Here is a 136,673-nt window from a genome sequence, read left to right on the forward strand (position 1 = left end):
ATTTGTGCCTAATGTCTGATATCTGCAAAGAGATTTTCATTGATATTGATCAAATGCCAGTTTACAGGACGACATTAAAGGCCCGTTCAGTTTTGCTTATTCGGAAAATATCACAAATCATCAAAATATCTGCTTTAGCATACATGTGCTGACAAATCCCGGTGACAAATAGCCTGCTGGTGGTTAAGCCCATGTTTTAAACAAAATAAGACATGAAATACATGAAGCTGTAATATCTCTCCTTAAGTATAGTGTTACCAGCCGTAAATACTCAAGACCAAAATCACCTTTTCCCAGTTCCTCCAAAGAATGTCCAACATATTATTGACAATGATTCTTCACATAACATAAAAGCATAATACACTTTTAATATAGATCACACTAATAATTACTACTTATCCGACAGCCTTCTTGTTGATTCCAAGAAGTTCTGTTGCACTAAAAGTTCCGGACGACTGGATGATGTATATCATGATCCAAGCTTGTCCTGCGAAGATCACTGTTCAGCGAAGTCCACTGTATACCTGAATTTGTATATCCTTTATATCTCGCAGAGATGACAATTTCCAAAATGATGCTGCTCTCACCAATCACTCACTTTCTACAGGAAACATGCTTTTTCTGCACTGGTCCACTTTATTGACAGATGTGTTGTTTTATAAACCAGACACCAGCAAGTCGAACGAGGAATATTAATCCCTTGGGGAGGAGCACCTTCATCTACTCAAAATCTTCTTCGTTATTGCTGTATTCATAGCAAATTATTGGCTATGTTCACATGTATTTTTCTTTTACGACACGTATAGAATACCAACACATTAGAGAACCTAGATCAATTCTGTTCATAAAATCTGCCACATCAACATGTTTTGGTTTCTTTATATACTAACAAAAAAACCAATTCTATTTTAATACAATTTGAGCAACTTTGAATTTTGACCAGAAATCTAGGATTGTACGAAATGTTTAATGTTGGCTAACGTATTTTCCCTAATCTCAATTGTGATTCAAAGAAAAATCTGGAGTACCAGATAAAGAGCGGCAACGATTTATTTATTTGGGCTACAATACACTCAAACTAGTTGGGGGATAGCTGTTAAGAGTATGCCAATTATAATAGCAATAAAGACCCAATAATGTTGTTTTACAAAACCCTGAGTTTCGTCATACTTCGTATCATCAGAGGACGTTACAGATATGGACGTCTCGAGTATTAAGTCAAGTGGCGGGATTTTGCAAATTCAAGTAACACCTGGGAGCCAGATAAGAACTTAAATGCGGCTGCTTTTAGAGTCTCTGAAAGCCAATCCAGTCAAAATGACTGGTAAATTGTGAATGCCAGAAATAGGAATCAGTATCATTGTTATTTCTTCCCAATCATAAAATAAAAACTATGCAATACAGTAATTGGAGACATTTGTGTGAAATTTAAACTATTTCATCATGCCCTGAACAAACTAACGGGTGTCACGTGTTATGATAATATTATTAGAGGAAGAAAAATGTGTAATTTTCACAATCAAACCAACATAAGTCTAAAACAATACCTGTGAATGACCTAAGTTTAAAGGCAAAGTAAATGTTTGTCAGGAGACTTGTATTAAATGTTGTGAAATTCAACTTGAAATTGATATATTTGGTTGAAGATGAATCATTGTGGAATATAGGTTGATATGAACAAATTAATCACGTTGTCATTCTAAATATTTTTGAAAAAAGGTCCACAATCTGGTGTTTTCCCTGCAGATGAAACATTGCGCAATTCATATATCTCTCTGATGCATTTCCGAGAAATGATTTCTCAAGTTTTTCCCCCTTCACTAATTATTATAACTCTCAGCTTTTATGTTCGATTTCACCCCCACAGGCCACACAGCACAGAACATTCGTTAAACATACGACAGATTGCAATAACTTATTCCTTTCATTGATGACAAGAATTTGTTGAAATTTGTCTGGCAATCTGAGTATTGATTTATGTTTATAAATAGAGGGGGAATTGAGAAGAGTATTTAGTCTGATTGATGCTAGTATTGCCAAGTTGTCCTTTTGATTTCGTCATAGCAGCCTGGTTTGCCCTGAATGGCCACTTAATCCATCTTCGTGACGTTTGCAACAACATCTTGAAGCTAAGGGAACCCTTGCCCAACTTTTATTGTGGTAAAATTACATTGACTTGCACCTACGGCGGTGTCCAATGTTGGCAAATTGCAATTCAAAATGAAAAGGCTAAGTATATAGTGTACTAAAGGTGGTGGATACAAAAGATTGCTTTATAGTGAAAACAAGCAATTGACAATTTTTTTGTGGTTAAAATTACATTGGTGTAATTATGTTAACGGTCGAGCAGCCTAAACCTTTAATACAGAATTTGTTTTGGTTTTCTTGCATTTTACGGGAACTGCAACTCCTAATTTCTATTTCTATTTCATTTGACGACCATTTTATTTGTTTTCTCTGAACAGATTCATCAGGATCGTTCATAAATCACTGGTAAGCAAATGTTCTCAAAACAAATCCAAATAGTAAATTAGGTACTCACTAGAAATATTTCGATTCCTATCAGGAATCTTGTTAACTCTGGTTTCAGTGAGTGGTAGTATTTCTAGGTACTAGGTATATACTTGTATAGAAGTTATTGCATTGTATAATCTATGAGCTTTTCACGATGGCGGCTATTATACCTATAGAGGGTCCTCCAGCTCCTTCTGTTCTGAGCAGATGCTTGACTCAGTTTGAAGTAGTGAGGCGTGAATCTGCATTGCAGTATCCAAATTAGTGAAGACTACCGTTTTAGTCAACTTCATGGTTGAGACTTTTCATATAGCCTACATGTACTTTCTTTGTACGTATACCATTATTTATTCCCGAAGGCAGTGAAACTTAAGAAAAAAGCAAAACTGACTGACAAGGCAGAAGGCGATTTGTTCTACGGTCCCGACCAACCCAGATTTTTCGTTTTGGCCAAAATGACATGAGATAACTAATTATGTTGGAAGTTAATAGCTAAATTGGGGAAAAGAAAGAAGTATAACATCTTCCTACGACATTTTTATTTGTTGATGATTAGCAATTTTTCCCGACTTCATTTGTTTCCTTGATGTTATGGCCGACCTCATGGTCGAAATGCTCAACTCTCTTCGGTAAAAGCATATCAATATTATCTCTTTCATAAATGTATACTGTATACATGTATAGACGAATCCAACGAGCCAAGTGATGACCAGAATTCAGTCGGCCATTACTGGGTCCCGCTGCACCAAACTGATTTTTTGTTACTGCCCAATTGGGTGGATTAAATCCGCTTAAAAATCGATGTTAAATTGTATTGTGTTGTAAACTTTCATCATTCTTTCGTCTACCTGTAACACGGGTGATGATGAAATGCAGTTTAAAGTTTGACACTATTTTAAAGTGTTGCGATTTGGTAGATCACAGCATCTTGCGAATGGTAGTCAGCTTTGGCAAAAATCGCATTGCTCATTTCATAGCGAGTGTGTAGAAGAATTCAAATATCACAGATATACTTTTGGAGGTCCTGTGGTTCTTGAGTTGTTGTAGGAGGGCTGAAACACTTACATAAACGTACATAACTCATTAACAACGATCAATCAAGAAGGTTTGAAAGTATGAATTGTAGAATGAACTTTTGCAAAACATCAAAGTGTATTTTTTGGCTGCTTCGACCAACAGTACCTTGTCTACCCTTAAGGCCAGAGTAAGGGGAGAGAACATAGACCTTTTCGAGGATCATTATTTCTGAATTATATGTCAAAGTATATAAAACCATACATTTTTGGAAAGGAAATGAAGAAATCCCACGATGGCGTCAGATTTTTTCAAAAACTAATTTCAACAGCTGAAATCGTATGACACTATGTACAAATTGGACCAATCACTACAAATTTTGATAAATCACATCACCGGAAATTGCCCCAAATTGTACGAAATGCTAGAAATTCTGGTCAATCTACTAAAATCGAAATAAATCGCACTTACGTCTGATAAGTAACAGATTGTTGCGCATATAATATGTTTTAATCAAAAGTAATTTGGAGTATTTTACCACATTGTGATATATTGTTGTACTTAATGCCATGCTGTGTATTTTGATGTATTTTTATTTTCTTTGTACAGCGCATTGGTCCATGGGAAATGGGCTTTATAAGTTCTTTGAAATAATAATAATAATAATAATAATAATAATAATAATAATAATAATAATAATAATAATGATAATAATAATAATAATAATAATAATAATAATAATAATAATAATAATAATAATAATAATAACAATAACAATAATAATAATAATAATAATAACAGCAAATTTGTACTGAATTCTGCAAAATTGTTCTAAATGAGCAGACTTGCAGCGATATGTGGCCTAATAAAGCTAAATAACTAAGCTTAGTTAATCCACATGTATTCACAAATTAATAAAGAGAAAGAAGCTAATTTAGTTTTTAAGGTCGAGCTACGAAATTGAAATTGGTTCCCCCACGGTTCCTGTAATAATGGCAAACACAATTAAATTATTGGATAGAAACATCGTAAAAATAAACCCGTAAGTAACCAAAACAAAGACAATAATTCTGAGACACTTAGGGGGTGAATAATAAACGGTTTGCTTTCTTTTACATTCTACCTAAAAATGCACAATTTATTTGTGAGAAATAGAACATCTACGTTATTAGAAATGCTTTAAGGACCCCTTAAAATAATGTACATTGTGAATTTGACAGATGTATTCTGAAAGAGTTTGGATTACGAAACCCCGTTCACCTTGTTCAGTAAATGTGTTCTTGTACATCAAGAATATTTTTAAAGGAAATTCATAATATTTGATTTATGAACCTTTTCTGCTCTTAACATTTGTCGGTTATCCTCTGTGGGAAAAAGTAATTCCACACCATCTATGTTTTTATAGTATACCTTTCAGAGTTCGCTCATATATTTCAGAAGTTACAGTCGTGATGTAGAAGTAAATGTATCTGTTCTGCAACACATACAGATCCCGGATACAGATGCAAATTGAGTACACCATTAATTCCCTGAACTTACAGTTATTGAACAGTGTTCCAGCGACGTTTGCACATACTGTCAATATAGTTGTGTGTAATAGATCATAAAGCTGTCCAAAACTTGTTTTACGTATAATAATTAATTCAATCAAAACGACCGTCTTTTAGCAAGATCAGATATTTCGGAGTAAGTCCATATTGTTTTTAATATTTTCAGAATTAAGTTGAAGAAATGTCCCTAATATGGAATAAGATCTAAACTTATGTACTCAACATGCTTAAGGGGCTTTCTCCGCGTGATTTGATTTTAATATCGAGGTGTTTCATTTAAAGAGTTTCATTTGAATTAATTCATGTTTGAGAATATTTGCTACGCATTATTGAAATCTGCAGAGAAAGGATACAGGAGTGTCATGCATATTATATTTTTTGAAATTACAGAATATATGTAGTAATATTACGTTATCAATGACTTTGTAAAACATGACATGTTATTAAATGTTTCGACATCTGAATTTCGATTATTATTCGAAAAGTGTTTAATACAGCCAAGCGTTGGTAAGTAATTGTATTTGGTTTTTATAGAGTGCGTTTGACATTGCTATGCTGAAGACGGTAAGAAAAGTGGTTCAAATACTAAAATACACCGACGTTTTGCACGGGTTACAAAATAAACGAAACGTGAACCAATTAAAACAATGACTGTATCAACTTTGTTTAGATAACATTTGATTTCTCAAAGTAAGTCTTGTTCGCTACTGTACAGTCTATAGTGAACAGGATATATCGCTAGATAAAATCCCTTTAAAAGGGTAGTGCTACTTCCAAAAGAGATAACTTGTGATACGAAGTAGTTGAGTTGGGAATGGTTATTGAGTACAAAGATATTATATGGACATGCATAATATATTTCTACTTCATTTTCAAGGTTTGAACTCTTAAACATCCTTAATTTATCAATACGACGCGAATCAAGAGTGCTACTGCTACTAAGGTTCAACATTTAAAAAGTAGCAAATCTAAGAATGAGACACATAAAACAATCAGATTAATTTTGTCTATTCGTCAAAATGTAAAATGAATTCTACTTTTTATGCAATCGAAACAAGAAAAACACACATGAATATGTCATGATAAACCAATCATGAGACACACTACTTTGTCATGTTTGTTTCCGGGGTTCGTGTGTACATCTTTCTAATGTCACTATCAACCTCTAGGGACAAATTCGTCACTGGTAGGGAAACACCTCATATTTACTTTTGGCCCTTGAAAATGGATAAAGTCTTGTAGGTGTAAACTTTTACATTGAATGATTTGCTTCATCCATGTTCAAGGGCAAAAAGTATGAGGTTTTCCCGCCCAGTGACGAACTGTATAAATTATCTATTTGTTTCAACAAGTCTAACATGATAAGTAATCAAAAGAATCCCATGTGTCAACACACCCCCGGGATGATTTTTATAACAAGATACATTATAATAGTGTCAAAAATCAGTGCTCAGCACTATACGTTTGTATCTTGATTCACTGGTTGGGCAATATTACATTCTATGCACTTTTCATTAAACGATATACCATGAATTAATGTCATATAGTGGTATATAACTGAAATGATAGTTGCACTACTTATTGATACTCGCCTATGCCAGTTAAAGCGTTAATATGCTGTCGGGTCAGTTACCAATTTAATGGCCGAATCCTTTTGTGAGACACAATGGTACCACTTTTATGAATAGCGATCGGCAAACCAATTCGGCATCAAAGGAACATTGCTTGATCCGCTCCAAATGACCTATATTGTAACAGAGTGTATATAATAAACAAACCGGAGCGGTATAACAATTGAAATGGCAGCCATGTTGGAGATGACAGAAAGACCGATCCCTAGATCGATTCCACAACCATTCATACCTGTATTATCATGCGAATTGCCCCTGGTACCTCATAGAGGCCCGATGGAGGACAGAATTTTATTTAAATGAGGATAACTCTGTCGAGTGACGTCGTATTGCATACCCTCTATATGGAAAGACCACGTGGCTAAATTAAAGTGAATGTGACAGAATGATCTATTATAGAATTAAGACTTCCAATTTTACAAGGTGGGTATAAATAAGATTAGCAAGAGATTTGGGGGGCAGATTTGATCAAGACAGTTGTTGTAGGCTTTCTAATGTGTTGGTAGTCTATGTGTCTTCAAAGAAAGGTACCTGTAAGCCAGTCATTTTGCGTAGCCAATAATGTGCTATTATTGTGCGCAAGAGATTTCAAATTAACGAAAGAGATAATCCTTTCCAATGCAAAGGGGGGGGGGGTCTTCTTCTTTGCACCTGTTGAAGTCTTGTTTATGAAACAACACATCTATGTAAGTGGGAACAGGCGGAACAGCCTTTTATTTGTGGTCTGTTTCCTGAAGAGAGTGAGTGAATTGTAAAGGCAGCATAATTTTGGAAATTATCATCTGTGCAAGGATTTGTAATCAAAGGAGATATAAATTCAAGTCAACAATGGACTTTGCTGGACAATGGACTTTGCTGGACAAGTTTGAATTAGGATATACGTCAGTCGTCAGAAGCATTGTGAGCGCGACAGAACTTTATGATCAATAAGAACAAGAAGACTGCCGGATATGTAAATTTATATTGTAAACCAGAACAATTTGTTGAATGTGTACATTTATGTTCTTATGCCAGATAATTGTCCAATCATGCTATACTTTTCATTAAAGATTGAAATTGTTAACTTATACAAACAGTGTGTTTTGTTGTACATTCTGAAGTGAATTTTGGCAAAAGGTATTTCTTGCTTTGGGTCGTTGCGGTCTGTAAGTAACAACATGAACAATAGCGCAATTACATAAGATCACGGTTCTTTACCGCAGTGTGTTTTCGATTTATTTATTTATTTTACAAATTCGGCTAAAAATACATCATCGATACGACAAATGAACTTCCAATATAATGACTGACTGACCCAGATGTTTTCTAACACCTAAGGTCTAATTCTTGAAATGCGGTCCCAGAGGTAGGATTAGTACAGTATCCAAGTACAATATCTAGCGCAAGTGATTTCCTGATATTTTATACATCGCTTGCAGAAGTGCATTTTGCGTGATTTTACATGAGTAACGTTTTAATGCTCTAAAGTCTACGCAAAATATTGAATGCAATAAATGTTTGATAAGGAATTAAAAGGTTTTAGTCATTTTAAAGCATGCATTCTTTTATCTTGTCCAAAAGCTGGTAATAAAAAATGGAATCACGATGTTAGAAGTGCACTTGTGGTGTTTTGCTAAATGTGGTGAAAAGGGAATAGCGAGAGTATTGCATTCCAAAAACAGGACTCTGTGCATGCACGTGTTTTAAAATTGCGGATGTAAATGTTTAAAAAGATTAAATTATACATTTGCGTAAATGTTTCATTTTTATAGTTTTCACTGTATTCTCCACTTTTTGCTTTGTAAGCATCTTTAGTGTTATACTGTTTTTTAAATTATTATGTAAACATCAATTGTCAGCAATCGTGGCAAGCTTGTGTTCAATAATGTTTATTTCTCTTTTGAGTATTTGTTACTTTCCTTTTCCCCTGTTTAATTCTTTGATATAATTTGCAGGTCGAGTGGCGTACCCAGTGTTGGCAGGATGACCGCATTGGGTCAATGCCCACCCCACCCCTACATAATCATTGACGTCGGTCCCCGCGGCTGTGTGTACCGACAGTCTTGGAAAATATTTAACTATAGACTGTTACATATTAAACAAAATTACCCAAAATCTGAGATGTGCTTCTTCCCTTTCAGTCCAAAATGAACCAAATGTTGGCACATTTGAACATCAATATGCTCATCCATGCTCATTTGTCCCGGTAAGTCATTGTCAATTTTTCGCGGGTACATTCACACGTTTGTGCCCTCTCCCCTGTTTCGAAAACCTGGCTATTTTCACCCAGAAATTACTTTGAACTCGGGTCACGGTATGCAAAATATATCATAAGCCGTAAGGCGTTTAAGACATATCGGCAAATCATATAATATGATTTTTCAAAATTAATATTCAGGTACAGAAAATTCCCATGTATTCCGCGTGACTGGTACAATAGTGCATAAGTATATAGATATTGATCCCATCTCTATCACATTGAAGGCATGACTTGACACCCTTGACTTCTTTACACTTACAAGTTGGAATCGCGTCGTTTCCTCATATATTGTCTCAGTGCGTCATTTAATAAATGGAATGCCTTTATATTAGATAATGTTGACAGCATGGGTGATGGTTAAAAAGGTTACATTTCCGCGTCTTGATTTAGTAGAACAAGATCAATTATCTTTCACCTAAAAATGACATGAACAGCAAAAAATGGAGCACATGCGTTAAGCTATTATTTATCAAATAAAGGGTAATGCCCTATCGTTTACACCCAAATAATGTGTCAAAGACAGTAAAAGCATAAACGTTTCTACTGCCGAGGACACATTATTTGGGTGCAAATGATATTAGAAGAAACTATTATTTCCATTCGTTTGCCACAAAAATAGTGCGATTTGAAGAGAAAATATCACACTTTTGCCCAAATATTTGAAGTTGTTCACATGAAGGTAAAGCGAGACGTGTATTATAAACAGCTCTATAGTTACAGCGTGGGAAAATTGTACGCGTAACCTCGCGTAATGCTCTGCGTAGAATTCTCGCGGTTTATTGCCTTCCATACGCATTTGGAACACATAATTTCAAATAATTCCATTCTCACCATAATGTGGCAGTGATGTCGCCAGTGGCAGCGAAAGCATCCAAATTTAAGGGGTGGGGTCAGGGGATAAGTGTATTTTGTTTTTGTTTAACTAGCCTTTCTTTTTCCCTTCACTTTCAAACTATTTTAGAGCCAATTGAAGGTGTGTTTTGCTATTTGATGGGCCAGTGCGCGCGATGCGCGAACAAGTTTGCAATTTTACATTATTTGGGCCCACATTGATATCTGATGTTTGATATATAGCCTAGTCAAGATTATTGCGCGCCCTCAACAGACTCTCACCCATTCTTGTTGAAATGCACTTAAAGCGCGTAGAAATTTCATTTTTTTACTCATTCTGGTCTTGAAAGGGGCTTCCAAAATGGCATTCCCTTGAGGAAAGGGTGCTTTTACCATCTTTAAACCTTTTCACACGAATTTGGTATAAATAATGATCATGATTGGTTTATAAGAACACTTTGTTCGGGAATTGATGCAGAAGTACACAGCTATTTTCGCAAACAATCGACGATCACAAACGTTTGGCGAAAGCCGCTATGTATAATATCAATATGCAGTTTTTCCGTTATAGACAGTCGGTCACCATGCATCTTTGCAATAGATGGCGCTATGGTGCTACCATTCTAAAGTGCTCAATATTAGCATAAGTTGTATAATACTTATTGTTAGCAATTAAAAGTAGGGAGACATTCACATGCACATTAATGCAATAAATTAGATTCAATTGATTAGATTGCAAGTAATATCTTTAAAAGTAGAGCATCGCCCTAATTTATTGAATGCTTGCTCTGTCATAGGGTATCAATTTCAATTTGTTACGGCCCTTTCTACTATTACCATGGTAACAGCATTCTTCTGATCATCATCGGTTAGGTCAGAAACTCAGAAGTAACTATATACATTAAAGAGGTGTGGTCCGATATGTCATGCTCTGTTTTCTATGTTACATTAAGACATATCGTTAAAGCAATATGTTTTCAAATTTTGAGTTGTATTGCTTTTTTTGTTTACACTTTTAAAACGAAAAATGTCTCGGGCGCCAAATGTTACTGGGGTATTGAGAAACATATGAGCTTTCGTCTGATATCAAAATCTCAGATTTGATGAAGACAAATGAGGGATTAGGCTGTCGATCGGGGCTCAAGGACCTTTAACTGGGTTATGCAGCGTCTTATTGTCAAACCGTCGATCAAGATCAAAAAACTCAATCTTCAGTTCTTGTGACCCTGGTTTGTCTAAAGATGCTAATGTTCCAGCCGCTTGTCCTTGTATAAGGCTCGAGCCCTCTTACCTATTCATATTGAGGTTTTTAGTTTCTTTTTCCAAGAATGCGTAGTAACAAATATGTATATAAATAAGTTGCTCTATTCCAATGCTTTCATTACTATTATGTGTTTTGTAATGATGACAATTCTTCAAGAGCGAAATTAATATCCAAATGAACTCTATTTTAATCCAGAATTAAGTCTCCATTCCACCTGTTGTTCAATTTCAATTTATCTGATCATAGGTTTGATAAGGATGAGCACGCTGGTGTCACTCTTTCTTTAAACTTGAGACAGATTATGCTTATCTAACCAGTCAAATTTAGAACAAATGATCTTTGCAAGACCACTTTACAAATTGCAAGGCAGAGTGCGTAGGGATCCTGGAGGTGTAAACGAACTATTTTTGTCATTGGGTGCACTAGAGATTATAATGGACCATTAGTTTTGAAGAGGTAATACAGGCTGTATCAAATTGATTGTTCTTCATCTATCTCCGTCGTTGTTTGTTTTTCTCGTTTTTTTAATGCCTGCCTCTTCCAAACGCACCATTGGATCAATTTGCAAAGACTGTTAAATACAATGTATGAACAATAAAAGCTGGTTATTTCAGGTCGATCCACTGGTGCGTTTGGAAAAGGCCGGCTTTTCAAAAACACCAAAAAACGAATGGAAGACGTCATTTTGATACAGCATGTATCACTACAGTCTCGTGAAGGCTATTTTGGTACGACCATGTATGATCATTTTCATAAGATGTATTCAGACGCATATATAATTATATATTTAAAAAGTAGGATGGCACGTATGGGATAGCACAAACGCATACTTCCGAGATCAAAAAGCATTGATGTATATATACCTTATGGTATGTAATGAACAAATAAACACTCCTTTTGAAAATAAATTACGACAGTTTTGTTTAAGATATCTAAAATATTCTGATATCATGCGGGTGTATAGGTTATGAAATATTGAATACAAGTTACACTCGTTACTCAGTAGGACAGAGCAGAAATATCATGATTACACCAATCGGGAAAATCTTCTAAACTCTTTTCTTTAAAAACTGGAGCTTAGGTTTTGTGTGAGATTCTAATTTCATCAGGTGAATTATTGTGATGGCTTTATTCGTAGCCCAGTTTAGTAGAGTTTGGAAATAGGAAAACCATACAATTACCATTGATTGACGCATGTTCAAAAATAATAACGCTTTTACTGGAAGCCATTTGGCAATCTAGATGTATACAAGTGTTTTACTTTCAGTTATACACTTATCGTTTAATCAATTTTATCATTTACCTGACCTTGGATAACCTTGAACGCCATCATGGATCTTAATTCTGCCTCAGAATTATTTATTATTAATTATTCCTAATAAATGTATTCTTGATGAGCGGTTTTCTTTATTATGTTTGCCGAGATACTGTTAATCCATTTCTGTTGCCTTGTTAATGAACCTCCAAAGTGTTTTTGTGTATATTTACAAAGAAAAATCGATTCTCTTAATAAATTCTCTATACGTATTACGTAAAGCACAGGTCTCATGTGCAACAGCATCATTGCTCCATTTTTTTATCATTTTGGGCAGACATAATATTACCGATCACGTGATGGGATTTGATGACGTTTATTGTAGCAGAATAATTACGCAATCAGGGTTGCCACCCGGGTTGCCATAAGGCTACTTGACCGGCAATTGGCATGATTGTGCTTAATTTAATGGAATAAAGAAGTCTTCTTCCCCGCAAATTACTGCCAAAATGGGTGCAAAAATATTATGCACATAAGGCCCCTTAAATAAAATTTTGTCTCTCATTTTGCAGAATAGCTACATTTTTAGTGAAACAAGGTATGTGCTTTTTACTGTGTAAAATCGCCCAGCGCGCAGGGCGTACTCAATTTTCCCATTGAGAGCTACAAGTTAGGTATAAGTTAAAAGCTGGGATAACACAACAAAATGGTCAGTCCGGTGTCAAATTTCAGGGGCCGATCTTTTGTGCAGTGTTACCCCGGTAACGAAGTATTGAAGACATTGCAGACTATTCTTTATCTCATTATGAATTTGATATCAGTTTTGTTGAGATTGGAGTATTTTCTAACTGTTGATCCCTGTTGGCCCTAAAATGTAACCTTTGGCTTTTGTCTAACACACGCGTCGCGTCACGTCACGTCACGTCACGTTGATATCTTCTTAAAAGTTACAAACAAGTCATACGGATTCAGTTCACGATTTCGTTTAGTTTTTCCCGGGGTGTTTCCGCATCGAACCCGTCATTATCCCAGGCCCACATTGAAATGGTTATCGGCGTGGCGATTGCTGACGGCCGCACACCACCAAATAAGCCCCATCGAAATGCACGTAAAAGGGCAAACAGATTCGCGATTTTACCTTCCATGAATTTCCAGACACGATCATTTATTTAAAAAATGACTTTTTTCTATGGCAAAATATTTACTTGTATTTGTATGAAAAAATATTCCTTATTAATTTTACTTGGCCTATACAAATGTAGGTCCTACCAGCTTTAAACCACGATGAGTAGGTCAAAGGTCAAATTAGGGTCATGGTCACACAACATTAATGGGGGTGGTCAGTGATTATTGTGACCAAGCCTGGTCAAAATCCGATGTAGTATACGGGTGCTAGACTCATTTTGAAATGTTGCCAGAAAGAAGAAAAATGACCTTTGACCCCTTATTTGTGTACATCCTATATGAAGCATGAGTAGGGGATTCTTCTAAAATATTTTGGTGGAAATCGGCTTAATCGTCTAGAAGCCTTAGTATTTTTGTGTGAAAAAATCACATTTTCAACTATATAATCAAGGTCAAAGGTCAAATTGGGGTACAAACCATAAATGGGAGTGGTCAGTGGTCATTCTGACCAAGTTTGGTTAAAATCCAACTTAGTATGTGGATGTTATAGCGATTTGAAATGTTGCCAGAAGAAAGAAATGCGGGTGAAAGAAAGCATTTGGCAACATTTGTTGCCAAATGCAAAAAGGGAGCAAAAGACAACCGAGACGAGAGCAAATATCCCCTACTGCGAATTATATGACCAGCTATTTACACCGCCATCAAAGAAGACCAAATAATACCGCATCATATCCCGATTATTTTATTCATTGAAGCTTTGCTGAAAAGCTGGAATTCCATGGACTATTTCACGGACTATTTATCACGTAGGGAGATAAGGGTAATTGTGGAGTTAATAATTTATTATGAACTTTTGATAACATTTCAACGTGACGCGACGTGACGTGACGCGACGTGACGCGACGTGACGTGACGTGACGCGACGCGTGTGTTAGATAAAAGCCTAACCTTTGACCTTTTTATTTATAAGTAGAGAACAGTACATCACATGTAGATTAAACGAATGAGAGGGATACTTTGGCATGGTTTCTAACCAATTCTGACTAACTTAAAAATTTGATACCTGTGTGACTTTAAATTTACCTTTCCCAATTACGGTCAACGCTCTCGCAAGAAAGAGAATGAAATTTCTGAATTTTAGAACCAGACAGAAGGAGGGACTAAGGCGAGAAGTGAGTGACAATGCTATATGACAAAGATGAAAATAACATGTGATAAATTCGGATAATGTTCCTTTAAGGTTGGGGTTACTGTCTCCAAACGTAATATTGGTTATGGCAACCTTGGGCACAATTGATGTTAATCTGTCAAACAGTGACAATTTTTCTATGTAATAGATACACAAAGGCAACCAACGTTAGGACGATAATAACTCTTGTACCTAGGGACTGGCACTTTTTTGATATACTGTAAAGTTTTAGGCATTCAACAAACATATATAAAATATATTCAAATACTTTTTTATAAGGCGTCACAAACAGGATATAAAGCGGGGTATATTTTGATGTAGTTGTTGTTCTTTTTTAAACTTAATTTGGGCCAGGGGTTCTTAATACAGGTCATCCGGCCTTCTGAGATCTCCTCATTCAATGTTTGTGTTTGTTTGAATTTGTTTGAATTTGAATTAAATAAAGATGTATGAATTAACTATACAAACTCTTTTATTACCCAATTAAAAATCCTTAATGTATGTTTATTGAAGAAAGAATGGTGTATTGGGCATCGCTTTATCATGTTTATTGCTTTCTTGTCGCTTTTCCCAATGCCGAAATAAAAGTAGTTTTACCACGTCTCGCAATACCTTTATGTAGTACTGTTGTTTGCAACTTGCAACATACTCAGTTCCCCGTATTTTTTAGAATGAGTCCCAATATCATACCAAGCAAAACTCTAATCGATTGATAGAATAACAATGGCCTGATTAATTTTCTGTTTTGATATTATACAGCTGTCAATGTTCTTCAGTAAATATTAGCACGTCCTTGCTCTGCCACATCCCACATAAGACGCTTTATGGCGTCCTTCATATAATAACTGTAGACACCTACCTACCTACCTACCTACCTACCAACATCTACGACGTATTTCACTATTGTAGCTGCAACATAGTTCCTTTTCTTAACACGTCGTGTGTGTGGCGTAGCTTACACAGTGGAAATCAACCAATCGCTGACGTGTCGCAATTATTACGCACTATATACACCCTCGCAAAATGATTCTCAAAGTAAAAGTACTGCGCATATAAACTCAGGAAACCCCATAGGAATTCCATATTGTGGAAGGTATTGTGAGCAAGCTGTGACATAAGGGGCCGGGACACAATATTATTTTGTTGGATATTTTTGAAGTTAAAATAACAAGAGTTTACTGGTGGTATTCGTTTGGAAAGCGACTGAAAGTCCCTCTTTCCTTCTGGTACAGGTAAGAAAATAGCTGAATCTTTGTTTTTCAAAAGTGTTCTGATGTTTTTATGCATAAGCCTAAAGTGATTTATTCAATTGATCGATTGTTATTTTTGGTATACCTCAAAATTGGTACTTGTCAGATCTATGATTTTTGAGGATTCCAAAGCTTTTTGTACTATGAGTGAATATTCATTCTTTAATAGAATACAAGGAGTCTGTTTCTATGTTTTACTTAAAACTTGCAATACGCTAGGCAAAATCTAACTATTGTATATCGTGTGGAGTCTTCTTAAAGTTAATAGCCAAAATAAATGCTTGATCAATAATCAATCAATTGTATCAAACGCAAATACGATATGGTACTTATTGGTTCTCATCAACGAAACGCGTGTGAAAAAGCTTTGGCAAGTTCTAAATACCAGTAGGAGTAATTACAGTAAACAATAGGCTACTTTAGATCATTTATTGGCCCATATGAGCCTCATGAGACACACCGTAAATTTATCCATTGTAACTATTGTTTAGAAGAATGATATGCGGAGCTAACCATTTGGGCCGATTAGACCGAAGGGTCATTAGTCTGAAATGGGCATAGGCGTAGATCCCGGGGGATGGAGGGGATTTATCCCCCCAATATTTTGCCAGGGGGGGATGGTCCATACAATCATCCCCCCCAATGTTGACGCCTGATAATGGGTTTCGGACCAAATTAACCTCATATTTGCCCATTTTAGCCCCAAAAGTGCAAATTTTCGCGCGCATTTAATCTACTTTTACACCATATTTCATCAGTTTAGCTTCAAAATAGCAAAAATTTTCGCGCGCTTCGCGCGCATTTATATCATAAACTAATTCGGTCGCCAAAGGGTGCTGCATTGACTATACTTCAAGATTGTTTTCCAACTTCATCCCCCCCATGTCAAAAAGAAATCTACGCCACTGGAAATGGGTTAAACTTAGGGTTATTCACATTAAGGTTCAGGTTTGGAATATGGTTAGGGTTAGGGTTGTATGAATAGAGTTTTAGTTAGATTTTGATTTAGGGTTAGAGTTAGGGTTGAGTTAGCAATAGAGTTGTGTATATATTAGGGTTGAAGTGTTATTAGGAATAGAGTTGTGGTTAGATTTCGGATTTAGATTATGGTTAGGATTAGAGTTAGAATAAGGGCTTAGACTATTATAGGTTATAGGGTTTTCGGACCGGACTAATGACCCTTCGGACTAGCAACCTGTAACCATCAATTTTACATAATTTTGGAAGAATTAAATTCAACATCAAAATACTACAAATATTGTGATTCAGTGTTGATTTGTAAAGGTCATGTGATAAAGTACTATTGTGTCACAAATAAAAGCGCAGAATTCAAACATTTCTAATGTAATCTTTCCCCAGGGGCGACAATTATATTTTCCCATCGTATTGAGTATCCATATTTTGTTATATATACACCACGCGTATTATGATACCTGGCATTATTGCATTTTCTCTGTACTTTCTGGTATTTGTCATTAAATTCAAGAGAAATATAAGTTTTGCACACAATTTTAATTCTCATTTTCCTTCATAACTTTCAGTATCTTCACATAAAACATAAGCGTTGAGTGCTATGTAGTACCGGTTTAAGAAATACTACGCTCGTTTGAATCAAGTAAAAGTAGCAGTTTTTCAAATTATTGTGTTTGTTGCTTGATTTCATGTGTAATGTTTTATCATGTCAATATTTTGATATTATATTTTAGCAATGGACATTTAGAATAATAATTATACTTGATTGATAAATAAAAGTAATACGTTAAAACTGCGTTCAATTTGCGAAGACAAGGCACTTAATAATCACATCCAAACAGGAGACATATTATCGTCTTATATTGGCGTATCACATCATAAAATGAAAGTAGTTCATTTTCTGTTCTGATGCTAGTAAATCTGTCTTTTATAATCATATATATGATGTTTGCTACCGAGAGAAAATGTACTCAAGGCGGACGGACAAAAGGGCATGCATTAAAGAAGAGTTAGATAAATTGCTAATACTAGTCTAATAGCTTAAATAAGATATGAGCGACCAAAAGAGATTAGTTATAATGTAAAGACAGCTTTCTGTCACCGTACGTAAGCTATAACAATTTAAAAACTCAGTTTTACACATTTTCAATGATACATGCTGGACTGTTTTATGGACAGCGTAAGTGCAATAAATGCAGTTTATGCCCTCAATATAAACGCCATAAAACGAACTTACGTATACGGTCCAGCTAATTATGAGCTGAAAGAAAGGGACCCAAGTTTCTATTTGCCGTAAGTGTTCTACAAAATTGCCACCTTTCAATTGAATAAGTGCATTTAATTACACATCAGTGACTGACAAAAACCATGAAAATGGCTACAATGTGGAATTACTAGTAGTTGAAGCGATGGTCATCAGGAAATTGATTTCCTGGAACGTCCCCAATCTGTTAAATAATTGTAAATAAGATGTCATTTAGCTACATTCTTGTCTCGTCAGAAAAGGGTTATTAAAAATCTACATTATTTGTAAAAGCCCGGATTTGAATAATTATGTAATGTGATGTTATATAGCGATCATATTTCTACAGACATCGTGTTCACGATTTGCAAATAAAAGAGCACACTAAAAGTATTTATTGTATGTCATAAACGACATTAAATTCATAAAACTTTATTATTTGCTACACGACCTGCATGGTAATGGTTAATTAAAATAGTTCATGCTATATTTGAAATAAGTTCAGGTGTTAATTGGGAATATGAGAAAGTGATGGAGAGGTGGCGAACGAACAGTGATAGTATGTTGGGGAAAAGCGGGGAATGATTTTTTTTTTAGATTAAGAAGATACATTATCCTGTTTTGCCAAATGAAACATAGCTAAATCCTAATACTTAAATTTTAACTGGCAATGAAATCAGAATTTAATGTTTGGTCAATATTTGGAAATAGTAAGGGCCCAAATCAAGCAATTTTAGGGCGTTTTTTGTATGCTGTGACAATCAAAGCCCAAAGACTTGTACAAAGACTAATTTCAAGCTATGCATTCAAATTTTTGTAATTTAACCGTATCCATTTGAAATCAAACAAACCAGAAGGTTATCTCCCACAGTGAAGGAGAGTGTGCGTATATGCCTACTTAAAACGTGTGCTTTGACCTTGTGGATTTGGTCCGGCCAAACTGGTCACATGGGGGATAATTCGATTACCCCACATTGCTATTGTTATAGGAGGGTACAAGTTGTATCAAAATGATTGTTATCCATCCGGGTTTTTTAAATCCTGCTTTCTTGTAAAGGATCCACTTGAAATGACCACAATGTATAGGTTATACTTTTATATAAAGTGTGCTGCGGCTTGTGGATCAACGTCTAGGCGTTGTGCTTGTGCGTAGTGCACTATAAATCACTGTTTGTCAGTTAAACTGTATTCAATTGTGCCTTTGGAAGTAACATGGTTTTAAAAAAAACCAAAAATATGGACGGATAACTATGATTTCGATACAGCATGTAAGCAATACTCATGTTCCATATGGCATTCTCCTGGACTGTTTATGGGTTTATATCACTTGTCATAAATCAGGTTGGAACCTTTTAAGAATTTTGTCTTGCATGGATTATCAGTGTTTCTGGAACTTTATAGATTTGTAGACTTAACGATGCGTTGAAGACTCATAAACCATTACAGTCTTAAATCTTCTACTACAACATAGCATGATAAGCTCACTCACATACTGTTTTGACACTGGTAATCAGTGCAACTTGACAGTTTATTCCATCACAATCGAAATAGATTGATTATTGACGTCGGTTCTGCTTAATATAGATTTCCACTGTCACTAATTATGTTTGGGTGTTCTCTCACGATACCTCATTGTTGTCTGTAACCATGATAGTGTTTGCGATTAAACAAAAGATTGCTTGCTTACGAATATGTGCGTGCATAATTGCCATTGCGCTCATGAAGTCTTGTAGTAGTCAACACAATCAGCTACCATCATGTATAGTAGCAGGTTCAAGAACCTCATGGGCAGCGACATTGGAGTGACGTTCAGCGATGAAAGCACCGGACTGGATCCCTGATTGTCCCGGTGGCTTCGCAAAATGTTGATATATGCGCCATAATGAGACCAATTAGTATATTGTACAAGCTTGTGTAAACTTAAATGTAAAACCCGTAACATTAATCAACCGTAATCCCGAAGATGCTATTATTTTATGATCGACTTTGAATTGCCAAAATGAGAGTTTGTGTAATCAATTTCGTTAACCATTCACATGAAAAGTAACTTCACAGAGGTAAACTTGATTACTTAGCCATGACAAATCTTCTGGCAACCACGCATGTGGTTTGTCCTATAAAAATTGGCCTCGGATCACAGTCCATGATGACACGCGATACGTGACCAAATCCGGGTCAAAGGTCACGCAAGGATAACTAGAATCGTAAAACATGATTTCAGATTAAAATGCTACTCCTTTCACAAATTTCATAATAGCACAGAATTGGGACTTGCACACATTTATTGACGTTACACGGTTGTTTGATGGCATGTAAAAGTGTAATTTTTAAGAAAAAGTGAACACTGATGGCGCTATTTATCTTACATTGTGTTTTCATCTTTACAAGATGTATACACTGGTATAGTGGCATTAAACACCTGAAAAAAACCCAAATAGCAAGGAAATTTTAAAAACCTTTTTATCATGAAATGTAAGGAGTAACTGATATTATTTTACTAAATTAAATTTAAAATATATGTAAATAGCGCCCTCAGTTTTAACACAAATGGTATAGTGGCATTAAAACACCAGGAAAAGAGTAACAAATGGCAAGGAAATTTTAAAAAACTTTTTATCATGAAATGTAAGGAGCAACTTCTAATATTTGACTAAATTAAATTCAAAATATATGTAATTAGCGCCCTCAATTTGAACATAAATGTCCAGTTTATGGAATAAAAATTACCGCAAAAAAGCAGAAAAAGATGAATAAGTTGATAAAGATACGAAAATCTATGTTAGAAATTGCTACAAATGTATGTACATATTAGTGTAATAGCTGTTGTTATTGACCAGGTATAGAATTGGATATTATTATAAAGTTTTGTTAGAAAATTTCATAAATGATCACATCAAACAACCGTGGTTAGCTGGTGTTCAAAACTCCGATATGGGGTCAAAGGTCATTTTCGGCATGCGACTAAATGACTATATCTTGCACAATTTAACACTCATGCATAAGTTAACCAGGTTATTGACATCAAATATTAAGGTTTTTTTTGGTTCATTTATTATCTTGGGTCAGGCATATCATGGCACGTCATCAGCCAGGTGGTGTTTTTTAAAAAACTTTCTATCTGTGATGCATCTTGTCTTGTTTTGTAGTAATATTATCCACCGCCCCTCGGTGGAGGAATAATGCGCGGATATGGTTGGTAGTGCGCGATGCGTTGATTTTACTTGAGGTAGGTTTACTTGAAGGTTGCTATCATCAATACTGGTGATGTGTTCCGGTAATGAGTTCCAGTCTGGAGCCCAGTGAAACTGAAAAAGGGCACCCTATATCCTAATTAACGATTACGGTCAATATCAGATGTGTGCCTTTTACCCATAGGGAGATTGTGTGTGTCCCATTTAACTCTAACTCTCATTTCATCTTTCATGTGTGGTTCTCACTTTAATACGCGTTATAAAACATTTTTGAACGTTTGCTGCCAAACATTCTAAAATAGTGTATTGGCAAAATATTGTGCAAAAAATGATACCAAAAGATACCAATACAATAACTTTTTGACAATATTTTTTCAAACGTTTCTAAAACGTTTTTATGCCCTTTTATAATTATAACATTTATGTTGTTGAAATATTTTGACCGTTTAAAAAACATTTCTGGGTTTCAGCAATCTGAGAGTAACATACTTCGTATAGTTGGTTATAATGCACATGTGATTTAAAGCAATCTCTCTTGAGTAGCGTGTAAGTATAATAGTAGTACAGTAGTTTATTCCGGATCACTTTTACAATAACGACACTCATTTACACGATGTAATGTGTGTCCACGATATTACACACAAACATAGATAAATCGAATGAAAATACACATTCGAAAGAACGGTTTGTTGTTGTATTCTCTGGGGTTGCGCTGCGTAAATATTATATAATATAGGCAAATTGTACAGGATGTATCAAAGGTATAGGACATTTTTTGTTTTTGCTATATCCCCCGAATGAAATGTATTTAATTATGTTTGTACTCACCCAGGTAGCATTGTGTGTGAATTTTACATCCGAACTAAGTGCTGTTCTTTTTTATGGGCATTTTAGTGTCTAAAATGGCCCAAAATGAGGGGTTTTCAACATTGCCGTCCATTTCTAATCGTCACCCCCATACTTTACATGTAAAATAAAAAGGCTCATAAAAATTTAATAGAACTTAGTTCGGATGTAAAATTCACACAAAATGCTTTTTGAGTGATTACAAAGATAATTAAATACTTTTCATTCGGGGGCTATGTGGATTTTTTTAATTTTTAATGTATTCCTTGTACAATGACATTTCACAATAAAATGTCCATTGGAAACAAAGGTGCGTTGTTGGTGTTTTTAAAATGCCTGCCTTTTCCAACTCACCGTTTGATCCATTTGAAAAGACCAGACTTGGAACTGCGTAGTGTAAATTACAACACATGTTAACTTCAAGTGGATCCGATGGTGCATTTGGAAGAGGCAGGGTTATAAAAAAAAACCGGACGGAGAACAATAATTTTTATACTGCCTGCACATGATGTAAACAATGTACATAAAAACCATACATGAGAGTAAGAGTTGAACACATCAGCTGTAAGCTTGTTTGTGTTCATTAGTTCTGTTATTTCCATGCATAATGTTGTAATGTTATTTTTAATAGTTTATTTAATTCCGTTAGAAAAATTGGTGAGATATTGCGGGCTCAGTGCAATAATCGTTATGAATAAACATGTACGTTTATTTCCTTGAAAATAGAACATGTGCGAATACACGGGCAAATACCAAATGTCTCGAAAACATGTATATCTTTGCTGTCGTAGAAATCACTTTTGAATATTTCCCCACTTTAAAAATGTAGCAGTACCGTTCTGGAAAAGGCACTGACACTAGACAGAGAAGCAGCAAAACAAAGAACATTACACACAAAACATTTTCTTAACATTTCAAAGGGCGCATAAAGCTTGTCGATATATAGGTTATAAAAAACATTTCCAAAATACTTTTAAAATTGCCACACAATTTATTGGCAAAAGATTTTTTAAATGTTTGCCAAAAAAATCATCCCATTTTAAACATCAAAATGTTTTTTAAATGTTTGCCAAAAAAGGAAAAGGACATCCCATTTTAAACATCACAAAATAACATTTTTTGGAGATACGGAATATGTTTGGGGATACAGAATGTTTTAAATATTTTAATAATTCGACATTTAAAGATATTTAAACGTTTTATAACTTTTAGAAAAAAAATGTTTAACAATGACACTTGTTGCAAATGGAAAGCAAGGAGAAATAAATCTTATAATATATAATAAGAACTAAACTCAATACGCAGATGCTAATCTGCTTGCTTACGATGACCAAATGACTAAAGAAATACGAGGTAACCAATCCTTCCAATATTGAGTTTAAATAGATCTTAATTGCTGATTACTAGATATTCGAATCCCATTTGGGCCAGTGCTTACCGTAGAATATTCATAGCACAGCCTTCAAAGGAGATATCTTATGACATATCACTTATCTGTGCTTTACCTATACACAAAACACACTGCACTAAGATGGTGCCCCGCTTTACTAATGAAATTCTTGAGAAAATGGATCGACAAAAAAGGTTCAAACCATGCGTTAAAACAGCTCTTTTTATCATAGAGCTTAACACCAGGGTACTTAAGGGATGCGACAGAATCCAACTTGAGAATTCACTTAACTGACTGTTTACTATTTCCTACATAATAGCCTCTTTGTATGGAGTCAAAAATACACGTAGACAAAACCTGTGCTCATACAATCGACTGAATAGTTATTTGCCATTGAGACATCAGTCCAGCGGGAATTTTCATGGTTTTTATGGTTTTAGGATTAAAGTTTGTCATTGTTACTGATTTTTTGTTTTACCACAAAATAAATTATAAATACTTTTCTTTAAAATGTTGAAAATATCCAATTGTCTTATAAGCATTACGAGATTTGCCAATGTCTATCTAGAAGGTGTTTAAATCACGAATGAGAAGTATGGCTAAAATGTTCCTGGCTCAAGAACATCTCTTAGCTTTTCTTGTGATTAGTCAGGCGTTTTTATCGGCAAAGTCGGCACTTTGAGGCTTTAAAAGAATATACAAGGCTTTGTTTAGAAATGGATGCATTATATTTCGGCCGGTTAGAGTAGTTAACTGTTGTGAATTGGTCGAATCATTGTATCTACATGATCTAGTGAATAGAAGTAACCTCTGGCTGGCGAAATATTGTTGTGGTTATTTTGAAGCGGACCTGACGAAGAATTCAAATATCACATTTACACTTTTGTAGGTCTTATTGGTTCTTGAGTTATGATGTAAAGAGTGTCGAAACGAATACAATACATTAAGCATTATTCGTTTTTTGGAGTTGCACGCCTTACAACGTTGTTTTTCCCAGATTCCTCCTTCAAAGGATTATAATATCAAGCCTTGTTCAGCAAATACAAAATAATTAGAAAATAATAGTAGTAATAACAACCAGCAGTGAAAGTGGAAGGACCCCGAGGGAAGAACCCAAATGGAAGAGTAGCGAAGTGGGTCCGAACGCCGGTTATCTTAGACTATGCCATAGTCGATTTTTGATAAATAACAATATGTTATTATTCATGATGAACGCATTCAGTTGAACTCGAAATTATACTGATATTTATTACATCAAAATACTAGTATAAAATGGTTATGAAAAAGTTAATATAATTATATTTGTGACAGTAAAAGTAAAGTATACGTAGGCTTATATTATTGAATGCAACATATCATAATGGCATAACTATAATAGTATTTCAATACTGAACAATTCTGATTTTAGAATCTACCAGTTTATTGATCACGAAAGCCCGAGTAAAAAATCACTTGGGAAGCTAACAAACAGAGGGAGTACGGTGACTGAAAAGATCAGATGTGAAAATCTATCAATTGTGCACAAATTAATTGAATCAGAGTTCTAAGCTTAAATGCAATAGCCAGAGTATGCACAATTGGCAAGTGGACTACGGAGAAGTCTACGGTATGGAATGAAATGGGTGGGACACCTGATAGCAGAGTTTTGAACGCTATATTGTATTCAGCAATTATACTAATATCAGCTTTGCTAAAAGAATACACAAATTAATGTTAGTTATCAAGATGTTCAGATTTGTCGAAATTAAAGCAACTCAATTACATTTATATAACGTGTCTCAATATAATCTTAATATAAATGAGTATAAATGAGTTATGTTTTGGGTACAACGGTTGAATTGTATTTTTCTCTGCAGCAAGATATTTTTCTCACTCGTTAAGATACATTGTAGCTGTTGTCGTCAAATGTATATCCGTGAAGTGGTTGGTACTGGTTCTTACATGGTTTTGTCACTAGGCCTACTTCAAACATAATATCAACTTTTGTAATAACAATCAACGAACAACAACACCAATGTTAAAAAAGTAGTATAATAATAATTATGTGAGAGTATAATTAGTTTGATAACACATCTAGCAAGGATGTTCCGTTCCCGCCAAAATAACAGCATGATCACAAATATATTGTCTGCATTATCATGTCATGATTACAATCACCAGGCAAAAATAAAAAAAGCCCATTCAAGATTGATACACAATTGCTATTCATTTCTAGTGTAGGTGACAGCATCTTTCTATAATAAATAGCATTGTATATTTATGCTATCAAAAATTATGATAATTATTGGTAGGGATATATTTTGCTAATCCCTAATCTTGTTAACTGAACTAACTGTCACATCGAATTAATTAAAGATTAATTACTATCTTCAATCATCGTGCTGTTTTTGTAATGAGATAAAAACGAAATCCACGAAATAGGAATTGGCCAATAACATAGCCCGATAACAATAAATGGATTTCATATATTGAAACCAGGTTGTGTTGTGTAGCTTTTGGCATTGTAATTCTTTTTGTCAATTCAAGCTGACCATTTATATTAAAATGCAGAAAAAAGCAGACTGTAAGTAATCCGACGTGACAAGGAATATCATGTTTTGAATATGAAATATGCATCACCTTCCAATTCCCATTAATGGCGGCATTGCCACTATAGCTTTGTCGCCGCAAGAAATATCAGTCAATGTGATTTTTACTCACAAACCAAGGTAACCAACCATAATTGATATTGCCTTACTTGTGGTTAGATAAAGATGTTTTGTTATTGGTTGTATAACATTTCTATACCAGATTTATTCGATTTGATGAAGCAAGAAGGAAATAGTCTACCCCCTGAAGAAGACACTATCGATAATATGGGGGCTGAGGTCAATTAGTCGTAGACATATCAATAGTATGTGTAGAGAAGAATACATGAAGGGGTGTGTTGGCGTCGGGGTGTCTGGGTGGGGTGATGATATTAATATATATTTTGAATATTTTTTTCTCAAACATTTTGTTTTCAAGAATATGAAATCTCTAAATATCCTATGTAAATCAATCTATAATCTTCCTAATTTCACATCTGCACTGATTTTGACAATTAAGTAATTTAACAATGACAAAAGTAACCTATCCGCACTTAGATTGTATCATTTGCAATTATCTGTGCAGCTTCCCAAATTCTATTCGCTGAAGGACCTTTTTGATAACCAAACAACTAATAATAACCAATTCTCTAACATTATTTTTCAAATTTATTTCTATAAATCTCAGAATCAGCACCAGATTTAAGGCACCATGACTATTTATAAATAAATAAATAAATAAATAAATAAATAAATAAATAAATAAATAAATAAATAAATAAATAAATAAATAAATTCTGGATTTATATAGCGCATTTTCCCAGAGGTTTCAAAGCGCTGTGATTTCGCTGCTACTGGTGGATCATCACTAAAATCAGATCGCATCAACTTGGCCGGTTGCAGTCGAACTCGGCACAATATCCACACTTAGATTGTATCATCTACAATTATCTGTGCAGCTTCCCAAATTCTATTCGGTGAAGGACCTTTTTGATAACCAAACAACTAACCACCGATTTTGAAAGCAGAAACAGGAAATCCCGGAGAAAACCTGCGAGAGCGAGCATGGAATGAATGTTCCTTTAAGCTTTTAAAAACATAGAAAATTCAAAGGTTTGTGAAAGACAGTATTTTGTTATGTGTTCTATAAATAGTTGCAATCGAACAAATCCATATAAACTAAAAGAATCTCTTGAGAAAGTTTTTAAATTTTTAATATTAATATTTCAAACATGTCAAGCATTTCAATTAATTATTAAAAAAAGATTGATATGTGACTCAGAATAGTGCATTGAAATACAACATTGATTATAGAGATACATGAAAAATATCGATGTTGCCTTTACTTACAAATCCAATAGGTATGACTTAAAGGTCAGTTATTTATATTGTAACTACCCACCACATGAAACTTCAACTGTTATACAGTAAAGATTTATTTTTGCTTCTTGTTTTACCCGAACAATTGTATCAAGTTACACTGTGATTTTAATCTGACTTTAATTTTACAAATGTAAATTCTCGATAAAAGCGCTGGAAAAATACAAGAATAACACAAATGCACCCCCGCCTGCTACAATCAACAAAACTATACAGTACACTCAGATCTTGACATATAACATGTATATGGACGATAATGTACATTATTTGTGTATTTACGTTAAGGATACTAAACCTAACGTGCTTTTTACTTGCGTTGTAACTTTATGATATATAAACGAAGTTCTTCGATGTGATGGAATGTAGTCAGAGACGTGAAGTGAAAAAATAATGGCATCTTGGATCAATAGAGAATGCATGATCTTCTACGCATTCAGGGGTCTCATAGCGACCTTTTGTAGGTTAGCCCCTGTTGAAAAGTAAACATGACTTATTACAACAACTGTTATATCTGAGGAATGCCATGGGCCAGTACAAGCTAGTACATGTCATATATTTACGAACTTTTTCCGGAAAAGTTTTAGGGCAAAATAGTGAAAAAAATTGGTATTTTGCAAATTGTTCATTAAATAGAAATGCCGGCATCAATCTCTGTTGGGCATTTTGTTCTCATACATAGACAATAATTTTCGGTATGTTTGAGTATCAGAAAATTTCACGATTTATTATTGCAATTGATTTATTCCGCAATTTTGCGGTTTTCTATCGGTTTTACACATGTACTCACAATAAGAATCATTTTTCACAATGGCATAGCGAAAGCTTATGCCTCATGGTTGGCAAATCTTCCGCAGAATATGCATATTAGATCCGCATTTCGTTCAAGTCACTCTTTCGGTGTATTTTGGTTGATATCAAAGTTTGAATTCAATAAATACAGTGTGTAACAAACCAAAATATCATTTCCTATAAGCTGCAATTTGTCACTTGTTGGATGACAAACATAATGGGCTCTTACCAGTCTCAGATATAAAACTTTGTAAATAAATAACATTATGTGACTGACCCATGGCATTTTTCACACATGATACTTGGTATAGGTCATGTTTACCTTTCAACAGGGGCTAACCTGAAAAGTGTTGCCACGAGACTCTTGATGAAGACACTGCAAGTGATCCCAGCCAAAGCGTAAAAAGATTTGTAAACATTAAATGAAGAGTAAGTGTAGAAAATTCTTATGTTACATTTTGGGTCAAATGAAAAATTGACAAAAAGAAAGAAATCAGCAGTGCTGAAAAAAATATTGTTAGTCATTTTTCAGCATGCTTTTATAGGAAGCAAAACCATGGACAGCTGCAGATAACACGAAATGGATACCTGCTATCGACTGATTGACAAATAAATCTGTAAATATGATCTCCTGTAATACAAATAAAATGTAATCATCAATCCATATGTCCTTCAATAATGATCCTATCGTCTCAAAATGAAAAGAAGCATAACATTTTAGTGATTTACATAGAAAGAAATATTAATGTTCTGAAAAGTGGCATATATCAAGCTATACAATTCGATATGGTATTATGGCTTTTGATAGCTTCAAAAGTGGCTAAAGGGGTGGGATAAAAGTTGCGAGACATTTACTTCGCAGGTTTCTTTTCGCTTTATCTCTCTTTGTTTGGAAATATTGCTTTATAATCTACAAAATGAATCTATGCATATGAATCTTCAATTCATCTATTGTTGTGTGAGGTTTTCTGGCTAAAAATATTCAAAAAGGAGCTCACTCACGCAAGGATAGAAACTATTGTCATCGTCAACTCCATTATTTAATTATGAAATAGCTACAATTTATTATTGAAGGATAACATGTAGCAATAACAGAATAGTTTTTTCACGTGAAAAGATGTGTTAAATGTTAAAAATTAACGACATTATCAATGAAGGCACGTCACAATCATGTGCTGAATTATACAGGGTGTTTCTGCAAAACTGGTTTTAATTTGAATACTTATCCTTGCAAGTAAGGAATGAACCCAAGCTAGCTCCGGCACCGCTCTTTCAGAAACACCCTGTAATTAGATACATGTCAATCTACATTAATATAATCTGTATTTATGCGATTCATTTCCTTTGAATAAGATGATAAGATTGATGCCAAAGGAGGAATATTTGAATCCTAGCACTAATGGTTGCTAAAGGCACACCTTTTTTTAAGATATTATTAACAGTGCTTGTTTAATGGTCACGGAATACGGGCCACCTACTTGATATTTTTAAAACTCCCACCATCTCTGTGACGATTCTGGTTACAATAAGTAGGCAATGCCACATTTGCACTGTATTAATGTTTTATTTATATATTATCTGAATTTCGACGTTTTATGGCATTCACTCAAGGTCGTGTTATGTTTTTACGCTCATGATGATGGGAAAATAACCACGCGAAATGAAATGATACGCTTATGATTGTAGGCCCCTATTACACTTATATTATGTTGTTCCCCTTGTTTGGCAATATGTAACTTAACTGGCGTAGCTAAACTTTTGAAAGCTATTAGCCCTTTTCAGATTCACATTAAAGTAACGAGCGAGTGGCTGACGTGATCCTTGTTGCAAGACTCGATACCAAATAATGACTTGCAGCTCAACTCGTCTCTCGATTTTTAAGATTTTAATGTTCTGAAAAGTAACGTATCAAGCTATACAATTCGATCTGGCTTTTGATAGAAGCTTCAAAAGTGGCTAAAGGGGTGGGATAAAAAGAAACGAGACATTTACTTCGCAGATTTCTTTTCGCTTTATCTCTCTTTGTTTGGAAATATTGCTTAAATAATCTACAAAATGAATCTATGCATATGATCTTCAATTCATCTATTGTTGTGTGAGGTTTTCTGGCTAAAAATATTCAAAAAGGAGCTCACTCACGCAAGAGTAGAAACTATTGTCAACGTCAACTCCATTATTTAATTATGAAATAGCTACAATTTATTATTGAAGGATAACATGTAGCAATAACAGTATAGTTTGTTCACGTTTGTGAAAAGATGTGTTAAATGTTAAAAATTAACGACATTATCAATGAAGGCACGTCACAATCATGTGCTGAATTATACAGGGTGTTTCTGAAAAACTGGTTTTGATTTGAATATTTATCCTTGCAAGTAAGGAAAGAACCCAAGCTAGTTCCGCCACCGCTCTTCTATAAACACCCTGTAATTAGATAAATTTTAATCTACATTATCATCTATATTTATGCGATTCATTTCCTTTGAATATTGGGATGCCAGAGGAGGAGGATTTGAATCGTAGCACTAATGGTTGCTAACGACACACCTTTTTTACTAAGATATTATTATCTCTGTGACGATTCTGAAAACAATAAGTAGGCAATGCCACTGTGTTAATGTTTTATTCATATTTTGTCAGATTTTCGATGTTTTATTGTATTTACTCAAGGTCACGTTATGTTTCTACGCTCATGACGATGGGAAAATAACGACACGAAATGAAATGACACGCTTCTGATTGTATTACACTTATATTGTGTTGTTCCCTTGTTTGGCAACATTTGACTTAACTGGCGCTTACCAGTTCGAAAGGTTTTAGTCCTTTTCAGATTCACATTAAAGTGTGAAAAGTAACGTGTGGCTGACGTGATCCTTGTTGCATTACCAAATGATGACTTGCAGCTCAACTCGTCTGTCGATTTTTATGATTTTGTGCTTAAATATAGAAAAGAATTATTTTAGTCATGTTTATTTTTTCATGCTTTGTCTAAAACAATAGAAGAGAATTTGGAAAAGAGGGGAAACACGAGGACAAATCAATTGAGGGGCTTTAAAAGCGCGTAGCGCAGATCCTTATTTCTAAAGAAAGAAAAACAAACAAAAAAGTGTAAACCGCTTAACTATTTTCCCATTTGCGCCTAATAGTTCCCTGTAGGTTGACGTGCTAACGAGCACGTGGTCCTTCTTGACGGACTAAATGATGCACATTAAGCATGTGAACCATCTCTTCAATAATCGTCGTGAGGCAATAAGGGAGTGTTCATAAATACTCTGGTGGGGGGGCTGGAAAATATGTAGGGGGGTCAAAATTTTTAGGAGTTCTGAATAGGGGGGTTAAAAAGTTTTGGGTGTATGAACAGGGGGGTTAAAAAGTTTTTCGGCATGTAGGGGGGTGTAAAAATTTCTCACGCTGCGCGCGCAAATGTTCCCGTATTAATCCAGAACAAAAGTACATTTGATCCAGTGTTAAAAATTGTCGTCTATAACTTAATTTTGAGGTTTGTGTCAGTTCTTTCTGGTCAGCTCTTTAAATCACTAAAAGCTGCAATATCTTTGCTCTTCTTTAGTGTTGACAATTTTTACAATAATGTTTCATGTAGTACAGATTATTCATTTATTATCACTAATATATACAACTAAATCATGTTGCATTACAATTATAGGCGGAGGAGGCTTGGAGAAACGGGGTACACGTCCTCCCTCTAATTTTTTTTTTCCATGGGGGACATCCCTAAAATCCTTAAAGAAGAAAAAATAAAGCAATAATAATAATTGGCATGTGCAACTTTTTTTAGCACATCGAAAAACACCATGTTTTGGGCCCAAATAGGGTAAAATTGCAAAATTTTGCGCTATGCGAACTGGCCCATCAATTTAAGAGCAAAACACACCATTTCGGCAGTAGTGTAGACAGGGGCGTAAGGGCCCTGACAAAAAATGAAAGAGAAAAGTGCCCATCTGAAAAAAAAGGAGATTAGCATGGACAAATGAAAATTATACGATGCAACAAACAATGCAATGCTATAGGGCCTAGACAATATTCCATATAAATTCAACCCGATCATGGGCCAAAATAGTGTAAAATACAAAATGTTTGCACGCTGTGTGCCCACATTGTCACAATAAAGGCATTTTCATCCCATCATGGGCGAAATACACAATTTTTGCACGCGTATTGTCTCAATAAAGCCTTTTTTTGAAGCTCAAATACATGTAGGCCTACAGTCTCTCTAAAAAACAAAACCGGTATATGTTTTTGCAACTGCAATTTATTTTCTCGTCTGTGTCCCGAAATTTTATTCACCCCCCCGACCAAGAAAACTTGCTACGCCCCTGTATTTTGGGCTAAAATACATAGGCGTAGTGGGGGATGGCACATTCAACCATCTCCCCAATGTTGACGCTTGTATGTGTGTTTCTGACCAAATTAAGCTCATATTTGGCCATTTTAGCCCCCAAAGTACAATTTTTGCGCTTCGCGCCTATGTTATCCACTTTTACATCAAATTTCATTCGTTTTTTAGCTTCCACATTTCCACATCAATGACATGCGTACAATTTTATTGCACTTGAATACAAATTTTAATACCATTAATGCCATTTGAATGGTAGTAGAATTGAATTAGTAGAATGGTACATTATATGATGGCGGGGGGGTCAAAATAGTTTTGAACCTATATGAGGGGGGTTCAAAAAAGTTTTAGGTCCATTAAGAGGGGGGTCAAAAAAGTTTTGGGTTCGCGAAGAGGGGGTTAAAAATTTTCGACATGAAAAAATATTTTCCAGCCCCCCACCAAAGTATTTATGAACACTCCCTAATAAAGAATCTCTTAACGAATACACACAAGTCCTATGTTCAGCGTGGGCATAAATTCAATTTTTACTCGCTCTCGTAATATGTCATTCTTTCAAAAAAAAGAATAGATTTAACACTTGCGAGACTGTAAGAAATACGAGGGTATCCAAATTCTATATTGTTTTTAGGTTTTGTGAGAGAAGCTTAAATATTTTAATCTATGCCATTTTTCACCCTGTTGGAGTGACGTTCAGCCTCGCACGCATCTATGCGTGGTCTTTAAGCGCTTCGAATGAACGCTATAGCTATTTCTACGCGTATAATGAAATGCTCACTGACGTCACTGCCACATCAGGGTGAAAATGGTATAATTGGTTATGGCAAATGATGGTTACACTTGTTCAATTTGAACTAATTGTTATGATTGGGTTAACAGAACACAAAGAACGTATTTGCGTACGAAATTTACCCGTCTTTAAATTATATTCATTTGTTTAAAAAAATCACGTGCAAAGATTGTTCTTTTATTCATTGGATGGTTTAATACGAAAGAAATCCATAATCTGCAAGATACCTAGTATCGTTTTAAAATACCATCTGCAACCTACAAAAGAAACGGAATAATCAACGTTGTATGAAAGGTTACATTGTGTCCGCAATGAACATGATGAAAAGCCTTTTGAGTGAAGACATTTTTTTAATCTGATTGGTACTTTCCAATGGATACTAAGGACAATAACCACCAAACAGCGAAATGAGTTAATCACAGATCACATTAGACTATTCCAATTGAAATCCATACACCCCCTATAGAAGACAATACCTTATTCTTCCACACAGGGAGCGGGAATTTCAAATGGGGATACCTGAATGGGTGGCGTTTGAAATTAACACGCCCTGTGAGGAAGATTAAGGTCATGTCTTTCATAGGGGTTGCATGGATTTCAACTGGAATAGCCCAAAAAAGTCAAAAAAGTCCAACTGGAACAGCCCCCCCCCCAAATAATGGAATGCAGTAAAACAAAATATTTCTTCTACTTATACAATATGAAGGTTTTCTTTAAACACTATACATGTATAATTCATCCTGACTTGAACAAAAATTCTGTTTATCCTGCAGTGGGGATTTCACATAAGTTCTAAGTTCCCTCTAGGACTTTTTAAAAATTAATCGAAAGGTTTAAATTCGGCGATAAGTTGCAATTGACTTGTTCTACTCCAATCTAGGTGGAAGTGACTCGTAAAAATAGTCTAGCATCAAAATAATATATTAACCAGGATTGCCAAATAGTTGGCTTGTGGTGCGTCAAATTACAGAAAAGTCGGTCATATGACTCTCTATGGGGATAAAACGGGGGACTGGCAAATAGAGCTACCAAATCGCAGTTTGGTAGTCATGCAAAGGTAATTGATTCCATATATAGTAAATAGTAAAAATAGCAATTGCTGATCTGGAAATTGATTGGGCCTAAAATGCTAGACTCGGATTTATTTTAAATGTTTATTTTGTTAGTCGATTGATCATACTGATAAAGTTTGCAAAATTAGCGGAGGGGAGAGGAGGGGGTGGAGAGGAGAGACGTAGAAAGGAGGGGAGGGGTAGAGGAGAGGGATAGAGATAGGACAGAGTGGGGTGGAGAGGAGGAATTAGATGAGGTTGCCAATTTCAGCATCCCTTTAACCAAAAGAGCCCACAACTAAATTTTTTTCTATCCGTCTGGTTAGTCAAAATAATGGTAATTTATGATGAGAGAGAGACTACTTCACACACCAGTATTATCAGCGCTATATCTATCAGGATAATTGACAGCCATTGAAATAATATTATTTGATATACAAAACTTTTTAGGCGAAGTCAACTTACAGATCAACTCACATAGGGCCCAATCCCCTGTGTTTTCGTTTCTAAACAATCGACTAACAGAAACTGAAAAGGTAAAAAACCCAGGGGGTATAAAACAAAATAGGTTACCAATATATAGTATTTTTTTAATTACATAAAAAATCCTTTCTGTTCATTTAAAAAAAATGGGGGAACTTAGAACTTGTGAAGCCTTAATTAATGTATGTTATATAGCAAAGTATAAGTTATACCACGTACCAGCACGTCATTACCTTGTTTTACTACCTTGCAAAAACATGTATGAAAGACATGAAAATGCTTCATTTTTATAGCAACCATTAACGTCTCTTTAAAAGATAAAGAAGTAAATCAAGGCGTTAAAATAATTGTAACTTGTAGTATGACACTTATATTCCGTCCGAGGTAAGAATAAAAAGTCACGTGTGTACATCGTGTATGATATGAAACCTGTCACGTGTGTCATCATCATTTCGGAAGAACCACACTCATAGAAAAAGTCTTGTGCTAATTACTGCAGTTCAGTCTGATGGTATATCAATATTGGCTTAGGAAGATGTTCAACATTGGGGGGCTGAAAAGTTTTTTAAAAATTTGGTAAGCCACCCTGGGGGTGGCCGAGGGGGGTTTTCCCCCTCGGAGTCAGAAAATTGTGCAAAATATAGGTCACAAACACCCATTTTCCCTCTATTTTATCACAATTTTTTAACTTCACCTAGGATTATTGGGGGGCTGAAAGGTATTCCAGCCCCCGCACCAAAATATTTGAAAACTTATCAACCAATTGTGACCGTCCACGGCGAATGAGCCGTAAATTCCTCCCCGGTCAATTTTGTTTTATTTCGTGTTTAAAAATAAACATCATAAACTTAAAATGGTATATCATTTGACTTCAAACGATATCCAGAAGCGGGGTTATGGTTTGTTAAACTTTGCTCCTTCAACAAAATTATAGCTTTTTACGTTTTTACATGTGTCTCTTTTTCCACATTGCTGGCAATATATATCAAACAGTCATAATTGGCGGTCATTTCAAATCATCCCAAGTCAACGAGGTTTAAGAAACCTCTCGTTGTTAATTGTTGGTTATGCATACCTGTACAAAATACAATGCCTGGTAACCCACCACTTGAACAGGATTTAGCAAAAGTAAACAAAGACCAGAGCTATTAAAAGTTAAGGTAGAAGCTTATTATCCACTTCAACAATAGGATTAGTGTTATTAAACTTTCTTATACTATGATTATTGATTAGTTTTTGACTATCAAAATAAGACGGATGTCGGGCCAGCTTAAGTTATCGATGAATACGACCTTCGTACACATTTTACACCGTAACACATAATACAATTTAGGGAATTTACGGCTCGTTTGTGCTGCCGGGTCACAATTATTTGAACTTGAACTATTGTTTGGAATAAATGTTGGGTCCGGGTATTTTTATCTGTCAAAAGCTTTTGACAAAGTATTTCATCCGCTGTTACTAAGCGATACCAGCTTGGTAACTGTGGCTGCGTGTTGTCGGTTTGCATGTCGCGGTTCATGGTGCATCCTCCTCCTCTGTCGCTGTTACTTCCGGCGTCCCTCAGGGGTTAATTTAGGTCCTCTTTTGTTTGTTCAATTTACTACCTTTAAATTCCATTGATGCAGATGACATGCTTTTATATCGTTATGTAAACAATGATCAAGACGTATCGACTGCCATGTGTAGTTGCCATGTGCAGATGAGCACAATATACTGTGTTTAAATTAACAAATGTTCACAGGGCAGCTATTGCACTTACCTATTTCTGGCACTGAGCAGTCGGTATCAGCCCTAAAAAAGATTCGAATGTTTTGGCTAGTTTGTCGGATGGGTGACAGATAATAAACGCAATTTTAACTCTCGTTAAATAAATTTCATGCTTTCACATGAATAATGCCAAAAAAAATGAGTTTGTTTGACTTTAGGGATGTAAAGAGTGCGAGAGACACATCCATCGGAAAAGGACTAGCTCAGAATGCCTCAGATCGCGCGCCAAATGAGTTAGCAGTTCAGAAATTGCAATTTTTCCCAAGCCTTGAAAAAAAGGCAGAGCTGGGAATCGAACCCGGGACATCCCGATTGTGAAAGTGAGTGCATGACCACTACCAGCTAACTATTAGCTGTGAAAAGTTTGATAGTAGTCCTTGATATTGCTGAATGGAATAAATCAATACTGATATTTATCTATTGTACGATGTTATTCAAATAGACGTTCCATAGAAACTAGGAATATGTGAAAAGGCAATCAATCAATCAATCAAGTTATCAACAATCAATAATAAACTGATTAATCATGAAATATTGCTAATTACTTACTAATCTATCAAATAAATAAATAAGTCAGTAAATAAACAAATAAACAAGTAAATAAATAGAGGCTGTGCTTTTTATAGCCGCACCTAATCAATAATAGGTCTTTCGCTTCATTGTCAAACTACTGTATTCCCTGTAGGATTATGTATTGACCAGGTCCTAAACAACTCAGTCGTAAAGTGTATGCTTTATAACAGATCACAGTACCAAATCAACCATATAACAAGATCAGACATCTGCCAGCTTGCTGAATAGCAGGGCATTATACAAAGATATACCTCATGGATTCTAAAAAGGTTCAAATGTTGTCCCCTCGGGACAACCCTTAGAGGTTCTAAAATGAACCCAAAATTGTTCCAAACCCGTCGAAAATGGCCCCAAAAATGTGATCCAGAACTGTTTTCGGTTCTTTAGAGAACCTGTAAGAGTTCCCCAAAACTAGATAACCTTTTTCTAGAGGTTCAAGAGGGAGGGTTCTCCTGAAAGGACAAAAAGGTTCTATTTAGAACCTTTATTTCTTAGAGTGTGTAAGTGCCAATCAGAACACAAGTTTGATAACAATTTGGTATACCCTTGGTATAAATCATAATAATGTTCAACAAAAATATCCAAATCATTATAATATAGACGTAAATGCAAGCTTCCATGCAAACACACTCGCATTGAAAACGCCAAATTGCAGTCACAAAATATATAATATTAATAAATCACTAAAGCGAATGGTAACTTAGGTATGTGAAAAAGAAATTGTATTAACAATAACAAAGTATATGTTCCCAAAGAGTTGTTTTTTGGCATGTCGCTTTTTAGAAATACCAGCAAAAATATCAAATTGTGGAAAAACGTCCCAAAATTTAAAACAAACATGAACCTTCCAAAATAAATACATATTCGCATTCGGCGGCCCAGTCGCTATACCTGCCGCTGTGATTTGGGTAACTCGTTGTTTCCCCTCTGCAGGTACCTGTACTTTAAGTTTGCCCATACCCCAGTCCTTAATCGTGTCAAGTCGAGCAAACAAAATACGTCATCTTCGTTGGGTGTTCATGAACTATTTTCATATAATAAGTCTTTATTACTTGACAAGACAAGTAAATATCAACAAGTGGGTGTTTTGAGGCGAGCTGAATGTACTTAATTTACTTACTTACCAACCAACCAATCGAACCAACCAATCATTTGGTCCGATGGTCCGATGTCACGCAACCGCGAGACAAACCTCCCAGACTTACGGGGCCGTTAAATTTCTCTATTATGATGCTAATCATCAATGGAATCTTGCAGATATTCATGTACTTTTACGACCAGGATTCTTGGCTGCGTATAACATGATTTTCATGTATAATTAATTATGTAGACATATTTTCCCATTGCAATTAATACTGGTCATGTTTTAAATGTATTTTAATTAAAGGGGTCTCTCTATCCGAGAGTCTTTGTAAGTAATTCTTTTAATTATTTTGTGGTACAAATGGTAATCTCCCGGGGGTAATCCATGTAACAAAATACTAAAATATTATACAATTATTAAATGTTTATGAGTAGAATATTTTTATGAGTTGAAATATAGATGAAAATGAAAACCGAGTTGAATGCAACAGTTCATATTTAACCGAATGAAATTATTCTAAAACTATACTGGTTGAGAAAATTCTTTCAATTGTACGGAACGAAACATTAACAATAAATGAAACAACTATATACATGTATATAGTGATATGACTTGATTAATATTTTACAATAATGTCTCTTAAATTTGTTCGATTCAGTTTTCGTCTGGTTTTCACTGTCATTCAAGGATTTACTCGAGCATTAAACATTCATGATGGACTACGTGCCGTGCATTACGGTCACTTAAAAAGCTTTCTTGAGTTACAGTGTCAATTTCAAGATAAATGCGTAATTGCCGTGATTCGGTCTGAAATAAAGGCTCAGATCGAGTTTGAAATTGGTTTTCATAGTCTGTTATCTTCTTGCTGTATCATGATGTGTCACCTTTATGGTATCATGTTTTTGATTATATCTTCACATAGAATCCACTTCTCATATCATTTCATTGTGTAAAATGTTTAAAAAAAGTAGGGCACTATAATAAGAAAACAAACCTTCAAAGCAAGCCCAGATCTATTTACTATTTCATAGAACAAACTGCATTATATAAGTATAAGTATAAGGCGTAAAAAACTCGAAAAAAAACCCAGTTATGTCTTCGACTATTCATACGCAATAAATAGATCGACCTGAACCTATAAATTCAATATGTACCTACCATCATACAGTAAATTCCAGGTGATATACCAATAATGGGAGAACTAAGTTCGAAATTATTATTAGAAAAATAAATTACAATATAGTTAACTGTGTAAAGTGTGCTGAGGCTTGTGGATCAACATCTAATAGGCGTTGTGCCTGTGCGTAGCGCACTACAAATCACTGCGATTTTTTTTAATAGAAGGTCATATAAGTTGAGAAAATGCTATTAAAAGAAGTAATAAAATAAGTGGTTAGAGTTTGTTCATTTAATTTCACAATAAATCCTGCTTCTAATATCGAAACAATAATTTATTGAGAAATACACTTGTTTCCAAATATACATGAAGCAGGATGGGGGGGGGGGTCGTTGCAACTCCTCAAAATTTCTATTATAAGTGTCATATTATATTTGGTCTTACAGTGATAAAAATAAAATAAGTACATACATTCCACATATAATGTTGTTATGACGTCATAATATATGCACGCCCTCACAAGATTGGAAATCCTTGCTATGTACAAAAATGTAGGGAAATTGATTTTCAGCTGAAAATTTTACGAATCGTGGAATATTTCACCAGATAATCTCCTAATTATAAAAGGAAATAACAATTTCAACCTACTACCAAATAAAAAGACGATATTTCTTGCAATAAGTTTAGAAGAACAAAATTACAATCATGGTTTTTACTGTTCATGTGGCGTTTACCAACCCCACCCCTTCTATGGTCATTATTGATGGTTGATCCTACCCTCCGGGTAAGATGCTGGGGTAAAAAACACCTATCACTAAAATGAACACAAAGGATGGATCTACGATTAGCTTAAGTCGTTTGGGCGTAAATATGGGGTTATTTTTATCCCCTTCGCAGTATAAGGGTTAACCATAATGATTTATAAAAAACCTAAATATCACCAATATTCTACAGTTGCACTGAGTTACACAAAATATCAAACATTTGAAAGAAAAACATCAAACAAAGATGATTACGCATTTACCTACTAGAAATATGAAATTCCAAAATATCTTGCATGTTTTGGAAGCATTATATGATGCATGCTATAGTTATGATTTTGATATATTATATTTTATATCATTTTATCTTATGAAAATACAGCTTTCAAGAATGCATAATCACTTAAAGATTCGATGTTACGACGCCTTTAGTCAAAACTCATCTTGATGTCTATATTGTATGCGTCATTTATAAGGGCCTCCTTGACCTAAAGTGCTATTCCAAAATTGTATCTAATTTACATAATCAGACTTTCCATGATAAATAAAAGTAACACTTAATGAGAGGTAAACGAAATGCGATCATGTGCTTGAAAATTTAACATGTGATGTCCAAAGAGAAAGTGTTAGACTTGACAAATATGGTAAATAGCATCTTGTGGTGTTTATTATACGAGGGTAGGATAGTATGTAATGAAAGTTGACCTTTGACCCCATATATTTAATATTTTGATGAAATTCCTTTATGATCACATATATAAAGACTTTGTCTTTCAAACCATATTATGTATAAATGATACCACATACCTGATTACGTAACAGCATAAGCATAAAACTAATAGACTAGGGACACTGCCAAATCGCGCAAAAACGCGCGTCTTTTAAATTACAGCGAAGGCACGTGTTTAGAACAGCAAAAGTACATGGCGCATATGTCTAGTTTTGGACAGAAATAAATACTAAGTCCTGGGTCTGCCTTTGGTAAAATATAATACTTACCATTACGCTTGGGTGGAAATGGGACATCTTTGAACTTCAACAACTTTAAGACTTGAAGGGAAGCAACATTATTCTGCAAAAATGTCGAAAATGAAAAAGTAGTTATACAAATGACATTAATTATCTCCAAAATGAAACAGAAGTAAATATAATGATTGGTTACGTGTGAGAGCTTTTACTCGTTACAACAATAACTAATGCAAATCAAACAACAATCTGCGCTCGCGTAGGTAGGATGATCGATACATGCTGAAAATGTTTAATTGCACAATTTCGTGTAAATAATGTTTAAAATATTACAAAATTCTAAATAGAAATTTAATATATAGTTCATGTGATTTTTTATGGATGATCTCAACGTCAAATAAATAGAAAATGTTTAAATATAAATTTCTCATTCAAACGATGACCTCTTTCTCAGGACCAATACTTTTTGAATAAATGTAACATCAGTAGAAAAATAGGTATATTTTAAACACGGTTTCAAATATTTTCTAGGGAAACATCCCGTTTTAATGTACAGGAGTTAGTCAACAGAACTGACAAACAAAATTAATTTTCCACGATTGCTATTGTTGGCAATATCGAAATGTTTATGGGAAGAAATATTTGACCAGACATAAATAAACTAAAGCCTGTCCAGCTCGATAAAGTAGGTTTTATGAGCTGGATGTCTGTGTTCTATTACTATTCCAAAGGGCAGCACACTCCAAACTTTAATTTCAGCCTATTATTTTCCTTGATAAATCAACAAATTTTCAGCCAGTGACAGTAGACCATTGATTTTATGCTAATGATGTTACGTAATTAAGTGTGTGATATTATTTTCACGTGTATTGTTTGAAAAGGCAAAGATACAGTGTTTATGATATCATAGAGAAGCCATGAAAATAATAATAATAATGATAATACTAATAATAACACTAATAATGATAATAAGAATAATAATGATAATAATAATAATAATATCAAAAGGACCTAAACATGCTCAACCTCTTCCCCCTAAATCCAAGGTTTTGCCAGTCTACTCTGGGAGACGCTATCATCCAGAGCTGTCGTATTTTAGTATCTTCATACCATGAGTAAATGGTAAATATTACATCAAAGGATCACGTAATAAACATTACTGGGTTTTTGTATGTAAAAAGCCAAAGTAAACATGCCAATAATAGTAATTAAAAAGGGAATGTGCTGGTAGCGCAACTTGTAAGATGCAACAATCCTCTAATTTGAAAATGAGTCATATACAAAACTCAAATAATATCGTATTTGAAGGAATAAGGCAACATGAAAACCGCTCAAATGCTTGTTTATTTTCACTAGTGTAAATGTCACAATGTTTAGTCACTCGAAGTGAAACAATATTTATTTATAATCAATTATGATATGACTTGTTTACATTTAAAATTGTTTTATAATGTAACATATACGCTCTCGCTCTCTCTATATCTCTCTTTATTCATAGGAATCGCATCAATCCACGAGTTGATCCTTGTTATAAACTCGGCAAACACATTGTCATCAACATGATCGAAATATGAGTTTCACTTCCAGTTGATACTCATTGAATTAGTTAACGCAGTATTCTTATGACGTATGCGTCTCAATGTTTTCTAATACATATTTATATGCCCGTTGATACTTTGCTATTCAACGATTTCAACAAAAGACGTAACTCAGTACTTAGAGGAATATACAGAATATACAGAATATCTTAAATTCCACTATTTTTACTCATAATTGATATATGAATAGAATACAACCTCCAGTTATAAGACCAAATTTGAGTTAAATCGTGAGTTGTAAATAGGTTTATTTCGCAAAAAAAAAGCTTTTCTCTAAATAGCATTTCTTGAGTTAAGGCTTTCTGTTTCTCAACCCTCGATATCTTTTCGGAACGTTGTTAAGGGATCTGGAATGAGCGTGTTGAGCGTTTCTACAGTATTTTTGGGGGGACATGAGAGCACATCAGACATATCGAATTGCATTCTGAATACGAAGAATGTCTTTCTGATATCAATTTTCATTTTTTGAAATTCACGATATACAAATTTTATGACAAATTATTAAAATTTGATATTTTTTACATTTTTGATATATAACAGTCCTCGAAGTAAATTTTATAAATCTAATGATATATTCTTAAAATGTAGCTGGGAGGAAAAGCCGACGATCAATTGAAAATTTTGACCTTTCATATTGAAGATATGGATTTTTTTCCCCAAAAGACCTATTTTTGTGTGTGTGTTTTGGGAAAAAATCCATATCTTCAATACGAAAGGTCAAATTTTTCAATTGATCGTTGGCTTTTCATCCCACCTACATACACTTTAAGTATAAATCATCAGATTTATAACGTTTACTTCTAGTACTGTTAAATGTTAAAAATATCAATTTTAATCATTTGCCATAAAATGTGTATTACATTGCGAATTTCAAAAATCAAAATTATTTGATATCAGAAGGACATTCTTCGTATTCAGAATGCAATTCGATATGTCTGATGTGCTCTAATGTCCCACAATAAATACTGTCCAAACGTTCATACCCCATCCCTTAAGGAACATATATAAGAAAAAAGTTGTTTATATTGGATATAGCAGAACTAAATGAAATAACAAAAAAGGCCGAAATATATTTTGATATAGTTCTACCTGCTGATGTGAATGTTGCTGCGTGGTGTGACTTTCTTTCCTCTGCAGGCTACAATAAGTACCATGTTTTAATTTCAACCTGTGAATTTACAAAAGGTCCTTAACACATTCAAAATCGCTTTTTTGACGTATAACACCACATTGGAGCAGCTAAATTGGCACATACGACTTTCATCAAATGCCACAACCCACTGATTCATATCGTGATTCTTGATCCCTGTTGATTACGCATACCCTTAAACCATTTAGCCCTTTGACTTAACATAGATACTTGAGCTAATTTCGTTAAGCTCGTTTGGTAGACCATATTAAACGTTAAGTGATGTCATCTCATGTCAAGTGTGGGTGCCTTTACGATACGCGTTCTATTATTCTACACCAAAGAATATGAGGAATACAAGACGCAATAAGTAATGTTGTTCATTTAGATTAATTTTATCGATAATAACGTGATTTAACTAAAAACAGTAGTACTTTTTTGGGGGAAAATCATTATAATCAGTGTGAAATAACGATTATGCATTGTGTAGCCTTCTTATTATTTTTTAAATAGCGCCCTTATGGCGGGTTGAAGAGGAGCATGACCTAGTGGTGGTTGTTGCACTCAAATATTGAGACAACACATAAGAGTGGTATGGGTCCTATAAAGAAAATCCCATGCAATGTTTGATATAACATGTATGACGAAAAAACATGTTCTAAGGGCCCGACCGACCCAGAGATTTGGAGATTTTTTTTAAATTTTAATTTTGCTAAAATCATGTAAAATCAGCCCTTTTTGCGTCCAGAATTTTGGCAGAACATTTTTAGAAAATGGTTTTTCAAAAATTCTTTTTCGGGTAATTTTAGCCTCCAGAAGAGAAAAAACGGTGGGAAAACGCCAGACCCAACGACCCTACTTCACAGATCCGTCCGCACGTAGAATAAGGTTTTTTCGTGTTATTCCCGCGATGTGCATGATTTTTCTCAGGCTCGGGGAGGAGGAATTTTAGAAAATGTCCACATTTTTGTGTTGATATATTATTGACCTCAAGACCTATGGTAATATAAATACGATGATTGGCTTCCTTAACTCATCATTTCTTATGAGACCAATGCATTGATATCAAGAGGTACATTGCATTTTGTTAGTTACATGGCTACAACTGTAAGAATTTGACTCCTGCTATCCAACACACCTTAATTCAGCATTTTAAACCATAGACATTATAAAGGTGAAAGGACATATAACGTTAATGTTTTAAGCATCGCAACTTTAGCGCCACGCTGTAGATCATGTTGATGGTGAATTTCAGAGTTGATTCACTTTCTTCCAGCCTTGGTAAATAAAGTCTGGACTGCAGGACACGGAGCTGGGAAGGACGGTAGTAGTAAATCTATTCTTTTCGAAACTTGCTATGATCTATATTAATTACTTGCAATTGTGGCCATTTGTACAGAGGATCCAACGACCTTCCGATTGACGGAAAACCACTCTAATGATGATGATGTGGTGCAATACTCAATTATTCTAAATGTACATTGTTAGCAGAGAATCTAAGTAAAATCATGAAAACGCAATTACATTGAATGTATTCACCTCACACTGCTTGTCAGGATGTAGCAGTAAGTAGTAATTTAAACGTTTAAATAACATCTTTGTTAAACGGTAATCAAGTTTTTGTTCTTAGATTAGGAGTAGCCTAAAAAGACAGATGTTGATACTCGAAACTGCTGAAATCCAACACAGAAGTCCTTGAGACGGGTGTTGAATCATCTCGGGTCCAAAATATACCAAAAAGACGTAACTCAGTGCAGTACTTAAAGGAATACTACAGAATATCTTAAATTCCACTATTCTTAATCATAATTGACATTTGTTATAATGAATAGAATACAACCTCCAGTTATAAGACCAAATTTGAGTTACATCAGACATCGTGAGTTGTAAATAGGTTTATTTCGCAAAAAAAAATAGTTTTTCTCTAAATGGCATTTCTTGAGTTAAGGCTTTCTGGTTCTCAACCCACGATATCTTTTCGGAACGTTGTTAAGGAACATCCATAAGAACAGTTTTGGTTTATATTTGATATCATGTTTAGTTGAACTAAATAAAATAAAATAACAAAAAAGGCCGAAATATTTTTTGATATAGTTCTACCTGCTGGTCATATCATTTTCTTTCCTCTGCAGTTTACAATAAGTGCCATGTGTTAATTTCAACCTGCGAATTTACAAAAGGTCCTTAACACATATATTGGAGCAGCTAAATTAGCACACGTAGCACACGTAGAACTGACTTTCATCAAATGCCACAACCCACTGATTCATATCGTAATTCTTGATCCCTGTTGATTACGCATACCCTTAAATCATTTAGCTCTTTGACTTAACATAGATACTTGAGCTAATTTCGTTAAGCTCGTTTGGTAGACCAAATTAAACGTTAAGTGATGTTACCTCATGTCAAGTGTGGGTGCCTTTACGATATGTGCTCTATTATTCTATACCAAAGAATATGAGGAAGACAAGACGAAATAAGAAATATTGTTCATTTAGATTAGTATTATCGATAAAAACATGATTTAACTAAAAACAGTAGTACCTTTTTTTTGCAAAAAATGCACTATAATCAGTTAAGGCGGGTCGAAGAGGAGCATGACCTATGGTGGTTGTTGCACTCAAATATTGAGGCAAAAAGGCCAACACATAAGAAGAATGGCATGGGTCCTATATAAAGGAAATCCCATGCAATGTTTGATATATCATGTATAAGGCTAAAAAAAACATGATCTACGGGCCCGACCGACCAAGAATATATGTTTTGGAGATTTTTTTAAATTCTGCTTAAATCATGTAAAATTATTTTTTTAGGGTAATTTTAGTCTTCAGAAGAGAAGAAAAAAGGGGTGGCAGACCCACAAACCCTGGTTGACAAGGCTTTTTTCGTGTTCTTTCCGCGATGTGAACGATTTTCCTCAGGCTCGGGGAGGAGGACATTTGGAAAATTCACACATTTTTGGGTTGACATATTATTGGCCTTATCTCAAGAACCACAAGACCTATGGATATATAAATACGATGATTGGCTTCCTTAAGGGAGTACTACACCCCTTGATAAATTTGTGTCTATTTTTGCATTTTTCTCAAAAACAAATAACACAGTGGTAACAAAAGTTGTGTATATTATAGGGGCAAGGAATCCAATTACTACACTGGAATTTCAGTGACCCAAGACAACTGGTTTGTTATTTATGATCAGAAATAAGGTACCGCTAGGATGTACCTCGTTTCCTATCATATATACTGAACCTCTTGTCTTGAGTCACTGAAATGTCAGTGTAGTAATTGGATTCCTTGCCCCAATAATATACATAACTTTTGTTACCAGTGTGTAATTATTTTTTGAGAAAAATGCAAAAATAGTCACAAATTTACCACATGGGTGTAGTACCCCCTTAACTCATTTCTTATGAGACCAATGTATTAATATTAAGAAGTACATTGTATTTTGTCAGGTCGGGCTCAACTGAAAAAACATGTGACATCCGACGACTCACTTTAAATTAGCATTTTAAACCATATACATTATAAGTTGATTCACTTTCTTTCAGCCTTAGTAAATAAAGTCTGAACTGCACGACACGGAGCTGGGAAGGAACGGTAGTAGTAAATCTACCATCGAAACTTGCTGTGAACTAATTAATTACTTGCAATTGTGGCCATTTGTACAGAGGAACCAACGACCTTCCGATTGACGGAACACTACTCTTATACTCTGGTGGTACCCAATTCTAATGTGCATTGTGAGCAGACAATCTAACTAAAATCATGAAAACGCAATCATATTGAATATATTCACCTCACCCTGCTTGTTAGATCATACTATGTAGCAGTAAGTAGTAATTTAAACGTTTAAAGAACATCTTTGTTTGAGGGTAATCAAGTCCTTGTTCTTGGATTAGGAGTAGCCTAAAAAGACAGATGGTTGATACTCGAAACTGCTGAAATCCAACACAGAAGTCCTCGGGACGGGTGTTGAATCATCTCGGGTGCGTCAAAATAGAGCACCGCAGGTGTGCGTCTTGCATATGCAACCAGGTAAAAGAATGGGCTACTTAAAGAGGAATCAACATAACTTGCAGCTGAACTTTGAATAATGATTAAATAAACTAAACACATAACATCATAACGCAGCCATTTCATGTGTTACCGGTAATTGAAACGCCCAGTCAGGTATATTGCACATGCACCTGCCTAACACAAGTCACATAATTGATTGTATAAGCTCATGAGTATATGATTGGTAACATTTTCCAATATGTCAGCGCTCAAAATGGAAACAATAGCTGAATTCAAGCTTCAGTCCTTTACAATTACCAGCCTTCGATTTGATGCATTTTTGATTAAGTTATTACCTCAGTATCTGAATAATATTGTAGCTATAATCCGTAAAAAAAGCAAACCTGGGGATTTCGGGCTAAAGCAATCACCAAGAAGGAATGTTTTCTAAAAGCGCTGTCATTACCTTTTACCGTGTCTGGTGTTTGTTTGCCTGACGGAGTCGCTCTGTATGTTATTAACATTGTATGATAAATAGTTATATTAAATCGAAATACTATACACTCCAAAAAACTCTCAAAACGTGATAGTGAATTGAAAGATATGGGAAAAAGAAGAAAGAAATGGATTTGACACAGCGATCCTCGTTATCAAACATTACTGTCTCGTCTGAGTATTCCAGGGTTGAACTCTACAGTAATAGATGATATAGCATTAGTTTTTAGTACAGGTGCTGTGTAGTGATATGTGAATTAGCATTTTGTCTTGCTATATTAAAGGAACCAATATTTTTGGTATCTTTTAACCTAAAAATATAATTTTAAAAAAATCTATGCCCCATGCTTCCTACGTGTAGTTGAAGGTCATATTGGTGCCAAAATGTAAAATTTGTTCTGCCATCTTAAATTGAGTTAATTATGTCAAATGTCACATATCTCATGACACATTAATATCATTTTGACCATTTGTCTGAAAATTTCAAGTGATTTTCTGCTCGCCTGAAAACGAGTATTTTGTGGAAAAGTAGCATATCTACGTTATAATTCATTCGCATAAGATACATGTAGCAATTGATCAGAATCCGGTATAGGATGAATTGTGTAATACTTCTTGATGATCAAACCAATGAGACAGATCGTTACTTCTTGCGTTGACGTCCGGGGGGGGCACTCAACTTTGGAAGTGACGGTATGTGCCTGTCAATAGGCCCCCTCTTTTGAAGTCGACTCTACCCGATGACCCCCTTTTTTTAAAGTCATACCTGATGACCCCCCTTTTTTTTAGTTGCTGCTACCCAATGACCCCCTTTTTTTGGTTGCGGCTACCCAATGACCCCCTTTCTTTTTCTAGAAGAGCATCATCAAAATGCAACAAAATAATGTTGAAACTTTCAAATTTTGCTCAATTTTACAAAATTATGCCGAAACTTTCACAAAAATTTTGCTCCATTTTTTCAAAATTTTCTACCCGATGACCCTTTTTTTGAAATCTTATACTCAATGACCCCCTTTTTTTCAAAATATTATACCCAATGACCCCCTTTTTTATTTTGTTTGTACCCAATGACCCCCGGGCAATGACACCCTTTTTAAAATAATGCTTTGTTACCAATAGGCCCCTACTTCGCGACCCCGGTAGGCACATACCCGTCACTTCCAAAGTTGAGTGCTCCCCCCCCGGGGTTGACGTACGATCCCTGGGACACGATCCAGTTCATTTGGTCAAGAAACAGTCGCTCGTCGCTTGTAATACAAGTTGTATATAAACTATTAAACCAGCTTTATTCTTGTTCTGTCGCGACTTTAACATAACAAGTCATTCATGATTCAAATATTGTCCGCGCGCGTAATGATTTATTGATATAATATCTTGCTTTGGGGCTTTAACCATAGCTTATAATGCAACGGTGTGATAAAATATCACGGTCGCTTAAGGGCAGGACATTTAATAGCCACGTGGGGAAATGTGTGATGTCTTTATTATCTGTACTTTCTAAAGAGAATAATAGATCAGATTCATTATGGAACTAGGCTGTAAAATATATCTATTAAAATATGCACTTGTAACATGACTTTTTAAGTATATTTAATCCAACACTCAAAACTTCTTTTCAAATACACGCTATACTTTCTGTATATCGATAACTCAAGATACGCTACTCTTGAAGATATATAATTGTTTTGACCGTAATGTGACAATTTATGACATAACGTCGTTTATCTTTGACAAGTCATCTGATCGGGCGCGGGTGGGGGAAGTCCCTACACAAGCTGTATCCAATCCCTCGATTTGACATCAGGCCAATACCTGAGTGATTTTGGTCAAATTAAAAATAATAATACAATGCATTTCTACGTAAAAATAATACATTAATCGACCCAGGCCCCTGATTCAGTTTGTTTACAAATATGTCAAAAGTCTAAAATTGGACTTCATTAGACATCGTTAATCATATTTGAAGAGCTTGTTTCCAAAGCATGTTAAGTCCACAAGCACATTTACCTGTAATATATTGCAATGGATTGCGATGCTAATGGATGCACCATACGAAGCAAACAGTGGATTGATGCACAGTAACAATACTGTGTGAGACCTTTGATTCCCAAATGAGAACAATAGTCTGCATATTGTTTAGCAGCATTGTTGTGGTTAATAATGGCTTGTTGATGCTACAACTCATTGTTGCATTGTTGCTAATGTTAAGCTAATGTCAAACTTGTCAAAGTAATTGTAATTGTATCACACAAGTAAATGAGAAACATTGGGTAGTGGACTTAACATGGTTTGGAAACAAGCTCTTCATTTGGCTCCTGCAATTTCAGGTCAGTGTAGAAACATTATTTTTGCGTGTCCGATTTACCAAAGTGTCTGAAAGTCTAGATTGTTATTACAATTGTCTTTCTACCATTATAAGATAATAAGAATAAGTATAAAAATTAATCTCTAATATTCCCAAAATTCATGGAATTAAATATTGACCATAAAATATTCTAATTTACCAAGGTATTCGAAGTACTGGAAAATCTACGCTGCTGTATGGTGAAATCATCATGCCACGGTTGTTTGATATGATCATTTATTAATGTTTTTAACAAAACATAATTTCGATTACAATACCAACCCCAGAATACCAACAGCGATCACATTGATATACACATATATTTTTTATAGCTGTATTTTTGATTTTCTTTCATTTATCAAATATTTCATCTTATTCTGCCTTTTTGTGGTAATTTTTATTCTATAAACTGATTATTTGTGTGGAAATTGAGGGCGCTATTTACATGTTTTTAATTGAATTTAGCCCAATAATATGAGTTATTCCTTTCATTTCATAACAAAAAGTAATTTTCTTGCTATATGTTACTCATTTTTATGATGTTTTAATGCCATTATACAAGTGTCTACCCCTTGTAACGATGCAAACAAGATTCAACTTTGCTTAAATATGAATACAGTTTTATATGCCATCAAACAACGGTATGCACGTTTGACGAAAATCATGAATATTCAACATCCGTATTCAAAAAAGATGCCCTGTACTATCTTGATGCCATATTTGGGTGATTTCTGTCCAATTATATCACAAAAATAAGATATTTGATATAAAAGGTATACCACTGTATTGTCTTTGATGTTTGCATAAAAACAAATTCAGTTTGTGACATCTTTCTGAGACGGTTTTTGAGCTATGACCTCTGAATTTGTTTTTCTGAATTTTGACCAAAAATAGGCCAACAATGAAAACAGATGCTATGATAACTGTCCAACCTGTGACTTTTACGAATGTCCTCAAATTAAAATACGCTTTAATATCAGGAAGTTCATTTGTACTAAAGAGTTTTTAATCTGTCAAAACCAGTTGAAGAAACTTATTATTTTCTTGCTGACAGTTTAGTCAGCGAACCGCTGACTTTTTTTGAAAGCGTGATGTGTTTGTGGTGATCCAACAGCTGATGACTGGCGGGAATTTATGTCACTTCCGGTAGTAATCATAAACGTCACTTAGATTGTACATACCCTCGTCTCTGTTCATAACCTCCACCTGATCTGAATTGACTCCTTGATCCATTTTGCCTTTTTGCCACTCTCTTTCTCTATGATTTTGGACTCCTTCCAATTGACCCTAAAATCTTAGAAAAAAGAGTGACAGACGGCAGCAGGACACATAAATCTGGATCCAATGGATAACAATTATTTGAATATAACTAGGTATAGTAAAACAAACATACCTAAACGTTTGCAGAACTATGTGCTACTTACGAAATCCACCAATGAAGGAAAATAGGCTTTAAGCAAGAAACACAACGTTCAAAGTAAATCGAAAAGCTTAGCATGTAGCACGATGCTACTAGTTTCTAGAACAATTCGATGACACGTCGCGACTGTGACTTCCTAGCCTCTGGCTGTATGGCCATATGTTTGACACCTAAAGATACGGGTACGATTACATATATTTATATTGTTGTTTATTGATATGAATTGCCTCTTGGGTTAGAATGACTTTAATTGAATTTATACCTCAATCGCCAGCGATGGCCAATGGATTTTTTGCAGTACGTTTTTGCGCATGTAGCAAGTAACAGGCTAGTAACGATTCATCTAATTGGACAGTATATCCGTTCGCGTTCTCAATTTCCTGGTGATTGAACAGTAATTGACTGTCATGATTTAGTGATCTTCAAATTAGCAATCTTTTAAAGTTTAGATTCAAATACAATAAAACAATTGTACATCAGATCACGTTTTGGTTACAAGCAAAACGAAACTTGTCAAAGTAATCAGTGATTATTTAAATGATGTTACATTGTTTCAATATCATCCCTCATTGATATAATTGCAAACCAGAATGTAAACTCATCTCCGTTTGTTTAACTTAAGACACCAATAAAGTGATGAACTAGACAGCTAATAAAACGAAAACGATATTACACCCTGTGATAAAAAGAGTATCAGATTTGTTGTGATAGTAGGCATGTATTTGCATGTTTTTGTAAGCAACGTGAAGCTGATTAAACATTATCTCTTGCTTTGATTTGATTTAAATACACTTTTATTTTTTATTATGCACTGCAAAATTGAATCCCATAAAATATTGTTAGGACAGCATACAATTGAAATGTATGCCCGGCTGTATGCTATCGTGACAATGTAATCACCTGGTAAAATAGTGTGTATATGATGAGAAAAGGGGATCATTACCATAAAATGATGTAGGGATACAACATCTTAATGTGGCGACACCGGTGAATTACTTAGTATCCGCTTGACAAAATATCATCATCATATGTCACCAGACTCGATAAGCAAAATATTATTATATTTCACAGAGTAAGTACTTAGCGATGAGTTTGCATTTATTAGTTTACATTCCTACGTTGCACGATTGGCAGGTCACGGAGATTAAAACTCACGTTTCTTTTACACCCTTATGTTCCCAAACTGCCACAATAAGCCAATCAAGGGTGGTTGTGAAAACATGCAATAATGTTAAGTTGAAAATCTATAGTATTAGTTTCAATATTGGTTTTACTTAAGAAAATATTTCAAAAGCTTTTAAAAAATTCCCACTACCACGGAAATGTTCACATGTTGAAGACTAATCTTACGTGACTTGTTTAATTGCGTCATCATTTGGTGTTCTAAATTTACATTGCAATGATTCATTGAGCGTTTCATAGATATAACATGTTTTTTACATCATCTGCAGCATATTTATACATATCATTAACAAAATATGACTGTGAATATTAGATTTCTGAAATTTATATTCACCTGATTTTTAGATTTTCTCTCTCATCACCCCCACACACACTTTCTCTCCCTCTTTCTTTCATTTATTTTTTTATTATGATGAGAGAACTTTACGTGTAAATTTGCATGTACATATCGTTTTTAATCGTTACATTTGTCACCGTTAGCAGATATTCTAATTTAAACACGATTGCTGAATGAGTGGATAATCAGTTTTCATTCAAATACCAGGCGACGAATAATGAAGTCAATCTTAGTGACATTTTGCAATGTGTATCGTTTCAACGGTATGTCGTCACTGATATCACAAAATGTGAGCCACAATGTCTCATTCCCAATTGCATAGTCCAGTACGCTCCATTTACCCATCATGACTAAAATGGTAACCGTAATTTGTGACTATGAGAGTGTGTGTCTAACACTTTCAAAGGTCATACTATAAGTGTACGAACATATTGGGGTTTACGAACTGCGCCCTGAGACATTGGATTGCATGAGATCATAGTGTATATTGTACACAAATCTCTTTCGCAAAGTTGTTTCTTAAAGGGGTAACATGAATTAAAAATAATAAAAATTGAAAATGTCAAAACAAATTATGAACCGTATTTAATTTCTATAAATTCGTGGCCATTACAAACAAATGATTGTGGTTGTAACCAGTCAGTTAATACTAGATTTCTGAGCAGACGATAATATCCTAGTTAAGCAACAGGTTGGTTTTCATGCAAACATCTGATCGAATCAGTGTTGATCTTAACAATATTATATCCAAACTGTACCACACACCTATCGAAAATTGTTATCGGTGTTCCACATGGCTCCATTTGGGGGCCACTTTTATTCGTTGTGTATATTAATGACTGACGTAATTGATGATAAAATGTAAAGTTGTTTTATATGCCGATGATAATAAATTTTAAACAATTTATGACTATGTAATGCTACTTGAAATGGTAGTAAAGCTCAAAGTCATAAGTGTACGCCCACTGAGACTTATTATATTTCACGCTTCTTGAATTCCGTCACATCGAAAGGATTTCGCAATAAACTAAATGGATATATCTGCGGAGTGCGGACTATACTATTTATAGTATCATTGGGTAGTGATAAATCAACTATCGACAATGGAATGATGAACAAAATTCATATCACGTAATAAGTTAACGTTTTGTTTTGAAACAAATAAAAACAGACTTAAATTGACGTCAAGTCAATACGAGTATATCGACACAGAATAGAAGGCTAGAGGGAATATTCAAGTCTTTGTATCAGCCACCTGACCTATTTGTTCAAAACTGATTACCAGGACCGATATTTAATTGCAGATCAAAATAATAATGAACCAGCATCGAGAGATTTCTGTTATGGTGTTTTCCTTCCTATTTTTCTACTTTTAATAGTGCAAAGAGGCCAGTCTGTGGATTATAAGTACTCTGTCAGCGTCTGGTTACGTAACGGAACTCACGTCTTGTAATGTCTCCAAAAGCAAGCGCTGCAACTGGAAAACAAATAAATAACTTAAAGACCCATTCAGTGATCCCTAAATAACTTAAAGACCCATTCAGTGATCCCAGCGGAAGTGTAAATAAAATCGTTTATAAATTGCTTAAAAGTGAAGGATAAGTCATTCAAATAGTTTTTGGTATTTTTGAAATGACAACTTTGGCAAAAAACAAAGAAAACAGCAGTACTGACGAAGTTGAAGCCCCATTCAAATACATGTAGCTAATTTAGATACTGTCAGTATCTAAATTACAGATTCGTGTAAAATGTCTTATTTTGTCTCAAATACACGGCTTTCGGCTGAACTACTCACAGGCTATGTTAGCACATCTATGACTATGACAAAGGTACCAAAATCTGAATTTTGATGATTTGTACGATCGGCCGGATGAGCAAATCACTGAATGGGCCTTTAATGTATTGAGATGTAAATTTAAAAACAATTTGCACTTGCAAAAGGGAGGAATCACAGGAACAAACCACACGTTAATTAGTTCGGGTTATGAATTCCAATGACTTTGGACAGCTATTGGCAAATTACTCTTGACCTTAGAAAGCCTTTTCAATCTGTACATTTTAAAATCACAAGGCCGACCAACGAGATTACACATTTTGAGACGAATTTAATAGCATCAACGAGAGCCTATTTTGATCTAAAGCTTATGCATCGGTCAGTGAACGACTGTTTTGTATAAATATTGATATACTTTCTTACAGCAAATCATGTGTGTAATCAAAATTTAAAAAAAAGTTTAGTTGTAAATTTGATCTTTGGATACCTAATACTGACCATCGCTGGATGTGTCGTCATTTCAGGCGCAAACACATTCAGTTGAAAGCCAGCAACGTGCAAATCCCATTGAGATAAAATGAAAACGCAGGTAACTTAATACACGGCTTTTGAGAATGGACTGAATCATAGCAATCACTTTTTTAAACTCCATAGACAGTAGGTAAATAATGTATGTGCTTTATTTTTAAAGAATAGACAAGCTTTCTACTTGAAAAATATCTTTCACTGCTATTTCGTACATGCTATAATGGAAGGCAGTTATTAATTAATGAAGGTAAGATGATTAATTCAAAACTTGGACAATCTTAGAGAAATTATATCGCCATAGTGAATTAGATTGTCTGAAGGCAATCAGACCGTAACATTTTTACAATGTTACATTAAAATTTATTACTACGTTTCTTAATTTTTGATTTTCATATTACATAGGGCCTATCAATCACATCAATTTTATGAGGTCGAACACTCGTCCAACCGGAAGCGAGTCGAAGGTCATAACGTTTAATTATTGAATTAAAGTGCTTGAGTAATTACAAAGACAATAATCACCAGTCGTGCACCATCGGAGAATGACGTAAGTTTAAACGTTTACATATCATCTATGCTGCGTTCTTGTGCACTCGACATTGTTTTCATTATTCTTGGCAGTCACCATCGCTGACACAATTTGATCAAGTTTGGCCGGGAGTTTGGCATCATTAAATTGCCTCAAACAGTTTAAAAGCCAATATTGTCTCGCTTGCACCACCTTGCGATCGATTGATTCACTAATATGCAATTGCTATAAGAATATATAACAGATAATTCAGGGATTCTTTTGTGTAAATCCAATATAGGGGTTGATGTTATGTACTTCAATGACAGTTTCGTGCTTAGTACTTTCTCAAATTAACTGAAAAATTCATGCATCTCGACGGCTGCTTCCGGTTGGAGCTGACGTAGATGGCGCTGTAAGGAGTTGGCGCTGTAAGAAAGTAGTTCCCTTCGTCTCTGTTGAGTGTTTGGGCAGTGCTTCTTATCCATTGTGTAAATACAACCATGCCAATCTTGTGATTCAATTCAATATATTATCAACTGGCGCGGTTTAAGTTTCTGATTTTTTAACTACAATTCTTCTTGTAATCCATTCCGTTTACTTAATGCTGAGCTGTCAATCAAAATTGGAATTTAACAAAAGGAGTTATAGTAACCAGAGATAAAAAAAATACTAGTTTGCGTATGACGTCACCTGTCAATCAAACTGTCCACTGAGTACCACCCAAAGGTATGAGCATGCCTTGGGCATTGTATGACAGCTGACAAATTCTAGCGACAGCGGAATAAACGTAATGGGCTTTGATACATGTAAAAGGCGTTAAATAATTGTCGAAAAAGTGCCTCTGGTAGCCCAGATTCACGTATTTCATACACATAATTGTAATCATGCTTGCTGATATGTTTTACGGAGTCTTTAATCATAGAGGGTTTTTTTTACCCTAAAAGCTGTTTACGATTTTGTTTCAAATATGGGCCCCTAAAAATCACGTCAAACGACCGATTGATTTATCCTTGGTCATGTTGGTTGCAATATGCTACTGACCGATCAATGTAATAATGTCCCCATTTATCGTAACTAAATACAGTACCGATTAAATTTGAGAATTTCGGCGATCCTCGCATGAAAACATCCGTTCCGATATCTTGATTGTGAAACCTTATTTTGGACGTCTAGTTTGTTTGATGCATGCGTTTCAACCCGAAGGCGTCGGGTTCGAATCCCAGCTCCGCCTTATATTAATTTTTCCTGATTATTTATTTAGCGCGCTATCTGAGTACATTCTTTCCTACATGCTGTTTCTATTATAAACAATAGAAACTCTGGAAACAAACACTAGAATAAAACTTTAAGTAACCTGAAACACGCAGTGTTAAGGGAAATTTACTATTTATTTAGCAAAGTCTTGATAATTATTGAAATGAACTCAAATGCCTTTATCCTCATCCTCCTACACACCCACAATGGTAGTTTGGAATGTTAATGTATAAACACAAGCTCGTAGCTTTTTGCTCATTTCCAAGAATGCATATCATCAGTGTTATAATTTACGTCACTATTCTCGTCTGCTTTATGGCAAAGTGATGGGAATGACGTAATTAATCCAATGATACCATGCATTATGGGTATTGGACAGTGGTAAACTAGGTAAATTAAGAAATGTAAATAAAGGTTGCCGTTCATGAAAAGAAAACATCACGTCTCGTTTTAAGGGATATGGAATGAGCATTTTGAGCGTTTCGACAGTATTTATGTGGGACATGAGAGCACATCAGACATATCGAATTGCATTCTGAATACGAAGAATGTCTTTCTGATATCAAATAATTTTCATTTTTTGAAATTCATGATATAATACAAATTTTATGACAAATTATTAAAATTTGATATTTTTCACATTTTTGATATAACAGTCCTCGAAGTAAATTCTATAAATCTAATGATATATTCTTAATGTGTATGTAGCTGGGAGGAAAAGCCGACGATCAATTGAAAATTTTGACCTTTCATATTGAAGATATGGATTTTTTCCCAAAACGACCTAATTGTTTTTGGTGTTTTGGGAAAAATTCCATATCTTCAATACGAAAGGTCAAAATTTCAATTGATCGTTGGCTTTTCATCCCACCTACATACACTTTAAGTATAAATCATCAGACTTTTAAAGTTTACTTCGAGTACTTTTAAATATCAAAAATATCAATTTTTAATCATTTGCCATAAAATGTGTATTATATTGCGAATTTCAAAAAATCAAAAATATTTGATATCAGAAGGACATTCTTCGTATTCAGAATGCAATTCGATATGTCTGATGTGCTCTAATGTCCCACAATAAATACTGTCCAAACGTTCATACCACATCCCTTAAGGATTCGTCAAACACAATAAAATGTATCATTACTTATTCTGAATCACGGTTTCTGACAAGACATTTATAGGATAGAATGATGGACTGTAAGACTCATTCGAAATTATTTGCCCGACCATGCACTGTCAGGATGACTGCTTTAAAATATTTCCTGGCGTTTTCTGACGTTTGAGTGCAAGAAAATAAAAAGAATGAAACCAGTATGTCGTTAATGGAATGCCTATCTTTAGAATTCAACCTTAATGAGTAGCTCAACTTCACACCCAGTTTATTGTAGTTCAAAATAAATTAATTTGATTTCTGATCTTATTAGAACCGGATAATGTTTATGATAAAGATTTGTTTCAGACTAATCATGCTAATTATTTCTGTTTATTGCTCAAACAAATAATATGCATTTCTAGCACTGACCATCCGGGAATCGAGCCTGGACACACGAGATACGCTTCAGATAATCAATATACTGCTTGTTACCCGATATGATAAAATAATTGAAGAAATATATGATCCTTGTTGAAGTGCATCGACCTTTATTTACCTTTTCTTCTCGATAAAATTGTCAATCTTTGCCCGTCTTCCCAATACCAATTGTACGTACAACTCGTAGTCATGGTAGTGAATAAACATTGGATGAAATACCGTTATGTTTTTGCCAAATTACACAGGGTAGGTGGCTATGGGTTGCTATAAATAGGGTGGACGTTCAAACACTGATTATCATTATGGAGTCACAATGGTTTAAGATTCATAATGGAAAAGTAATAAATCAAAAAATATTTGAATTAATCAAAAATGTGATACTACATTTTGTAAAGAGACGATTGTGCAAATTGAACATCTTCATCAAACTACATTTAGATTAAAACCCCTCTTACAGATATTTCTGTATATTTTGAGGTTGAACGTTTTTCTTTAAAAGAGATTTATAAAAGATATTAATGAAATGTTAAGCTCAGATTATGAAATTCGTGGGTGTATTAAATACTGGGAAAAACGCAATTGTAAATTTGTGTGGTAACATATTTAATTTTAAAATCAAAACAGGATTGAAAACAAATTCACATCCACAATGGCAATTTGGAATGTTAATACATAAACACAAAGTCGTAGCTTTTTTGCTCATTTCCAAGAATGCATATCATCAGTGTCATAATTTACGTCACTTTTCTCAACTGCTTTATGGCAAACTGATGGGAATGACGTAATTAATACAATGATACCATGCATTATGGGTATTGGACAGTGGTAAACTAGGTAAATTAAGAAATGTAAATAAAGGTTGCCGTTCAAGAAAAGAAAACATCACGTCTCGTTTTAAGGATTCGTTCGTCAAACACAATAAAATGTATCATTACTTATTCTGAATCACGGTTTCTGACAAGACATTTATATGAATGATGGATTGTAAGACTCATTCAAAATTATTTGCCCGACCATGCACTGTCAGCATGACTGCTTTAAAATATTTCCTGGCGTTTTCTGACGTTTGAGTGCAAGAAAAATAGAAAGAATGAAACAAGTATGTCGTTAATGGAATGCCTATCTTTAGAACTCAACCTTAATGAGTAGCTCGACTTCACACCCAGTTTATTGTAGTTCAAAATAAATTAATTTGATTTCTGATCTTATTAGAACCGGATAATGTTAATGATAAAGATTTGTTTCAGACTATTTATTTAATTGAAGACATAGATGCTCCTTGTTGAAGTGCATCGACCTTTATTTACCTTTTTTCTCGATAAAATTGTCAATTTTTGCCCGTCTTTCCAATACCATTTGTGCGTACACCTCGTAGCGAATAAACATTAGATGCTATACCTTTATGTTTCTGCAAATTGCACAGGGTGGGTGGCTATGGGTCGCTATGTAATAGGGTGGAATTTCAAATACTGATTATCATTGTGGAATCTTAATGGTTTAAGATTCCTAATGGAAAAAGTAATAAATATTTTGGTAAATTATATGAATAACAAATGTAATAAAACAGTAATAAATATTTTAGCAAATTATATGAATAACAAATGTGACAAGAGACGATTGTGCAAATTGAACATCTTCATCAAACTACATTGATTAAAACCTCTTTAACAGAATGCGTATGTACCCGTAACATTTTGAGGTTAAACATATTTCTTTGATTAAGATATTTGTGATGCGATCAAGCAAAATCAGTCGGAACTCGGAAATATTAAATTTTCAGTTTCTTATATGATAGTAAATAGCATTTGCAAAGCTGCATTTTGAAGAAAACCCCATTGAAATTGAACAACCAGTTCCAAAGATATGAGCAATTAAAGCGTTTCCAAAACAAACAAGAGGAAACAAAAGGAAAATTTCCTTTGCTTGGCTATAGCTCAAAATTAATATTTCCGAGTTCCGACTGACTTTGCTTGATCGCATCACATTTATGATATGTTAAACACAGATTCTGAAATTTCTAAGGAAGAAACCTGGACGTAACACTTAAATTTGCATGGGACAAATTTATTATTGTTATTAATATTAGAATGGCCAATTGGCCAACTATCACCTCCCGTTTTAGACACAAGACTACCACAAATCCCAAGCCCAAGCACACTTTACAGGTTGTCGTTGACCACTACGACCCCACATCATTCCATAAACCATTTGACAACAACTCAGGGACTTTGCTGCTTAGAATCACACACCCTAGACATTCCACAATTGACTTTCGCAACCAGGATCAGCTCCCCGATTTTCGTACGGTTTACAACGAGACACGAGACAATTAGCGGTACGTTCCTCGTCTAGGGGATGCATTTCGAGCTAATTCAATTTTTCGAGGAGAGCGTTCTAAACCACCCGGGGTTCGAACCCACAGCCTCTCGCACAATAGTCGAACGCCTTATCGATTAAGCTAACTAGATCAACACATAAGAGAGCCTACAACAACTGTCTGCAAAACCCTCATTCTATTAATAGCTCTGGGATTTTGCATCATGGTGCGATGATAACTATATTGAGCATTCTGGAAAACTGGGGATTTCCAATATATATGTAAATCTTGCCTGAATTGTTCTTGAATCAACTTGATTGCATGAGAGGGGATTCCCAACTCTCGTGATATAGCTTAGCACGTAAACAAACATAAATGATCAAACTAAATTACTCCGGGCACATCACAATATGCACCCTACTGACAAGTTCAATAGAGATTCTCAATAACCTCGTAGTTAGAGATCATTATATAAGAACGATTAAACTGAGGGTTAGTTTTACCACTTTTAATCCCATACACACGTATATCACCATACCTAATTTCCCCAAAAATCAATACTTTGGAGGCGGCTTTTAAGCTGTTTTTAGGCGGACTATGTCACGACAGCGGATGCACGTTTCGGCTAGGATTCCCTCGATTGCTTGTATTGGCATGCTAACGGTATAGATCGCCTGGTCCGCAAGTTAAGCTGGACATAGGTGTGGAAAAGGGAGGCAATATATTCCCTTCCGTCGTGTTTATTTCAAAGTCATGTCCATATAGAATATGTACGCAAACGTCAGAATAGTGGTGGGCTATTGGCTTCTGGGAGTGCCAACTGCACCTTCTAGACTTCGTAATATCCCACAAATCATTGTTGTTTAAGAGGTAGACGTAGGATTGCTAACATTTAAAACTAAATGAGGACGTTGAGGGCGTATTTTACTTTTTGTTTGCATATTATCTACCACGTGAAAAGAATAACAGGACATGGATTAAATGGTTTGTGGAAAAAAAGTACCCAATGATTTCCATTTTCACACAATATAAAACGTGGTTTTAATATTGCGATATACGCATTAGGCATAAATCGGGTATTTTTTACATTTTTTTCAAATTATATTGTGTTTTCCTAAGATCATTTGGCCCACAAGTATATTTACAAACTACTTTCATATTCATTTAACTTTACATTGCAATATAAATTTGCGATGACCTAACGTAATCCTTAAAATAGTGTTACTGTGAATTAAGGGTATGTGTAAATGGTGACTTACCGTATTTGACATTGTTTAGTGATAATGTGTGATCTCGGTGCAGACATTATACACAGAGTCCCGAGAGGTGACTATCTAACATTGATTTCTTGTTGAAAGCAGTAAAGAGTTAGCATAATATTTACACACTGTCGGCTGTAAAATGTTTTCAAATTTACCAAGGAATTACTTGTCGAGTCTTCAATAATTGGTGCGATACACGCGATCGGGACAATTTTGTTAGCCGTGTACGCGTTCCACTTCCTGGAATACACCAGCGGAATAATATTGTCATTACTTCTCACCTCGTTTTAGGTATATTGAATCAAATGGGACATCTTCTGTCGAATCTTATAAAGAAAATGGTTGATACACCCTTTACTAACAACTGCCTATTACTTAATTGCAGAAATTCTTAATACTATTGCATCAACAAATCTTGTTACTAGAAGCAAATATTGTTATTTCTTCAAAAGCAAACTGTTGTCTAATATAATATCGTCAGCCTGCTACACTAATTGCCTAAGTCATTTCTTGTAATTTTGAGAACAAAGTACAAAATATGTTTCAAGCATGCATTTAAAAATTATTAATTCACCAATCTTTGCCCAAGAACAAATGATAATAATACAGTTGAAAGAGAATAATCTGAAATAATTAGGGTGATTACATAACTGATGCATTCTTCTTTGTTCTCAAAATTACAAAAATGACTTAGGCAATTAGCGTAGCAGGCTGACGATATTTCGATTCCAATGTTTACACGAGCAATAATGAGTTGCTATCTATTAGTGCGCACACGAGTATTGCGCACAAATCATGATAATACAAGGAATCATTTAATTACTTCACTTTGTAGCCCAATTGCATGCATGATTACTTTATAGATTTAATTGATAAGTCAAATATTTGACAGAAGCTATTAAAATGATGCTGTAACTGCAATAGGTATGATTTAATACATTCATACATAAACAAACATTTGTGAAATAATTGATCACGCTTTTTCATTTGTAAGTCCAAGATGCTATAAATCAAAAGACAAAGCGAGACGGATAAATAACATTTTCTCAAAATTATTAATGGATTATTCTTTCTAACCGAATGAATGATTATATAGGATCCATAACGTGTAAGTTCTCCCTAAAAAGTTTTTGAAATAAAAACATTTTACGAAATGTAAAGATGTAAAAAATTATGTGTAGCCTTATTTGTTTTACATGGACCAATTTATAGCGTCATGCATCATTGCCTTCGGTCCGGTCACAAGGTTTCATTTTGCAACAAAGAGACCTTTCAAAAGTTGCACCTAAGTCCATAATGATGAGTCAACTTTCCTACAGTCAGTCTACTCTGAAGTACAAAGTACAGACGCGGACGTACACATTGTGCCGACTTTGAAGGCACGCATACCTGCAGCAAAGACCCGGCAATACGCACTGTTAACGCGATGTATACGCGCGAGTTGTCACGTTGTACTTCAGAGTGGACAAACTGTAAGCAAACACATGAATAGATGACACTTTTAAAACGGCCTTTTTTGTACATTTTTACATTTCGTAAAATATGTTTCCATTTATTTTGTTTGAGATTTTCGTAGATTTTTTCAAAATAATATATTGAATCCACACCTTGGACATGTTGGATGGATGAATATATTGAATGGACCTTCATCCATACTGTAATTCACGTTTGGAATAGCCTACCAGATGGAGTAGTCGGAGACGTAACTGACAACGGCGCACCATCCTTCAAAAGTAGAGTGCATAAGCATCTCATTTCATGTGTCTAATGCTTAAGTTACCGTTCCCCTTCACTCTTGTTGTTCATAAGCTATTGTGAACCACTGATTGGCCCATGTGGTTGTCTTTTATAGTGCCTATGTGCCTATTTAAGTTCTTGACTTGTGTCACTTCTCGTGAGCTATTGTTCACTCTAGCATTTTATTTTTTTAAACACACGGATACAGAACATGATACCGTATTTGAAAAACTATAAATTTGAGTGGCTCTATTAACTACTTCATGACCTGTCGATTTTATTTTCTGAACTATGGAATGGTAAGGAAATGAATGTTGTGGATGTATAGTTTTCTCAACACTACTTGACCGTTAAATATGTACTAATACTTGTTGAGGAGAGAAAACCGCGTGTCAAGTGTCACTCGCGAACTTAAGGTGGTACTACACCCCTTGATAAATTTGTGACTATGCTTGCATTTTTCTCAAAAAATAATAACACACTGGTAACAAAAGTAATGTATATTAGAGGGGCAAGGAATCCAGTTACTACACTGGAATTTCAGTGACTCAAGATAAGCGGTACGTTATTTATGATAAGAAAAGAGGTACCGCTAGAATGTACCTCATTTCTTAGCCTATATAATGAACCACTTGTCTTGAATCACTGAAATTTCAGTGAAGTAATTGGATTCCTTGCGCCTATAATATACCAAACATTTGTTACCAGTGTGTGAGAACAATGCAAAATTATACAGAAGGTACGTTATTTATTAAATGCATAAGGTACGTTATTTATGATAAGAAAAGAGGTACCGCTAGAATGTACCTCATTTCTTAGCATATATAATGAACCACTTGTCTTGAATCACTGAAATTTCAGTGAAGTAATTAGATTCCTTGCGCCTATAATATACATAACTTTTGTTACCAATGTGTGAGAACAATGCAAAATTAGTCACAAAATTTATCAGGGGGCGTAGTACCACCTTAAGGGGTTCGAAACGATGTTTCTGGAAAACAGAAACTAACTTTAGAACCATTTGAATAGATTGAATAAGTTAAGCTAAATACACTGAGCAAAATAGTTTTTGTTTGAAGGAAATCGGACATACGGTTGTCAAGATATACATGTTTTTAGTTTCTTTGTATTCTATTGTTTTTGCCAATATATTGATGAAGTTAATGAGGAAAATTGGCAAAATGTGTGCTCATGAATATTCATGTTTGCCAATATTATACCAATATCTTATGAATAAACCTTCATACTACTTTTATTTTATATGATTTTGACATGAAACTTTGCCAATGTGTTTCTATGGCCTAAAACATTAACATGTGATTTTCCCGCACATCTAATTTGCATATTTGCGTAATTAATTAGCATTATACTTAAGGCTAATTAATTATGCAAATATGCAAATTAGATGGGCGGGAAAATCACATGTTAAAGGTTTAGGTCATAGAGACACATTGGCAAAGTGTCAGGTCAAAATTCGTAAAGGTAAAAGTAGTATGAAGGTTTATTCATAAAATATAAGCAAAATATTGGCAAAAATTAATATTAATGAGCACATTTAGCCAATTTTCCTCATTAACTTCATCAATATATTGGCAAAAACAATAGAATACAAAGAATCTTTCAACAGCAATATCTCAAAAACCGTTTGTCCGATTTGGCTCAAATTTTAGAATTAAGATTATTTTGCATATCTCTCTGCAACAAGTCTATTTTAATCTCAATCAGAGCAACTTGATTTTGCCTTTCATACCACCTTAATGCTGCTTGGAGCCATGCACACGATGGAGCCCAAAGACTCCTTTATAATTATAATAATATACTGTGCCACCCCCTTGCTATATAATAAAGCACATGTCGTGATCTATAAATATGCACTTTACTTACAAGTTCAACAGTGATTCTCAATAACCTCGTAGCCAGAGATCATTATATAAGAACGATTAAACTGAGGGTTAGATTTACAACTTTTAATCCCATACACACGTATATCACCATACTTAATTTCCCCAAAATCAATACTTTGGAGGCGGCTTTTAAGCTGTTTTAGGTGGACTATGTCACGACAACGGATGCACGTTTCGGCTAGGATTCCCTCGATTGCTTGTATTGGCATGCTAACAGTATAGATCGCCTGGTCCGCAAGTTAAGCTGGACATAGGTGTGGAAAAAGGAGGCAATATATTCCCTTCCGTCGTGTTTATTTCAAAGTCATGTCCATATAGAATATGTGCGCAAACGTCAGAAACAGTGTTGGGCTATTATTGGCTTCTGGGAGTGCCAATTGTACCTTCACGATTTCTTAATATCCCATAATTCATTGTATTAGTTGACACATATTACTGCATAATTGCTTAGTATACTATTTGGTACATGTAGAATTGCAGCTAACACTTATAACAAAATGAGAACGAGGGCTTTGTTTGCATATTATCTGCTCACACAGAAAAAGAATAACAAAATAATGACGTGGATAAAATGGCCTGTTGAAAAAACCCTCAAATTTCACAAAATATATCAATAATTGTGGTTTTAATATTATGTTATACGCATCAGGCATGAGCCGGGCATACTTTACCTTTTTCTTATCTTAATTTCTTATCAAAAATATAATTTACTTCTAAATCAATATATTATTGTAAAATAACACTCTGATGTTTTGCAAAAATTCATTCTACAAATCATACACTTTGAAAACTTGATTTATTGTTGTTAATGGGTTATGTACGTTTTACAAAAGTGTTGCTGTTCCATCCCTCTTTACAACATAACTCAAGAACCACAAGACCTACAAAAGTATATCTATGATATTTGAATTCTTCTACTCACTCGCTATGAAATGATCAATGTAATTTTTTCCAAAGCTCACTATACTACCATTCGCAAGATGATGTGAACTACCAAATCACAACAGTTTAAAATAGTTGCTATAAACCTTAAATTATATGCTAACTTTCATATTCATTTAACTTTACATAATAATGTACTACAAAATGCGATATATGCAATCCTTAACATAGTGTCACTGGGAATTATGGGTATGTGTAAATGGTGACTTACCGTATTTGACATTGTTTAGTGATAATGTGTGATCTCGGTGCAGACATTATACACAGAGTCCCGAGAGGTGACTATCTAACATTGATTTCTTGTTGAAAGCAGTAAAGAGTTAGCATAATATTTACACACTGTCGGCTGTAAAATGTTTTCAAATTTAGCAAGGAATTACTTGACGAGTCTTCAATAATTGGTGCGATACACGCGATCGGGACAATTTTGTTAGCAGTCTACGCGTTCCACTTCCTGGAATACACCAGCGGAATAATATTGTCATTACTTCTCACCTCGTTTGGGGTATATTGAAGCAAATGGGACGTCTCCTGTCGAATCGTATAACGAAAATTGTTAATACACCCTTAATTACAAAAAATGCTTATTACTATTATATCAACAATTCTTATTACTGAGAAGCAAAAATTCTTATTAGAAAGAAACCACAAGCAAACTGTTGTTTAATTTTCTGATACCAATGTATATAATACGTTGCTATACAATGAATCATTTAATAACTTCACCTTGCAGCCCAATTGCACGTTTAATTACTATAAAGATTGAATTAATATTAGCCAAATATTTGACAAAAGATATTATGATGATGCCGTACAACAGTCATGTCTATTTTTAATTATTAATTCATCTTCTGATTAAAAGCTCAAGATTTAGAATTGCCAAGTTAAATAAAGCATTAGCCGTTCAGTCTTGGGATTTTAGTAGATTGGTGTTTCAAAATTATATAACGGAATCAAATGTATACAGAACGTGATAGAAGCAAAAATATGTGGTTCTAGTTCGGATAGCAACGTTTGAAAAAAATATGTATATATATATTAAAAATTGATATGTTTGATATGTTTGACCTCGAAGTAAACGTTATAAATCTAATGATGTGTACTTTTGTATGTAGCTGGAAGGTAAAGGAAAGGAAAATTGTAGGTCTTTTGGAAAGAAATTATATCTTCAATACGAAGATCAAAATTTTCAAATGCTGGACGGCTTTTCCTCTCAGCTACACTTTTAAATACATATCATTAGATAGCACTGCGCGCTAGATATATAAAGTTTACTTCGAGGACTGTTAAATATAAAATATAAAATAAGTTTTAGTAGGTTGCCATAAAATATACATTATTTCGCAAATTTCAGAAAATCAAAATTATTTGATATTAAAAGGACATTCGTATTCAGAATGCAATTTGGTGTGTCTGATGTGCTCTCTCAGGTCCCACAAAAATACTGTGTAAACGTTGCTATCCGATTCCTTACCTTCTATATCCCCATGACCTATCGATTTTATTTTCTGAACTATGGATTAAAATGGAATGGAAATGAATGTTGTGGGTGTTTAGTTTTCTTCTTGACCATGAAATATGTAATAATACTTGTTGAAGAGCGAAAACCGTGTGTCAAGTGTCACTAGCAAACTAAATGCTCCTTGTAGCTAAGCACATGATGGAGCCCAAAGGTCTCAAATTTCGATCACAACAACGGAGTTGTTTCCCCGGGAGTTTCCCTATTTCAGTGGTACACGGGTGTGTGACCAAGTTTTAGATACATTCCGGTCAATTTGGTACAGCAATGCCACTCAAATACTCCTCCTCTCCTTATAATATTATGTAATTACGAGCCAGCTTGATTATATTGTGATCAAAAAATGCGCGCAAGAAAAAGGCACACATTTTCCGGGCACATTTCCTATTACCAGAAAAGTGCAGAGCTATTGCCAGATAACAGATCAAAACAATGAAGGACTGCGACGAAATGAGAGTCTCGGAACTGACAGAATGTCACTTCAAGTATCTGTGTCTCGGCAGGTGCTGATTGTAAGGAGACGTTGAGATGGCGTAGTTGAAGGCCAGTTTGGAGGTGATTAATCTGCGTTTAACATGTTTCGCCGCAATCAGTTCATATAAATCTCATCTCATCTATTATCATTGACTGATTATTTTTACTTCCGTTTGTATTTCAGATTCATAATGAGGACAAGTTTAGCAATAACAATAGCAGTATGCAGTGCCCTGTACTACGCAGTCACATTGGTATCTGGTTTAGAAAAACGATCATATATGTAAGTGGTTGTTTTTTTAATGCATTATAAACTCATACGCCTTTTCTATGAGGGTTATTTACACCACTAAGGCACAAACAGAAACTCTTCAGTTATAATCAAAACCAAAAGTTGCAATTTCAACGATTTTCAATGTGAACGCATCGTTGTATCAATCAATAAAGCACACAATGTAACAGCACTATTGAATCGTTAACATTGCAACTTTTGATTTTGGGGTTTGAGGGTTTGGAGGCGCATATCTTGGTCAATTCTTGCTCGATTTTTACGAACAGGGTGTCAAATGAGAAAGTAAAGTCCAATTAACAAAATGTATATTTCAGAATAATCCAAAATTGTCAGGTTGTTGAACAGCAAGGATGACTCTAACTGACGAGTTTCTTTTTGTGCCTGGTGTATATGTATACACTGTGCTTAAAGTACCCACGATGTACGACTTTTGTGGGCTGGCATGAAGGTCTACTTTGGAGCAGGTCTTTAAGACCTGATCAAACTAGACTATTATGTCGCTTAGAAGATAAATCATACTCTGGACTCTACAGTCTCTGGATTGATAATCCATATTCCTAATATTAATATTTCATAGTGACATTGCGAGAATAATATTAATGTACAGCAATATCAATGACATAATAACAAAACAAAAACAAACAAGAAGAACAAGTGCGGGATTGCTACTCAAAGTACAATGGCCATTCCCTTTTGGTTCCCTTAATTGATGATGTCAGTTCCGTTGAAAAAGATGTATTATGGGCATAGAAAAAATGGAACCTATTCTAGTTTTATCCTTTGAGGTGTAAGGATGCCAAAAACATTGGTTCCACATGCTAATGTAGTAAAACTAGATGCTAACTCAAAAATCATCCAATAGCGCCTTGTACTACATGGTGACTCCTGCACTACGAGTACAATAAAATATCTTGACAACATTGGATTTCGCAAACTAGGTGGCACGCAGGATCACTCAGGAAATTTTAGATATTGTTTAATATTGTATCTCTAAAAGTAATTATAGTTGGGGGGCAAAGGGACTTGTGACTTGGTGATTTTCTTTGGAATATTATTGGTTAAACTGTAAAAAAAATACTAATCAATGTTGTAGTTAAGTTTGCAAATCCAGAATGTTTTGAAGCTCCAAAACTGAATAATATTAATGTACAGCAATATCAATGACATAATAACAAAACAAAAACAAACAACAAGAACAAGTGCGGGAGTGCTACTCAAAGTACAATGGCCATTCTCTTTTGGTTCCCTTAATTGATGTCAGTTCCGTTGAAAAAGACACAAATGATACGTATATTTCATGTAACGATTCTACACCTAAACAAGGTACAGCCTTGTTTTATCAAAACGCTGTTTTCTAAAAGCCCCAAACACTTGCTCAGAATTTTGAGCAACTTTTCTCAAAATCGTTGATTGTTGACAGTTAGAGGAGGACGGGGAAATTGGCGAATTCTACCCCATATCATTGTTAGATTTGTGAATCGTGTTTTTTTTGTAATTCCACATGATGCAGTCAAGTCTACAGTAGAATTCATCTCGACCTTTGCAGGACTTAAACCCCATTAAAAGCTATTAAACCAAGATAACACTCATTGAAACAGCTCAACTGATTAAATCGGATCTTCTCTGGTTGTGCACAAGTGTCTGTTTTCATGTGCAATATCGCAATAAAGCTGGTATTATAGCTTCAGTTGGGTAACCGATTATAAAGGAAACGAAAGGAAACAATGGTATGTGTACCTTTGTTCACGAAATGAGACAATGGCGTGCTTTTTGTAAACCAGCATTCTTGAAAATGAGCAACATAATGATTGTTGACTTAACACGGTTTGGAAATAATTTCTTCATATTTTTGGTGTTATCTGTCGTTTACATATCCTTCCTAAAACACAAAAGTGCGACCCTCTCCAAACACCTAAATTAGCTAAAAATTTAGGACATGTTACAAAACTATATTTTCTAGAATTTCATAGAATAATTTAAATGTAGCTTGTACGGTTTTTTGGGGGCATCCTTCAGAACGGAGCGGTCCGTTACCAATATAGCTCAATATTTTCGGTCAAATCTCCATTCAATTAACGCGGGGAGTTGGCTAGCTATGAGCTAGCTATGCTTTGCCCTCACTCATATTTTACAAAAGTGCGACCATTTCTGAACATCTAACCTAGCTGTAATTTTAGGTCATGTTAGAGAAATATATTTGCTAGAAGTTTGGAGAATAAATTAAATATTGGCTGGTTATTTTTCACACAGTGATGTTAACTAGGCAAGTGTCCATTCTTCCAACATACATCATTTGTAGAGGTCACGCGTCAATGGTGAGAGCACTGTGTATTGTGTATAGGAAAACGGACAGTAACTGCAGTATGATAAATTGACTGTCATCACAAAATGTCATATGTGAGTTGATAATCCCTTCACCTTAATGATACATGGTATAGGTGGAGATATTAAATATAGTCGGAACATAACTCGATGGCTTAAAATAACCTTTTTATATTTTATATAATGAAGTACTAAGGTATACAATGCTGGAAAAGAAATATTTAACAAACAGGTATAATTATGTCACTTGATTTATAAAACGTTTCTCTACTTATATAATTATTTTCGTAAATCTTGTAAATATTGTTGTTGTTGTTGTTTTCGCAGAGATAACGAAGTATCATTACCACTCACAGGTGATGATCTCCGAATACTTGCAGATAAAGTAGATCTATATAACGCTCTAATAGGTCACATAGAAAACACATTTCCAGAACAGTGAGTATACTAGCACAGTGATTTTGTACCAAACGTAAACGTAAATTTATTTTTGATAGACCAATTCGGCATTTTAGGCCAAAGCTGGTAACATACACTAATTTATCTACTGGGATTCCATAGTGATGTCTACCAAATTGTATTCTGACCCCATGGTCCTCAGAATGTGGATCAAAAATTACACCTGTCCAAAAAAAGTATCAAATACTCGCCTGGTGTATAAGTATTACAACAAGTTTTTTTGCTGCAACTGGTCTAAATAGGTCAAAATTAATGTTGCCTAAATTTAGTTAGGAATGAAATAACAAATTGTTCCGACTTTCAGAACAAGAATAGTATAAATTTAATTGTCCAGATAATGTGTTAAATATAAAGAATTAAGTTACACACAATTAGAGAGGTCTTAACCTTTATCTCGGTTACTTCACATCAAGAAATAGGGTCTATTTCTAACAATCGAACAATTTTCTTCAGTTTTGACAAACATCAGAGCAACATGAATTTGACCTATGTAAAACCTACAAATTGACTTCCGACCATTATAGATACAGGGTGAGTCAAAAAAAAGTGCAATAGAGAAAAGAATCCATTTTTATTTAAGAACCAAGTTGAACTGTTTATGTTTTAAAACATTTTATATATTGTATATCCATCAGTGACCTTGTGTAAAAAGATTAAGGAATTAGCATTCACCGTTTTGTTTTTATGACACATTTTATAACGCTACCCAATTGTAATGTTTGTCCAAGAGACATCTAAAATTTGAACGTCGGCCCACTCTGTGTAAGGTAGATTTGGAACAACTGCCATTTTCTTAACCTCATTGGCATTGAAATAAAATGGAGCACCCAAAGTGTTATTGCCCTTGGTCTTGTTTAAGGAGAAGTAATATTATTTGTTGTTATTTTCATTTTACTTTTACTTTAAAGATGTTTATTCACAATCAAAAGCGGGTTTTTCAAATGTCAAAATGAAATGCGCGCAAATTGAACTGGGGTGAATTACAAAATATCCAATAAGTTGGACATATTGGGATTATGGGATTAAAAAAACTGGAGTTGGAGTCGAATAAGGTATGCAGGACTTAAAGTAATGTCAGAAAGTTTGTTTGAACAGAAAAAAGAAATTAAAATAACGCAAAAATCAACCTTATTTAAGTTAAAGTCAGTTTCAGATCTGGTTCCTTTACTGTGCACTGTGTGCTCTCATTCAAAGTACATGGTACCTCGTGGACAAAAAACGAAATTGGATATCGCAGCAAAATGACTCATTAAAATTAAAAGGTAGTCGCGATTCACTTCATATTTTCACAGAAGGTGGCCATTGAGTGTGGCATTTATAGAATATTTCAATATTGGGAAAGTTCGACTTGGTTCTTACATAAATATCGATTCTTTGGTCTATTGCAGTTTTTTTGACTCACCCTGTATATTTTAAATCGCACATAACAAGCACACACGTTACCCTTTTATAGTGATCATCAGTATCAGATGAGTATTATTTGAAACCTTTTTGAATGAAAGTGCTGACCTCATATGTGACCGTACAGCACGAATGAGCCGTAAATGTCCTCAATTGTATTCTGAGTTACAGTGTAAAATGGGCATGAAGGTCATATTCATAGGTATTTCAATTTGGTGCTACGTGTATCTCATTAAATGAGGTACACGTAGCACCAAATTGAGGTACCAATGAATACGACCTTCATGCCCATTTTACACTGTAACTCGGAATACAATTGAGGACATTTACGGCTCCTTCGTGCTGTACGGTCACATATAACATTTCGGGATAATTTCGAGTGTCATCTTGAGGAACATAGAGTCAAATATATTTGGATTCAGCATCCCTATCTTAATTTACTCAACTTTGCTCCAAATTGCTGAAAACATGTTGAATGTAAGAACATTTGTCAAAGACTAATAGAGGACAAATTTTATTCTGAGATTAAGCCGGTACAGATTGCAATAAATCAGTTGCATTGTGCTTGTTTCTGAGCAAAGTCCATACGAAGAATATATGTTACCTCGTTAAATTCTGTTTTAATACTGTATCAACAATAAGCAATTACACGCCTATTTTGTTTTTAAAAAAACCGATGGTCGGTACATGTATCAATTCTCCTCAAAAGCCTGATAACATAACATGATTATTCATAATAGTGTCATTCGATACGTAGGTAAAAATCACAATTCTTTTTTGGTCTTTATCAACATACTTAACCCATCTACTTGGCAAACCTGCATACATGATTTGTAGAACTATAACTCCATATTTGGTCGTGTTCCATTCGTTACGTTAGTACAGGGCGCTATGGGTTTGGGATTTTATATTCCTACATTAGTGGAACCAGGACCCAATGTTTTTTGGCATCTTTTCACCTGAAATGATAAAAATTTAATTATTTTTCTATTTGGTTTGTCGAGAGGAGTAATTTAAGACAAATTTCGATTGAATCGGTGCATTTTGTTAATTTGGCTTATGTGCATGAGATATTTGACATTTGACCTTATTTACTCCTGAACTAACCATCCTAGTGCAATATAACAATTGACTTTTTTATTCCTAGCAATGACAGGAACAATTTGAGGTATAATACAGCATGATAGAAACAGATATCAACTTTTTGCCCCGTCGTCCCCTCGTGGGATGTATTATGGGCATAGAAAAAATGGAACCTATTCTAGTTTTATCCTTTGAGGTTTAAGGATGCCAAAAACATTGGTTCCACTAATCATGCTAATGTAGTAAAACTAGATGCTAACTCAAAAATCATCCAATAGCGCCTTGTACTACATGGTGACTCCTGCACTACGAGTACAATAAAATATCTTGACAACATTGGATTTCGCGAACTAGGTGGCAAGCAGGATCACTCAGGAAATTTTAGACATTGTTTGTATTGTATCTCTAAAAGTAATTATAGTTGGGGCAAAGGGATTCACCTGTACCTGTGACTTGGTGATTTTCTTTGGAATATTATTGGTTAAACTGTAAAAAATAATAATCAATGTTGTAGTTTGCAAATCCAGAATGTTTAGAAGGTCCAAAACTGACTTCGTCATGAATACATAATTATACCTTCATAATTTGGCCGTTCCATAAAGTAATCACATATTAATTACATATATCATGTTATTCGTTCCTGCACCTAATTCAGACTCAGTTGGAATTGTTTTACTATTGTTATAATATTATCTATCAATAACTGCATGATATTAACCTGCACGTGCATGCTTGTTTCAAACTTTTCACCTTCAATTGATATTTTGTATTTCGACATGTTTAATGCATGCATTGATAATCTATTTTCGTGGTTTACTTTTAAACGGGAATGTTGTTGCACTAGCATTGTAGCTCCCATCATATCATTTAAGAAAATGTGAAATCTCTACTCAAATATATTAAAGGATCAGACGGATTTATTAGCATTTTGCAAAAACAGCATTAACCTTGTAAATCAGGTGAGTGCCATTTCATTTAGGAGGCAACAGAACGATTGCGCCACCAAGTACAGCTGATGTCCGCTGACAAACACCATGGTTAACACCATGAGACTGAACAAAAGTGAGTGTATAGACGAATCCCATTTCACGCGTTCCTACACCTCACTGGCAACCATAACTGGGTCTCCGTCGGCTACAATGCATCCAAAATGTGAAATGATTTGGCCTTGGCGGGATTTTTAAACTGCATTACATCTCCCGTTTTACACCTACGGCAAAAACACCCGGAGAAAACACACGTAGACAAAAGAATGATGAACGTTTACAATCATGACAATACAATATAATTCTCTTCGGCAAAACACACAGCTTCTACGTGGTCTATTGCCATTTACGTGCGGTACAAAGAAAATAAAGTCATACACCATATCAAACGCTACTTCAAGTGGATGTCTAGTACTTGCGAAGGACTATGTATGAATAGAGGCGACGGGATTACCTGCGGAATTATCTCTATTGTATTATTTTTCTATTAACCCTCCTCGTCTTTGCATCTTCTCTTGGCGTTAGGCGGCCTTTATTCGCACAATTGGTGCAGCGGGGACCCAGTATTGACCCGACCAAACCCTGACCATGACTTGGCTCGTGGGATTCGTCTATAGTGTAGTTAGATCGCACCTTAGGAGGTTCATCCCAGAGTACTTTCTCTCTTGTATCTGGTAGTTGTTGTAAACACAAGCCTACGGTAATGTATAATATCTACCTGGAGGGGTGAGTGTGTGTAGGTGGAAAGCACTAGCGGCGCGAGGGGTTTCCCCAGTCACTGAAAACTAACATTGCATCACGTTAGCGAAGAGGAGATTCGAACCCACGATTTGAGGTATTTTGTGAAAATGGGTGGCCCTCATCTCATCTACTTCATTTAATGTCTAATTAACTCTGCGGGAATCTAGTGTAGTTAAATTTATAACAAAGACCCCTCGAGATGATACCGAGGCGAGCGGATGGCCGAAGCTGCGCACGAGCCAAAGAAACGCGAAGTTGCGCGGGAAACCTGTTGTCAACCTATTCTCTCACATAGCACGTAGTTCTGCAATTTGCCTCAGCTCCTCAGGCTGAGTTTCAGGCTGAGTTTGACACGGACTATGCAGTGACCACGGTGATTTAGCCTCGGCCCAATGATCAAGATAAGATGAGATCGGGCAATGAGAGTCAAAACAAACCGGAAACGACGAACAGCTATATCATATCAGGAAGCAGTGCACCAATTAATGCAAGCATCGCAGGATTGAATCACAGGGGCTTCTTAATCGTTGGGGTCAAACAGGTGTATTGCTACTTAACTTTAGCAAGGCTTTTGACAAAGTTCCACATAAGCGTTTGTCAACCAAGCTCAATCACTATGGGATAAAAAAAAAACCTTTGGATTCAAGACTTTCGGGAGAGCGCAAAGCGTAGTTGTCCTAGCACAAAATCCCGGCGGAGTTCAGCATGGAGTCCTCCAGTGCTCGGTCCTTGGAACTATCCTCTTTTTAATATACATCAACGACATAGTGACTGATGTGAAATGTAGATTGCGTTTATTTGCCGATGACAATATTTGGAAAACGGAAGATAAAATCACAACCAACCAAACCCAACTCCAAGAAGACCTGCATACAGTATTCAAATGTCTTCCAACGCCTCCCAATGTAAGTCTCAAGACCAAACAACTCAATTCACTTACAACGTTAATGACTACCACATAGATCCACTTCAAATCATAAAACAGCAATTTGGACTGGAAACAACACGTACAGAGTATCACCTCTAGTGCTTGCATACAGCAGGGAAGTCAATAGTAAGTGAAATTCTTTTCATCTAGGTGGGCAGCTCCATTGCTGTTGCCGACGCAGTTGTAAAGATCTCAAGTGCTATTTACCTGCCTGCCATACAGCATATTACCTCCAGTGCTCAGAGTAATCTAGCCATCCTTAGAAATAATATTTTGCCCGTTTGATGTAATATCCCAGGCTTACCAAGCAGTAGCTTTAGTTCGAAAAAAGGTCGAATACTCTTCAGCAGCTTTGGATCAACAAGATCAGGTGAACGTGATTGGAGCTATCCAGAGATAAGTGTCAGCATTAATACCGTAAACGTTCGCCTAATGGCGCTTTTGGATTCTTAGAAATGTGAGATCGCCATCCTTGTAAAATCTCAACAGCATTAAGGATACGTGGATGTTAAATTGAGCAACCTGGACATAATGCCTCATAAAAAAATATCGTGACATGACCCAATACTTTAGGTCACTAGGTTAATTGCTAGAGCAGCAGATGTTTTGGGGTTTCTTCATGTATTCTTTGTGCCATTTGACTTAATTTGTAAATCGATTCATACGTTATACCTAACTCATGTTGGTAACTCTTTTTATAACATTGTAATTTCTTTATATTTTTTTTATATTCTTCAGCTGAAAATTACACCCTGCTATTGTCTGACCCGTTAGCTCAGTCGGTAGAGGGTGCGCCTTGAATTGTGAATGGTACTTGTTCGAATCTTGATTTCTGCTCCCACTTGTATGTGAAGAAGGGTCAAGATATGTTTTTGGATTTTATCCCCATTTTACGAATGAATATTGTGAATTTTTTTTAATTTAATTTTAATTTTCTTAATTTTTTTTTTAGATAAATAGGCACTGCGAACAAACGGCAACAAAAACCGCTGACAAAATTTGCTCCACCTGCTACCTATCAATGCGTGATATATTCCACTACATTTAACAGTTAAATGACCTTTGAAAAATAGAACGGCCTCAATGTTTGAAATTGTGTAACTACATTACTTTATTCATTTATGCATTATAAATGATCAGCTATTTTTTCTTTTATTAAAAGGATCGATCAGACCACGAATGAATGTTATGTGTGTGAGACAAACTGTCGCGGTAGATGCAATCATGCTTTTGTTGAATGCATTTGAGTAGTCCGCCATATTTACGGGATGATACAGGTGGTGGCCGCATTGCATTCCCTAAATTCAGTAAATTTTCATCGTCAACCGTGTTATTGAATGGGATTATTTTGAAATTTTAAAACGCTTGAAATATCACAAACAAATAGGCCTATGTTAATAAATAATATAAATACAAGCTAAAACCGTTGGGGTTCGATAATGAACCCCACAAAACTAACCAAGTATATTGAAAATGCCATACGGCCGGGCGCTTTCACAAGTTGCCGGCTCGATCATGTCAGCCACCACCTGGATACGTGATATGCACAGCCTCTATTCAGTTGGTCGTTGTATGATTTTGTTCGTTCACTCATTCAAATTTTATTTATATCATTTGAAGACTAAGCCTATTATGATCCATCCTCCGTGGAACAGTTTCAAACAAACCAGAGAAGATGATAAAAGAGGAGGTCGCTCGCTGCCCACATCAAATAAATAATGTGTGCATCCGCCTATTGATGGAAACAATGATCTAATCTGATTGATCAACTAATACGATAAGTGGCTTTGCGAGTCACGACTGTCTAGCTCTAAACGGCGCATGCCCGGATATCAATTTGTTACGTCAGTTGACCGCGAAATATAATTTCTGTATTGTTTGGCATGACCGGCTGCTAAGTTTGACCCGAGTTCCCTGTGAAAAAGACCATCACTTTTGATCCAAATTGCATTTTTGGACACGTTTGGACACAGAACGGGAGTATATGGAGAAACTGACACGAGTTTGAATTACTGATTACACTAGTTTTAAGTTTCCGTAAACAGCCGCAAATATTCAAATGGTTATCATTTAAATTTCTTTTTCTTTGACCTTATATTAATTTTACTGGAAAATTAATTATGCTTGACTTTCCAAAACTTAACAAAACTTTTGAATTTTTTAATGGGAGTTGTGATATATATAATGCTTTTTCACTCGTTTAAAAATCAAGGTCACCCTAGAGTTAGTATTATTTTTTTAAAGAAAAAAAGCATGATTTGACTGCCAAATTGGGAATTTAACGATGTACTTCCGTGTGTGGAATATTTTCTCCACTAAGAGAACTACTGAATCAGTCGAGCGTGTGGCGGATGAACAGATTACCACAAAGGAATATTCAAGTGGTGTTTGAAGTACTCCAAACAAAGAAAAGTGAATGGAGGTTAACTGTGGGCAATCGGATTATAATGTTCGAGCGACCTCCTCTTTTCTCATCTTCTCTGAACAAACATAGCTAGGGATTATTGGGGCAGAGGTTATCTTTTGAATCTTCTTAGAGGGCTATCATTTTTTTCGGAAGGGGGGTCCCAAATTTACAAAAAGTCTGCGTCAATAAAATTGCGCACCCCCTATTTCGGCAACAAAAATTTTATGATCCCAAACCCCAAAATTGTATTTAAATCAGTCTTTTTGAATAAAATAACACACTTTCTGTGGTCATCGTGTGACTCCATACATTTTGGTCATAAAACATTTTATGACCCCCTCCTATTATTCTTTCCAAGACTTTATGACCCCCGTATATTTGGGACCCCCCCCCTTTCGAATAAAATGATATACCTCTTATGACCACTGATGCATAGGCAAGGACACTCGCGCGAATTGAAAGACTTGTGGCACACGACAGTTCGTCTCACACAACGCTCTGCAGGGTCTATTGTTCTATTGTTTCCGATTAGAGCGCTGACATATTGGAAAATGTTGCCAATCAATATTCATGAGAGTGTACATTCAACGTCCAGTTTGCGAAATTGGGTGAGTTGTGTTTGATAGGTGTGAAATACATCTGACTGGGCGTTTTAATTACGTAACGAATAAAGGCATTGACATCGTCGAATGGCTGCCCAGTGCTGTTATGTGTTTAGTTATTATATAGGCCTAATAATTATTATTAAATGTATTCATCATTCCTTTCTTTTCCCTTCTCTGTACTTATTCTTTCCTTGGCCTACATTTTATCACTCCCTCGCTCTCATTGTCCCCTCTCACCCTCCCTCTCTCATTCCCATCATTTTCCTTATATTTCTATTTATCTACTTGTCTTTATTATCCCTTCCTCCAGCCCTCTCTCATTCTCCATATCCCCTCCTCCCCTCCTCCCTCCCCCTCCCAAGACTTCTCACAGAGGTGAATCTGTCCCTCCCCAACCCCCTCCCCTCTTTGGGTACGCCACTATTTCTATACCAATCTCCTTCTTAAAATAAAATTAAATGGACATTTCTTAAAAACAACCTTTATAGGCCTATACTTATACTTACATGTATACGTATAGCGATTACCATTATAGATATATGGACTGGAAATGGCAGCCTTCATACATTCTAATGTGTAATCGATCACCAAGAGCATTCAATTTATTTAAATGAAACACCTATCGTCAGGTGGGTGGTAAAGATGATTGCATCGACAGCTAAAGCCTCCTTATAGTCTTCAGACCCACACAAGCACACATTTGGGATACATTGAGTACAATGGTACCACTTTACACATGACTGCCCTTACACATGACTGTAGTGTGGTCACTTATTGATACTCGCCTGTTGTGTAGAGCGTTAATATGATGCCGGATCAGTGACCAATTTAATGGCGGAACCCTTTATTCGAAACAATGGTACCACTTTTATGAATAGCCTGTCGCAACTTCTAATCGGCATCAAACGAACAAAAGATTATGTAATCTATTGCGACTCTATTTCTATTTAAAAGCTCTTTGGTCTCACACACATAACAAATGCTTATACAATCAAATAGGTTCATTACAACATTTGATTAAAATGAAACGATAAAAACAAAGCATGAAAAAAGACACATACAAGATAAAATAATAAAATTATATAAACAATGGTTAAAGATAAAATAGAGAATAAAATTTCCTCAAATCAGAAAAAAAAACATTGACAGACATCATAATCTGTCAGAAATTCCTGCATGAGATTCGAACCATCAATCTTCTCCACAAGTTCTCTTTATCCTCACACTATAGTCTAATGTTCTGCTCACTGGGCCACAACGTATTAGGTGAATGATTACCGCATTATCATGAACAAGTTTGTTCGATCTTGTTGTATGTGTCGATAGGTTTCACCCTTTAACTACACGTACCCTTAATGATCAGTGACAATAGTCGGCTTTTACAGGGATGGCGCTCTCTCATTTCCATGCACTCCATAGCGCCATTAGGCGAACGTTTACGGTATAGGACGTAACAACGCTTGGGAGCCAACGTCACTGATATGCTAACATCAGTTGAAATCCCTTGCCACACGGAGACTGCTCAACCAGTGTATAAGATCCACTTCAGCCTGGTGCAAATACCACTTCCATCTTAGTGTCACCCCAGCTACCCGTCAAGGAAGAGCAATCAACATCTTATTGCTACCAGAACATCCAATCTCGTGTGAATGTCAACGTTCTTCTGTATTCGTTATGTGTTCGATCCATACGCACCTTGAACCGGCTACCAACAGCAGTCAGTGGCGTAGCGTGGGCATCATATTAGGGGGGAGGGGCACCGACCATGAATGAGGGGCACCGACCATGATTGGGGGGGGGGGACTGAGTGAGATGCTACCCAACTCTATCTACCAGAAGCTGTAGACAGCCATGGATTTGTACTTGCACCATTGTGTATTGTGAGAACCGTGGGGCACCTTTTACCACAGCATATCCTCCAAGGACAAACGTCAGTTAAACTTATGGAGTACACATCTCAAGACTCAAGACCACAAGTGGTTCTTGGTGTTTAAACATCTTTGGGTTTCACGTCTTGATGGGTTCTTTAAATCTGGGCTTTTAATGTAAAGAAGCCTGAAAATTACAACCATCTACGTACATGTATTTATTAATTTACGGCTTTCTGTTCATTTTTATTCATTTGAGTTTTAATAAGGTCTATTGATCGTGGGCACGAGCTCTCTCTCTCTCTCTCTCTCATTTTTTGCCACTTCACTACGTTCACCCACTCATTTTTGAAATGCATCGACGTCACTCCATAAAGTTTTTGTTGGTAATGTAATCAAACAACGTTATTTATATCTCTATTTTTATTGCTCCAACTGCTACAACCGAACTTGAGAAGGAGAAATAACGAAGAGTTCAGAAATAATTAAAACTCAAACAGAAACAAAGTTTTATCAAATAAAATAGCATTTTTTAAGGTGCAAATTTTACATGATATTGTTTCTGATTTTTCTTGTGACTGTTTGCCCCTGTTTGCTGCTTTCATTATAATTTTTATGTAGGCTCTAATTTTTAATCACATTTTTGTTATTATTAATGATTTGTAACTGAAATAATTCACGTGGCAGACATTTATTGCTTTTCGCTGTTTCTTGCAATGAATACAGAGTAAGCAACCGTGATCATGGTGATATGTTTGTTGATCACAATCATGATCTCACCCTTGTCCCTCCTTTTGCCAAATGCGCAAGTGCTCTAATCGGCAAGATCACTCATATATCACAGCGCTGATAAAACACGAGTGATGAACACGTCATTAGTTTATTTTGCTTTCACAAGCTCTCACACACTGCACCAACTGCCTTCTATATATTTTGCATTTCTAGTTTGCACAACTTCAAATGACCCATTAAGTAGAGTGCACTAAGTTATAGATTTTCCCGATTTCCACTCGCAAACCTTTATAACTTGTACATATAATTGCCAAAGAGAGAAATGTAATTGGTCGGGAATAGGACCCGTTTAGGTGTCTTCCTCACTGATTTCTATTCGTAAGAGGGCTGAAAAATGCGCACGGAAACAAGTTTGTATCTTTTACCAGAGAAGATATAATTTTATTACATATTCTCTGCTTTTAACATCTCATTTTCTAACTGTTTTGTACGTGTTGTCGCATTCCTCTTTTTGCTCAGCTGGGTGTGGTTAGCCAGAAGTATCATGTTTAAGCAGAGAAGATGTAATTACAAAGATCTACTTTATTTGTATTTCGTATTAAATGAGACCAGATGTTAATTTTAAATTATACTTACCTTTACAGAATTAAACGCGGTGGTGGATGCCGAGGATTCAGTGCATGTGCTCAATTAGCAATAGGCCAGGATGCTTTCCGTAATATGATGCATAACAATAGAGCCTCAATATTTACAAGTGCACGAGGTCCAGGCAGAAGAAAACGATCTATAGACGAGCAACAAGTTCTTCCAATGTCCGGAGATGATTTTAGATTACTTGCCGAAGAAGTTGAACTTTACAATGAGATTTTAGGGCAAATTGCATCAACTCATTCTAAACAGTAGGTTGATTATTTTGAATTGTCTTTGCCTTCGTCTACTTCATTAACCACTTGCATTTTGTTATTACTAGCAGGCAGGTATAAGAATTCCTACATACGGATGCTTGTAAGATGGGTAATTGATCTACTGCATTGATCACCAATTCGTCAGCGTCTTTGTTATTTAAAACCCTAAACTTAGCAGCTCATAGTATTATCTCTGCTGTTAATTGGAAGTAGAATTTAATGGATATTGAAACAAAGGCGCTTTCTTAAAGTATCGCTTAGGTGACGAAAAAACCCTCTTCTACGAGCGGTAGCCTTGATCGGGCTTAACTGTACTTCTTAAGAATTGCGGTTAAGCATCATTAATTTGATCTCGTACGCTAGTTTTTTAATGTTTGAGTGTTTCTATGTTTCTGTGTACAATGCGTAAACCTCGTCCTTTGTATGATATATTGAACTGGCGGCGGGTAAGCATCGTTAGATTGATCTCGTACGCTGGTGTGTTGTGTGCTGTTTGTACTATTCTGCTCCATGAGTACCATACTTGAGTCCCGTTTACCAGGGACAATATGTGTAGCTCAGTGGTTAGAGCATCGGACGCACTAGCTGAAGATCCGTGGTTCAAGTCCCCACACAGGCAGATTGTCAGGAGTAATTTCTCTGGTTTATTTGCCTTTGTATGTTATGTTACCGTTTCAATTTCATGTTAAATGGGGCTAGTGTGCGATGCGTGGTTCTTCTTGCTCCTGTATATTGATATATTTGTAATGTTTGTCATGTTTAAGTGTTTCTATGTCACGTAAGCATCTTCCCTTGTTTCTAGTGCAATACTTCTTTGTTTTACGTTTCATGACCAGCTTGCAAGGGTGATGTCTACCTCTCTCAGATGTCAGCGATTGCTACTGTTGCTGTGCCCTGTACCACTTGCTTACTGAAGTTACTGGTCTAATGTCGCTGTTCTTTTTGTTGAAATGCATAATAATAATAAATAAGTAAAATAAATGAATTGTTAGGTCTAGTTAATTCTTGGCAACACTGTCGTCAACAATGATTTGCTTGTCGTCAACAATTTAAAAAAAAATTATAGTATACACAATAAGGTTGCATGATTACAAGGTTAATTACAGGTGCAATACGGACCAAATATTTGGCTGACTCTTTTCAACTGACTGAGATGTCCTCGCTTTGGTATGTAATTGTAGTTCATAAAGAACATACAAGAATGATAATCATTATCACAATGATAACCAAATGTACCATAGCATGTTGCGCCTTGGTTTATCAAGGGTTTATACTAATTTGTCAGAGATAATTATATGTCAAAGTTCCAATGATCATTTTCTAGCATGAATTACTAACGTGTATCTAACAATATATATCCTGGTAATCGTTATTGGTTTAGGGCCGACTTTTGTATACCATGTAGCATGTGTTGTTTGGAATGTGCTGACAACGTATGATACGTATTTAGCATGTACTGAATCATATAATACCATTTACATGTATGAAGTTTCATTTGGTATGTCATGCTAATTTAATTACCATGTGATGTACTTACGTAAATACGTAACAGAATGTTTACGAGAAGGAAGATTTTTGAAATTTATATAGCGTAGCCCATTTTTTTTATAATTCATTGTGTTCATTTATGTGGTCTTGTCGAAACTGTCAATTAGTAGGTGATTATGTTTTTGTATATTTGTCAACAATTTGTTGTTTCCGTTTTGTACTCGTCAAAATTCAAATAATAATGCAATGTTTGTGACGTTGTTTTGTCTCAGTGTGTGTCCCTCGGACTATATTTTCATTGGAAAAGGATATTGAATAAGAACACATTGTCTAATTTATCGAGGTATTCGAACATGAAAGTCTGTACTTCTATCACATTGTGTAAATCTCTAAATTAATAAGAATAAGAATACAAAACATAATAATATTCCTGAAGGTCTGAGGAGATTTAGTCTTGGCAATAATTCAAAAAAGAAGGTCAATATAAACAAAAATACAAAATACAACACGAAAAAAATACATAATCTAGATTTAAAAACAAATACAATTTTAACCCCATATATTTCACTAGTATTCTCCATCTGAGTGTTAAGATCGTTTTGGAACAACCTGTATATATATATATAAATATTATTGTATGTTTATATAACTTAGACATACACCGTTTGGACATTCGATAGAAAATATCATTATAAAATCTCACTGTATATATCGTATATCAGGATTAATCGAATTTTGAGTACGATACGGGCAGTGCTTTTAAGCTCTTCTCTTATTGTATAAAGAATACAAAATACAATTTAATGAGCTCCTTTGAAAAAGTCAAACATATCGTATTTTAATTTATGAAATTAGTCAGGTAACGTGGGTTATTGGTTTGGTTATTTTCTAATGTATATTTTACATATTATAATGTTGACGTTACACGTGGGTTTATCCCCAAGAAAACAAGATCAGTAATTTTCACTTGAATTCGATGACCATAAGTCCAACTCCTAAATGTAATGATGCGATTATTTGAGTCCGAGTTACTTTTGTGTAGAATCAAAAGACAAAGAACAAATTCACATTGAGTATTACCTTTAGTCATATAGAGTGGACACAATTTCACTTGCAGAATGCAAGCAAACATTATTGTCTCGGGATGTACTGAAACATACAAAACATAAAAATGGTAAAATCTGTCATCTTTTTGCATGTGGAGTTGGTATGAAACACGTTTTATTATATATATTAATGGTGTGCCTTATTTAGCAATATTGTATATTAAGAAATTGTAGGGACATCCGCAAAATAGATCACAATCAATTATCATATACTCCGCTATGTCCCGTTCAGTCCGGACGTCCAGTATACATGTACTTGAAATACCATCGTTTACAGATACGGACACTTTAGCAGCCACGTCTTAATGTTCATTTAATGTTTCTATAATTGATCGTATACTCTGTAATGTTGAATCGCTATTCTGTATTCTGTTGCTTTTCATATGCTGAATGTTCTCCATAGTATGTTCAAGAATACTTGTTGATGATTTTCGTTTTTAATTAAATAATTTGTCGTTTCATTAACTATATTTTGATGCCATTTTCTATCCACAATTCAGATTCAAAAGAGGTACAGAAAAAGGATGCGCAGGCTTCAGTGGATGTGCGCAACTAGCAGCAGGTCAGAGTGCATTGCAAGCCATGATCCACGGCAATAGAGCGTCACTATTCGGATCTGGTGGACCCGGCAAGAGGAAGAGATCAACAGATGAGGCCTAAATAAAAGTGCTTTATTCTGCTAGATGTCACCTCAGTAATAATAGGTATGCATAATAGAGGAAATCATTAACTTAAAGAATGGCGGATTTAAAAAGTGTCACCTCAGTAATAATAGGTATGCATAATAGAGACTATCATTAACTTAAAGAATGGTGGATTTAAAAAGTGTCACCTCAGTAATAATAGGTATATGCATAATATAGACTATCATTAACTTAAAGAATGGCGGATTTAAAAAGTGTCACCTCAGTAATAATAGGTATGCATAATAGAGACTATCATTAACTTAAAGAATAGTGGATTTAAAAAGTGTCACCTCAGTAATAATAGGTATGCATAATAGAGACTATCATTAACTCAAACAATGGTGGATTTAAAAAGTGTCACCTCAGTAATAATAGGTATGCATAATAGAGACTATCATTAACTCAAACAATGGTGGATTTAAAAAGTGCTGGTTTCATTGTTGACTTCAGGACGTACACGAAGTTCAGGTTATAAGTTAGGATTTAAAGAGGGTTTAGCAGTGGCGCCCGCAGTGGCGTAGATTTCTTTTGGACATTGGGAGATTGTTTTTAGAAAACAAGTTCATGAAGTATAGTGAATTGACGACAGAATAGGTTTATGGTACAAATGCGAGTGAAGCTCGTGGACATTTTGCCATATTCAAGCTAAAATGTTCTACGAACGAACACTGATCTTGTCAAGTGACTCCGGAAAGAAACTTCCTATATTAAAGTGAAACGTGTTAATACATAACTCTTTCCATTTTCGTTATTCGGCTACCTCCAGTCTAAATAAGTTTTAACTACACTGAAAGTTCTTGGATTGTACACGTTTACTAACTTTAAAGTATGGATCATGATATGAAATAACAGCCATTAAGCTCAAATTAGTTACCAGTGAATTCTTGGACGTCCAAGATTGTTCAATTTTAAAGATATTGTGATCATGGTGATGTTTCATGCGTCTTGCGCCATAAGGGCGTTTATACGTGCGTTCATAAACTAGTCTCGGTTCCAAGCTGGATTGTGATTCGTCACAAAGGAGCACAAGTCGGCTGTGATCGAGACCACCACTTGCCCCGAAAAAATCTGACCACATGGGGGCGACTGTCTAACATGTATATGGTTATACAGTATAGATGCCATGCAGGCATTTAACTGGCAGATGTTTCAAATGGACAAATCATTCAAATGTTGGCAAATGTGTAACCCGCGCGTTCTATTCCGTTTCCATGGCAACGATAACGCTATTGAAGGATTTTTGTCATTTTTTTATTTATATAAACATTCATCTTAATAAATTGATACACTTTCCATGACGCAGAAGTCATTTGTCAAAAAGTCCCATGTAAAAATCACCAAAAAAAAGGCATTTTTTACCCATTAGCACCCATTATTAAATATGTTGTACTAAATGATTATTTTGTTCATAGATACGAACATGTCTCATGTGTTCTGCACTCCGAATATGAAGTTTCTACTCCATTCAGTTTTAATGAAATAGCTAGTTAAAAATTACAAAAATACGCAACCATTGCCATGGAAACGGAATAGAATCCGCGGGTTACAAATTTTCCAACATAGCAGAAAAGATTCTCCAGACTCTTCTGAACATTTTGATATTATGATTTGTCCGTTTGAAACATCTGTCCTACGATGCGAAAATTGCATGGGGGTAGGGATACTGATTATGCCTACTTTAATTAAGCCTGCTTTTAAAGCCATATTGTAACATTTGCTAAGGAGGACGCCCTCAATATATTTCAAAAGTCTGGTTTTTACACGATTGTAGTGTACTTTAGTAAACTAACATACCCTGCAAATATTAAAACCTACTTAAAAGTACTTTAGTTTTGTCAAAATCCAGGATTTTGAATAAACCGCAGGAAACGCGTACGCGATGTTCATAACATAGTACGTATGCGTGCGGGCAGTGGTAGCATAACAAAAGAACCCGACACATGTTCGAAGGAGTGGCTCGCATTGGCGACATATGCGCTGGTATTAAATAGCGATTTTCTTTGTATTGTCTCATCTGCTTGGGCCAAAATTAAAGAGGACATATCTGACAGTGCAACTGGCATTTTTTGAAAAGAAAATACAATTCTATTTCTTATGGAAATGTTACTTGGAAATGTGGCTTTAATGTTGTTGACTTTATAAGGTTAAAATGCCGCTGAAAATCAGTACATTTCAAAACTTTCCGAATATTATGGTCGTCAAAATATATTTCGGTAGATTAAGAACCACTACCGGCATATATAATGACGTTATTATCAAAATTGTACTTTTTCGTAGGAAAAGACGTCTTTCGGGTTTTAAATTTAAAGTGTTAATTGCAACACCTTTTTCATACGGCCGATCTCACACGCATTTAAATGGAGAGTATGTGCGTGTGAACCGCACATATGAATGTAGTTAAATTTTCACACCTCACTTTATCATAATGATTTCTTACAAATAAAATGGATAGACGCTCGTATTTTGCATATCTTGACTGTCCTTATATTGTTAAACGTTCACATTTTATGCCCTTTGTGCGTTGTCCGCGCGTTCATTTTGTACCTGCAGAAACTTTGATACTGACTAAATAAGCTACCTCGCTCCGGCACAGAATAGTGAATTTGAATACGTACCCAGCAAACACAAAAACGTTTTAAAAACGTTTTTAATAAGTTATATTTTGGATTTTGGTTTCGGTAAAAACGTTTTAATAACATTAAAATGTCGGGTTATATGAAGGTCATGAAAACGTTTTAAAACGTTTTGCATGAAAACACACTGCAACACTGCAAAATATTTGCGCCCAGCAAACACAGAAATGGTGTTTTTTTTCAAAACGTTTTAATAACATTTAAATGTCGGGTTATATGAAGGTCATGAAAATGTTTTTTAAAACGTTATTGAAAATATTTTGGGCAAACATTTTTCGCAAAATATTTTTTCAACCCCAAAATAACATTCTGTTTAGAATGTTTTGTATCAAGTTTTCAAGAATGTTTTTGGAATGTTATATAACCCGACATTTAAACGTTGTTTGTAAAACATTTTGTGCTTGCTGAGCAGTAGATTATCAAAAAATGTTTTTCAATGTTATGCAATCGTTTTATAACCTCAATATACCCTTTATATAACCCAACATTTAAACGTTTTTTGACAACCTTTTTATTAACTTTTGCGAATGATGTCGAAAACGTTTTGTGTTTGCTGGGTAGACTGTGGGCATACGATCACGGCGTTAAGAAATTGCAACCTCTCTATTTTGTTGCATGTTGTACGTGGACCGTGCAAGGTTACGTGGTTTGAGCCTTTTGGCTATATCCATTATTAAACTGTTGATTAATCACGTCTTTCATAGTGAGTTTTTTTAATAATACAGAAAAAAACACTTTCGCATAATAATAATAATAATAATAATAATAATAATAATAATAATAATAATAATAATAATAAATACTAACGGATTAACTGCGTTTTTCTTGAAAATTCCATCTAAATATGAAAATAGGATGCTATAAATATTGTCTTAGTCGGCATTGGGCGCCAAATTTTAATTTTAATTACTGTATGATTATCATTTAATTCAAATTGATCTGGAATGAAGAATAGTAAATATGCTTAGTGCTAAGATCAATATGTACAATTATTGGAAAACGTGTTTGTAAATGTAATTGATATTTATTTTGGCATTTTGCAGGGGAAAGATATTCACAGATTCTGGTGATTTAATGCATTCTTCTTTTAAAATTTGTCTTTTCATGATAAATAACCGACTCATGTCCCCTGGCTTCATATATCATGTATATCCCGGCGCCTCCCAGCAGTCAGACGTCACTACTCCATAACCTGAATATTGGGGAAGGGGGCACATACACAAGCTTTTATTTTTCCTATAAGACCCCTTTCTTTCTTTTCAGGTTTTTAACCAAATTATCTCCCTTTTCGAAAATTACATTTTAACCGGGTCTCTACCTTTAAGGCTGGCAGACACTCGGGGCACCCGTCACCTGTATGTTGAAGCATCCCTAACCAGGATTACTGCTCATCTTTAATAAATCGTTCTTTCAATGTAAAGCAATTAACCTTGTGTGTCTTCTTCTTTTGTTAATTCCAGATTTAAAAAAGCAACTCAGGAAAGCTGAACCAACTATTGCTTTGTTGCTGATATGATGCTGGAATCCATCATTTGATTGACAAGAGAACATGATTACTTTTTATTTCAAATCAGTCTTTCGTTTTCTTCTTCTCCTGAGATATATGAACATTAAAATAGACTCCATTTTTACTGTTTCAAACCTACATTAACTGTAAATTAAAATCGCATCTATACTATTTGTCAATCAGAACATTCGTTAACAGAATTAGAATAAACTATAATCGGCAATTTTTGCATAAGACAGTTCCATGAATTTCTAATTCTGTTCATCAATGTTGTATTAGGTAAGCAAGTATTAATTATATACATGTCTACGAAAACTCTACATCTTCATAGTTGGTGATTTTGTGAAGTTATGATCATAATTTCCAAACTCACGAACGCGTATGGAAATGAAAATATCTGTAAGCATTTCCACCTTTTTATCAAATCAATCATGATCTGTAGTACCATCGACGATTTGAAAAACAAAAAATGTAAAATAAGACTTGCTTAAACGTATATTATTTCAAGAGGAAAGTCATATTTACGTAATAAAGTCCTATTGATTCAATATTCATCTTTTACAAGACATCATAATTATGACATATTCGTAATTCTTGGGATTGCTTTAAAACTTCAGTGAATTCTTTTGATTCCTTACCGGGCGCCGATGGTATAAGCTTAACTGGACTTTTGAAGCAATCTCATCAATGACAAAATCTTGTCATAAATTAGTATATAAATTATTTATTGTGCTCAATATATTGTAACATATTGTGTAAAATGTTATCAATTAAATAAGATTATTAACGAAAGAATGTGATCAATACCCACAATTAGAAGTCTTTAGCAGTCATCGAGCTTTGTTCCAGACGTTTAACCGTATTCCGTTCTCAATGGTTTGAGATGGACTGACGATCGACTATCGGCTGATGATAGCGCTGTAATTCTTGGTGTTCCTAGAGATCAGAATCATAAACCTTGGGAAGTTTCCGAGATTGAAGGTGGGGTTCGTCTCTTTCATGATGTAGAATTTCTTTCCTGACATGAAATGTGATGTATCGCGCCGAATAATCAAATCAAGCATGTCATGGGTGTCAGTTCTGTTTTTTGGTGCTACCAAAATGTGCGGTAGGCTTCTTTTTAAATATTTATGATTCTGTTCTTTATAAACACCAAGTCTGAAACCCCTAAAACAAAAACTCGTTGCGCGTTGAGTGCTAAAAAAACCGCATATAACCTTCACTCGTAACCCACAAAATCTCTTTCATTACCTGTCAAACAATCCTTTTTAGGAAAGCATAAGTTCAAAATATTGCAAAGTCCTAGTGATACGATGCGGTTCAACAAGGTTTTGTAATATTCAACGTAGATACTGTTGTAAAAGCCCAGAACACAAATTACCGGGCGCCGGATGCTAAGCAAGTCTTGATTCACGGGACAACAAGGTTCTATAACATTGAACGAAACAAAATGTTGTATAGCCAACCCGCACTAATTCCGGGTGCTGGATGCTGAGCAAGGTGGTTACGAACTTATTCTTTTCTGATACATAAAAATAATGATGAACACAGTTTTTTTAGAAATATGAAATAACAGATCCAAGAATTGATTCAAAATAAACCGTCGGGCTGTCTGTGGTTTTGAGTGGCCTTGCCATCTGATCATTGTGTCTTAATCCGGGCGCCTATAGACAACCTTTCATTTTTGAATCGGATTTGATATTATGAACTTTTTGGGATAGCTTTAAAACTTCAGTGAATTCTTTTGATTCCTTACCGGGCACCGATGGTCAACTGGACTTTTGAAGCAATCTCATCATATTATATTACTGATAGTGCTCAATATATTGTAACATATTGTGTAAAATGTTATCAATTAAATAAGATTATTAACGAAAGAATGTGATCAATACCCACAATTAGAAGTCTTTAGCAGTCACCGAGCTTTGTTCCAGACGTTTAAACAGTATTCCGTTCTCGATGGTTTGAGATGGACTGATGATCGACTCTCGACTGATTATGGCGCTGTAACTCTTGGTGTGTCTAGAGATCATAACCTTAGGAAGTTCCCGAGATCGAAGGTGGGCATGGTGGGGTTCGTCTCTTTCGTGATGTAGAGTTTCTTTTCAGACAGGAAATGTGATGTATCGCGCCGAATTATCAAATCAAACATGGTATGAATGTCAGTTCTGTTTTTAGGTGCTACCAAAATGTATTGCAGACTTCATGTTTTTTTAAAATATTTATGATTCTGTTCTCCAGAAACACCAAGTCTACAACGCCATCAGACGAGAGTCACGAGAATCACATGGTTACTCGTTGAGTGCTAAAAAATTTGTTTAACGCATATTTTCCACTGGCACGTATAATAGCCTTCACTCGCAACACACAAATTCTCTTTCATAACCTATCAAACAATTCTTTTTAGGAAAGCATAAGTTCAAAATATAACCAAGTCATATAGTGATAGCCAAGCGCACAAATTTCCGGGCGCCGGATGCTAAACAAGGTGGTTACGAACTTATTCTTTTCCGATATATAAAAAATAATGATAATGAACAGTGTTTTGAGAATTATGAAATAACAGATCCACGAATTGATTCAAAATAAACCGACGGGTTGTCATTGTTTTAGAGTGGCCTTGCCATCTGATCATTGTGTCTTAATCCGGGCGCCTATAGACAACCTTTCATTTTTGAATCGGATTCAATATTATGAACTTTTAAAATCTAGTTTTGTTATGTTTCTTAAACTTTTTTTTATATATCAAACAATTCTTTTTAGGAAAGGGTAAATTCAAAAATATAACCAAGTCTTGATTCACTGGACAATAAGGTTTTATAACATTGAACGAAGTTAATGTTGTATAGCTAACCCGAACTAATTCCGGGCGCTGGATGCTAAGCAAGGTGGTTACGAACTTATTCTTTTCCGATACATAAAAATTATATTCAACAAAGTTTTTTTTTTTATAAATATGAAAAACAGATCCAAGAATTGATTCAAAATAAACCGTCGGGCTGTCTTTGATTTAGAGTGGCCTTGCCATCTGATCATTGTGTCTTAATCCGGGCGCCTATAGACAACCTTTCATTTTTGAATCGGATTCGATATCATAAACTTTTAGAATGTAGTTTTGTTGTGGTTTTTAAACTTGTTTTATGTATCAAACAATTCTTTTTAGGAAAGGGTACATTCAAAAATATAACCAAGTCTTGATTCACTGAACAACAAGGATTTTATAACATTGAACGAAGCTTATGTTGTATTAGCCAACCCGCACTGATTCTGGGCGCTGGATGCTGAGCAAGGTGGTTACGAACATAAAAAAAATAATCATCAACACAGTTTTTTTAAATAAATATGAAAAACAGATCCAAGAATTGATTCAAAATAAACCGTCGGGCTGTCTTTGGTTTAGAGTGGCCTTGCCATCTGATCATTGTGTCTTAATCCGGGCGCTTATAGACAACCTTTCATTTTTGAATCGGATTCGATATTATGAACTTTTAAAGTGTAGTTTTGTTGTGTTTTTTTAACTTGTTTTCTTATTCTTTAAACCGACAGGTTTTCCTAAAACATAATGTCGTGGTTCAAATTATACACATTGCACACTTTTTCCGTAGTATTATCAAACTGTTCATCGCAAAAAGGTTAAATATATATATTGAAACAGGTATATTGCTCTTTAACTTTAAGTAACGTGACGTCAATCAGGTGATATGGGAATTTAACTCTTCTCTTTTTTACAGAATATGATTTTGAATGAAACATACGATACTTGTTGAACACTAAAAATCAATTCATAGTGACAGTGACCTCCATGTCGAATGCCAATGTCACTAGTAGGTGACGTTAATTGAGACTACAAATAACGTCACCAGTAAAGGCCTATTTGATAACAATATTGTCAAATCTAGAGTCCACTCATGTTATTTTTCAAATCGCAGTACATAGATAGAAGTATTATAATAACAGAAGAATAGTCAATGTTATCCCACAATGCATTGCTGCTGATAAACACCCGGGCATTGACAACCTGTCCATAGAAACATGGCCATTTTGACAGTTTGATGTTCTGCAGAGCCTACTTGAGAGGTTTTTGTGGTGCATTCTGGGATATCCTTGAATCACCTACATGATAACACTTAGTATGAAGTAAATAATAGAATAAGATATTTAAGTTGTTTCTAGTTGTGATAATAAAATTAGATAATTATTGAATTTTATTGGTTTATAATGGTTACCTTGATTAATTTTACATAATTGTTGACTACATCAATTATACAAACGTGGTAAACTTTGTTTGTAGTTGTGTATGCATAATTCGTCTGGTCAGTGGTGCTAATAATGCATTTTGAGCATTGTAATAAATACCAAGATTTAGTCTGCTGTCACGTACCTATAGTCCTTTTCAGTGTCCACATTATTAGCAACCAATCAAATCAGTCCGAATTAACATTTCAAACACAGTTGAATCTTATAATAAACGGATTAACATGATTAAGGTGGATTCTTATAATGTTAAATTGATTTATATACAGGGCAAAAACTAAGGTACTGAGTAAGGCTTTTACAAGACTGCTGGCCAATTTTTCATAGTCAAATACAAACAAAATCAATAAATAACCGCGTATTGCCGATGGCCGAATTGCGCCCAACTATCATCTGCGTCCGCACCTCCAACTCCCTTGTGTTATACAGAGGCCAACGCTACCGCGTTTTGTATATAGCAAAGTCGTATTTGCCTAAGCGAAACGCGTATGTTAGATAGGGACAGTCGTTAGTAATATGTTATTCGACAGTATGCATAATTTTGTCCGAGTTCTTTAATTATCTATAATTTAGGGATTAACTCATTAATAAACTGAGACATTGCAGACTCACTTGATTAATTGTTATTGGATAGGTGCAAATTTAGTTTGATCTGAGAAAATAAAAGTTATACTCTTTGGGTCTTCAACAACAGTGTGACAGTTTGTTGATTCCCATTTTACTTAAGGGATCTAAAATGAGCGTTTATTGTGTTTCGACAGTATTTTTTGTGGGACATGAGAGCACCTCAGACCTATCGAATTGCATTCTGAATACGAAGCATGTCTTTCTGATATCAAATAATTTTCATTTTTGAAAATCACAATATAATACAAATTTTATGACAAATTATAAAAGTTTGATATTTTTCAAATTTTTATATTTAACAGTCCTCGAAGTAAATTATATAAATCTAATGATATATTCTTAAAGTGTATGTAGCAGGGAGGAAAATCCGACGGTCAATTGAAAATTTTGACCTTTCATATTGAAGATATGGATTTTTTTCCCAAAAAGACCTAATTTTTTGTTTTGTTTTGGGAAAAAAATCCATATTTTCTATACGAAAGGTCAAAATTTTCAATTGATCGTCGGCTTTTCATCCCACCTACATACACTTTAAGTATAAATCATCAGATTTATAAAGTTTACTTCAAGTACTGTTAACTATCAAAAATATCAATTTTAATGATTTGCCATAAAATGTGTATTAAATTGCGAATTTCAAAAATCAAAATTATTTGATATCAGAATGACATTCTTCGTATTCAGAATGCAATTCGATATGTCTGATGTGCTCTAATGTCCCAAAATAAATACTGTCCACACATTCATACCCCAGCCCTTAAAATGGTCGAAGTCAAGATTTGCACACAGCATTCAAAAGCAACTGAAATACCTTATTTACCTAGTACTGTCTGTATGTGACTTAAAAGTGTTGGCTGTGTTGGTTGGTGTGTGTTGGAGGAGGGATAGACTACTACTGATCGATGCTTTAGGCTTTTTAAAGGATGCCACTGAATTCGAGCACAAGAACACGTACGTTACCGAAAGGCTCGAGCTACGCTATAAATTTTTAAATTACAATATTTTTGTGACGATCCCTCCCTCTCCTCTCTCTATCGTTCTGTCTCTGTCTCTCTCTCTCTATCCGGCTGTCTCTCTCCCTCTCTTCTCTTTCTCTCTCCCCCACTCTCTCTGTTACTTCAATTTTCCCAACTGCAACACCAAAAGTGCGCCAACATGTTTGCGATGAATTTGAGAAATTGAGACGCGTAGTATTTAGTAAGCGTAGTGGGCCAAGTTTCAATCGACGTAAGAGGGAAGATGATTTACTAACATTTTGCTTCTTTTGTTTGACTGGGAGCTGATAGTTTAAACATTAATAGCGCATAACCTAAAATATGCGCGGCACATTAAAATGAACCCCTTTGTATAGGAATATTTATCTTCAAATCTATGAAAACCACAGTTTACATTACCAGAATAAAAACTAGGAAACTTACATAAATTTGCAAAAGACCATTGCAAAACAAGTCAACTTATTTTTACAGAGTAGGTCAGCCTAATAATAAGTAGGTAATTTGTTGTTATATTTAACATGTTTAAGGTAATTAGAGTTGCAAATAGTCATGAGAGAGTTTTGTAGAGAAATTGTAAGTTTAGTTTAAATTCATGCCAAGACTGTGTACCCCTATTTCAAGTATATAGAGGCCCTAATGTACAGATACCTGCGTAGTCAAATTTATGTTTACTGTGACTGACTGTAATTATATTTGCTATAAATAAGAAAGGCAATCTGTGTAATTTTAATATAATATAATAAATGATGTATTTTTAAAATTAAGAAGAATATGTAGGTTATTTTCTGCTGATGATTGTAGTGTTTTTGTTGAGGTAGCCAATAAAGTCATATTTTCGCGCCAGTACACTTATTTCGTTTGCCTTATTCACCATAGCATCATTCAGTGTTGTATACACCCCACACATTCTCATAAGAAAGCAGTAAGTTTCAAGTGCTCCTGTTTGAACCTCGTTTCCATCTCGGTCCCATATAAGTGGAAATCTTCAAATACCTAGTTTACTGCCCTCATTTTCTACTTCATTGAGGCAATAATAGCAACCATGCCAATGTCTTGTTTTCATCATTAAGATACAGAAAAGTATAGTTTGACCAGTCTCTGACATACAGTTCTTGAGTTATAGGCAAAAAGGTCAAAGGTCACATTTTGGGTCCACAGTTGTTTAAAATGGAAATATGCGCCAATTTTAATCCAACTGTTCTCAAATTGTTCCTTTGGCAAAAATGAGAAAATTTAAATTGTTTTGGATGTTTTGTTACATAGGTAACATCACAAAATAGGTCAAGGTCAATACGACTCTATGGCATTTGATCTTCTTTGCCATGTTACCAGGGTAACAAACCACCTGAGATATAACAAACTATTCTTTTTATTATATGCTTTTGCAAGCGGAACAATATGAGACCATTTTTTTAAATCAAAATCGGAGAATTTTTCATTTGACCTTTTCCCCTAACCTCAAGAAATGTACAACGGAGATAGGTCAAACTATACTTTTTTGAATCCTTATAACGAGAGGAATACATTGGTATGGTTTTAGCAAGATTTGACCAAATTTGAAATTTCACCCCAACATATGCGGCCATTTTGGATTTATGCAAATTAGATTTTTGGCGACTTTTGATAATTATGTTTTTGTGTTAGCTTTTGGGAGATGGATGCATGTAATTCGGATTCTGTTGAAATTAGTGGTGGGTGATTTTTTTAAATTTGATTGGCCTAATACTATAATACTAAATAGCCCAGAATTGATTCAACTGAAAACAGCTACCTTCGACTATATTTATAAATACGTATTTATAAATACCCACGTGACCCATGGGAACGACATATTAAGACCAGCAAGTGTGACCAAAATCCCCATGCCATTGCCCACTCTGCAGGAAAGGATAGGAACTCTTGAGATAAATAACATCAAATTAATTTAAGTATTAATTGAATACCAAAATTATTACACATGGATGATTCCGAATTTGTAATATGGTATCAAAAACAACATTTTGAAAGTATTTGCCGACGGAAAAAATATTTATACACGGAAACGTTTACAAAAATATCACTTATGTCGCTTATCGCTTTTGCATTCAAATGTACAGGAAGACCACCTGCTGTGTCGAGAGTCACTTCCAGACTTCCTGTCTGTTATGGCAGCGCGGATGTGGTCACGTGCATATTTATAAATACGTATCGTATAGTTGAAGCATACTGGTAAAGATCAGGTTTGATGGTCTGATTATTTATTTATTTATTTATTTATTTATTTATTTATTTATTTATTTATTTATTTATTTATTTATTTATTTATTTATTATCATTTGATCAATTTTTAGTAGCAATAAAATCTTTGGAATTTTGACAATAAAAACTGTAAAGTTGACAGATAACTTCCACAACGAAGTAGAAACATAAGACATTTCTGTGGTGCGTCACCACCTCCAGCCTAACCAGTGGTGCGTCAAATTGTTGGAACTGTCGGAATTCTGACGCGTGGTCAGAATTCCGGAATTGCGACAGCCATTAAAAGGTTGGAATAATTTTGTAACGTCGAGTTCAGGCTATTTTCTTAATCATAGTTTAAAGGTAAACACCATGATTAAAAGGGCATTTCGTGATCCACAGCCTCATCCCCCACTTTTCTCAAAAAAAAGTTGAGATTTTTATACCACTGGAAACCTCTGGCTACATCACGTTTATTTTCCAAAGATTTCTTGCAGATTAATTCGTATAGCAAAAATATCGTCAAATTTGAATTTCGTTCTGGTATTCTGTCGGTCCGTGTCACGTCACTTCCGGTTGATGATGTTCGAGTGAAAACAAGTCCCTAATTTGATTTTTGTTGATGATTTCTGTCATTGGTGTTATGTAAATTTCGATCGCAAATAGTCAGTGGAATCAAACAACCGTTTCTAAGTCTTCAGAGTGAAAGAAACTTACTTGATTTACCGTTTATATACTGACAAACTTAAAATTAAATTCCATGGTCGAGTGTCGTTTTTTCCGAAATTGAATGCCACTCCAGCAACATCGCTATGTAGCCTCCTTCACAGCCGGTTTCTGTTGTTCACAACAAACCGTAAGCCACATGCAGTTTGGGCCCGAGACTAGAGATAGCCCGGATTTCCGACCGACAGAATAACTGAAATTTTGGGAATAGGCTTTTTTCGTGGATATCTCCTGCAAAATCTCATAAAAAGAGGATACTTGGTTCACGAAATCCTCCTTTAAGTTGCATAAAATGTAATATTACAAGCACGCTGATTAGCTATACAGTTCGGGTTCAGGCAGCCCCATTAGTAATTAGGGATGGTAGAAAGGTGGGTGGGAGAGTTGGACCTACTCAGCAATCACTTGTCCCGAACATTATTGAAACGGGTATGAGAACTACATAAGTGAACTACTGCCGCCTACAGTTAATTAGAGTGGCGAGGGGAAGGAAAGAATAAACTGGACTTTAAGCCAACTCGTTCAGCGATTGTCTTTTGTATGTTGTTAATATAATTTTAATATTGATGTTTGAATGAACTTGAATAAAAGAATGAATGAAAAAAAATTAAATAAAACAATAAACGATTTCTAAAATAGTGGCAATTGAAAAATGTTTGAGCGTGAGACTAGTATATTCAGGTATACTAGTCCCAGTGATCAATATTGTATTTATTATGCAAACATGATGCAGTCATGTCTACAGTAGAATTCACCTCGACCTTTGTAGGACTTAAACCCCATTAAAAGCTATTAAACCAAGATAACACTCATTGAAAACAGCTCAACTGATTAAATCATATCTTCTCTGGTTAAATACACACAACATATGTTTCTGCTTTACACGTACAATGGAGCAATGCGCTGGGATTATAGTTTCAGTTGGGTGAACGATTATAAAGCGAGCGCTAGAGAACAATTCTGTGTGGTCTTTGTTTACGAAATGAGACAATACGTGCTTATTGTTAACCAGCGTTCTTGAAAATGAGAAGCATGGTGGTTTGCAGACTTAACACGGGTTGGAAATAATTTCTTCATATTTTTGGTGTCATCTGTCGTTTACATATCCTTCCTAAAACACCAAAGTACGCATATTTCCAAACATCTAAATTAGCTAAAAATTTAGGACATGTTACAAAACTATATTTTCTAGAATTTTAGAAGAGTACTTTTAATATTGGCCGGTTATTTTTCACACAGCGACGTTAACTAGGCAATGTACTATTACCTATAACATACACTAAAACACCAAAGTACGCATATTTCCAAACATCTAAATTAGCTAAAAATTTAGGACATGTTACAAAACTATATTTTCTAGAACTTTAGAAGAGTACTTTTAATATTGGCCGGTTATTTTCACAGAGCGACGTTAACTAGGCAAATCCCCATACTTTTAACGTAGGCTATTTGTAGAGGTCACGCGTCAATGGTAAGAGCTAGCACTGTGTATCAGGGATCAATACAAAGGAATAGGCATCCTAGTATTACATAACAAACCGGAAGATGTAGTCTAAGTCTAGACAATAGGCGGATTAGCGGCCATTTTGTCTTCTACATGATTTTATTCACGTGTCCTTATACTTTAGTACACAAATATATAAGTTAACAGGTTTACAATTTTAAAATTATATTTTGTGTATACAATATATTCTGTAGTAAATCGATCAAATGACGGTGATTGTTCAGGTATTATATGCTTGATAGAATTAAATTGTCTGACCAGTTAGTATTCTCCTCCGCCGTCAGTGTGATTCCAGTCACTCCACGTACCGTGTTGCGAAGGTGGAGGAGACTAAAGCTGTATTGACGAATTTTTACACGCATGCGTTAAAAATGATGTAGCCTTAGTCGAACAATAGCGTGACGTAGTTCCCGGCATTGTTCCTATGCACTTTCACCCTCCTGTGTGTATTGTGTATAGGAAAACGGACAGTAACTGCAGTATGATAAACAATTTCAATGGGCCAGCAGCTAACCTTTTAGGGCATTTATACATGAATCATAGATCATCTATTATGTTTATATCGTGCAGATAGTGGAACGGCAGGTAATCCCACTCTGATGGTTTATTTTATCTTACGTTGTTTTAATGTGTAGTAATAGGCTTAAATGAAAATATGTTCGGGATTACCCCACTCTCCCCTATAGTGTCCGCTGCCTTGAAAATAGAGGTTTTCCGTGTTCTATAAGCTGCATATCCTACCAGCGACTCCTATACCTTGTTTAGGACTTTCAAAAGAAGTACCTGCATGTGCAACCATGACTATTTCAAAATAGCCCGCCAAAGTCATGCAGGTAACTCCGAGGTCGTGCATTGAATTAGTTTGAATGAGGAATACTACGGGAACCAGTGCCTTTTGTTAGAAGTCACGCATGAGTAAAGTGGATAACCTCTATTAATTTCGCTTCGAACGGGGAAGGACCCGAACGAGGCCCCCGGGACGAGGCCGAACTTTACCAACACAATTACCCCTTTTTCAGGAGAAATACGAATAAAAAATTGCAACGAGTGTCAACTTGTAATGTAATAATTATTCTCTTCGAATGGAGTTAAACTTGTAAAAGATATGCCCTTTAAATCATTTTATCAATAATACCATCCATAGCCGCGAGTTGCGACTTACCGATAAACATTTGCATAGGAACCGCATAGTCGGAGGCATGGTTCATTATTGATCGGAGATTATATACGTATTTATTAGTTATAGACAAGTAATGGTATATCGTGTGTGGACATGCGCTTTATTCCGTAATCAATAAGTATGATGAACAAACGCATTTCTGGCAGAACGACTAGTAGCGTAGTACAGCTTCTCGACTGTTAAAGTTGTGGGTTCGAACCCTGGTAGAATTTTAATTATAATAAATTTATTTTTCTTTTGTTAAGTGAAAGGTAATAATAGGGATGCCCACTCTCAATACAGTTTCCACTAGAACGATTGTTCATTTACTGTGTGCGTGCTCTCACACACGTATTGTCTATGGAGAAACTGATCGATACAAGAAATCCCAGGCCTGTTAAATGGCGTACATACTTGCTTTGATCCAAATGTAGGCCTATATCAGGGTGTTTCAAGAAATTCCTGATTCCACCAGAAAACATTAACCAAACTTTTTCCTGTTTGGTCAGTAAATAGAGAGGACCTTCCTGCATGAAGAGATCAACTTTTTTTAATGAAAAATTTAATGAGATGAGAACTACAACAGGTTGAAGTGACACCATTCCGTGCATCAGGTGTTCAAACGCAATTATCTCCGAATTTGGAGTGAATCAGACAAGCAAACTTACATACTCATAAAATTTAACTATTTATGAAGACAAAATGTGTAGGATGTTAAGAAATTTAAGAAGGTTTAAGCCTGCCGCGACCCATCTCAAATCATGCACTTCCCCGTGCACTTCGCACTACCATGTCCATTTCATAGGGAGTATAAAAACCGGGGACCATCATGTCTTCCATGCACACACAGTATTGCTCAATGTAGTAAAGATAACCTTTGAGTTGGAGCAAATTTCTCAAAATTGGTAGTGATTAATGTTACCAAACTTATGCCATGATGAAATATAATAATTTTTGAAGATAAAATGTGCTGACCTTAAAAGATTGAACAATGTTTAAGACTACCGCTTTTCATTTGAAATAATGCACTTATTGTTCATCTCCTCTATGGAGATATTTTCCATGGCGGCCATCTATGATCATGCTTGAGGTTTCACCAAACAAACCATGGGTTTTGAGGTCTTTATTTTTTTGTTGTATGTCAACAAAATCGATAAAATTTTCAGGATGATCTTATTTTCATGTTGTTATAAGCAAATATAATGTTCCAGATCAGATAGTTAATAAATACATTAAGAAAAAGTACCTTAAAGTTGCACTTTCTGTTAGTATTCCTTTTGGACTTTAACTTTTAACATGTTCTAGCAGCCCTATATAAAACCGTGACACTCGAAAGGCCATATCTCTGGAATGAAACGTCCGATTAAGATTATTTAAACGCCAAAATGTTTCTTTCATCAATTCCCATCCAATAAGTTAGGTCTGAATCAATTTAAAAGTACTTCAATTTTTAGTGGGCATGCCTAGTAATAATAATGACAATAAATACGTCGTATAAAACTGAACACAGCGCAATCCAGCCTCATATACTAAAGTACATGGTGTCCCAAAAGTAATTTAACATTGTGGATTTGCCATAACTTCCGTTGGGTTAATAGTATTGTTACAAAAATATTGATTAAATAAATAAAAAAAAATAAATAAATAAATAAATAAAAAAAAAAAAAAAATAAAAAAATAAATAAATAAATAAATAAATAAATAAATAAATAAATAAATAAATAAATAAATAAATAAATAAATAAATAAATAAATAAATAGATAAATAAATAAATAAATTCCTGAATTTTTAAAATTCCTAATAATTGACAGTGACAATAATGTCACAATTCTGGAAATTTTGATAAAATTCCTATTATTTGACAGAATGAACATTGTCAAAATTCTGGAATTTAAAAAATAATAGTTGACAGTGAGAGAATATTGTCACAATTCCGGAATTTTTAATAAAATTCCAAATATTTGACAGTGAGAATAATTACCTATCACGGTCACAATTCTGGAATTTGTAATATATTCCTAATATGTGACACTTGTTTTGACTAAAGAAGGAGCACAAAATGCGTGAATAAAGGTAATAATAATAATAATAATAATAATAATAATAATAATAATAATAATAATAATAATAATAATAATAATAATAATAAGCATAATAATAATAATAATAATAATAATAATAATAATATAATAATAATAATAATAATAATAATAATAGAAAGAAAGAAAGAAAGAAAGAAAGAAAGAAAGAAAGAAAGAAAGAAAGAAAGAAAGAAAGAAAGAAAGAAAGAAAGAAAGAAAGAAAGAAAGAAAGAAAGAAAGACAGTGGACACTGTCGTAATTCTGGAATTCTGACAAATCTAAGGTTCTGACAGGCTGCGTCAGAAACATGAACTGTCGGAATTCCAGAATTTTGACAAATTCCACATGATGCAGTCATGTCTACAGTAGAATTCATCTCGACCTTTGCAGGACTTAACCCCATTAAAAGCTATTAAACCAAGATAACACTCATTGAAACAGCTCAACTGATTAAATCGGATCTTCTCTGGTTGTGCACAAGTGACTGTTTTCATGTGCGATATCGCAATAAAGCTGGTATTCATAGCTTCAGTTGGGTAACCGATTATAAAGGAAACGAAAGGAAACAATGTTATGTGTGGCTTTGTTCACGAAATCAGACAATGGCGTGCTTTTTGTAAACCAGCATTCTTGAAAATGAGCAACATAATGATTTTTGACTTAACACGGTTTGGAAATAATTTCTTCATATTTTTGGTGTTATCTGTCGTTTACATGTCCTTCCTAAAACACAACAGTACGCCCCTCTCCAAACACCTAAATTAGCTAAAAATTTAGGACATGTTACAAAACTATACTGTCTAGAATTTTAGAAGAGTACTTTTAATATTGGCCGGTTATTTTTCACACAGCGACGTTAACTAGGCAATGTACTATTACCTATAACATTAACTAGCACTACTCCTACCTGCCTGAGTCGACTTTTATCAATAACGCCGTCTGACTCAGTTCTTAAACATATACAACATCGCCCCCTATCTTTTTGTCAGGTAGACTACTCCCTAGTCCACTTGCCCATTGTCATGATTGTGCATACTTTGGATATTGCATTTAAAGGGGCATTTCGTGATCCACAGCCTCATCCCCCCACTTTTCTCACAAAAAGTTGAGATTTTTATATCACTGGAAACCTCTGGCTACATAATGTTTATGTACAAAATATTTCTTGCAGATTAATTCGTTTAGCAAAGATACCGTGAATTTTGAATTTCGTTCTGGTGCACCAGAACGAAATGGAGCTGTGGAATCTTATTTGTTTGTTTGTTTGTTTGTTTGTTTGTTGGCCCAGGTTGGTCCATGAGGGACACATGCTAATCCATGGGAAATCCATGGACCGTTCCAAGCTCATCCAATGTAGGCTAATAAGATGAATGCTGGCCCAGAGAGCTTTGATAAACGTTCTAGATGATGATGATTCAGTACGCGAAATGTGAGGATTCAGTGCGCAAAATCCCGGGGCCGGTAAAACGGCTATAATTTGCCGCGCGCCTAGAAAAAAAAATCGGCATTAGGCCGAATGCAAAGCTATAAACAAATTTTAAAATAAAGAAGCTGACCAAAATTTAAAACGGCACTTATATAGCAGAGAATATTGGGAACATAAAGGAAAGAAAATAAGAAACAAATCAAAAAACAAACAAAAGCAAAACAATGATGATTTAGTACGCAAAAAAAACCCACTTTTTGTCTCATATAAACCCGCCGTGGTTGCTATTTTCGGTAGACAGTCAAAATGACAATCATTAAAAAAAATCATTAAACATAAAGAAAAAAATAGAGGTATGAATTAATTTCTTTGAAGGCCCTAAATGCTATCTACAGAAGATAGCAAGCAAATCAAAAAACATACAAAATAAAACCACATTGCCTAACACGCTTTCTACAATCAACGAAAAAAGTCTTGAAACGCTTGCGTGTAAATAACGGAAAACTGTCACCCCCTCTCCCCGTGCAATGTTGAGAAATACCAAAGTCTTCAGTGGTTTCCCAATGTGTTCCAACATTGATTGATGGGGAGAGGGGAAGGGTTAATCATTGTTGTAGATGTCATGCTTGTTCCCAGGCAAAATAATACGTCATTTCCATGATCATATGAAATTCTGCACGGAATTTCGACAGAGTGTACCAAGCGTTCCAAGGACTTTTTTCGTAGATTGTCTCTGCCGAATGCAAAATATTTCATCTAAATTTTGTTTTTGGCTCATAACTCAAAAACGGAATGTCGCATGAGCTTCTCATTGCACACGATTTGAGAGTGGATTATATGCTTTGGAATCATAACAAAATTGTTGATAAAGAAATTGGTTTCTTTATAATGTGGTCACTGCAATCACCCCCTATGCTAAAATACACACATTTTGCAATTATAGCTCTAAACTGCTCTAAAATGTCGTTTTTGTCCCATAACTCAAAAACAGAACGTTTTATGAGCTTCATATTTCACAGGATTTGGAAGTAGACCATGTACTTAGGAATCATAATACAATTGCTGATAAAGAAATTGGTTGGTTCAGGAGTGGGCACTGAAACACCCCATACCCCAACTTACACGCATTTAATGACATTTTTATGCTATATCTCAAAACCGAGAAATCGTTTCAAACACATATCTCGTAATTATGGCTCTAAGCTGCATGATTCCGAGTTGCCTAATTTATTTTTAAAATTAATATTAAAGTTTACCTTCATAGCACTTGTCAGATAGGTGAATGAGCGTTAGAAAAAAAAGAGTTTTAATTAATACTAAAAACCGCATGTACGTTACGATTTGTAATGAAGTAAATAATATAAACTATGACTATCTTCAGTAGATAGCATTAACTTGTTTTTGACATGATGTAACAACTATCTTCAGCAGATTTGTGCTTCACAATTTTGTGTATGTATAATGTGTGGAGTGTGTGCGTGCATGATGTAGGGCGTGGGATGTATGTGGGGAAGGGCGGAGGGGGTTTGTAGGACTATTATAAGATCACATTTAAATCGGAAAGTATTTCATTTGGGAACTTTTGGGAAAGAAATAAAGAAATGATTAAATAAATTAAAATCAAACATAGAGAAAGAAAGGAAGAAAAAAGACAGAAAATTAAGCAAAATGTATAATTCATGTATTTATAATAAACAAAAAATTTCACCGGGTTCACCGTCGCAAATAATAAATGAGACAGAAAAGTGATACCGCCTGGGAATCGAACCCAAACCCTCATGTGTACAAGACCTCTGCCTTAACCACTTCGCTACGTGAGCTTCGTGATTAAGACGCTTCTAATTTGAACCTATAAGCGGTCACTTCAACTTTTTCCACGTTCATGTTTTTATTTATTTAAAATGTCTTTCGTTCATTCTTTCATTGATTGAAACTAAGAATTTTATTTAAAATGACTTTCGTTCATTCTTTCATTGATTCATTAATTGATCTTTCTTTCCTTCTTTTCTTTCTTTCTTTCTTTCTTCTTTCTTTCTTTCTTTCTTTCTTTCTTTCTTTTTTTTTCTTTTTTCTTTCTTTCTTTTTAATACAAAGAAAGAAAAAAGAAGCATAGAAAATAATGAATTCATAATTTAGCAATGATTCACGCAATTAAAACACGAATAGTCAAAGGGTGTAAAGTGGAAACCGATAATGGTAATCTGTAATGGTAAACTGCTGCATTGAATAACGTGCATACTGAACAGTTTGCCCTGCATTTATATTAATATATACGTATAGATATCTATTTCAATTCAAAATGGCAAACTGCTAACAAATTTCATAAATGCGATCAATGTGTCATTCCTTTTGTATTCAAACATTCTCAAATGGTATAGCCAATGTAAACGAACGTCACGCTTCATGAGATGCGGCCTAAAAACCATAAAAAGGTCGATTTTGGACCATTTTGTCATTATGGTAAACTGATGCACTTTGCCGTTTGCACTATACAGCTTTACACTTTCCCGATACCTGACTACTATAAAAGACCAAAACTGGTTACTTCGTTTGCGAAATGGCAGCGTGGCCCAACGGTTTAGTCCTTCAACTGGTAATCTTTTGACTATTGATTGATGCGAATGGTTCGAGTCCCCGTGGTGGTCAAATTTTTCTTTAAGTGTATTCAATTGTTTTTTCTTTTTTTTCTTTCTTTTTTTTCTCACCGCAAAAGCGTATTTTATTATGAATAATATTCAGAAATGAGTTGTTTCAAATTGTTACATCATAATCTTTCTGATTCGTTCGGATAAGCCTATACTCAGCAAAACGCAAGTTTTACAGAAAACATTTACATGTTGGGTTATATTATAAAGGGTACAGAACGTTTTAATAAAATTCAAAAACATTTTGGAAAACATGCTGCAAAACATTGTAATATTTTTTAAAACTATATTTGTAGTGTTTTTGAATTATGAGACAAAAACGAGATTTTAGTCATAATTACGAAATGTGTGTAATTTAGCATAGGAGGTGTTTTCAGTGACCATTTCCTAAATATTCCAACATCTTTATCAACAATTTTATTATGACTCAAAGGGATATTATATACTCCCAAATCGTGTGCAATATGAAGCTCATACAACATTTTGTTTTTAAGTTATGGGACAAAAATGACATTTTAGAGCAGTTTAGAGCCATAATTACGAAACGTGTGTTGTTTAGCATAGGGGATGGTTTCAGTGACCACTCCCTAAATAAACCAGTTTCTTTATCAACAATTTTGTCATGATTCCAAAGCATATAATCCACTCTCAAATCGTGTGCAATATGAAGCTCATACGACATTCCGTTTTTGAGTTATGACACAAAAACGAAATTTAGATGAAATATTTTGCATTCGGTAGAGACAATCAACGAAAAAGTCTTGAAACGCTTGCGTGTAAATAACGGAAAATTGTCACCCCCTCTCCCCGTGCAATGTTGAGAAATACCAAAGTCTTCAGTGGTTTCCCAATGTGTTCCAACATTGATTGATGGGGAGAGGGGAAGGGTTAATCATTGTTGTAGATGTCATGCTTGTTCCCAGGCAAAATAATACGTCATTTCCATGATCATATGAAATTCTGCACGGAATTTCGACAGAGTGTACCAAGCGTTCCAAGGACTTTTTTCGTAGATTGTCTCTGCCGAATGCAAAATATTTCATCTAAATTTTGTTTTTGGCTCAAAACTCAAAAACGGAATGTCGCATGAGCTTCTCATTGCACACGATTTGAGAGTGGATTATATGCTTTGGAATCATAACAAAATTGTTGATAAAGAAATTGGTTTCTTTATAATGTGGTCACTGCAATCACCCCCTATGCTAAAATACACACATTTTGCAATTATAGCTCTAAACTGCTCTAAAATGTCGTTTTTGTCCCATAACTCAAAAACAGAACGTTTTATGAGCTTCATATTTCACAGGATTTGGAAGTAGACCATGTACTTAGGAATCATAATACAATTGCTGATAAAGAAATTGGTTGGTTCAGGGAGTGGGCACTGAAACACCCCATACCCCAACTTACACGCATTTAATGACATTTTTATGCTATATCTCAAAACCGAGAAATCGTTTCAAACACATATCTCGTAATTATGGCTCTAAGCTGCATGATTCCGAGTTGCCTAATTTATTTTTAAAATTAATATTAAAGTTTACCTTCATAGCACTTGTCAGATAGGTGAATGAGCGTTAGAAAAAAAAGAGTTTTAATTAATACTAAAAACCGCATGTACGTTACGATTTGTAATGAAGTAAATAATATAAACTATGACTATCTTCAGTAGATAGCATTAACTTGTTTTTGACATGATGTAACAACTATCTTCAGCAGATTTGTGCTTCACAATTTTGTGTATGTATAATGTGTGGAGTGTGTGTGCATGATGTAGGGCGTGGGATGTATGTGGGGAAGGGCGGAGGGGGTTTGTAGGACTATTATAAGATCACATTTAAATCGGAAAGTATTTCATTTGGGAACTTTTGGGAAAGAAATAAAGAAATGATTAAATAAATTAAAATCAAACATAGAGAAAGAAAGGAAGAAAAAAAGACAGAAAAATTAAGCAAAAATGTATAATTCATGTATTTATAATAAACAAAAAATTTCACCGGGTTCACCGTCGCAAATAATAAATGAGACAGAAAAAGTGATACCGCCTGGGAATCGAACCCAAACCCTCATGTTTACAAGACCTCTGCCTTAATCCCTTCGCTACGTCAGCTTCGTGATTAAGACGCTTCTAATTTGAACCTATAAGCGGTCACTTCAACTTTTTTCCACGTTCATGTTTTTATTTATTTAAAATGTCTTTCGTTCATTCTTTCATTGATTGAAACTAAGAATTTTATTTAAAATGACTTTCGTTCATTCTTTCATTGATTCATTAATTAAACTTTCTTTCTTTTTTCCTTCTTTCATTCTTTCTTTCTAACTTCATTTCTTTCTTTCTTTCTTTCTTTCTTTTTAATACAAAAGAAAGAAAAAGAAGCATAGAAAATAATGAATTCATAATTTAGCAATGATTCACGCAATTAAAACACGAATAGTCAAAGGGTGTAAAGTGGAAACCGATAATGGTAATCTGTAATGGTAAACTGCTGCATTGAATAACGTGCATACTGAACAGTTTGCCCTGCATTTATATTAATATATACGTATAGATATCTATTTCAATTCAAAATGGCAAACTGCTAACAAATTTCATAAATGCGATCAATGTGTCATTCCTTTCGTATTCAAACATTCTCAAATGGTATAGCCAATGTAAACGAACGTCACGCTTCATGAGATGCGGCCTAAAAACCATAAAAGGTCGATTTTGGACCATTTTGTCATTATGGTAAACTGATGCACTTTGCCGTTTGCACTATACAGCTTTACACTTTCCCCGATACCTGACTACTATAAAAGACCAAAACTGGTTACTTCGTTTGCGAAATGGCAGCGTGGCCCAACGGTTTAGTCCTTCAACTGGTAATCTTTTGACTATTGATTGATGCGAATGGTTCGAGTCCCCGTGGTGGTCAAATTTTTCTTTAAGTGTATTCAATTGTTGTTTTCTTTTTTTTCTTTCTTTTTTTTCTCACCGCAAAAGCGTATTTTATTATGAATAATATTCAGAAATGAGTTGTTTCAAATTGTTACATCATAATCTTTCTGATTCGTTCGGATAAGCCTATACTCAGCAAAACGCAAGTTTTACAGAAAACATTTACATGTTGGGTTATATTATAAAGGGTACAGAACGTTTTAATAAAATTCAAAAACATTTTGGAAAACATGCTGCAAAACATTGTAATATTTTTTTAAAACTATATTTGTAGTGTTTTTGAATTATGAGACAAAAACGAGATTTTAGTCATAATTACGAAATGTGTGTAATTTAGCATAGGAGGTGTTTTCAGTGACCATTTCCTAAATATTCCAACATCTTTATCAACAATTTTATTATGACTCAAAGGGATATTATATACTCCCAAATCGTGTTTTTGTTGCAATATGAAGCTCATACAACATTTTGTTTTTAAGTTATGGGATGAAATATTTTGCATTCGGTAGAGACATGTCTCTGCCGAATGCAAAATATTTCATCTAAATTTTGTTTTTGGCTCATAACTCAAAAACGGAATGTCGCATGAGCTTCTCATTGCACACGATTTGAGAGTGGATTATATGCTTTGGAATCATAACAAAATTGTTGATAAAGAAATTGGTTTCTTTTATATAGTGGTCACTGCAATCACCCCTATGCTAAAATACACACATTTTGAAAATTATAGCTCTAAACTGCTCTAAAATGTCGTTTTTGTCCCATAACTCAAAAAACAGAACGTTTTATGAGCTTCATATTTCACAGGATTTGGAAGTAGACCATGTACTTAGGAATCATAATACAATTGCTGATAAAGAAATTGTTTGGTTCAGGCAGTGGGCACTGAAACACCCCATACCCCAACTTACACGCATTTAATGACATTTTTATGCTATATCTCAAAACCGAGAAATCGTTTCAAACACATATCTCGTAATTATGGCTCTAAGCTGCATGATTCCGAGTTGCCTAATTTATTTTTAAAATTAATATTAAAGTTTACCTTCATAGCACTTGTCAGATAGGTGAATGAGCGTTAGAAAAAAAGAGTTTTAATTAATACTAAAACCGCATGTACGTTACGATTTGTAATGAAGTAAATAATATAAACTATGACTATCTTCAGTAGATAGCATTAACTTGTTTTTGACATGATGTAACAACTATCTTCAGCAGATTTGTGCTTCACAATTTTGTGTATGTATAATGTGTGGAGTGTGTCGTGCATGATGTAGGGCGTGGGATGTATGTGGGGAAGGGCGGAGGGGGTTTGTAGGACTATTATAAGATCACATTTAAATCGGAAAGTATTTCATTTGGGAACTTTTGGGAAAGAAATAAAGAAATGATTAAATAAATTAAAATCAAACATAGAGAAAGAAAGGAAGAAAAAGACAGAAAAATTAAGCAAAATGTATAATTCATGTATTTATAATAAACAAAAAATTTCACCGGGTTCACCGTCGCAAATAATAAATGAGACAGAAAAAGTGATACCGCCTGGGAATCGAACCCAAACCCTCATGTTTACAAGACCTCTGCCTTAACCACTTCGCTACGTGAGCTTCGTGATTAAGACGCTTCTAATTTGAACCTATAAGCGGTCACTTCAACTTTTTTCCACGTTCATGTTTTTATTTATTTAAAATGTCTTTCGTTCATTCTTTCATTGATTGAAACTAAGAATTTTATTTAAAATGACTTTCGTTCATTCTTTCATTGATTCATTAATTGATCTTTCTTTCCTTCTTTTCTTTCTTTCTTTCTTTCTTTCTTTCTTTCTTTCTTTCTTTCTTTCTTTCTTTCTTTTTTTCTTTCTTTCTTTCTTTTTAATACAAAGAAAGAAAAAAGAAGCATAGAAAATAATGAATTCATAATTTAGCAATGATTCACGCAATTAAAACACGAATAGTCAAAGGGTGTAAAGTGGAAACCGATAATGGTAATCTGTAATGGTAAACTGCTGCATTGAATAACGTGCATACTGAACAGTTTGCCCTGCATTTATATTAATATATACGTATAGATATCTATTTCAATTCAAAATGGCAAACTGCTAACAAATTTCATAAATGCGATCAATGTGTCATTCCTTTTGTATTCAAACATTCTCAAATGGTATAGCCAATGTAAACGAACGTCACGCTTCATGAGATGCGGCCTAAAAACCATAAAAGGTCGATTTTGGACCATTTTGTCATTATGGTAAACTGATGCACTTTGCCGTTTGCACTATACAGCTTTACACTTTCCCCGATACCTGACTACTATAAAAGACCAAAACTGGTTACTTCGTTTGCGAAATGGCAGCGTGGCCCAACGGTTTAGTCCTTCAACTGGTAATCTTTTGACTATTGATTGATGCGAATGGTTCGAGTCCCCGTGGTGGTCAAATTTTTCTTTAAGTGTATTCAATTGTTGTTTTCTTTTTTTTCTTTCTTTTTTTTCTCACCGCAAAAGCGTATTTTATTATGAATAATATTCAGAAATGAGTTGTTTCAAATTGTTACATCATAATCTTTCTGATTCGTTCGGATAAGCCTATACTCAGCAAAACGCAAGTTTTACAGAAAACATTTACATGTTGGGTTATATTATAAAGGGTACAGAACGTTTTAATAAAATTCAAAACATTTTGGAAAACATGCTGCAAAACATTGTAATATTTTTTTAAAACTATATTTGTAGTGTTTTTGAATTATGAGACAAAAACGAGATTTTAGTCATAATTACGAAATGTGTGTAATTTAGCATAGGAGGTGTTTTCAGTGACCATTTCCTAAATATTCCAACATCTTTATCAACAATTTTATTATGACTCAAAGGGATATTATATACTCCCAAATCGTGTGCAATATGAAGCTCATACAACATTTTGTTTTTAAGTTATGGGACAAAAATGACATTTTAGAGCAGTTTAGAGCCATAATTACGAAACGTGTGTTGTTTAGCATAGGGGATGGTTTCAGTGACCACTCCCTAAATAAACCAGTTTCTTTATCAACAATTTTGTCATGATTCCAAAGCATATAATCCACTCTCAAATCGTGTGCAATATGAAGCTCATACGACATTCCGTTTTTGAGTTATGACACAAAAACGAAATTTAGATGAAATATTTTGCATTCGGTAGAGACAATCAACGAAAAAAGTCTTGAAACGCTTGCGTGTAAATAACGGAAAACTGTCACCCCCTCTCCCCGTGCAATGTTGAGAAATACCAAAGTTCAGTGGTTTCCCAATGTGTTCCAACATTGATTGATGGGGAGAGGGAAGGGTTAATCATTGTTGTAGATGTCATGCTTGTTCCCAGGCAAAATAATACGTCATTTCCATGATCATATGAAATTCTGCACGGAATTTCGACAGAGTGTACCAAGCGTTCCAAGGACTTTTTTCGTAGATTGTAGATGATGATTCAGTACGGCAAATCTGAGGATTCAGTACGCAAAATCCCGGGGCCAGTATAAAACGGCTATAATTTGCCGCGAGCCTAAAAAATCGGCATTAGGCCGAATGCAACGCTCTAAAGAAATGTTAAAATGAAGAAGCCTGCCAAAATTTAAAACGGCACTTATATATAGCAGAGATTATTGGGAACATAAAGGAAACAAAATAAGAAACAAATCAAAAAAGCAAAACAAAAACAAAATAAAAACAAAACAAAAAAATATTGTGATGATTCAGTATGCAAAAAAATTACTTTTTGTCTCATATAAACCCGCCGTGATTGCTATATTCGGTAGACAGTCAAAATAATAATCATTAAAAAATCATTGAACATAAAGAAAAAAAATAGAGGTATGAATTACTTTCTGTAAAGGCCCTAAATGCTATCTACAGAAGCAAAGCAAAAAACATACAAAATAATAATGTTAAAAAAAAAAATTAAAAAAAACATTGCCTAACATTCGTTCTAGATGATGATGATTCAGTACGCAAAATGTGAGGATTCAGTGCGCAAAATCCCGGGGCCGGTACAACGGCTATAATTTGCCGCGCGCCTAGAAAAAAAATCGGCATTAGGCCGAATGCAAAGCTATAAATAAATGTTAAAATGAAGAAGCCTGCCAAAATTTAAAACGGCACTTATATAGCAGAGATTATTGGGAACATGAAGGAAACAAAATAAGAAACAAATCAAAAAAGCAAAACAAAAACAAAATAAAAACAAAACAAAAAATATTGTGATGATTCAGTACAGTATGCAAAAAAATTACTTTTTGTCTCATATAAACCCGCCGTGATTGCTATCTTCGGTAGACAGTCAAAATAATAATCATTAAAAATCATTAAACATAAAGAAAAAAATAGAGGTATGAATTATTTTCTTTGAAGGCCCTAAATGCTATCTACAGAAGATAGCAAGCAAAGCAAAAAACATACAAAATAATAATGTTCCAAAAAAACATTGCCTAACACGCGTTCTAGATGATGATTCAGTACGGCAAATCTGAGGATTCAGTACGCAAAATCACGGGGCCAGTATAAAACGGCTATAATTTACCGCGCGCCTAGAAAGAAATCGGCATTAGGCCGAATGCAAAGCTATAAAGAAATGTTAAAATGAAGAAGCCTGCCAAAATTTAAAACGGCACTTATATAGCAGAGATTATTGGGAACATGAAGGAAACAAAATAAGAAACAAATCAAAATAGCAAAACAAAAAGAAAACAAAACAAAAAACACTGATGATTCAGTACGCAAAAAAAATACTTTTTGTCTCATATAAACCCACCGTGATTGCTATCTTCGGTAGACAGTCAAAATGATAATCATTAAAAAATCATTAAACATAAAGGAAAAAAAAATAGAGGTATGAATTATTTTCTTTGAAGGTCCTAAATGCTATCTACAGAAGATAGCAAGCAAAGCAAAAAACATACAAAATAATAATGTTCCAAAACCACATTGCCTAACACGCTTTCTAGATGATGATTCAGTACGGCAATCTGAGGATTCAGTACGCAAAATCCCGGGGCCAGTATAAAACGGCTATACTTTACCGCGCGCCTAAAAAAATCGGCATTAGGCCGAATGCAACGCTCTAAAGAAATGTTAAAATGAAGAAGCCTGCCAAAATTTAAAACGGCACTTATATAGCAGAGATTATTGGGACCATATGAAGGAAAGAAAATAAGAAACAAATCAAAAAAGCAAAACAAAAAGAAAACGAAAACAAAACAAAAAAACAAAAAACACTGATGATTCAGTGCGCAAAAAATTACTTTTTGTCTCATATAAACCCGCCGTGATTGATATCTTCGGTAGACAGTCAAAATGATAATCATTAAAAAATCATTGAACAAAAAAAAAAAAAAAATAGAGGTATGAATTACTTTCTGTAAAGGCCCTAAATGCTATCTACAGAAGCAAAGCAAAAAACATACAAAATAATAATGTTAAAAAAAAAAAAAAAAAAAAAAACATTGCCTACCATTCGTTCTAGATGATGATGATTCAGTACGCAAAATGTGAGGATTCAGTGCGCAAAATCCCGGGGCCGGTACAACGGCTATAATTTGCCGCGCGCCTAGAAAAAAAATCGGCATTAGGCCGAATGCAAAGCTATAAATAAATGTTAAAATGAAGAAGCCTGCCAAAATTTAAAACGGCACTTATATAGCAGAGATTATTGGGAACATGAAGGAAACAAAATAAGAAACAAATCAAAAAAGCAAAACAAAAACAAAATAAAAACAAAACAAAAAATATTGTGATGATTCAGTATGCAAAAAAATTACTTTTGTCTCATATAAACCCGCCGTGATTGCTATCTTCGGTAGACAGTCAAAATAATAATCATTAAAAATCATTAAACATAAAGAAAAAAATAGAGGTATGAATTATTTTCTTTGAAGGCCCTAAATGCTATCTACAGAAGATAGCAAGCAAAGCAAAAAAAATACAAAATAATAATGTTCCAAAAAACATTGCCTAACACGCGTTCTAGATGATAATTCAGTACGGCGAATCTGAGGATTCAGTACGCAAAATCCCGGAGCCAGTATAAAACGGCTATAATTTACCGCGCGCCTAGAAAGAAATCGGCATTAGGCCGAATGCAAAGCTATAAAGAAATGTTAAAATGAAGAAGCCTGCCAAAATTTAAAACGGCACTTATATAGCAGAGATTATTGGGAACATGAAGGAAACAAAATAAGAAACAAATCAAAATAGCAAAAGAAAAAGAAAACAAAAACAAAACAAAAAACACTGATGATTCAGTACGCAAAAAAAATACTTTTTGTCTCATATAAACCCGCCGTGATTGCTATCTTCGGTAGACAGTCAAAATGATAATCATTAAAAAATCATTAAACATCAAGAAAAAAAATAGAGATAGATTTCCGATCACTGTATTGTGTTATGCTATATATCAACACCAAACCCCATCATCAGTGCAAACCACCAAGAAAGGTGTTTCTATTCAGGAAAGCTAATGAAGATCAACTAAAAGAAGACACCAAGAAGTTCACGCAGGAGTTTTTGTCTTCTAACCCTGAGTTAAATTCAGTGAACACTAACTGGACAATTATAAAGGAAGCGCTCAATACCTAATACATAACCATGTGCCTTCAAAGACTACCAAAGGCAGTCGTCACCTACCTACCATGGATTGATTACAAAATAAAAAAGATCAATGAGGAAACGTGACCGGCTGTACATTAAAGCCAGAAGAACTAGAAAACAACATGATTGGGTGACCTTTAGAAATTATCATAACAGTGTCACCAAAATGGGGCGCGACGGGGGGGGCACTCCAACTTTGGAGGTGACGCGTATGTAGGGCTGTTAAGACCCCTTTTTCAGCATCGCTGTCACCCAAAGACCCCATATTTTTTTACGAACACATGCTCTTGTCACCCGAAGACCCCCTATTTTTCTATTTGATCTGTCACCCAAAGACCCTTACAAGTTCAATTTGAACAGCATCTTTCATTTATCACTGATTTTGTTACTTATTTTGAAAAAACAATGAAATTTGAAGCCATTTAGAACTAGAAATTGGATTTTCGAGGTTTTTGTGGCGCTGTTTCGGCTCTCACCCAAAGATTCCATTTAAAAAAAAGGTCATGTTCTCACCCAATGACCCCATATTTTTTACATTTTGCTCTCACCGAATACCAAAAATCATGCTCTCACCCAATGACCCCATATTTTTTACATTTTGCTCTCACCGGATGCCCCTTAGTGCGCAAGTGCCAGCCCTACACCTATATCCATTTCATATTGAAGTGCCCCCCCCCCGGGGGCGCGACTCTCACAACCGTTACATCAACGAAGTTGTTGGTGAGAGCTTGAAGGACAATCCCAAGACCTTTTGGTCCTAGCTACGTTAAGCTTATGCGTACTGAGAACACTGGTATTCCACCACCACCACTTAAGTCTGAAGGAAAGCTATGCACCACAGATTCTGACAAAGCAGACGCACTCAACACCCAATTCCAGTCTGTTTTCAATACAGAGGATCTCAACAACATTCCTTGCAAAAATACATCTCCATATCCAGTTATTGGCAACCTAACCATTGGTACGGAGGGAGTAGCCAAACAGCTCGCCAATCTAAATCCAAATAAGGCCTGCGGACCAGATGAGGTTCCGGCAAGATTGCTTAAGACAGTTGCTTTTGAGATTGCCCCTGTTATGCAGTTCCTGTTTTAACAATCCTACAACTTAGGCACCATGCCTGAAGATTGGCGTAGTGCACTTGTCACAGCGTACGAAAAAGGACCAAAGAGTGACCCCGGGAATTATAGACCCATCTCTCTTACATGTCTTTCCTGCAAGATCATGGAACACGTAGTTCTTAGTCTTAGGCTTATGAGCTTCAATGTAGGTAAATGTGCTGCTATGTCCATCACCTTGAAGAAGAAACCCAGTCTTTATGAATACAACATCCAGGGTGAAGTTCTTCACAGAGCCAAAGAGCACGACTACTTGGGAGTCACTATTTCAGATGATCTTTCATGGACTACCCACTGCAAGAAGACTGCAGCTAAGGCTAGCCGTACACTAGGTATGCTTAGGAGAACCCTGTCACCTTGTATATAGTAAGGAAGTGAAAACAAGAGCATATCTCTCCTTGGTTCGTCCTCAACTAGAGTATGGTAGTGAGGCATGGAATCCTTACACTAAAACAGACATAAATCGTATTGAACAAGTCCAGCATCAAGCTGCCCGTTTTGTGCACTGTGACTATCGCAGAACTACCAAAGTCACACCGCTTGTTCAAGCCCTGGAATGGGACACTCTTCACCATAGACGTATGTTAAACCAGGCCACGATGTTCTTCAAAATTCAGTTTTCCCTACTACATTCAACTACCAGCATATCTTAATAATAATAATAATATGCACACTTGTAAAGCGCGCAGATCCGCAATAAACGCTCGTGGCGCATACAGAGCAAAAACAAAATATACCAGCAGGAAAAATGGAAACAAGGAACAAATGCAATCAACAATAGAACATTTCAAGGTACATGAAGTAAAAAATAACAAAGTATACTACAAATTAATCCAGCTCATAAGCAAGCTCGAAAAAATATTTCTTGAGTGAGGATTTGAATGACTCGATTGACGAGCAACTGCGAATAAAATTGGGAAGACTGTTCCATATGCGAGGGGCTGCCACAGAGAAGGCGCGATCACCCCATGACCGAAATGATTTGGGTTGGACAAGGAGAGTTTTATTTGCAGAACGGAGACCGGGGCGAGAAGGGTTGTAAAAGTCAAGAAGTTCATATATGTACGGGGGAGTAATTCCATTGACAACACGGTAAGCGAGCAACATAAGTTTGTATTTAAGCCGGAAGTTAACAGGGAGCCAGTGTAAGTCAAACAAAACTGGAGAGATGTGTTCAGGTTTTGTGCGGGTGACCAATCTAGCAGCGGTATTTTGTTTAGGTTGCAGTCTGTGAATTTGATCTTTTGGAAGTCCAGACAGAATGGCATTACCCATGTCCAAGCGAGATAATACAAATGCATGGACCAATTGTTCTGTGGCTTGTGGGCTTAGGTATCTTCGAATCTTGCCAAGGTTCCTGAGTTGAAAAGAGGCAGATTTGATAACAGATGAGATATGAGGAACCAGAGTCATTGTACTGTCCATAATAACACCAAGATTGTGAACTTGTGAAACGGGAGCAATAGTTGAATCACCCATTTCTATGTGTGGTATGGTGATCTTACTGAGATTATGTTTAGAACCAATGAGTATGAACTCCGTTTTATTGTCATTAAGTTTCAAGTAGTTGTCTTTCATCCAATGACGAATATCTTCAACACATGCTTCCATTCGAGAAATACAGATGTTGGCAGCCTCTTGGTTTGGGTCAAAAGCCGAGTACATTGGGTGTCATCAGCATATACTTGGTATTCAAGTCCATGTTTCAGGATTATATTGCGAAGAGGAGAAGTATTATGACAAACCACTGCGGGCCTAGCACTGAACCCTGAGGCACAGAATGTTCAGGTGTACAGTATTCGAAGATGATTCGCCTACACGGACACACTGAGCTCTGTCCTCAAGATAGGATTCACACCATCTCAGCGCTGTCCCATTGATACCAATGTCAGATTCGAGTCTAGACAACAAAATACTATGATCGACGGTATCAAAGGCAGCGCTGAGATCGAGTAAAACCAGTGCTGCAATTCTCCCATTGTCCATTTCACGAAGAATGTCATTATGACTCTTGTTAAAGCAGTTTCAATGCTATGGTTCGGTCTATACGCAGACTGAAAGGGGTCTTGCAAGTTGTATTGAGTAATGATATACCATAGGCGAGCATTAACAACACGTTCAATCAGTTTCCCAAGGAAACTTAAATTAGCAACAGGTCTATAGTTCTTCAAATCCTGTTTGTCAAGACCTGATTTCTTCAGAAGAGGGCGGATGTAAGCAAGCTTGAGCTCACTTGGAAAATTACCTGAGACAAGAGACTTGTTAACGATACATGTTAAGAATGGAATAATATCATTAGCACACTCTTTAATTAGCCACGTCGGTAGTAGAGGGTCCAATTCACATGTACTAGATGGTGACTTCATGAGAATTTTTCTCACCTCTTCCTCGGTGGCTGGTTCAAAATTAGAAATACGGGTAACATGTAAACATCTCTCTGGTTACATTCAATTATCAACCACTGCAAGTCGCACCCAACATGGTTTCAAATACCAGCAACCATCCTCCAACGTTGATGATGTGTACGGGTACTCATACTATCCGAGAGCAGTTCGCATCTGGAACAAGCTACCCATCTCAGCAGTTGAGATGTTCAAGTCGGCAGCTCTTCCGGCCATCAGGTAGATGCAAACGCCACCAACCCTAAAAAGCCTCTAGCAACTTGTTTCACCAGCACCAGCACAACTTTGTATATACACCTTTTTTGGCACATCTTTTGAGTTCATCATTTGAGTTGATCGTCCTGCACCCTGAGTTTCCACCGCACCAGATGAAAAGGTCATCGGCATCACCACTCCTAGTTTAGCCAGAATGGCTGCTATAAGGAGGAAATCACTGAAGACTGAAGACCAATCAAGAGGTTTGTCTTGGTGTAGGCTCTGTAAACATCTCTCTGGTTACATTCCACATTTTCCTATGATGGGAGGGTTACACCGATGCCACAGTAGCCTATGCAGTGTTGAGATACTTCAGGGTGGACTTTCTCATGGCTCCATTTCTCAACTTGTCATTCCAGAATTTAGTTACTGTAGATTGGGTTGCACGCTTCCACATTGCTTTTGTTGGAGGACTGATGATCAAGTCGTGTGCACTTGGGAGATCATATTTATGGAGTACTTTGTTCACACATAATGAACCAGCTTTTTGATGGCAGATCGTTCATTTCCAGGTATCGTTCAGCAATCTCCCACTCAATAGATTGACCTGTTATAGTTATTAGGAACAGTGCAAGCTGATTAGCTCAATTCTGGCTTCAACTGGAAGTACACGAAGTAGGAGGTATACAGCTTCATCTGCTCTTCTCTGGCAAGTGTTGAATTTGCTTCAGTATCTTCTTCTGGAAAGTTGTCAGTATACTTTCAAATCTGCCAATGTTAGGTTCATGATTTCCATTCCATAGAGATTGCGTGACATAGGTGGGGATCAGTTTCCAAGATAACTTGGGATTGATCCCATTAAGACCATGCAATCCAGCTCCACGAGAGCATAAGTCTACCAGTCAGAGTTCTATCATGGACGACTGATTTGTTTGAAGAGTGGTTGTTTCTTTCTACACCAATATATTCCCTGTTTTCAGCCACCTCTACTACTTCATCATTCATACACCAGGGTGCGAAATCACTCAAAACGAGAACGGTTACTTGGATTTAACAAGTATGACTACACTCTTCTGTGGGTGCAGAATGTATTTTTCTTTTTATGGGAGTACAGAACTGCCTCATCCAGCATGTCTTGTAATTCCGTCATGGTGTTGGATGCCAAAAGGATGTCATCAGCACATGTTGGTGCTCCTACATAGTAGGGACCGATTCTTAGGCCATATCTCTTCTCCTCGAGGCGGCTAACAGGGGATCATAACACTTGTACATCTGTGTTGAAGTGACTCTGCCCTGATGCACACCTTGGAAGAGTTCGAATGGATCGCAAAGACCTTCCACTTCGCTTGGCTTGAAGCGCCCTCGTACCAGTGTTTAAAAATTCTCCATATTTCTGGCTGTATATCCTGCAGGTACTTTCTCAGCAATGAGGAGTGACATACCACATCAAATGCCTTTCTTGCATCAAGTGTTGCCTTTTTCGTATCCTTCACTTCATTTGTTATCTCTGATATCATATATACAAGCAGGGCAGCAGACAGGGTTTGCTTTCATTACTGGTCTCACACGCCCAAGAGGTATATTCTCAAATATCTTGCCAATTGTTCTGGTAAGCGTTATTCCACGATAATCATGATAATTCTCCTGCAGAAGACGGTGTTTGTCTTTTTTTTTTTGGGGGTTACAACGTCCTTTTAAAGGCCTCTGTGACAGTGGCGTACGCAAAGTGGGGGGCAGGGGGCACAGGCCCCACTTTTGTTGGTCATTCGGGGAAATAAAAATACTTTGAACGTATACGTTGTTTTAAAAGGGCATTTCGTGATCCACAGCATCATCCCCCCCCCCCACTTTTCTCAAAAAAAGTTGAGATTTTTATATCACTGGAAACCTCTGGCTACATAATGTTTATGTACCAAAAATTTCTTGCAGATTAATTCGTTTAGCAAAGATATCGTGAAATTCGAATTTTCGAAATTACAATGTCGCATTGTCTATGGAGCAGTATAATACACATAATGGTGCATAACTCGCAAACGCAAAATCGGAATCAACTGAAATTTTGGGAATATGCTTTTTTCGTGGATAGGCCTATGGGAGGCCTATCTACTGAAAAATGTCATAAAAAGAGGATGCTAGGATCACGAAATACTCCTTTAATGTGTAGTAATAGGCTTAAATGAAAATATGTTCGGGATTATCCCACTCTCCCCTATAGTTTCCTCTTCATTTACTTACGTTACGTCATTCAGCCCACTGCCGAAGTTGAAAATTAATTTCGCTTCGAACGGGGGAATGACCCGTACGAGCCCGAAGTTTACCAACTCGATTTCTCTTTTTTCATGATAAATAGCATACGAGGTCAACTTGTAATGTAATAAATTTTCTCTGCGAATGGAGTTAAACTTGATACCCTAGGGAACGTTCATAAATACTTTGGTAGGGGGGTGGAAAATTTTGATTTTGGTATGTCAAAACTTTTTGACCCCCCTGTCTGTATGTTAAACTTTTAGACCCCCCCCCCTCTTTATGGACTGAAAACTTTTTTCCCCCCCCTTTTGTATACACCCAAACTTTTTACCGCCCCACACACACACACACATAATGAAGGTATACTAGTACTTAAAATACTCCGCTCTTGTTTCCACTAATGCTTTATTTTGGATTAAACTTATACAGTTTCAACCTTGTTACAAATTCAAGCAAACATATAATCCGCAATAAATTTATCATTTATCAGTGTCACTCTTACAGACCTTATGTCTATAATATTAATAGGCCTAAAATTGTCAGGACATCATAAAATATAAATATGCTTTCAAATAAGGTCTAAAAAGTTATTGCACGGATGTTAGGCCTATCAGGGGTGTATCCAGCTTTCTTGTTGGGGGGGGCAAATACAATTTTGGGGCACAGACGAAAAACATTGCAGTTGCTTTACATACATATACAGATACTGATACATATATATACACCGGAGCTTTAAAAAATGCTGAACTGGATTAGCTCGCAAAAATATTGTATTTTACTCTTTTATGCCTATGATCGAGATGAAAAGGGCTTTATCGTGACAATATGCGCGCGTAGCGCACAAATTTTGTATTTAACTTTTAGCCCCCCCCCCCCCCTGTGGGTGTCAAAACTTTCTTGACCCCCTTTTGCCATGTCAAAACTTTTTTGCCCCCCTTTCTGGAAAGTCAAAACTTTTTTGCCCCCCCCCCCCCTACAAATTTTCCAGCCCGGTCATGATCTCTTGACCCCCTCTTGACAATTTCTCAGTTACTCAGGCGTTACTCGCGCTATTCCTTTTTAAAGGAAATTCTTATTATATGTGGCTTCATTGAGGTAGGTCACTGGTCATACAGGTTTACTGTACGGCACAGGTGTACCGCAGTGCCAGTGAGGTCAATTTACAGCTTTAGGGGGCGCAACACTAAATCACTACGCATTTTATGTAAGAACGAAATTCGGCTAATATAGTCCATAGTGAGTATGAGATTGTAGCGACCATATCTACCGACATGTTCACTTTAAATCACTCAATATCAGCTCATATGAATTCGACAAGTGTCGTCAATGATAACATGCAGAAAAAACCGGACATTTTATCTCAAAAGCAATTCTCTGTGGCGGATGAAGACAACTTCCGATTTTGAAATGTGAGTGGTGAATTTAGTATATTTTTAGGCCATATTTTTTGCACCGCGAAATAGCGAAAAAAGTCAACGGTCATCGATATATGCCGACAAAAGTTTTGGAATCTACAGAAACAGAGCTTTAATTTGATACCAAATTTATTTTGCCAAGTATTGCAGGGACGCCAGGAATGGCGCTCGAAGTAGGCCAAAATCACACGTTATCCTATGGGACGCTTATTTAGTGTTGCGCCCCCTTGTAACGGCCGTCGTTATGAACGCGTTGTTTTTACATTATTCGCGTAAAATAAGAAATGCGCGTCATGAAATGTGTTCTATTTCAATCATGATGATAAACAAGGAATACGAAAAGTCACCCTGATGAATTATTATTGGGAAAAATGCTTTATTGGCCGAGCAGGCGCCTGCAAAGTCTAGAAATTGTATCCAAAAATCTTCAAAAAGGCTCAAAATGGGTTTTAAAGTTAATAGGCATTGTTAATCTGCATGAAGCCGTTTTGCTGCATATTCAGTAGGCCTATGCAAAAAGATCATAATTGTTACTACTGAAACGGGGGGATGTTTGTACTTCACACTCATTAACAAGTGCTTTCCAAAACAAAATGGCAAGACAGATAATCTAGAAAAGAAATTAAACTTGGTTCAAAGACGTGCTTAAATTGTTGTCTGTCACTAGTTTTGGTGAGTTTTGTGCAAACTCTCGCGTATTGGAGGAAAAGTCGAAATATGCGATTTTCCGCATTTCGGCACTGATCTTTAAAACAACATTTCTCTTGAACGAAATGTCGCAGAGACATGAAATTTTCGGTGTTGAGCTACAAATTTTCTCTAATTTAATTAATTAGTGACAAATGTGGATTTTGAAAACTTTTAAATCCTTATAAGGGGGTGCAACACTAAATCACTACGCATTTTATGTAAGAACGAAATTCGGCTAATATAGTCCATAGTGAGTATGAGATTGTAGCGACCATATCTACCGACATGTTCACTTTAAATCACTCAATATCAGCTCATATGAATTCGACAAGTGTCGTCAATGATAACATGCAGAAAAAACCGGACATTTTATCTCAAAAGCAATTCTCTGTGGCGGATGAAGACAACTTCCGATTTTGAAATGTGAGTGGTGAATTTAGTATATTTTTAGGCCATATTTTTTTTTTTGCGAAATAGCGAAAAAAGTCAACGGTCATCGATATATGCCGACAAAAGTTTTGGAATCTACAGAAACAGAGCTTTAATTTGATACCAAATTTATTTTGCCAAGTATTGCAGGGACGCCAGGAATGGCGCTCGAAGTAGGCCAAAATCACACGTTATCCTATGGGACGCTTATTTAGTGTTGCGCCCCCTTGTAACGGCCGTCGTTATGAACGCGTTGTTTTTACATTATTCGCGTAAAATAAGAAATGCGCGTCATGAAATGTGTTCTATTTCAATCATGATGATAAACAAGGAATACGAAAAGTCACCCTGATCAATTATTATTGGGAAAAATGCTTTATTGGCCGAGCAGGCGCCTGCAAAGTCTAGAAATTGTATCCAAAAAATCTTCAAAAAGGCTCAAAAATGGGTTTTAAAGTTAATAGGCATTGTTAATCTGCATGAAGCCGTTTTGCTGCATATTCAGTAGGCCTATGCAAAAGATCATAATTGTTACTACTGAAACGGGGGGGGATGTTTGTACTTCACACTCATTAACAAGTGCTTTCCAAAACAAAATGGCAAGACAGATAATCTAGAAAAGAAATTAAACTTGGTTCAAAGACGTGCTTAAATTGTTGTCTGTCACTAGTTTTGGTGAGTTTTGTGCAAACTCTCGCGTATTGGAGGAAAAGTCGAAATATGCGATTTTCCGCATTTCGGCACTGATCTTTAGAACAACATTTCTCTTGAACGAAATGTCGAAGAGACATGAAATTTTCGGTGTTGAGCTACAAATTTTCTCTAATTTAATTAATTAGTGACAAATGTGGATTTTGAAAACTTTTAAATCCTTATAAGGGGCGCAACACTAAATCACTACGCATTTTATGTAAGAACGAAATTCGGCTAATATAGTCCATAGTGAGTATGAGATTGTAGCGACCATATCTACCGACATGTTCACTTTAAATCACTCAATATCAGCTCATATGAATTCGACAAGTGTCGTCAATGATAACATGCAGAAAAAACCGGACATTTTATCTCAAAAGCAATTCTCTGTGGCGGATGAAGACAACTTCCGATTTTGAAATGTGAGTGGTGAATTTAGTATATTTTTAGGCCATATTTTTGCACCGCGAAATAGCGAAAAAGTCAACGGTCATCGATATATGCCGACAAAAGTTTTGGAATCTACAGAAACAGAGAGCTTTAATTTGATACCAAATTTATTTTGCCAAGTATTGCAGGGACGCCAGGAATGGCGCTCGAAGTAGGCCAAAATCACACGTTATCCTATGGGACGCTTATTTAGTGTTGCGCCCCTTGTAACGGCCGTCGTTATGAACGCGTTGTTTTTACATTATTCGCGTAAAATAAGAAATGCGCGTCATGAAATGTGTTCTATTTCAATCATGATGATAAACAAGGAATACGAAAAGTCACCCTGATGAATTATTATTGGGAAAAATGCTTTATTGGCCGAGCAGGCGCCCGCAAAGTCTAGAAATTGTATCCAAAAATCTTCAAAAGGCTCAAAATGGGTTTTAAAGTTAATAGGCATTGTTAATCTGCATGAAGCCGTTTTGCTGCATATTCAGTAGGCCTATGCAAAAAGATCATAATTGTTACTACTGAAACGGGGGGGGATGTTTGTACTTCACACTCATTAACAAGTGCTTTCCAAAACAAAATGGCAAGACAGATAATCTAGAAAAGAAATTAAACTTGGTTCAAAGACGTGCTTAAATTGTTGTCTGTCACTAGTTTTGGTGAGTTTTGTGCAAACTCTCGCGTATTGGAGGAAAAGTCGAAATATGCGATTTTCCGCATTTCGGCACTGATCTTTAAAACAACATTTCTCTTGAACGAAATGTCGCAGAGACATGAAATTTTCGGTGTTGAGCTACAAATTTTCTCTAATTTAATTAATTAGTGACAAATGTGGATTTTGAAAACTTTTAAATCCTTATAAGGGGCGCAACACTAAATCACTACGCATTTTATGTAAGAACGAAATTCGGCTAATATAGTCCATAGTGAGTATGAGATTGTAGCGACCATATCTACCGACATGTTCACTTTAAATCACTCAATATCAGCTCATATGAATTCGACAAGTGTCGTCAATGATAACATGCAGAAAAAACCGGACATTTTATCTCAAAAGCAATTCTCTGTGGCGGATGAAGACAACTTCCGATTTTGAAATGTGAGTGGTGAATTTAGTATATTTTAGGCCATATTTTTGCACCGCGAAATAGCGAAAAAAGTCAACGGTCATCGATATATGCCGACAAAAGTTTTGGAATCTACAGAAACAGAGCTTTAATTTGATACCAAATTTATTTTGCCAAGTATTGCAGGGACGCCAGGAATGGCGCTCGAAGTAGGCCAAAATCACACGTTATCCTATGGGACGCTTATTTAGTGTTGCGCCCCTTGTAACGGCCGTCGTTATGAACGCGTTGTTTTTACATTATTCGCGTAAAATAAGAAATGCGCGTCATGAAATGTGTTCTATTTCAATCATGATGATAAACAAGGAATACGAAAAGTCACCCTGATGAATTATTATTGGGAAAAATGCTTTATTGGCCGAGCAGGCGCCTGCAAAGTCTAGAAATTGTATCCAAAAATCTTCAAAAAGGCTCAAAAATGGGTTTTAAAGTTAATAGGCATTGTTAATCTGCATGAAGCCGTTTTGCTGCATATTCAGTAGGCCTATGCAAAAAGATCATAATTGTTACTACTGAAACGGGGGGGATGTTTGTACTTCACACTCATTAACAAGTGCTTTCCAAAACAAAATGGCAAGACAGATAATCTAGAAATAAAATTAAACTTGGTTCAAAGACGTGCTTAAATTGTTGTCTGTCACTAGTTTTGGTGAGTTTTGTGCAAACTCTCGCGTATTGGAGGAAAAGTCGAAATATGCGATTTTCCGCATTTCGGCACTGATCTTTAAAACAACATTTCTCTTGAACGAAATGTCGCAGAGACATGAAATTTTCGGTGTTGAGCTACAAATTTTCTCTAATTTAATTAATTAGTGACAAATGTGGATTTTGAAAACTTTTAAATCCTTATAAGGGGCGCAACACTAAATCACTACGCATTTTATGTAAGAACGAAATTCGGCTAATATAGTCCATAGTGAGTATGAGATTGTAGCGACCATATCTACCGACATGTTCACTTTAAATCACTCAATATCAGCTCATATGAATTCGACAAGTGTCGTCAATGATAACATGCAGAAAAACCGGACATTTTATCTCAAAAGCAATTCTCTGTGGCGGATGAAGACAACTTCCGATTTTGAAATGTGAGTGGTGAATTTAGTATATTTTTAGGCCATATTTTTGCACCGCGAAATAGCGAAAAAAAGTCAACGGTCATCGATATATGCCGACAAAAGTTTTGGAATCTACAGAAACAGAGCTTTAATTTGATACCAAATTTATTTTGCCAAGTATTGCAGGGACGCCAGGAATGGCGCTCGAAGTAGGCCAAAATCACACGTTATCCTATGGGACGCTTATTTAGTGTTGCGCCCCTTGTAACGGCCGTCGTTATGAACGCGTTGTTTTTACATTATTCGCGTAAAATAAGAAATGCGCGTCATGAAATGTGTTCTATTTCAATCATGATGATAAACAAGGAATACGAAAAGTCACCCTGATGAATTATTATTGGGAAAAATGCTTTATTGGCCGAGCAGGCGCCTGCAAAGTCTAGAAATTGTATCCAAAAAAAAAAAAAAAGGCTCAAAAATGGGTTTTAAAGTTAATAGGCATTGTTAATCTGCATGAAGCCGTTTTGCTGCATATTCAGTAGGCCTATGCAAAAAGATCATAATTGTTACTACTGAAACGGGGGGATGTTTGTACTTCACACTCATTAACAAGTGCTTTCCAAAACAAAATGGCAAGACAGATAATCTAGAAAAGAAATTAAACTTGGTTCAAAGACGTGCTTAAATTGTTGTCTGTCACTAGTTTTGGTGAGTTTTGTGCAAACTCTCGCGTATTGGAGGAAAAGTCGAAATATGCGATTTTCCGCATTTCGGCACTGATCTTTAAAACAACATTTCTCTTGAACGAAATGTCGCAGAGACATGAAATTTTCGGTGTTGAGCTACAAATTTTCTCTAATTTAATTAATTAGTGACAAATGTGGATTTTGAAAACTTTTAAATCCTTATAAGGGGCGCAACACTAAATCACTACGCATTTTATGTAAGAACGAAATTCGGCTAATATAGTCCATAGTGAGTATGAGATTGTAGCGACCATATCTACCGACATGTTCACTTTAAATCACTCAATATCAGCTCATATGAATTCGACAAGTGTCGTCAATGATAACATGCAGAAAAAACCGGACATTTTATCTCAAAAGCAATTCTCTGTGGCGGATGAAGACAACTTCCGATTTTGAAATGTGAGTGGTGAATTTAGTATATTTTTAGGCCATATTTTTTGCACCGCGAAATAGCGAAAAAGTCAACGGTCATCGATATATGCCGACAAAAGTTTTGGAATCTACAGAAACAGAGCTTTAATTTGATACCAAATTTATTTTGCCAAGTATTGCAGGGACGCCAGGAATGGCGCTCGAAGTAGGCCAAAATCACACGTTATCCTATGGGACGCTTATTTAGTGTTGCGCCCCTTGTAACGGCCGTCGTTATGAACGCGTTGTTTTTACATTCTTCGCGTAAAATAAGAAATGCGCGTCATGAAATGTGTTCTATTTCAATCATGATGATAAACAAGGATTACGAAAAGTCACCCTGATGAATTATTATTGGGAAAAATGCTTTATTGGCCGAGCAGGCGCCTGCAAAGTCTAGAAATTGTATCCAAAAATCTTCAAAAAGGCTCAAAAATGGGTTTTAAAGTTAATAGGCATTGTTAATCTGCATGAAGCCGTTTTGCTGCATATTCAGTAGGCCTATGCAAAAAGATCATAATTGTTACTACTGAAACGGGGGGATGTTTGTACTTCACACTCATTAACAAGTGCTTTCCAAAACAAAATGGCAAGACAGATAATCTAGAAAAGAAATTAAACTTGGTTCAAAGACGTGCTTAAATTGTTGTCTGTCACTAGTTTTGGTGAGTTTTGTGCAAACTCTCGCGTATTGGAGGAAAAGTCGAAATATGCGATTTTCCGCATTTCGGCACTGATCTTTAAAACAACATTTCTCTTGAACGAAATGTCGCAGAGACATGAAATTTTCGGTGTTGAGCTACAAATTTTCTCTAATTTAATTAATTAGTGACAAATGTGGATTTTGAAAACTTTTAAATCCTTATAAGGGGCGCAACACTAAATCACTACGCATTTTATGTAAGAACGAAATTCGGCTAATATAGTCCATAGTGAGTATGAGATTGTAGCGACCATATCTACCGACATGTTCACTTTAAATCACTCAATATCAGATCATATGAATTCGACAAGTGTCGTCAATGATAACATGCAGAAAAACCGGACATTTTATCTCAAAAGCAATTCTCTGTGGCGGATGAAGACAACTTCCGATTTTGAAATGTGAGTGGTGAATTTAGTATATTTTTAGGCCATATTTTTTGCACCGCGAAATAGCGAAAAAAGTCAACGGTCATCGATATATGCCGACAAAAGTTTTGGAATCTACAGAAACAGAGCTTTAATTTGATACCAAATTTATTTTGCCAAGTATTGCAGGGACGCCAGGAATGGCGCTCGAAGTAGGCCAAAATCACACGTTATCCTATGGGACGCTTATTTAGTGTTGCGCCCCCTTGTAACGGCCGTCGTTATGAACGCGTTGTTTTTACATTATTCGCGTAAAATAAGAAATGCGCGTCATGAAATGTGTTCTATTTCAATCATGATGATAAACAAGGAATACGAAAAGTCACCCTGATGAATTATTATTGGGAAAAATGCTTTATTGGCCGAGCAGGCGCCTGCAAAGTCTAGAAATTGTATCCAAAAATCTTCAAAAAGGCTCAAAAGGGGTTTTAAAGTTAATAGGCATTGTTAATCTGCATGAAGCCGTTTTGCTGCATATTCAGTAGGCCTATGCAAAAAGATCATAATTGTTACTACTGAAACGGGGGGATGTTTGTACTTCACACTCATTAACAAGTGCTTTCCAAAACAAAATGGCAAGACAGATAATCTAGAAAAGAAATTAAACTTGGTTCAAAGACGTGCTTAAATTGTTGTCTGTCACTAGTTTTGGTGAGTTTTGTGCAAACTCTCGCGTATTGGAGGAAAAGTCGAAATATGCGATTTTCCGCATTTCGGCACTGATCTTTAAAACAACATTTCTCTTGAACGAAATGTCGCAGAGACATGAAATTTTCGGTGTTGAGCTACAAATTTTCTCTAATTTAATTAATTAGTGACAAATGTGGATTTTGAAAACTTTTAAATCCTTATAAGGGGCGCAACACTAAATCACTACGCATTTTATGTAAGAACGAAACTCGGCTAATATAGTCCATAGTGAGTATGAGATTGTAGCGACCATATCTACCGACATGTTCACTTTAAATCACTCAATATCAGCTCATATGAATTCGACAAGTGTCGTCAATGATAACATGCAGAAAAACCGGACATTTTATCTCAAAAGCAATTCTCTGTGGCGGATGAAGACAACTTCCGATTTTGAAATGTGAGTGGTGAATTTAGTATATTTTTAGGCCATATTTTTGCACCGCGAAATAGCGAAAAAAGTCAACGGTCATCGATATATGCCGACAAAAGTTTTGGAATCTACAGAAACAGAGCTTTAATTTGATACCAAATTTATTTTGCCAAGTATTGCAGGGACGCCAGGAATGGCGCTCGAAGTAGGCCAAAATCACACGTTATCCTATGGGACGCTTATTTAGTGTTGCGCCCCCTTGTAACGGCCGTCGTTATGAACGCGTTGTTTTTACATTCTTCGCGTAAAATAAGAAATGCGCGTCATGAAATGTGTTCTATTTCAATCATGATGATAAACAAGGATTACGAAAAGTCACCCTGATGAATTATTATTGGGAAAAATGCTTTATTGGCCGAGCAGGCGCCTGCAAAGTCTAGAAATTGTATCCAAAAATCTTCAAAAGGCTCAAAAATGGGTTTTAAAGTTAATAGGCATTGTTAATCTGCATGAAGCCGTTTTGCTGCATATTCAGTAGGCCTATGCAAAAGATCATAATTGTTACTACTGAAACGGGGGGGATGTTTGTACTTCACACTCATTAACAAGTGCTTTCCAAAACAAAATGGCAAGACAGATAATCTAGAAAAGAAATTAAACTTGGTTCAAAGACGTGCTTAAATTGTTGTCTGTCACTAGTTTTGGTGAGTTTTGTGCAAACTCTCGCGTATTGGAGGAAAAGTCGAAATATGCGATTTTCCGCATTTCGGCACTGATCTTTAAAACAACATTTCTCTTGAACGAAATGTCGCAGAGACATGAAATTTTCGGTGTTGAGCTACAAATTTTCTCTAATTTAATTAATTAGTGACAAATGTGGATTTTGAAAACTTTTAAATCCTTATAAGGGGCGCAACACTAAATCACTACGCATTTTATGTAAGAACGAAATTCGGCTAATATAGTCCATAGTGAGTATGAGATTGTAGCGACCATATCTACCGACATGTTCACTTTAAATCACTCAATATCAGCTCATATGAATTCGACAAGTGTCGTCAATGATAACATGCAGAAAAAACCGGACATTTTATCTCAAAAGCAATTCTCTGTGGCGGATGAAGACAACTTCCGATTTTGAAATGTGAGTGGTGAATTTAGTATATTTTTAGGCCATATTTTTGCACCGCGAAATAGCGAAAAAGTCAACGGTCATCGATATATGCCGACAAAAGTTTTGGAATCTACAGAAACAGAGCTTTAATTTGATACCAAATTTATTTTGCCAAGTATTGCAGGGACGCCAGGAATGGCGCTCGAAGTAGGCCAAAATCACACGTTATCCTATGGGACGCTTATTTAGTGTTGCGCCCCTTGTAACGGCCGTCGTTATGAACGCGTTGTTTTTACATTCTTCGCGTAAAATAAGAAATGCGCGTCATGAAATGTGTTCTATTTCAATCATGATGATAAACAAGGAATACGAAAAGTCACCCTGATGAATTATTATTGGGAAAAATGCTTTATTGGCCGAGCAGGCGCCTGCAAAGTCTAGAAATTGTATCCAAAAATCTTCAAAAAGGCTCAAAATGGGTTTTAAAGTTAATAGGCATTGTTAATCTGCATGAAGCCGTTTTGCTGCATATTCAGTAGGCCTATGCAAAAGATCATAATTGTTACTACTGAAACGGGGGGGATGTTTGTACTTCACACTCATTAACAAGTGCTTTCCAAAACAAAATGGCAAGACAGATAATCTAGAAAAGAAATTAAACTTGGTTCAAAGACGTGCTTAAATTGTTGTCTGTCACTAGTTTTGGTGAGTTTTGTGCAAACTCTCGCGTATTGGAGGAAAAGTCGAAATATGCGATTTTCCGCATTTCGGCACTGATCTTTAAAACAACATTTCTCTTGAACGAAATGTCGCAGAGACATGAAATTTTCGGTGTTGAGCTACACATTTTCTCTAATTTAATTAATTAGTGACAAATGTGGATTTTGAAAACTTTTAAATCCTTATAAGGGGCGCAACACTAAATCACTACGCATTTTATGTAAGAACGAAATTCGGCTAATATAGTCCATAGTGAGTATGAGATTGTAGCGACCATATCTACCGACATGTTCACTTTAAATCACTCAATATCAGCTCATATGAATTCGACAAGTGTCGTCAATGATAACATGCAGAAAAAACCGGACATTTTATCTCAAAAGCAATTCTCTGTGGCGGATGAAGACAACTTCCGATTTTGAAATGTGAGTGGTGAATTTAGTATATTTTTAGGCCATATTTTTTGCACCGCGAAATAGCGAAAAAAGTCAACGGTCATCGATATATGCCGACAAAAGTTTTGGAATCTACAGAAACAGAGCTTTAATTTGATACCAAATTTATTTTGCCAAGTATTGCAGGGACGCCAGGAATGGCGCTCGAAGTAGGCCAAAATCACACGTTATCCTATGGGACGCTTATTTAGTGTTGCGCCCCTTGTAACGGCCGTCGTTATGAACGCGTTGTTTTTACATTATTCGCGTAAAATAAGAAATGCGCGTCATGAAATGTGTTCTATTTCAATCATGATGATAAACAAGGAATACGAAAAGTCACCCTGATGAATTATTATTGGGAAAAATGCTTTATTGGCCGAGCAGGCGCCTGCAAAGTCTAGAAATTGTATCCAAAAATCTTCCAAAAGGCTCAAAAATGGGTTTTAA

At 35.3% G+C, this 136,673-nt stretch overlaps 1 protein-coding gene across 1 annotated transcript; it reads left to right on the plus strand.

The window, feature by feature from the left end:
* The first annotated feature begins 15,548 nt into the window (after positions 1-15,548).
* Positions 15,549-87,479, plus strand: LOC140155641 (uncharacterized). Its single transcript, XM_072178557.1, has 5 exons — positions 15,549-15,844; positions 69,637-69,735; positions 72,394-72,504; positions 83,921-84,175; positions 87,276-87,479. Exons 2-5 carry the CDS (start codon positions 69,644-69,646, stop codon positions 87,433-87,435), a joined length of 618 nt encoding a protein of 205 aa, XP_072034658.1. The 5' UTR covers positions 15,549-15,844; positions 69,637-69,643; the 3' UTR covers positions 87,436-87,479.
* The last annotated feature ends 49,194 nt before the right edge of the window (positions 87,480-136,673 follow it).

Source organism: Amphiura filiformis, chromosome 6 (assembly GCF_039555335.1).
Source record: "Amphiura filiformis chromosome 6, Afil_fr2py, whole genome shotgun sequence".
Classification (NCBI taxonomy): Eukaryota; Metazoa; Echinodermata; class Ophiuroidea; order Amphilepidida; family Amphiuridae; genus Amphiura; species Amphiura filiformis.

Excerpts from the sequence above, each read along its gene's own strand:
- LOC140155641 (XM_072178557.1), top strand. The coding sequence starts at position 69,644 with ATGAGGACAAGTTTAGCAATAACAATAGCAGTATGCAGTGCCCTGTAC. Across the intron at positions 69,736-72,393 it reads TTAGAAAAACGATCATATAT|AGATAACGAAGTATCATTAC; the intron begins GTAAGTGGTTGT and ends TTGTTTTCGCAG. Across the intron at positions 72,505-83,920 it reads GAAAACACATTTCCAGAACA|AATTAAACGCGGTGGTGGAT; the intron begins GTGAGTATACTA and ends TTACCTTTACAG.